Source organism: Oncorhynchus kisutch, linkage group LG6 (assembly GCF_002021735.2).
Source record: "Oncorhynchus kisutch isolate 150728-3 linkage group LG6, Okis_V2, whole genome shotgun sequence".
Taxonomy (NCBI): domain Eukaryota; kingdom Metazoa; phylum Chordata; class Actinopteri; order Salmoniformes; family Salmonidae; genus Oncorhynchus; species Oncorhynchus kisutch.
Window position 1 is genome coordinate 31765632 of NC_034179.2, and position 129944 is coordinate 31895575.

The 129944-nt window shown below is 43.6% G+C and overlaps 4 protein-coding genes and 1 pseudogene across 9 annotated transcripts; all 5 read right to left on the reverse strand.

Moving 5' to 3' along the window:
• Positions 1-34373: 34373 nt before the first annotated feature.
• Positions 34374-44016, reverse strand: LOC109892118 (collagenase 3-like). The gene is made up of 10 exons (XM_020484542.2): positions 43902-44016; positions 43468-43712; positions 42938-43086; positions 36559-36687; positions 36085-36246; positions 35774-35909; positions 35477-35610; positions 35122-35281; positions 34886-34989; positions 34374-34672 (listed from the first exon to the last, which is right to left on the reverse strand). Exons 1-10 carry the CDS (start codon positions 44001-44003, stop codon positions 34572-34574), a joined length of 1422 nt encoding a protein of 473 aa, XP_020340131.1. The 5' UTR covers positions 44004-44016; the 3' UTR covers positions 34374-34571.
• A 17151-nt stretch (positions 44017-61167) lies between these two features.
• Positions 61168-61826, reverse strand: LOC109892169 (protein BTG3-like; annotated as a pseudogene).
• Positions 61827-69722: 7896 nt separating this feature from the next.
• On the reverse strand, positions 69723-85567 carry LOC109892119 (alkaline ceramidase 3-like). Its single transcript, XM_020484543.2, has 11 exons — positions 85308-85567; positions 78982-79092; positions 73260-73312; positions 72973-73025; positions 72535-72616; positions 72396-72431; positions 71301-71359; positions 70967-71068; positions 70758-70862; positions 70494-70539; positions 69723-70383 (listed from the first exon to the last, which is right to left on the reverse strand). The coding sequence occupies exons 1-11, from the start codon at positions 85408-85410 to the stop codon at positions 70330-70332; spliced, it is 804 nt and encodes a 267-aa protein (XP_020340132.1). The 5' UTR covers positions 85411-85567; the 3' UTR covers positions 69723-70329.
• Positions 85568-92512: 6945 nt separating this feature from the next.
• LOC109892710 (tsukushin) lies at positions 92513-101584 on the reverse strand. Of its 5 annotated transcripts, none has more exons than XR_002255672.2 (4): positions 101031-101541; positions 95771-95809; positions 95597-95672; positions 95359-95488 (listed from the first exon to the last, which is right to left on the reverse strand). XR_002255672.2 is itself a non-coding variant. In XM_020485438.2 (2 exons), the coding sequence occupies exon 2, from the start codon at positions 94234-94236 to the stop codon at positions 93169-93171; it is 1068 nt and encodes a 355-aa protein (XP_020341027.1). In that variant the 5' UTR covers positions 94237-94244; positions 101031-101584; the 3' UTR covers positions 92513-93168. The 5 variants fall into 5 exon arrangements, 1 of the variants encoding a protein (XP_020341027.1); XR_002255671.2 differs by lacking the exon at positions 101031-101541 and adding an exon at positions 97938-98898; XR_002255673.2 differs by lacking the exon at positions 95771-95809 and having other exon boundaries at positions 101031-101525.
• A 23298-nt stretch (positions 101585-124882) lies between these two features.
• On the reverse strand, positions 124883-129575 carry LOC109892711 (serpin H1-like). Of its 2 annotated transcripts, XM_020485439.2 has the most exons (6): positions 129414-129569; positions 127893-128007; positions 126952-127572; positions 126734-126832; positions 126367-126599; positions 124883-126118 (listed from the first exon to the last, which is right to left on the reverse strand). In XM_020485439.2, exons 2-6 carry the CDS (start codon positions 127936-127938, stop codon positions 125816-125818), a joined length of 1302 nt encoding a protein of 433 aa, XP_020341028.1. In that variant the 5' UTR covers positions 127939-128007; positions 129414-129569; the 3' UTR covers positions 124883-125815. The 2 variants fall into 2 exon arrangements, with proteins under 2 accessions (XP_020341028.1, XP_020341029.1); XM_020485440.2 differs by lacking the exon at positions 127893-128007 and having other exon boundaries at positions 129414-129575.
• Positions 129576-129944: the final 369 nt, after the last annotated feature.

Here is a 129944-nt window from a genome sequence, read left to right on the forward strand (position 1 = left end):
CTGGGGGCAGAGGGTGGTCTATAGCAGGCGGCAACGGTGAGAGACTTGTTTTTAGAGAGGTGGATTTTTAAAAGTAGAAGTTCAAATTGTTTGGGTACAGACCTGGATAGTAGGACAGAACTCTGCAGGCTATCTTTGCAGTAGATTGCAACACCGCCCCCTTTGGCAGTTCTATCTTGTCTGAAAATGTTGTAGTTTGGAATTAAAATGTCTGAGTTTTTGGTGGTCTTCCTAAGCCAGGATTCAGACACAGCTAGAACATCCGGGTTGGCAGAGTGTGCTAAAGCAGTGAATAGAACAAACTTAGGGAGGAGGCTTCTAATGTTAACATGCATGAAACCAAGGCTATTACGGTTACAGAAGTCGTCAAAAGAGAGCGCCTGGGGAATAGGAGTGGAGCTAGGCACTGCAGGGCCTGGATTCACCTCTACATCGCCAGAGGAACATAGGAGGAGTAGAATAAGGGTACGGCTAAAAGCTATGAGAATTGGTCGTCTAGAACGTCTGGAACATAGAGTAAAAGGAGGTTTCTGGGGGCGATAAAATAGCATCAAGGTATAATGTACAGACAAATGTATGGTAGGATGTGAATACAGTGGAGGTAAACCTAGGTATTGAGTGATGAAGAGAGAGATATTGTCTCTAGAAACATCGTTGAAACCAGGAGATGTCATTGCATGTGTGGGTGGTGGAACTAATAGGTTGGATAAGGTATAGTGAGCAGGACTAGAGGCTCTACAGTGAAATAAGCCAATAAACACTAACCAGAACAGAAATGGACAAGACATATTGACATTAAGGAGAGGCATGCTTAGTCGAGTGATCAAAAGGGTCCGGTGAGTGGAGAGGTTGGTTGGTGATTTAGACAGCTAGCCAGGGCATCGGTAGCAAGCTAGCATAGGATGGAGGTCTGTTGTTAGCCACCTCCTGCGCTCCGTCAGTAGATTAGTGGGGTTCCGTGTGGTAGAGGGGATCAATCCAAATCACACAACAACAACAAAAACAAAAACAATAGATATAGTTATAGAGGCCCAAGAAGAAAACATAATAATAATAATAGAAAATAAAAAAATTGTCAGATTGTCTATTCAGATAGCAGCCGGTAAGACAGCTAACGGTTAGCAGGCCGCAGATGGGCGTTCAGGTAACGTCGCGACGGAGGAGCCAGCCGAATAACTCCTTCGGGTAGATAACGTTGGCAGTCCAGTTGTGAAGGCCCGGTGGGGCTCCGCGAAGGCAGCAAAACGGGTCCGGATAGGCGACTGCAGCCCAGGTGCGATTGATGGAACTCAGGAGTGATTGACGGAGCTTGCTAGCTCCGGAACAATTGATGTTTGCTCCGGAATCGACGAAGGCCGATAGTCACACGGATAGCAGCTAGCTAGCTGTGAGATCCGGGCATGAATGTCCAGAGAGCAGTCGAAATCCAGGGACATGGAGAGAAAAATTGGTCCGGTATGCTCCGCTCCGAGCCGCGCTGCGCCGTACAGAACTGGCGATAGACTTTCGAGCCAAAGGATAGCCGATGACCACAAACCGTGGTTAGCTGAACACCAACGACTTGCCAGTAAAGGAGCCAACTAGCTTCTGAACTAGCTTCTGGATTAGCTACTGGCTAGTTTCAGGCCAGCCTCCTGGAGTTTCTGGCTAGCTTCTTGGAGGATTACAGATCTGAGGTAAATAATACTTTTTTATAAATATACATTGGTGAGGCGGGTTGCAGGAGAGTGTTTTGAAGATGAGTTGATGGAAAATAAAAATAAAATGTATGTGAAAAAGTTGTAAATATATATATATACAGGACACGACAAGACGAGGACAAAAGACGTCTGAACTGCTATGCCACCTTGGAGAAGTATATGTTAGCTGGCTCCAGGTCATCTACAAGTCCATGCTAGGTAAAGCTCCGCCTTATCTCAGTTCACTGGTCACGATGGCAACACCCACCCGTAGCACGTGCTCCAGCAGGTGTATCTCACTGATCATCCCTAAAGCCAACACCTCATTTGGCCGCCTTTCGTTCCAGTTCTCTGCTGCCTGTGACTGGAACGAATTGCAAAAATCGCTGAAGTTGGAGACTTTTATCTCCCTCACCAACTTCAAACATCTGCTATCTGAGCAGCTAACCGATCGCTGCAGCTGTACATAGTCTATCGGTAAATAGCCCACCCATTTTTACCTATCTCATCCCCATACTGTTTTTATTTATTTAGTTTTCTGCTCTTTTGCATACCAATATCTCTACCTGTACATGACCATCTGATCATTTATCACTCCAGTGTTAATCTGCAAAATTGTAATTATTCGCCTACCTCCTCATGCCTTTTGCACACAATGTATATAGACTCCCTTTTTTTCTACTGTGTTATTGACTTGTTAATTGTTTACTCCATGTGTAACTCTGTGTTGTCTGTTCACACTGCTATGCTTTATCATGGCTAGGTCGCAGTTGCAAATGAGAACTTTTTCTCAACTAGCCTACCTGGTTAAATAAAGGTGAAATAAAAATACATAAATAAATATTGGTGTACTTATTGTTGTAACTAAATGCATCTTTAGCTAGGTAGTTAGCTAGCTAACAACCATGGAAGGGGGTGAAAGTATTATCTAGCAGTTCCAGCTGTCAGAGAAGGGAGATTAGGCTACTTTGGATAGAGCAGCATAATATTCAGGGCTGTCTAATTTTACTCTAATGCAGCCTGTTTCTTTGTGATGTTTTCTGTCCTCAGATAGAGAGCCGTGAAACCCTGGCTGTAGATGAAGAGGTCTCAATGAATGTCCCAAGAGAATAAGGGTACCTTCTTGTATACCATGGATTATATGTGTACCTATGTTGGCAAATTTTGTGAACTAAAATACAGTTTAAAAGTTATATACAATGTATAAACCTATTACAACTGGAGTAGGCCAACCCTGCTTCTGTTCCAGCCCAGCACTAACACACCTGATTCAATGTATCAAACCTAATTAGTTAATAATCAAGTGTGCTATTGCTGGGCTGGAAAGGAAGTCTGCTCACCCAGTAGATCAGGAATCAGTGGAGTGAGGTTGGCCACCTCTGGTATTGACTTTTTTTTGTTCACCTGCAATTATGCTTTACTAGTAATAGCCTGCTTGTAACTAAAATGTCTAACCTTTACATGTGAGTTAGCTTTCTTGTACACCTTGACATTATATGAAATAGTGTTGATTCGTTGAAGTTAAGTGTTTTAAACTTGTCTTAATTGTTAACTTAACTATTATTCAAGCTGAACTAGTTTTCATCTTGAAAAACAAACATACCTGATTCAACTCATTAAGGGCCTGTTTACATTGTTTACATTGTTCAGTTATATGTTCTCAATTTAAAAACGATATCAGTAGACAATGTATGAGGCTAATTATTATACTATATTTTGTCAATGCCTTGTTCTAATATGAAATTGTTTAGTGCAAATCCAACCCCTGTAATAGAGGTCGACCGATTATGATTTTTCGACGCCGATACCGATTATTGGAGAACCAAAAAAGCCGATACCGATTAATCGGACAATTTTTATATACTAATTTGTAATAATGACAATTACATCAATACTGAATGAACACTTTTATTTAATGTAGTACATAAATAAAATCAATTTAGTCTCAAATAAATAATGAAACATGTTCAATTTGGTTAAATAATGCAAAAACAAAGTGTTGGAGAAGAAAGTAAAAGTGCAATATGTGCCATGTAAAAAAGCTAACGTTTAAGTTCCTTGCTCAGAACATGAGAACATATGAAAGCTGGTGGTTCCTTTTAACATGAGTCTTCAATATTCCCAGGTAAGAAGTTTTAGGTTGTAGTAATTATAGGACTTTAGTAATTATTTCTCTCTATACCATTTGTATTTCATATACCTTTGACTATTGGATGTTCTTATAGGCACTATAGTATTGCCAGCCTAATCTCGGGAGTTGATAGGCTTGAAGTCCTAAACAGCGCAATGCTTAAAGCACAGCGAAGAGCTGCTGGCAAATGCAGGAAAGTGCTGTTTGAATGAATGCTTACGAGACTGCTGCTGCCTACCACCGCTCAGTCAGACTGCTCTATCAAATATCAAATCATAGACTTAATTATAATATAATAACACACAGAAATACGAGCCTTAGGTCATTAATATGGTCATATCCGGAAACTATCATTTCGAAAACAAAATGTTTATTCTTTCAGGGAAATACCGAACCGTTCCATATTCTATCTAACGGGCGGCATCCCTAAGTCTACATAGTGCTGTTACATTGCACAACCTTCAATGTTATGTCATAATTATGTACAATTCTGGCAAATTAATTACAGTCTTTGTTAGGAAGAAATGGTCTTCTCACAGTTAGCAACGAGCCTGGCGGCCCAAACTGCTTGCACAGAATGCAAGAGAAGTTACACAATTTCCCTCGTTAAAAGAAATTCATGTTAGCAGGCAAAATTAACTAAATATGCAGGTGTAAAAATATATACTTGTGTATTGATTTTAAGAAAGGCCTTGGTGTTTATGGTTAGGTACACATTGGTGCAACAACAGTGCTTTTTTTGCGAATGCGCTTGTTAAATCACCACCCGTTTGGCGAAGTAGGCTGTGATTCGATGATAAATGAACAGGCACCGCATCAATAATATGCAACGCAGGACAAGCTAGATAAACTAGGAATATCATCAACCATGTGTAGTTAACTAGTGATTATGTTAAGATTGATTGTTTTTTATAAGATAAGTTTATGGCTAGCTAGCAACTTACCTTGGCTCCTTTCTACACTCGCGTAACAGGTAGTCAGCCTGCCAAGCAGTCTCCTCGTGGAGTGCAGTGTAATCTGCCATAATCGGTGTCCAAAAATGCAGATTACCGATTGTTATGAAAACTTGAAATCGCCCCTAATTAATCGGCCATTCCGATTAATCGGTCGACCGATACCTTGTAATCTAGGTGGTGAAATGTCTGGAAATTTAAAACGTACAACTACTACTACCAAGTTCAATGCCAGATACTTTAATCCCAGAAGGTCTGAGTGGCTGTTGGAGGTGCCACTGTGATAATGAAGATGGTTTGTCTAAGACTAGCGCAACAATTACATTGTCTATGCTAAATATTTTTTAATTGTAAAAGAAAGATACTAGTTGGGCTATAAGTTGGGCTCCCACACTCGGGACTCTGACTCTCTATTGGTTACACACTTTTGGCCTTCCATCCTATTCTAACCACCTTTCGCCGGCTTTGTATTCATGTTACCTGATGAAATTGCTGTACAATATGATCTTGTTGCCATCTGATGCACATTCAGATGTCATAAATCAGCACTGCAGAGCTCTCCCTGTCCTGTCCTGTGCCTTGATTGTATTACTGTTGATGATATCTGGAAATGTGCATGTACACAAATCAATTCAAATCAAAGTTTATTTGTCACGTGCGCCGAATACAACAGACCTTACAGTGAAATTCTTACTTACAGGCTCTAACCAATGGTGCGGGAAAAAAGGTGTGTGTGTGTATGTGTGTGTGTGTGCGTGTGTGTGTGTGTGTGTAAAGTAAAGTAAAGTAAAGAAATAAAACAACAGTAAAAAGACATTTGAAAAAAGAGTAGCAAGGCTATATACATACACCTGTTAGTCAGGCTTATTGAGGTAGTATGTACATGTAGGTATCGTTAAAGTGACTATGCATATATGATGAACAGAGAGTAGCAGAAGCGTAAAAAGAGGGGTTGGTGGGTGGTGGGACACAATGCAGATAGCCCGGCTAGCCAAAGTGTGGGAGCACTGGTTGGTCGGGCCAATTTAGGTAGTATGTACATGAATGTATAGTTAAAGTGACTATGCATATAAGATAAACAGAGAGTAGCAGCAGCATAAAAGAGGGGCCATGCAGTAGTAGAGAGAACAGTCTATGACTGGGGTGGCTGGGGTCTTTGACAATTTTTAGGGCCTTCCTCTGACACCGCCTGGTGTAGAGGTCCTGGATGGCAGGCAGCTTTTCCCCAGTGATGTACTGGGCTGTACGCACTACCCTCTGAAGTGCCTTGCGGTCGGAGGCCGAGCAATTGCCGTACCAGGCAGTGATGCAACCGGTCAGGATGCTCTCGATGTTGCAGTTGTAGAACCTTTTGAGGATCTCAGGACCAATGCCAAATCTTTTTAGTTTCCTGAGGGGGAATAGGCTTTGTCGTGCCCTCTTCACTACTGTCTTGGTGTGTTTGGACCAATCTAGTTTGTTGTTGATGTGGACACTGAGGAATTTGAAGCTCTCAACCTGCTCCACTACAGCCTCGTCGATGAGAATGGGGACGTGCTCGGTGCTCCTTTTCCTGTAGTCTACAATCATCTCCTTAGTCTTGGTTACGTTGAGAGATAGGTTATTCTGGCACCACCCGGCAAGGTCTCTGACCTCCTCCCTATAGGCTGTCTCGTCATTGTCGATGATCAGCCCTACCACTGTTGTGTCATCAGCAAACTTAATGATGGTGTTGGAGTCGTGCCTGACCATGCAGTCGTTGGTGAACAGGGAGTACAGGAGGGGACTGAGCACGCACCCCTGGGGAGCTCCAGTGTTGAGGATCAGCGTGGCAGATGTGTTGCTACCTACCCTCACCACCTGGGGGCGGCCTGTCAGGAAGTCCAGGATCCAGTTGCAGAGGGAGGTGTTTAGTCCCAGGTTCCGTAGCTTGGTGATGAGCTTTGAGGATACTATGGTGTTGAACGCTGAGCTTTTGTCCAGGTGGGAAAGGGTAGTGTGGAGTGCAATAGAGATTGCATCATCTGTGGATCTGTTAGGGCGGTATGGGAGTGGGTCTAGTGGGTCTAGGGTTTCTAGGATAATGGTGTTGATGTGAGCCATTACCAACCTTTCAAAGCACTTCATGGCTACGTACGTGAGTGCTACGGGTCTGTAGTAATTTAGGCAGGTTGCCTTTGTGTTCTTGGGCACAGGGACTATGGTGGTCTGCTTGAAGAATGTTGGTATTACAGACTCAATCAGGGACATGTTGAAAATGTCATTGAAGACACCTGCCAGTTGGTCAGCACATGCCCGGAGCAAACGTCCTGGTAATCTGTCTGGCCCCGCAGCCTTGTGTATGTTGACCTGTTTAAAGGTCTTACTCACTTCGGCTATGGAGAGCGTGATCACACAGTTGTCCGGAACAGCTGATGCTCTCATGCATGCCTCAGTGTTGCTTGTCTCGAAGCGACCATAGAAGTGATTTAGCTCATCTGGTAGGCACGTGTCACTGGGCAGCTCGCGGCAGTGCTTCCCTTTGTAGTCTGTAATAGTTTGCAAGCCCTGCCACATCCGACGAGAGTCAGAGCCGGGGTAGTATGAGTCAATCTTAGCCCTGTATTGATGCTTTGCCTGTTTGATGGTTCATCGCAGGGCATAGCGGGATTTCTTGTAAGCTCCCGGGTTAGAGTCCCGCACCTTGAAAGCGGCAGCTCTACCCTTTAGCTCAGTGCGAATGTTGCCTGTAACACCCTGGCCCATCTACTGCTGCTAGCCCCAATTTTGACTTGTGCTCTGATATCTGCTTCACTGATTTCTGCTCTTGTAAAGCCTGTGTTTTCTGCACGTTAACACTAGAAGCTTAATACCTCAAATGGATCAATTGAAAGTGTGGGTTTACAACTCCAATCCAGATGTGTTGGTCATTACTGAGACGAAGTTAACAAAAGGCTAAGCTTGAGAGCAAATATATTTATTTCACTTCATTTGCGATTTTCATGAATAGTTAACGTTGCGTTATGGTAATGAGCTTGAGGCTATAAATAGGATCCCGGATACGGGATTGCTCGTCGCAACAGGTTATTAAGGAAGTGATGTTAACCTTTCTGGTTATAACCTTTTTCGGCAAGACAGATCCTCCAAAGGTGGGGAGTGGCAATCTTTACCAGGTGGGATATGGACATGCTTAAACTGGAACATGATTAAACCACCTGACCAAGTCCTAAAGCAATGGGATTCCTTAAATATTTCACAGATTATTACCAATCCCACAAGGTATGACTCCAAACACACAGAAAAGGCCACTCTCCTTGATGTTATCCTCACAACTAATCCTGATAGGTAGCAGTCTGGTGTTTTCTGTAATGACGTTAGTGATGAAAGAAATTTAGAATTTAAACAGGTTCATCCCCTGGTTCGACCATGATCTTACAGAGTTACTCTACCTCAAGAATTTAATTTGGCGAAAGGCTCAGCACACACATACTCAGGCTGACTGGCTATCGTTCAGGCAAATGCGAAATACATGCACTCAGGCTATCCGGAAGGCCAAAGTTAGTTGCTTTAAGGAGCAGTTCTCTCTCTGTGAGTCTAACCCCAAGAAGTTCTGGAAACGGTTAAAGACCTGGAGAATAAACCCTCCTCCTCACAGCTGCCCATGTCCCTTAATGTTGATGATGTGGTTGTTACTGACAAGAAGAACATGGTTGAGCCCTTTAAATCACCACTTCAATAAGTCAGGAATCCTATTTGACTCAGCCATGCTTCCTTGCCCGTCCAACATTTCCTCATCTCCCACCCCTTCTAATGCAACTATCCCTGATGCTTCTCCCTTTTTTTCCTCTGACCTGCTATAAAGTTTCTCCCTGCAGGCAGTCACTGAGTTCGAGGTGCTAAAGAAAATCCTTTAACCTGACCCCCAAACAACATCTGGGTCAAATGGTTTAGACCCTTTCTTCTAGACCCTACTGTTCCTAGGCCGTCATTGAAAATAAGAATTTGTTCTTAACTGACTTGCCTAGTAAAATAAAGGTAAAAAATTAAAATTGTAAGGTTGCTTTCCCTATCATCCCCAACCTTTTTAACTTGTCTCTCCTTTCTGGGGAGGTTCCCATTGCTTGGAAGGCAGCCACGGTTAGTCCTTTATTTAAAGGGGGAGATCAAGCTGATCCTAATTGTTATAGGTCTATGTCTATTTTGCCCCGTTTATCAAAAGTGTTGGAAAAACTTGTCAAGTTAGGCTTTCTTGATGTATATAGTATTCTCTTGGGTATGCAATCTGGTTTCCTTTCAGGTTATGGATGTGTCACTGCAACCTTAAAGGTCCTCAATGATGTCACCATTGCCCTTGATTCTAAGCAATGTTGTCCTGCTGTTTTTATTGACTTGGCCAAAGCATTTGATACGGTAGACCATTGCATTCTTCTGGGCCGGCTAAGGATTATTGGTGTCTCTGAGGGGTCTTTGGTCTGGTTTGCTAACTACCTCTCTCAATGAGTGCAGTGCATAAAGTCAGAAAATCTGCTGTCTCAGCCACTGCCTGTCACCAAGGGAGTACCCCAAGGCTCAATCCTAGGCCACACGCTCTTCTCAATTTACATCAACAACATAGCTCACGCAGTAGGAAGCTCTCTTGTCCATTTATAATGCAGATGATACAGTCTTATACTCAGCTGGCCCCTCCCTGGATTTTGTGTTAAATGTTCTACAACAAAGCTTTCTTGGTGTCCAACAAGCTTTCTCTACCCTTAACCTTGTTCTGAACACCTCCAAAACAAAGGTTATGTGGTGTGGTAAGAAGGATGTCCCTCTTCCCACAGGTGTTATTACTACTTCTGAGGGTTTAGAGCTTGAGGTTGTCACATCATGCAAGTACTTGGGAGTATGGCTAGACGGTGCACTGTCCATCTCTCAGCACGTATCAAAGCTGCAGGCATAAGTTACATTTAGACTTGGTTTCCTCTATTGTAATCGCTCCTCTTTCACCCCAGCTGCCAAGCTAACCCTGATTCAGATGACCATCCTACCCATGCTAGATTACGGAGACATCATTTATAGATCGGCAGGTAAGGGTGCTGCTATGACGTTGGCCTCTTTGAGTACAGCGAGCACCATCCCCTGCTCTCTGCTTCTACAACCAGACTGCTGTGGTCAGAGGTCGTAAATTCCTCAGAAGACCCTGCCTCATGGCCACACAGTATTAGAGAAAGGGTCAACTTTCACAGAGGACAAAGGAAATCCTTCCACCTCACAGAACTTGAGGTACGAACAAATGTCATGTTCCAGAGAAAGTGTAAAAGATCGGTGAAGAATCCAGCTACGAACTGGTGCGTTTGTCACAACTTGGGAAGCTCAAGAGAGACGGTGTGGCCACATTACCATAACACTGTTTATATAATAGCCTCAGATATGAGGTTTACATCTAATTGTGGTATAAGATGAATGAGTGAGTATGATACTGTTTGCATAATGGTGTAATATGATTGTGGACTGTTTAATGAAGAAAAATACAATTCCCAATTGGATTTGAACTAAATCAAAGGACCGCCCCTGAGCCCAGTTAGGGTCAGACATCCTGGCACAGCCCTTTTCTGCCATTCCGAATAAAACCCAACTTTGAGAAATTATCAGCAGACCATGTTTTTCTCCATTAGGAGGGGGACAAAGGTTGTAGACCAAGCTTACCTCAATTACAAGATGGCTAAATGTTGTAGAATCTTTTAACCATACCACGTGGTTAAACTCTTAGACTATCGATACCGACAGAATAAGAACAAGTCTTTGATATTGATTGCTAGTCTGCAGCTAGGAATTCGGTATCAATGAACGCGAAGAATGACAACCGCCGAAATATCCATTCTATAACGAATGTCACTTTGAATTATCCCCTCTAACCAAGACACAGAGAGAGAGAGAGGGAGCGAGATGGACAATTCTACAAAATAAAGACTTTTCACCAGCAATCAAGACGACAGACTGAGCGTAAATATATATATATTGTTTGCTATTGTTCCCAAATGAGAGAGCGTTCATGTGTAAGGGATTCACATTTTAATTGTTATAATTAACTCTGTAGGGACTTCTTAGTCGACCCCCATTGCCCCTTTGTCTAACAAGCCGCCATGCCGGTTCAGCCCACTAGGGCACATTCAATCATTTCATGTAACCATATTTACTGTTTGTTTATGCATTTCTGTGAATTACTTAGTAATAAATAAATTATTTAAGACAATTGGTGTATGAATGACGCTGCAGCTAGTGACAGGAATGAGCTGCAACAAACACTCAAACTGGACAGTTTTATCTCAAACTCTTCATTCAAAGACTCAATCATGGGCACTCTTACTGACAGTTGTGGCTGCTTTGCGTGATCTATTGTTGTCTCTACCTTCTTGCACTTTGTGCTGTTGTCTGTGCCCAATAATGTTTGTACCATGTTTTGTGCTGCTACAATGTTATTGTAATGTTGCTACCATGCTATGTTGTCATGCATTGCTGCCCTGCTATGTTCTTGTCTTAGGTCTCTCTTTATGTAGTGTTGTGTTGTCTCTCTTGTTGTGATTGAGTGTTTTGAGTGTTTTGTCCTATATTTATACTGTATTTTATTAAAAAAATTTAAATCACATGTTCCGGTCCCCGCAGGAGGCCTTTTGCCTTTTGGTAGGCTGTCCATTGTAAATAAGAATTGGTTCCTTTTGTGACTAGGGGGCAGTATTTAAATTTTTGGAAAAATAACGTTCCCGTGGTAAACAGGATATTTTGTCAGGACAAGATGCTAGACTATGCATATAATTGACAGCTTAGGATACACTAACACTCTAAAGTTTCCAAAACTGTAAAAATATTGTCTGTGAGTGTCACGCCCTGGTCGAAGTATTTTGTGTTTATCTTCATGTATTGGGTCAGGCCAGGGTGTGGCATGGGGTTTTGTATTGTGGTGTGTTTTGTCTTGGGGTTTTGGTGTTGGTATTGGGATTGTAGCTTAGTGGGGTAACTAGCAAAGTCTATGGCTGTCTGGAGTGGTTCTCAATCAGAGGCAGGTGTTTATCGTTGTCTCTGATTGGGAACCATATTTAGGCAGCCATATTCTTTGAGTTGGTCGTGGGTGATTGTCCTTAGTGTCCTTGTTCCTGTCTATGTGTTAGTTGACACAAGTATAGGCTGTTTCATTTTTTGGTTACGTTTATTGTTTTTGTAGTGTTTGTATTATTTCGTGTTACGTTTGTTTATTCAATTATGGATCGCAATCTACATGCTGCATTTTGGTCAGACTCTCCTTCACACCTAGAAAACCATGTACAGAATCACCCACCACAAACGGACCAAGCAGCGTGTCAAAAGGCAGGAGCCACAGGAGAGGCAACAGAGGCAGCAGCAGCAGGAGCAGCAGCAGCTGCAGTGGGAGAGGCTGCACTACCAGGACGAACTGGACGGTAAAGGACCCTGGGCTCAGCCTGGAGAGTATCGCCTCCCCAAAGAAGAACTGGAGGCGGATAAAGCTGAGAGGCGCAGGTATGAGGAGGCAGCACGGCAAAGCGGATGGAAGCCCGAGAGTCAGCCCCAAAAATGTATTGGGGGGGGGCTCACAGGGAGTAGGGCTACGCTAGGTCTAGCTTTTCTTCCATTTATGAATGATGGAGGCTACTGTGTACTTGGGGACCTTCAATGCTGCAGGCATTTTTTGGTACCCTTCCCCAGATCTGTGCCTCAACACAATCCAGAGTTCTACGGACAATTCCTTTGACCTCATGGCTTGGTTTTTGCTCTGACATGCACTGTCAACTGTGGGACCTTATGTAGACAGGTGTGTGTCTTTCTATATCATGTCCAATCAATTGAATTTAGCATAGGTGGACTCCAATCAAGTTGTAGACACATTTCAAAGATGATCAATGGAAACAGGATGCACCAGAGCTCAATTTCCAGTCTCATAAAGGGTTTGAATACTTATGTAAATAGGGTATTTCTTTTTTATAAATGTGTTAAATAAAAAATAAAAAACATTTTCGCTTCGTCATTATGGGGTATAATGTGTATATTGATAATGAAAAAACGTAATTTAATCCATTATAGAATAAGTCTGTGATGTAACAAAATGTGGAAAAGTCCAGGGGTATGAATTCACTCCAGAATGCACTGTATATGGACATAATATTGTACAATTTGTGTCATTTCTACTCCCGCTCCTCCCCTCTGGTGTTCGATGTTGCCGGTACCGGTCCTGGGGTTCATCATTACACTTGCCTGGCATAAATCGTTACGCTCCCCTTGTAACGGCTGTCTTGGGACGAAGGTGAGGACCAAAGCACAGCGTGGTAAGTGTTCATCTTATTTAATGAAAAAACTGAACACTGAAAAACAAACAACAAAGCAACAACCGCAACAGTTCTGTCTGGTAAAGACACACAAAGACTGAAAATAACCACCCACAAAACACAATCGAAAACAGGCTCCCTAAATATGGTTCTCAATCAGGGACAACGATTGACAACTGCCTCTGATTGAGAACCATACCAGGCCAAACACAGAAATAGAAAATCATAGAAACACTAACATAGACAACCCACCCAACTCACGCCCTGAACATACTAAAACAAAAGACAAAACAAAGGAACTAAGGTCAGAACGTGACAGTACCCCCCCCCCCCACCCCAAAGGTGCGCACTCCGGCCGCAAAACCCAAACCTATTGGGGAGGGTCTGGGTGGGTGTCTGTCCGCGGTGGTGGCTCTGGCGCGGGACGTGGACCCCACTCCACCAAAGTGGGTGGAGGTCGGCCTCTCTACCGACCTCCGTGGCCTCTTTAACACGGCGACCCTCGCCTCGGACCTCGGACCCAATCCACGGGTCCCGAATGGACGGGAGATTCCGGTAGCACCGGACGGACGGGAGATTTCGGCAGCACCGTACGGACAGGAGATTCCGGCAGCACCGGACGGACGGGAGATTCCGGCAGCAACGGACAGGCGGGAGACTCCGTCAGCTCCAGAGTGAAGGGCGATTCTGGCAGCTCCTGGCTGACTGACGGCTCTGGCAGCTCCTGGCTGACTGACGGCTCTGGCAGCTCCTGGCTGACTGACGGCTCCGGCAGCTCCTGGCTGACTGACGGCTCCGGCAGCTACTGGCTGACTGATGGCTCTGGCAGCTCCTGGCTGACTGATGGCTCTGGCAGCTCCTGGCTGACTGACAGCTCCGGCAGCTCCTGACTGACTGACGGCTCCGGCAGCTCCTGGCTGACTGACGGCTCTGGCAGCTCCTGGCTGACTGACGGCTCTGGCAGCTCAGGACAGACTGGCAGCTCAGGACAGACTGGCGGCACTGGCAGCTCCGGACAGACTGGCGGCTCTGACAGCTCCGGACAGACGGGAGACTCTGGCAGCTCCGGACAGACGGGAGACTCTGGCAGCTCCGGACAGACGGGAGACTATGGCAGCTCCGGACAGATGGGAGACTCTGGCAGCTCCGGACAGATGGGAGACTCTGGCAGCTTAGGACAGACGGGAGACTCTGGCAGCGCTGGGCAGGAGGAAGGCTCTGGCAGCTCTGGACAGGCAGGAGCACCTGTAGGAAGGAGACGGAGAGACAGCCTGGTGCGGGGGGCTGCCACCGGAGGGCTGGTGCGTGGAGGCAGCACCGGATAGACCGGACCGTGGAGGCGCACGGAGGTCTCGAGCACCGAGCCTGCCCAACCGTACCTGGCTGAATGCTCCCCGTAGCCAGGCCAGTGTGGCGAGGTGGAATAGCCCGCACTAGGCTGTGCTGGCGAACTGGGGACACCATGCGTAGGGCTGATGCCATGTACACCGGCCCGAGGAGATGCACTGGAGACCAGATGCGCTGAGCCGGCTTCATGGCACCTGGCTAGATGCCCACTCTAGCCCGGCCGATACGAGGTGCTGCAATGTACCGCACAGGGCTATGCACCCGCACCAGGGACACCGTGCGCCTCAAGGCACAACACGGTGCCTCCCCGGTCCCGCTCTCTCCACGGTAAGCACGGAGAGTTGGCTCAGGTCTCCTACCTGACTTAGCCAAACTCCCCGTGTGCCCCCCCCCAATACATTTTTGGGGCTGCCTCTCGGGCTTCCAACCGCGCTGCCGTGCTGCCTCCTCATACCACCGCCGCTCAGCTTTAGCTGCCTCCAGCTCTGCCTTGGGGCGGTGATATTCCCCAGCCTGTGCCCAGGGTCCCTTGCCATCCAAAATCTCCTCCCAAGTCCAGGAGTCTTGCGATTTCGGCCGCTGCTGCTGCTGCCCGTTACCACGCTGCTTGGTCCTTTCTTGGTGGTGGGTGGTTCTGTATCGGCTGTCTTGGGAAGAAGGTGAGGACCAAAGCGCAGCGTGGTAAGTGTTCATCTTATTTAATGAAAAAACTGAACCCTGAATAACAAACAACAAAGCAACAACCGAAACAGTTCTGTCTGGTGCAGACACACAAAGATTGAAAATAACCACCCACAAAACACAATCGAAAACAGGCTCCCTAAATATGGTTCTCAATCAGGGACAACGATTGACAGCTGCCTCTGATTGAGAACCATACCAGGCCAAACACAGAAATAGAAAATCATAGAAAAACTAACATAGACAACCCACCCAACTCACGCCCTGACCATACTAAAACAAAAGACAAAACAAAGGAACTAAGGTCAGAACGTGACACCCCTGAACGTCATCATGATACTCACCTGGTCCTGATTACCTCCCCTATGTCTGTCACTCCCTTTGGTTCTTTCCTCAGTAAGTATTGTTCCTGTGTTTATGCGTTGATGCGACTGTTATGTTGTCTCGTTTCATGTTTGTTGTTTTATTAAACGTTTCACTTGCAACTGGTTGTTGACTCTCAGTGTCTGGAACATCTCCTGGCTTACCACCTGTTCGTCAAAGCTGAGAAGTGCCAATTTCATCAGAGGGCTGTCTCCTTAGGCTACCAAATCAGCCCGCAGGGAGTGAGGATGGGCAAGAAAAAGGTAGATGCGGTCAGGTCATGGCAAGTCCCAACCGCCAGGCTCTGGAGAGGGAGCCCACACCCACTAACTGTCCTCCCGAGGACATCAATGTTCCAACGGGGATAAGGGACCGGCTGCTGACCTGGACACACACAGCTGTTGTCGCTGGACATCCAGGTATTTCTCACACTACCCAATCCATCTCTGAGAAATAATGGTGGCCCACCTTGGCTCAGGATGTCACTTGTGACGTCAACTTCTGTTCCGAATGTGCCCAAACCAAATCCCCCCGGAACGCTCCAGCAGGGAAAATCTTTCTCCTTCCCGTGCCTCAGCTTCCCTAGTCCGATCTATCCCATTGACTTTGTTACTAATCTACGCTCCTCTGACGGTTTCACCACCATTTTGGTGGTTGTGGATAGATTTTCAAAATCCTGTCGTTTACTCCCTCTGTCTGGTCTTCCTACTGCTCTCCAGGTCGCTGAAGCACTATTCCAGCAGGTCTTCTGGCATTATGGCCTTCCGGGCGACATCGTCTCTGATCGTGTCCCCCAATTCACATGACGGGTATCGAGAGCCTTTATGTAGAAGCTCAGGGTCACGATCAGCCTCACTTCTGGGTACCGGCCTCAGTCCAAAAGGCAGGTGGAGAGGATGAACTTGGAGCTGGGGAGGTTCCTGAGGAGTCACTGTCAGGACCGGCAGGGAGAGTGGTCTATTCCGTCAGATCTCTACTGGAATCTCGATGTCGTGTGTGTCGGCTCCAGTATCTGGTGGACTGGGAGGTGTATGGCCCAGAGGAGCGGTGTTGGGTTCCGGTGGAGGACATTTTGGATCCCAACGTCATCCATGATTTCCACCTTCGCCACCCGGACTGGCCCGCTCCTTGTCATCATTGTTCCTGTGCTTATGCATAGACGATACTGTTATGTTGTCTCGTTTCATGTTTGTTATTTTATTATATGTTTCATCTGCACCTGATTCTCGACTCTCAGCGTCTCCGTTACAATTTGCTTCTCACCTTTTCATGGTCATGGCTAGAAGGGAACCAGCTTTTGTCAAATTAACACAAAATCCTAAGGTTAGGATAGTTAGGTTAAGGTTATGAAAAGAGTTTGATTTTTGTATTTTAGCTAACCCTAACGTTTTACATTAATTTGATAAAAAACTGGATCCCTTTTAGCCAGGACCCCTTTTTGGGCTAGATTACATGGTTGCTTTCAAGACTATCATTTTTTTATTGATATGTTTGCAGTTTTAGTAGAGTAGTCCTATCCTACCATCGTATTAAAATTCTACTACAATTCTACTAGTCAGATAAAGTGTAGTAGAATTGCAATAAGTGTTTAGCAAAGGCCACATCTCTGATATAGCCTAAAAACCTATGCCACTACTCGCTTATTAATAGGCTTACATTAGTCTGCAAATGTGATGCTAGAGACATGCAATCCTTTGTTATAAAGGGGCATTTTTAAGGTGAAAAAATTGCTTCCCCAAAACTTGAAACTCAAGCAACACATGCTAATAGCTAGACTACAAGCGAGCTAACTTAGTGTTGTTGTTAACACCTGGTTAGCATACCAGGAAAACTAAACTCGAAGTCGATCAGACTTGACTTAACCATTGATAAAATGATTTTAGCAAACCATGTATTGACAGCTGTCGGGGTTCAGGTCTTGACAGGCAGAAAGGTTTCTTAGCTTTTGTCATGTCATTCGTGTCAAGAAAGATGTTTCATGATTGTGGGGAATCTGTAATCCTGCCTTATTAGAGCAGCCAAATTCACCATAGAAAATGACCATGGTGATGAATCAACTAGTTTTAGGCACTGTTGTCATGCAGTTTGGGGTAGCCACTCGGCTGTTGTTGTCAGAAGAATTAATGCGGTGGTCTTCCAACATGGCCACCAGGAGGCTTTTTATATCAACTGCAAGCCCTCTATGGACGCGACCCAGTCGTTCTTTCTAAATGTTCCATTACCAATGATGGCTAGCAAATGTTCTCATCCCTTGCTTGCTAGCTAGCCAACAGTGCAGCCAGAATAACAGCAAAGTAGCTGCATTTGTGTTTGTTTATGCGGTTTTCTAGTGATTTTTTTTGTGATTTTTTTTTCTAGTGATTTTTTTCTAGTGACATCCGTAACAATGAGCTAATGATGTGCGATTTCACCTGGTATAGGAAATGTGCTTTCTTTCCAGGCCGCTGATCTGAAGAGAGCGCCAACTACACAGCTAAACTTAATTAAGCTGGAATGACATTTTGTGTTTTTCTATTGACATTTCTTTGTATATATCAAAATATATATCAATAAAAATGATGCAGATTCATGATTTTGACTGGCTGAGAAAGGCTGCAAGCCTGTCTGTCTCATTACCATAGGACAGCTGGAGATCGAATTTCAATATTGAAACAATGTTGCAAATGTCAGAGAGACAGACAGCAAGGTTATTACAAATCTCCGCTGTTGAAAACCAAATGCTAGTCTAAAGGAAATGCGGCATAATGTCTAGATTGTTTCTACAGTGTAGATCTAGTATATAAATTGCCCGGCTGAGCTGATGAAAAAGTGGATTGCGCATTCAGATGGGAAAGAGTAAATAGGCATTTCAACGTCATAGATTTAGCCAGTGGCAATTTGTGGAATAGACACCAGCTGGAATGCAGTTTTAATCAATCAGCATCCAGGATTAGACTCAGCCGTTGTATAAATGTTTGTTTAATTTCCCCTTCACAACAAGCTGTTTGACAGCAGTGATCCTCACAGAGCTGGAGGTTGGAAATGTATTACAGACAAAACAATTCCACAAGAATCTTTGAAGCTTTGGCTAGAACACTGATGACATCTCGGCACTCATCAATTTGGCAATTGCTCCTTGGTGCTTTACGCACATGAAGCATCATTCTTGGCTCACTGATATACAGTTATTATGACTGATGTGTAGCCTATAGACCCATCGCTTATAATTGTCTAATTGCTTACCTTGCTTAATCAACCATTTCACTTCATAATACACAGGTTACAACTGTGCTATAACTGCTATTATATGTTTTATGCGTTGCCTCTTGTTGACTCTTCTAGAACTGCACTGTTGGTTAAGGGCTTGTAAGTAAGCATTTCACGGTAGTCTACACTTGTTGTGTTCGGCGCATGTGACAAAGTTGATTTGATTTGTCATTACTTTATGTGAACAATTAAAGCTATATCACTCTTGGTCAGCCGATTGTGTAATGGAGCCTATGAGAATTACCTGTTTGCCAATAACCTAGACCAGACATGAATGGAACATGACGGAAGACGAGCGTGTGTTGTGTAGCCTACCTCCATAGTCATATTGGCTTAGTTGTGATGGTAAGAAGATTGGAATTTAACATTTGGCATTGATCAATGCCTACTTACAACACAAACCAAAACGACGAATGCAAATTATGTATCCCAAAGTCGGATGCATACCGAATATGGTTAGGGTTAAAAACCTCAAATCAAGTATGAAGAACTTTACTTCTCTCTGTGATCAAACAAATAAAAGCAAGTTAGGTTGGTGTGTTTTAGCTGGCTATTGCCATTAGGGAAGTATGGTATTGCTGGGAATATGTGAGTCAGCTGCTAGATCTGGATTGGAAAACTAGGGGAAATCCTGAATCCCCCAAATGACGTGTAGCTAATCTGACACCCACTCCTACACCAAGAGCCCTGTGATATGCACAACTGTCAATCTAAAGTACTTTAAGTAGGCTTTGAAGGACACGCTAAAGTACAAGAATAGCCAGAGGGCAAATGTTTACTTTACTCATGCCCAGACAGGCAAGACTCAGGATGCGTTACCATTATACTGTATGACTGGCTTCTGACGTCCTGATGTGGAATACAGCAAATTGACATACAGCCTCTAACATACAGGATACACACTGAAATTGACACAACATGTAAAAACATTAAAAAAGGATTGAGAAGAAAATAATTATATTGTTTGCTTATTATTTAAATTTGCGGGTTAATTAAATCCAAGCAAGCATTCGGAAGTATTCCAAAATCTGGATAAATCACAGTGGAATATTTTCTTGTGGGAGAAACTTGTTCAATCAATCAAGGTTATTTATTAACCTTTTTTACATCAACAGATGTCACAAAGTGTTATACAGAAACCCAGCCTAAAACTTCAAACAGCAAGCAACGCACATGTAAAAGCATGATGGCTCGGAAAAACTCCCTAGAAAGGCCAGAACATAGGAAGAAATCTAGAGAGGAACCAGGCTCTGAGGGGTGGCCAGTCCTCTTCTGGCTGTGCCAGGTGGAGATTTTAAGAGTACATGGCCATTTAAGGCCAGATTGTTCTTCAAGATGTTCAAACGTTCATAGATGACCAGCAGGGTCAAATAATAATCACAGTGATTGTAGAAGGTGCAACTGGTCAGTACCTCAGGTATAAATGTCTGTTGGCTTTTCATAGCCAAGCATTCAGAGGACGAGACAACAGGTGTGGTAGAGAGAGAGTCTAAAATAGCAGGTCTGAGACAAGGTAGCACGTCCAGTGAACAGGTCAGGATTCCCTAGCCGCAGGCAGAACAGGAGCAGCAACACGACCAGGTGGACTGGGGACAGCCAGGTGTCATCAAGCCAGGTAGTCCTGAGGCATGATCCTAAAGCTCAGGTCCTCCAGGAGGGGAGGGAGAGAATTAGGGAGCATACTTAAATTCACACAGGACACCAGATAAGACAGGGGAATTACACCAGATATAACAGACTGACCCTACCCCCCCAGCACATAGACTATTGCAGCATAGATACTGGAGACTGAGACAGGTGGGTCGGAGGACACTGTGGCCCCATCCCCCGGACAGGGCCAACGAGGCAGGCTATAACCCTACCCACTTTGCCAAAGCACAGCCCCCACACCACTAGAAGGATATCAACCGACCACCAACTTACAACCCTGAGACAAGGCTGAGTATAGCCCACAAATATTTCCTCCACGGCACAAGCCCGAGGGGGCGCAAAACCGAACAGAATGATCACATCTGTGACTTAACCCACTCAAGTGACGCACCTCTCCTAGGGCCAGCATGAAAGAGCACTAGTAAGCCAGTGACTCAGCCCCCGTAGTAGGGTCAGAGGCAGAGAATCCCAGTGGAGAGAGGGGAGCCAGCCAGGCAGAGACAGCAAGGGCAGTTCATCGCTCCAGTGACTTGCCGTTCACCTTCGCACCCCTGGGTCAGACGACACTCAATCATAGGACCTACTGAAGAGATGTCTTCAGTAAAGACTTAGAGGTCCAGACCGAGTCTGCGTTTCACATGGATAGGCAGACCATTCCATAAAAATGGATCTCTGTTGGAGAACGTTCTTCCTCCAGCTGTTTGCTTATAAATTCTAGGGACTATAAGGAGGCCTGTGTCTTGTGACCGTAGTGTACGTGTACAGTAGGTATGTACGGCAGGACCAAATTGGAGATTTAGGTGGTAGTAAGCCCATGTAATGCTTTGTAGGTTAGCAGTAAAACCTTGAAATCAGCCCTAGCCATAACAGGAAGCCAATGTCGAGAGGCTAGCACTGGAGAGATATGATCACATTTTTTGGTTCTAGTCAAAATTCTAGCAGCTGTGTTTAGCACTAACTGAAGATAATTTAGTGCTTTATCTGGGTAGCAGGAGAGTAGAGCATTGCAGTAGTCTAATCTAGAAGTGATGAAAGCATGGATTAGTTTTTCTGCATAATTTCTTTCAGATTTTTGCAATGTTACTAAGATGGAAAGAATATGTCCTTGAAATATTATTGATTATGTTCATCAAAAGAAAGATCAGGGTCCAGAGTAATGCTGAGGTCCTTCATAGTTTTATTTGAGACAACTGAACAACCATCAAGATTAATTGTCAGATCCAACAGCAGATCTCTTTGTTTCTTGGGACCTAGAACTAGCATCTCTGTTTTGTCAGAGTTTAAAAGTAAAACATTTGCCACCATCCACTTCCTAATGTCTGAAACACAGGCTTCCAGGGTAGGCAATATTGAGGCTTCACTTAACCTACTGTACGTAACTGCCCAGATTAGCGCAGTGTGTTTATTTTGAGTTCAAAGAGCGGAAACAGGGAATTAGGCAATTCTAAAAACTTAATTGACAAGAGGACATTTCTTTTAAGGCAGGATCATTGCCCCAATGCCTTGCAACTGCGTCGTCACGATGCCTCATACTGATGTGACAGATAACCTGTTTCTAATGTTTCGTAACATATAATTGTTATCTGTGCAACACTTACCTCTGATTTTGTCCTGCGTCACTGGACTATAATGTGGGTTTGACCAAGCAAAGCAGTACATGGAGGTGGAGATTCATACCTTATTTTCTCTAGCCTGGGGACTGCCACGCAAGTTCATGGTTTCTTTCCACTGCTCATACTCATTGGTCTTTGTATTTTATTACAAGAGGACATTGTTTCATATGGCCATAGCGGTTCTGAGTTTTGTCATAAAAATTGTAGTGTGAAAATAATCAAAGACATAGCAGTCTAGGCTGATCAGATCAAAGCCACACACCATATAATGTACTTCAATAATTTGTGGTATACTGAATCAGTGTGCTGCATGTATGAAATTGAAATGGGTATGCCACAGTGTTTCTTCATTGTTATTGTTACAGTTTTCTTCCGTCGAAGGAGAGTTGGACCAAAATGCAGTGTGGTAATTTTCATACATGTTTAATGACGAAGAAAAAACGAACAATACAAAAACAACAAACGGAACGTGAAAACCTATACAACCTATTTATTTTATTTTTTTATAAAAAATAATTTATTATCTTCAATACCATTCATTCTTTACAACTCATAATTTTCATACAAACTCAAATAATGGTATTTTAATTTAACTAATTTAACTAAACAAAAACCCCAAACAAAACCTCAGGGGAGCATCTTCCCTCCCCGTCACCCTACAAACTACCTTTCCCTATCTCCCCGTCCCTAATCTATCCCCTTACAAATCTAAATGACACCCAGCCCTAAACCCCCCTTCCACCTCTCCCGAGCAGCATGCTGCCCCCACTTCCTCTCCTCCCTCTTCATCCTCCCCGTCAAATCACTATCTCTTCCACCCCCCAATCTCTCCCTGTCTTCACCATGTTCTGCCTGGCTTCCCACAGCCCCCGTTTAAAGAGACTCATGAGAAGCCAGAGCAGAAACCTGTCCCTATCCGTCCCTCTCGCTCTCCCTACACCTCTCTCTAACCTGGCCCACGTCAATACAAAATCCCCCCTTACCAAACCTAACAACACCCGTGCCCTAGCCCATACTACTCCGGCAAAGGCACAGTCCCAAAAGACATGGCGCACAGTCTCCTCCCTGCCACAAGAGGATCTTGGACAGGTGGGGGATTGCACCAAACTATACCGGTACATGATGGAACGTTCCGGCAAGCACTTATGGAGGCTCAACCAATTCAGGTCCTTGAGCCTGTTGTCCAGACCCCGCGCCTGCACTCCCTCCCAGACCACTTCCGAGACCACTTCCGAGATTCCCACTACAGGCGCCGGACTCCCTGCCTTTCTGACCTCCTCGTACAGGTGCCTGTGATCTAAACCTACTCGGGCAACTTCAACCTCAAGGTGCGCACGCAGCCACTTGGCCGCATGACCAAAGTGCCATGGCAGCTGTTCCGCCCGAGGACCCGTGTTAGACCACACCATTACGCTTCTCGCCTGATACGAGAAGAACACCCGCAGGAGGTAACCGGACGTGTGTATCACTGGATGAGCAAGCTCCGTTAACAAGAAAGAAACAAAAATTGTGTCCAGCTTGAGGGGGAAATGTGATACCCCCCTACCTCCCTCCCCGATGGGACAGAGCATGCGTGCCCTGGCGACCCACTCGCACCTGCCACTCCACATGAACTGAAACACAAGCCTCACTAGAGGCCTCCTCAGACAAGCCGGCAATGGGTAGATGTACGCCAAATACAAAGGAGACGGCAACACATCCACCTTTAGGACCAGGACTTTGCCCATAAAAGACAAATACCTAGCCTTCCACAATGCTAGCTTCCTCTGTACCACTGCGATACGCATGTTCCAGTTTAGCGTCGCTGAGCCGGAGGTCTCAAAATGGACCCCGAGAATCCTCAGGGCCCCCTCACAGAGAGATAACCCCCGAGCACATCCGTTCTACCGCGCCATCTTCCAAAAAAACTTGACAGAAGACTTTGCATGGTTCAGAACCGCTCTCGACGCTCGGGTGAAATCCCCAAATATGGCAAGGGACCTTGTCATGCACGAGTCCTTGCACAGCAGCAAGGAAGTGTCGTCGGCGTACTGCGTCATCTTAACACGCAGCCCACCACTTCCAGGGATCAACAAGCCTTCCACCCCTGTGTCTGCCCTAATGGCAGCCCCCAGAGGCTCCATGTACAGAACGAAGAGGAGAGCCGAGAATGGGCACCCCTGCCTGACCCCAGACGAGAGGTCAAAAACGTCACCCAAGTGACTATTTACACTAACTCGGCACCCCGCTCCGACATATAATGTACGAATCCATCCTATGAACTCCTCCCCAAATCCTAATCGACCTAACACTCTGAATAAAAAGTATCTATTCACGCGATCAAAGGCTTTCGCCTGATCTAGCGCTGCTACCATTAAAGGCAGTCCTCTATCTTCAACCCAAGCGATGGAGTCCCTGATTAACTGTAGGTTCCATCTAATAGAGCGGCCCTCTACCCCGCACGTCTGATCCTCATGGACGACGTAGGGAAGGGCTGTGCGCAACCGGTCTGCTAAAACCTTTGCCAAGTAGCTTGTAATCTACACACAGCATGGTCAACGGCCGCCAGTTTCCAAGGTCTGTTACTTCCCCCTTCTTATATAAAAGTGACAGCACACCAACAGCCATTGATCCCCCCGGGACCCCCGTCTCAAGGATGGCCTTCAAGACTTCGAGGACCACTGGTCCAAGTATACCCCAAAACTGGAGATAAAACTCAGCCGGCAGCCCATCCATCCCAGGCACCTTCCCTTTTCCCATCCTCCTTGGGTGTCTCCAAGGTGGCATAGCAGTTCAGACGTCTTTTGTCCTCGTCTTGTCGTGTCCTGTATATATATATATTTACAACTTTTTCACATACATTTTATTTTTATTTTCCATCAACTCATCTTCAAAACACTCTCCTGCAACCCGCCTCACCAATGTATATTTATAAAAAAGTATTATTTACCTCAGATCTGTAATCCTCCAAGAAGCTAGCCAGAAACTCCAAGAAGCTAGCCTGAAACTAGCCAGAAGCTAATCCAGAAGCTAGTTCAGAAGCTAGTTAGCTCCTTTACTGGCAAATCGTTAATATTCAGCTAACCACGGTTTGTGGTCATCAGCTATCCTTTAGCTCGAAAATCTATCGCCAGTTCTGTACGGCGCAGCGCGGCTCGGAACGGAACATACCGGACCAATTTTTCTCTCCATGTCCCTGGACATTCATACCCGGATCTCACAGCTAGCTAGCTGCTATCCGTGTGACCATCGGCCTTCGTCGATTCCGGAGCAAACATCAATTATTCCGGAGCTAGCAAGCTCCGTCAATCACTCCTGAGTTCCATCAATCACACCTGGGCTGCAGTCACCTATCCGGACCCGTTTTACTGCCTTCGCGGAGCCCCACCGGGCCTTCACAACTGGACTGCCGACGTTATCTACCCGAAGGAGTTATTCGGCCGGCTCCTCCGTCGCGACGTTACCTGAACGCCCATCTGCGGCCTGCTAACCGTTAGCTGTCTTACCGGCTGCTATCTGAATAGACAATCGGACAATTTTTTTATTATTATTTTTTTTTTTTTTTTTTTTATTTTTTTTTTTTTTTTTTTTTTAATTATTATTATTATCTTTACTTCTTGGGCCTCTATAACTATATCTATTGTTTTTATTTTTGTTGTTGTTGTGTGATTTGGATTAATCCCCTCTACCACACGGAACCCCACTAATCTACTGACGGAACGTAAGGGGTGGCTAACAGACCTCCATCCTATGCTAGCTTGCTACCGATGCCCTGGCTAGCTGTCTAAATCACCAACCAACCTCTCCACTCACCGGACCCTTTTGATCACTCGACTAAGCATGCCTATCCTTAATGTCAATATGTCTTGTCCATTTCTGTTCTGGTTAGTGTTTATTGGCTTATTTCACTGTAGAGCCTCTAGTCCTGCTCACTATACCTTATCCAACCTATTAGTTCCACCACCCACACATGCAATGACATCTCCTGGTTTCAACGATGTTTCTAGAGACAATATCTCTCTCTTCATCACTCAATACCTAGGTTTACCTCCACTGTATTCACATCCTACCATACATTTGTCTGTACATTATACCTTGATGCTATTTTATCGCCCCCAGAAACCTCCTTTTACTCTATGTTCCAGACGTTCTAGACGACCAATTCTCATAGCTTTTAGCCGTACCCTTATTCTACTCCTCCTATGTTCCTCTGGCGATGTAGAGGTGAATCCAGGCCCTGCAGTGCCTAGCTCCACTCCTATTCCCCAGGCGCTCTCTTTTGACGACTTCTGTAACCGTAATAGCCTTGGTTTCATGCATGTTAACATTAGAAGCCTCCTCCCTAAGTTTGTTCTATTCACTGCTTTAGCACACTCTGCCAACCCGGATGTTCTAGCTGTGTCTGAATCCTGGCTTAGGAAGACCACCAAAAATTCTGAAGTTTTAATTCCAAACTACAACATTTTCAGACAAGATAGAACTGCCAAAGGGGGCGGTGTTGCAATCTACTGCAAAGATAGCCTGCAGAGTTCTGTCCTACTATCCAGGTCTGTACCCAAACAATTTGAACTTCTACTTTTAAAAATCCACCTCTCTAAAAACAAGTCTCTCACCGTTGCCGCCTGCTATAGACCACCCTCTGCCCCCAGCTGTGCTCTGGACACCATATGTGAACTGATTGCCCCCCATCTATCTTCAGAGTTCGTGCTGCTAGGCGACCTAAACTGGAACATGTTTAACACCCCAGCCATCCTACAATCTAAACTTGATGCCCTCAATCTCACACAAATAATCAATGAACCTACCAGGTACCTCCCCAAAACCTTAAACACGGGCACCCTCATAGATATCATCCTAACCAACTTCCCCTCTAAATACACCTCTGCTGTCTTCAACCAAGATCTCAGCGATCACTGCCTCATTGCCTGCATCCGTAATGGGTCAGCGGTCAAACGACCTCCACTCATCACTGTAAAACGCTCCCTGAAACACTTCTGCGAGCAGGCCTTTCTAATCGACCTGGCCGGGGTATCCTGGAAGGATATTGATCTCATCCCGTCAGTAGAGGATGCCTGGATATTTTTTAAAAATGCCTTCCTAACCATCTTAAATAAACATGCCCCATTCAAGAAATTTAGAACCAGGAACAGATATAGCCCTTGGTTCTCCCCAGACCTGACTGCCCTTAACCAACACAAAAACATCCTATGGCGTTCTGCATTAGCATCGAACAGCCCCCGTGATATGCAGCTGTTCAGGGAAGCTAGAAATCATTATACACAGGCAGTTAGAAAAGCCAAGGCTAGCTTTTTCAAGCAGAAATTTGCTTCCTGCAACACTAACTCAAAAAAGTTCTGGGACACTGTAAAGTCCATGGAGAATAAGAACACCTCCTCCCAGCTGCCCACTGCACTGAAGATAGGAAACACTGTCACCACTGATAAATCCACCATAATTGAGAATTTCAATAAGCATTTTTCTACGGCTGGCCATGCTTTCCACCTGGCTACTCCTACCCCGGACAACAGCACTGCACCCCCAACAGCAACTCGCCCAAGCCTTCCCCATTTCTCCTTCTCCCAAATCCATTCAGCTGATGTTCTGAAAGAGCTGCAAAATCTGGACCCCTACAAATCAGCCGGGCTAGACAATCTGGACCCTTTCTTTCTAAAATTATCTGCCGAAATTGTTGCCACCCCTATTACTAGCCTGTTCAACCTCTCTTTCGTGTCGTCTGAGATTCCCAAAGATTGGAAAGCAGCTGCGGTCATCCCCCTCTTCAAAGGGGGGGACACTCTTGACCCAAACTGCTACAGACCTATATCTATCCTACCGTGCCTTTCTAAGGTCTTCGAAAGCCAAGTCAACAAACAGATTACCGACCATTTCGAATCTCACCATACCTTCTCTGCTATGCAATCTGGTTTCAGAGCTGGTCATGGGTGCACCTCAGCCACGCTCAAGGTCCTAAACGATATCTTAACCGCCATCGATAAGAAACATTACTGTGCAGCCGTATTCATTGATCTGGCCAAGGCTTTCGACTCTGTCAATCACCATATCCTCATCGGCAGACTCGACAGCCTTGGTTTCTCAAATGATTGCCTCGCCTGGTTCACCAACTACTTCTCTGATAGAGTTCAGTGTGTCAAGTCGGAGGGTCTGCTGTCCGGACCTCTGGCAGTCTCTATGGGGGTGCCACAGGGTTCAATTCTTGGACCGACTCTCTTCTCTGTATACATCAATGAGGTCGCTCTTGCTGCTGGTGAGTCCCTGATCCACCTCTACGCAGACGACACCATTCTGTATACTTCCGGCCCTTCTTTGGACACTGTGTTAACAACCCTCCAGGCAAGCTTCAATGCCATACAACTCTCCTTCCGTGGCCTCCAATTGCTCTTAAATACAAGTAAAACTAAATGCATGCTCTTCAACCGATCGCTACCTGCACCTACCCGCCTGTCCAACATCACTACTCTGGACGGCTCTGACTTAGAATACGTGGACAACTACAAATACTTAGGTGTCTGGTTAGACTGTAAACTCTCCTTCCAGACCCATATCAAACATCTCCAATCCAAAGTTAAATCTAGAATTGGCTTCCTATTTCGCAACAAAGCATCCTTCACTCATGCTGCCAAACATACCCTTGTAAAACTGACCATCCTACCAATCCTCGACTTTGGCGATGTCATTTACAAAATAGCCTCCAATACCCTACTCAACAAATTGGATGCAGTCTATCACAGTGCAATCCGTTTTATCACCAAAGCCCCATATACTACCCACCATTGCGACCTGTACGCTCTCGTTGGCTGGCCCTCGCTTCATACTCGTCGCCAAACCCACTGGCTCCATGTCATCTACAAGACCCTGCTAGGTAAAGTCCCCCCTTATCTCAGCTCGCTGGTCACCATAGCATCTCCCACCTGTAGCACACGCTCCAGCAGGTATATCTCTCTAGTCACCCCCAAGACCAATTCTTTCTTTGGCCGCCTCTCCTTCCAGTTCTCTGCTGCCAATGACTGGAACGAACTACAAAAATCTCTGAAACTGGAAACACTTATCTCCCTCACTAGCTTTAAGCACCAACTGTCAGAGCAGCTCACAGATTACTGCACCTGTACATAGCCCACCTATAATTTAGCCCAAACAACTACCTCTTTCCCAACTGTATTTAATTTTTATTTATTTATTTATTTTGCTCCTTTGCACCCCATTATTTTTTTATTTCTACTTTGCACATTCTTCCATTGCAAAACTACCATTCCAGTATTTTACTTGCTATATTGTATTTACTTTGCCATCATGGCCTTTTTTTGCCTTTACCTCCCTTCTCACCTCATTTGCTCACATTGTATATAGACTTGTTTATACTGCATTATTGACTGTATGTTTGTTTTTACTCCATGTGTAACTCTGTGTCGTTTTATCTGTCGAACTGCTTTGCTTTATCTTGGCCAGGTCGCAATTGTAAATGAGAACTTGTTCTCAACTTGCCTACCTGGTTAAATAAAGGTAAAATAAAATAAAAATAAATAAATAAGAGCGCTCCCAACCTATTCTAGTGAAATCTGGGCCTCCATCACTTCTCTAATGTCCTCCGGCAACCGCCTGGACAAGTGTTGGAAATGATCAGTTGTCACCCTGACCATATCCTCTGGTTCTCTAACTATACTACCATTTTCTTCCCTAACGCCATGCATTACCTTCCTACTCTGTCTGGCCCTAACCGACTTAAAGAACATTGCAGAACAAGTCCCATTGTGTTCTAGAAAGCCACTATGCGCACGCTCCAGGAAAGCTCGAGCCTTCCGCTCCTGCAACTCCCTGAGCTGCGCCTTTAGGGTTGCGGATCTCTCCCAGTCAAACGACCCGCCGAGGTTGCCTGCCTCGTACTCGAGTTCAATTAACCTTTGGATACGATCCACCTCCCTCTTCTCCTCCCTTTTTTTCCTCTTGCAATACCCTATTATAAAAGCCCTAATCCTCACCTTAACTAATTCCCACCACTCTAACACCCCCTCGCACATGGACTGGAGGCCTTCAAGCCTCCAAAAGAAACCATAAAACCCGTCAACAAAAGCTTGCTCCTCCAGCACATCCCGATCTAACTTCCAGTACCCCCTACCAAAGAGGCAGACTGGCGACCCCACCTGCAGGAGCACCCCGTCGTGATCCGAAAAGAAAACAGGCAACAGCCGCCCAGACAACTTACCCAAAGACCTGGGTACAAAAATATAGTCGAGCCTCCGCTCAACCCCCCTGGAGTTGCGCCATGTAGGACCGGCCATTTTCGGAGTAGTGTGCAGACCACCATCAACCAGACCATGGCAAGCCATTAGCCCGGTAATGGCGCCTGCACTGTTATCCCCCCCTATTCCTAAATCCCTGTTAAAATCCCCCCTATCACTAATTTCCTATTTGTGGCACACAGGGGTGTCAGACAGTCCACCATCTCCCTCCTGTCTGCCACCACCTGTGGCCCATACACCACCACTAATCTAAATTTACAATCCCTTATCGTGACATCCACCCCTATAACCCTCCCCTGCATTACCACAAAAGAATCCTCCACTTTTCCCTCCCTGTGCCCACACAAAATCCCTACCCCCGATGAGTGCACCCCCCCAATACCCCAAACCGACTCCCCCTTGTCCCACTCCCTCTTAAACCTACTAACATCCCCTCCATCCCTCAGGTGAACCTTCTGTAAAAAACAAAAATCAAACCCCACACCCTCCAAATAATTACAAACTGCCCTCCTCTTAACAAAATCCCTTAAACCCCTTACATTTAAAGTAACAAAAGTAAAATTAGACCCCATGAAATAATAAAATAAAAACATGTAATACACTCAAATTCTAAACCCAGACAGACAGGAAGAGGGGGGGACATCCATTCCTCCATCTCACCAACCCAGGATGCAGGAATAGTGTTTGGCTCCGGGGTGCCCTGCACCCTGGGTCTACCTCCACACTCCTCCCCCTCCCCAGTGATGCAGCTGGTTTGGAAAAAAATCGGGGAGGCTGAGTCCCCAAACAAAAAACTCCCCACCTCCTCCTGTACCCAGTCCTGAGTCTTGTTAGGTGTGTCCCCACCCAACAGAAGTTGAGGGCCTGGGGAAACCAGCATCAACCCAGAGGTTTCTCCCACCCCCATCACTCTCTTGACCATCCCCTCCTTCTCACTGTTGGCCAATCGCAACCTCCTCTTCATTCTCTTCTTTGGTGATGGCGGCAGTGGAGAGATACCACCCTCCCCCCCGCCAGCTCCTCCACCATACCCCTCATCTCTTCCACCAGGGCACTTTCCCCCCACTCTACTTGCTCTTCCACCGTCTCCTTCTCCAACACTCCTCCCTCGCTTTCTTCTCTCTCATGCTCCTCCACTCGGTTGCCTTCTTCCGCCGCTTTTCCTGGTTCTCCTACTCCCGTGCCTTCTGTTTCCTTCTCTCTTCCATCCGCCGCTTCTTGCACCTCCTACTTCCTTGCGGCCTTCCCCTTTGGACCTGTACTCTGGTCATGAGGCGTGCTTCCTTCCCCTCCTCTTCTTCCCCCATCCCCCGCTCCTGCTCCCCCCCCCAGCCGCAGACGCATATGACCTCTGACGAGCCGGGCACCCCCGCCACAGGTGTGCTGACGAGCCACACCCGTGGCACGCCTTAGGCTTGTCACAATCCCTCGCCTCGTGTTCCTCAGATCCACAAAATCTGCATTTTCTTGTGCTGCACGAGGCGAATATGTGGCCGTAGGCCATACAGCGCCTGCAAAATGGGGGCTGACGTGCATAAAACAACGTCCCCCCTATTGCCACTAAATTGGAAGCACAGAATAATCTAGAATGTCATTGATGCTGTAGCGATACGATTTCTCTTCACTGGCACCAAGGGGCCTAGCCCGAAAGTTGAAAACAGCCCCAGAACATTATTCCTCCTCCACCAAACTTTACAGTTGACACTATGCATTCGAGCAGGTAGCATTCTCCTGGCATCCACTAAACCCAGAATCGTCTGTCGGACTGCCAGATGGTGAAGTGTGATGCATCACTCCAAAGAATGCGTTTCCACTGCTCCAGAGTCCAATGGCGGTGAGCTTTACTCCACTCCAGCCGACGCTTGGCATTGCGCATGGTGATCTTTGGCTTGTGTGCGGCTGCTCGGCCATGGAAACCCATTTCATGAAGCTCCCGACGAACAGTTATAGTGCTGACATTGCTTCCAGTGGCATTTTGGAACACGGTAGTGAGTGTTGCAACCAGGCAATTTTTATGCGCTTCAGCGGTCCCGTTCTGTGAGCTTGTGTGGCCTACCACGTTGCGGCTGAGCCGTTGTTGCTCCAAGACGTATCCACTTCACAATAACATCACTTACAGTTGACCGTGGCAGCTCTAACAGGGCAGAAATTTGACGAATTGACTTGTTGGTGTCACGCCCTGGTCTTAGTATTTTGTGTTTTCTTTCTTTATTTGGTCAGGCCAGGGTGTGACATGGGTTTATTTTGTGTTGTGTTTATGTATGGGGGTTTTTCGCAGGTTTTGGGATTGTGGCTTAGTGGGGTGTTCTAGCAAAGTCTATGGTTGCCTGAGGCGGTTCTCAATCAGAGGCAGGTGATTCTCGTTGTCTCTGATTGGGAACCATATTTAGGCAGCCATATTCTTTGAGTGTTTCGTGGGTGATTGTTCATGTCTCTGTGTGTGTTTGCACAAGATAGACTGTTAAGGTTTTCGCGTTACGTTTGTTGTTTTTGTATTGTATGTTTTTTCGTCTTCATTAAAGATGTATCGAGAATACCACGCTGCATTTTGGTCCGACTCTCCTTCGACAGAAGAAAACCGTAACAGTTGGAAAGGTTGCATCAAATGACGGTGCCATGTTGAAAGTCACTGAACTCTTCAGTATGGGCCAATCTACTGCCAATGTTTGTCTATGGAGATTGTATAGCTGTGTGCTCAATTTGATACACCTGTCAGCAACGGGTCTATCTGAAATAGCCAAATCCACTCATTTGAAGGGATGTCCACATGTTGGTTGTATATTTGTTTAAGTTAATTGTTTGGTAAAGTTGTCTTAGGTTTCATCAGAAAAGGGTTCAAATGAACATCTATGCTTCATAATGTTTCCACCATAAGTCCACCATAGTTCTGTATACTTATGTATACTTATGGTCCCTTTTTTGGACACTGTGTTAGCTAACCTCCAGACGAGGTTCAATGCCATACAACTCTCCTTCCGTGGCCTCCAACTACTCTTAAACGCAAGTAAAACTAAATGCATGCTATTCAACCTATCACTGCCCGCACCTGCTCGCCCGTCCAGCATCTCTACTCTGCACGGCTCTGATTTAGAGTACGTGGACAACTACAAATACCTAGGTGTCTGGTTAGACTGTAAACTCTCCTTCCAGACTCACATTAAGCATCTCCAATCCAAAATTAAATCTATAATTGACTTCCTTTATCGCAACAAAGCATCCTTCACTCATGCTGCCAAACATACCCTCGTAAAACTGACCATCCTACCGATCCTCGACTTCGGTGATGTCATCTATAAAATAGCCTCCAACACTCAACAAATTGAGTGCAGTCTATCACGGTGCCATCTGTTTTGTCACCAAAGCCCCATACACTACCCACCATTGCGACCTGTACGCTCTCGTTGGTTGGCCCTCGCTTCGAACTCGTCGCCAAACCCACTGGCTACAGGTTATCTACAAGTCTCTGTTAGGTAAAGCCCTGCCTTATCTCAGCTCACTGGTCACCACAACAGCACCCACTCGTAGCACACGCTCCAGCAGGTATATGTCACTGGTCACCCCCAAAGCCAATTCCTCGTTTGGTCGTCTTTCCTTCCAGTTCTTTGCTGCCAATGACTGGAACGAACTACAAAAATCACTGAAGCTGGAGACTCATATCTCCCTCACTAGCTTTAAGCACCAGCTGTCAGAGCAGCTCACAGATCACTGCACCTGTACATAGCCCATCTGTAAACAGCCCATTTACCTATCTCATCCCCATACAGTATTTATTTATCATGCTTCTTTGCACCCCAGTGTCTCTACTTGCACATTCATCTTCTGCACATCTACCATTCCAGTGTTTAATTGCTATATTGTAATTACTTCGCCACCATGGCCTATTTATTGCCTTACCTCCCTTATCCTACCTCATTTGCACTCACTGTATATAGACTTTTTGTTTTCTTTTTTTCGACTGTATTATTGACTGTATGTTTTGTTTATTCCATGTGTAACACTGTGTTGTATGTGTCAAATAGCTATGCTTTATCTTGGCCAGGTCACAGTTGCAAATGAGAACTTGTTCTCAACTAGCCTACCTGGTTAAATAAAGGTGAAATAAAAAATAATAGTAAAAGCCAAAAACAAAGAATCACAAAAACTTGGAATTTATTTGAATATGTTCGGCCTATATTCAATACATTCATGTTTTCAGATTATTTAGTCAAGAAAAATATAAAATAATTTAGATACATAAATATATATTTAAATAGATATATGGCAATAATATTTCTGAGAAAACAAATCTGTAAAATCTCCCAAAAATACAACAACTTCATGTTTGAAACAACTTTGTCATTTGGCTAAATTCATCATTGTTCACGGCTGCTTCTTAAGCGTTTCATCATGGTCGATGGTCTAACAAGGCAGGAAGTAGTTGTTTCCTAGCACGCGGAACTGTCTTCTGGTCCTCATGTTGTATTCAAACACGTAGGGGCCACTATAGAGGTAGGTGAAGCCTAAAAACCATATAGGGTAGAGAGGTTAGCGACATGCCACACTGACAAACTATCAATGCTCAAGAAAATCTCAAATATGACTTAAAAGGACTATTCAGGGGACTTTCTTATATTCAATGAATACTTTAGAAGGTAGGAAATAATATTTTGTATATTTACATCTCCTTGGCTTGTAATGCACAGTTGTGTGCTTAGATGCTGTATCGCACTCACCTCGGACTTGGAAGGCTGCAGTCACTTTGCTTGTCATGCCTGGGAACTGTTCATCCACACGCTTGGGGAAACCTCTGTCCATGCTTTTCATTTCCTCATCGTAACTACGGTAACAGCAATATTAGTGAGATTGTGATACTCTTGACATAAAAATACAGTATAATGGCAACATACAGTACATAGAAAAAGTGACCAAAAATTACATCGCTTGTATTGATATACTAGACTCCACTAACCTGTAGTAGTTGTCGCCAACAAAGAACAAGGTCTTGCGAGAATGTTCATCGTACAGGGCGGCGTCAACTTTCTTCACGGTCCTGGGCAGACCCAAGCTCTTCAGGTTTCTGGGATAGCCGGGGACGATGTCATAGCCATAGAGAGCCCAGACCTGATGATCTGCAGGGACAGAGACAGAGTATTACTGAGATATGACTCCAATTAAACAGCTTAATGCATTCACACAGTATTCATTACAGGCAAAGAGTGAGGCTAGCACTGATATGGCTGTAGCTTCCACAGTTGTTGTCTAGACACCATGTGGAGACTACAGCCATACAAGGGCTAATTTGAGGCAATTGGTGACTGCAATACCTTTAAAGAGGAACACTCTGTCAGATAGCTGGCTCTCATAAGCAGCATTGATGTTGTCGGGGAGTTCAGGCCAGAAAGTCTTGATGAGGTTCTGATGTGGTTTGCTGCTCTGAGGGTAAATACGCCAGAAGAACCTAAAGATGAAGGGAGGTCATCAGAACGTTAGAGCTCTGGATCACAGATTAAAAGGCAACCATTTTGTTTCTCTGGGAAACAGTGTCATTCATTGACTGTGTCTGAGCTGTAGGTTACCATAAGTCACTGAACATCTGATCTAGGCTACATGATGTGCTGTACCTGCCCTTGAAGAACATCTTCTCCCCACGTAGAGTGGTGACAGCATCCAGGACCAGGGTGGGGTCACAGGCATCAGGGGTGGAAACAGGTGTAGGGTCGGGCTTATCTGCGTTGGGGTTAACATCTGGGTTTGGGCCTGGAGGACACAGATACTCATTAGTTCCGGTTCCAATATTGGAAAGTCTCATAAAATTAGTTACTTGGAGATTTTTAGCATGAGCCTTTTTGTTAGTCAGTCAAAAGAAGTGGAATACAGCAATATAAATGTAAATCAAACAGGTCAGAAAGAGAACAGATAATTTAATACTGACCGTATATGTACTGGATACCGGTGACATCATCACGAGGCAGAGAAAAGGTGCTGGGATCTGTGTAGCTGTACACTGGGAACATCAGCGCTCCAGGGTCGTTGGAGTGGCTGAGACCCAGGGAATGGCCAAACTCATGGGCAGCCACCAAGAACAGGTTGTACCCTATATGATGAAAATATATCATTATTCTACTCTGTTGTGGACATTTTCATGACATTTACATTTTAGCAGACACTTTTAACCAGAGCGACTTACAAAAGCTATTAGGATTAAGTGCCTTGTTCAAGGGCACATTGATATATTTTTCACCTAGTCGACTTGGTTATTCGAATCAGCAACCTTTCTGTTATTGACCCAATGCTCTTAACCGCTAGGCTACCTGACACTTCACCCAGGATTGTCCTACATTTGAAACAGGGTAATGTAGTAAATTAAGTTATGTTCCACATTTATTGTTGTGATAGAGGTTCTCACCTCTGGTTGAGCTGAAGGTGAAGTACTCGTCATCATCAAAATGAGCATCTCCTCCAATGTCAGCACCGGGGGAGAAGGCATGGGCCAGGGTGCCTTCAGGGCCATCGAAGGGGTAGAAATCACCATGATCTACACAGACAGGAGAAATAATAGTATGAGCCATCAGAGATAAGGACAAATGCATACTGTATAATTTTTAAAAATAATTTATGTTAGTTTCTCAAACCGATGCACTTATAGGGGCCCAATGTAATAAGGCAAAGTGACTCAAATAACACTCTTTCAACTCGTCAAACTGTAGACAGATTACAGTGAGGGGGACAAGCAGTGATATGATACTGATGTCATGTGTTTTTTTTCACGAGTGGTGGTGATGTTGGTTATGTAAGTGGGATGGGGCGTAGGGTGCACCTCTGTTTCAAAGCTTTTTGTCAGGGAATACTGTCATAATGTCTGAATATACCTGCACTGTGCTCTGACAGGAGGAATGTAAAGAGTGGATGCTCCACAGGTACTGTATCTCCCGCTCTCCCTTTCTAACCCTGCTACTCAAACATCCTGAGAGCTTTAAGTGTCCGTCTTTCATGTTTCAGTTTTGAAGACCCACTTCAGCCTCCCTAGCACCTCAGTTATCACCTGATTTACCTCACAAGAGGTGCATTTTAGTAGATGGTGCAGGGCTCCTAATTACATGGAACAAGTTGGGGGGGGTTGGCCTTTCCACTATTGCTCCTCTGTTGTTGCCATAAGCAAGGGGGAGGCCAATGATATCAGAGTGCACCCACCAGACCAACTGAATTTAACAATTGTGTAAAAAAAAACACTATTTTGTTTTTTCACCCTTAAGTGTGTGTACTTTACTCAGTGGTGTAAAGTACTTAAGTAAAAATACTTTAAAGTACTACTTAAGTTGTTTTTTGGGGTACCTGTACTCTACTTATATTTTATATCTAAGAAAATGTACTTTTTACTCCATACATTTTCCCTGACACCCAAAAGTACTCATTACATTTTGAATGACTAACAGGACAGGACACTTATCAACAGAACATCCCTGGTCTGTACATTTCAATGAAACATTGAACATTGAACACTGTACATTTCAATGAAACATGGTGAAGCCCCAAAATTGCCCTCGCTAGAAGCATGTGTTTCAGACATAAGGAAGTGGATGGCTGCAAACTTTCTACTATTAAACTCGGACAAAACAGAGATGCTTGTTCTAGGTCCCAAGAAACAAAGAGATCTTCTGTTGAATCTGACAATTAATCTTAATGGTTGTACAGTCGTCTCAAATAAAACTGTGAAGGACCTCGGCGTTACTCTGGACCCTGATCTCTCTTTTGAAGAACATATCAAGACCATTTCGAGGACAGCTTTTTTCCATCTACGTAACATTGCAAAAATCAGAAACTTTCTGTCCAAAAATGATGCAGAAAAATTAATCCATGCTTTTGTCACTTCTAGGTTAGACTACTGCAATGCTCTATTTTCCGGCTACCCGGATAAAGCACTAAATAAACTTCAGTTAGTGCTAAATACGGCTGCTAGAATCCTGACTAGAACCAAAAAATTTGATCATATTACTCCAGTGCTAGCCTCTCTACACTGGCTTCCTGTCAAAGCAAGGGCTGATTTCAAGGTTTTACTGCTAACCTACAAAGCATTACATGGGCTTGCTCCTACCTATCTCTCTGATTTGGTCCTGCCGTACATACCTATACGTACGCTACGGTCACAAGACGCAGGCCTCCTAATTGTCCCTAGAATTTCTAAGCAAACAGCTGGAGGCAGGGCTTTCTCCTATAGAGCTCCATTTTTATGGAACGGTCTGCCTACCCATGTCAGAGACGCAAACTCGGTCTCAACCTTTAAGTCTTTACTGAAGACTCATCTCTTCAGTGGGTCATATGATTGAGTGTAGTCTGGCCCAGGAGTGGGAAGGTGAACGGAAAGGCTCTGGAGCAACGAACCGCCCTTGCTGTCTCTGCCTGGCCGGTTCCCCTCTTTCCACTGGGATTCTCTGCCTCTAACCCTATTACAGGGGCTGAGTCACTGGCTTGCTGGGGCTCTCTCATGCTGTCCCTGGAGGGGGTGCGTCACCTGAGTGGGTTGATTCACTGTTGTGGTCATCCTGTCTGGGTTGGCGCCCCCCCCCCCCTTGGGTTGTGCCGTGGCGGAGATCTTTGTGGGCTATACTCAGCCTTGTCTCAGGATGGTAAGTTGGTGGTTGAAGATATCCCTCTAGTGGTGTGGGGGCTGTGCTTTGGCAAAGTGGGTGGGGTTATATCCTTCCTGTTTGGCCCTGTCCGGGGGTGTCCTCGGATGGGGCCACAGTGTCTCCTGACCCCTCCTGTCTCAGCCTCCAGTATTTATGCTGCAGTAGTTTATGTGTCGGGGGGCTGGGGTCAGTTTGTTATATCTGGAGTACTTCTCCTGTCCTATTCGGTGTCCTGTGTGAATCTAAGTGTGCGTTCTCTAATTCTCTCCTTCTCTCTTTCTTTCTCTCTCTCGGAGGACCTGAGCCCTAGGACCATGCCCCAGGACTACCTGACATGATGACTCCTTGCTGTCCCCAGTCCACCTGGCCATGCTGCTGTTCCAGTTTCAACTGACCTGAGCCCTAGGACCATGCCCCAGGACTACCTGACATGATGACTCCTTGCTGTCCCCAGTCTACCTGGCCATGCTGCTGCTCCAGTTTCAACTTCCACCTGACTGTGCTGCTGCTCTAGTTTCAACTGTTCTGCCTTATTATTATTCGACCATGCTGGTCATTTATGAACATTGAACATCTTGACCATGTTCTGTTATAATCTCCACCCGGCACAGCCAGAAGAGGACTGGCCACCCCACATAGCCTGGTTCCTCTCTAGGTTTCTTCCTAGGTATTGGCCTTTCTAGGGAGTTTTTCCTAGCCACTGTGCTTCTCCACCTGCATTGCTTGCTGTTTGGGGTTTTAGGCTGGGTTTCTGTACAGCACTTTGAGATATCAGCTGATGTACGAAGGGCTATATAAATAAATTTGATTTGATTTGATTTGGTCATCCCTATTGCCTCTGATCTGGTGGACTCACTAAACACTGCTTCTTTTGTACGAGTGTTGGAGTGTGCCCCTGGTTATCAGTGAATATATGGTGCCATCTAGTTTGTTTAAAATAGAGAATTTGAAATTATTTAAACATTTACTTTCAATACTTAAGTATATTTGAGCAATTACATATACTTTTGATACTTAAGTATATTCAAAACCAAATACTTTTAGACTTTTAAAGTAGTATTTTACTGGATGGCTTTCACTTTTACTTGAGTAATTGTCTCTTAAGGTATCTTAACTTTTACTCAAGTATGACAATTGGGTACTTTTTCAACGACTGACTATACTAATTATTACTTGGAATTATGTTTTTCAACAAAGAAATTAAAATATGTATATATAAACTCAGCAAAAAATGAAACATCCCTTTTTCAGGGCCCTGTCTTTCAAAGATAATTTGTAAAAATCCAAATAACTTCACAGATCTTCATTGTAAAGGGGTTAAACACATGCTTGTTCAATGAACCATAAACAATTAATGAACATGCACCTGTGGAACTGTCATTAAAACACTAACAGCTTACAGACGGTAGGCAATTATGGTCACAGTTCTGAAAACTTAGGACACTAAAGAGGCCTTTCTACTGACTCTGAAAAACACCAAAAGAAAGATGCCTAGGGTCCCTGCACATCTGCGTGAACATGCCTTAGGCATGCTGCAAGGAGGCATGAGGACTGCAGATGTGGCCAGGGCAATAAATTGCAATGTCCGTACTGTGAGACACCTAAGACAGTGCTACAGGGAGACAGGACGGACAGCTGATCGTCCTCGCAGCGGCAGACCACGTGTAACACCTGCACAGGATCGGTACATCCGAACATCACACCTGTGGGACAGGTACAGGATGGCAACAACAACTGCCTGAGTTACAACAGGAACACACAGTCCCTCCATCAGTGCTCAGACTGTCCGCAATAGGCTGAGAGAGGCTGGACTGAGGGCTTGTAGGCCCTCACCAGACATCACTGGCAACAATGTTGCCTATGGGCACAAACCCACCGTCGCTGGACCAGACAGAACTGGCAAAAGTGCTCTTCACTGACGAGTCGCGGTTTTGTTTCCCCAGGGGTGATGGTCGGATTCGCGCTTATCGTCGAAGGAATGAGCATTACACTGAGGCCTGTACTCTGGAGCGGGATCAATTTGGAGGTGGAGGGTCCGTCATGGTCTGGGACAGTGTGTCATAGCATCATCGGCCTGAGCTTGTTGTCATTGCAGGCAATCTCAACGCTGTGCATTACAGGGAAGACATTCTCCTCCCTCATGTGGAACCCATCCTGCAGGCTCATCCTGACAATGACCCTCCAGCATGACAATGCCACCAGCCATACTGCTCGTTCTGTGTGTGATTTCCTGCAAGACAGGAATGTCAGTGTTCTGCCATGGCCAGCAACGAGCCTGGATCTCAATCCCACTGAGCACATCTGGGACCTGTTGGATCGGAGGGTGAGTGCTAGGGCCATTCCCCCCAGAAATGTCCGGGAACTTGCAGGTGCCTTGGTGGAAGAGTGGGGTAACATCTCACAGCAAGAACTGCCGAATCTGGCACAGTCCATGAGGAGGAGATGCACTGCAGTAGTTAATGCAGCGGGTGGCCACACCAGATACTGACTGTTACTTTTGATTTTGATCCCCACTTTGTTCAGGGACACATGAATAGGAAATATAGTAAAGACTCTGACAAGGTTATAAATAATGATTTTTAATTGAAATAATTATTGTGTCCTTCAAACTTTGCTTTCGTCAAAGAATCCACCGTTTTCAGCATTTACAGTCTTGCAGATCTTTGGCATTCTAGTTGTCAATTTGTTGAGGTAATCTGAAGATATTTCACCCCATGCTTCCTGAAGCACCTCCCACATGTTGGATTGGCTTGATGGGCTCTGCTTATGTACCATACGGTCAAGCTGTTCCCACAACACCTCAATAGGGTTGAGATCCGGTGACTGTGCTGGCCACTCCATTATAGACAGAATACCAGCTGACTGCTTCTTCCCTAAATAGTTATTTCATATTTTGGAGCTGTGCTTTGAGTCATTGTCCTGTTGTAGGAGGATATTGGCTCCAATTAAGCACTGTCCACAGAGTATGGCATGGCATTGCAAAATGGAGTGATAACCCTCCTTCTTCAAGATCCCTTTTACCCTGTACCCCTTTAACACCACCAAAGCACCTCCATACCATCACATTGTCTCCATCATGCTTGACAGATAGCGTCAAGCACTCCTCCAGCATCTTTTCATGTTTTATGCCTCTCACTAATGTTATTCTTTGTGATCCGAACACCTCAAACTTAGATTTGTCTGTCAATAACACTTTTTTTTCCAATCTTCCTCTGTCCAGTGTCTGTGTTCTTTTGCCCATCATATTATTTTATTTTTATTGGCCAGTCTGAGATATGGCTTTTTCTTTGTAACTCTGCCTAGAAGGCCAGCATCCCGGAGTCGCCTCTTCACTGTTGTCGTTGAGACTGGTGTTTTGTGGGTACTATTTAATGAAGCTGCCAGTTGAGGACTTGTGAGGCGTCTGTTTCTCAAACTAGACACTAATGTACTTTCTTGGCAATTTCTCGCATGGAATAGCCTTAATTTCTCAGAACAAGAATAGACTGATGAGTTTCAGAAGAAAGTTCTTTGTTTCTGGCCATTTTGAGCCTGTAATCGAACCCAGAAATCCTGATGCTCCAGACACACAAGTAGTCTAAAGAAGGCCAGTTGTATTGCTTCTTTAATCACCACACCAGTTTTCAGCTGTGCTAACATAATTGCAAAAAGGTTTTCTAAAACTTGGATTAGCTAACACAACGTGCCATTGGAACACAGGAGTGATGGTTGCTGATAATGGGCCTCTGTACGCCTATGTAGATATTCCATATATAATCAGCCGTTTCCAGCTACAGTAGTCATTTACAACATTTACAATGTCTACACTGTATTTCTGATCAATTTGATGTTATTTTAATGGACAAAAAAATGTGCTTTTCTTTAAAAAACATACAAGTACATTTGTAAGTGACCACAAACCTTTGAAAGGTAGTGTGTATATATATGGAGTGGATCTTTAAATGTATACATTCTTAGAGTACATGTACAGCATGACATGTTGGTGCATCAGACCTATGGTATTTTACCAATATTATTGTTATAATAGGTTATTAGTAGCTTTGACAAACATTCAGAATCCCATCCAAGTAATTCCAGGTTACACTTTCTAAATATTGAATGAATTCTGTTTCAGTTGGTCACATTAACATTGTGTTAGGTAAGATAAAAGTTTCTTACTTCTGTTGCCGAAGGAGATCATGATGTCAGCGGTGCCGTGGTAGATACGGGTGAACCTCAGGGGGGAGACCTTGGCCCACACCTGTAGTGCTCTCTCTATGGAGTTGTCCACCTCAGCCACAGACATGTCAGGAGTGTAGTTCTCAATTCTGAAAAAGACAATACACCAACAGTCAACATTAGAAAAATATTTCTCAATGTTGAATTTTTTGGGGGGTTTGTTAAGCAAACCCTGACTTTGGCCTATCACTCACAGTGTCTCTGTGTATAATTTGATGTTTGCAAATACAAAACCTTTATGATTGACACATTTACATTTTGTTTTACATTTGAGTCATTTAGCAGATGCTCTTATCCAGAGCGACCTACCGTGGTGAGTGCAACAAACAGTTTGGTGTAGTTTAGTATTTTTCTCAAAGTTTACAGACAACCTAATTGGTATTGCAACTAACTAAATGTTAACATTACAAACCCTATTTTTGCTTAGTATCAATTCACCATGGTCAACTTGTTTTTCTCACTCCTCTCACCTGTAGGTAAGCTGGTTTGTTGGCCACTTAAGGTTATTGAAGGTGGTGAATCGGCCGATATGGACGTCAGGTAACCCGCAGCGCGGCTTCTTCATCATCTTTACGGTCTCAGCGTCCAAGGTTCCTGTCACCTTGAGGCCAAAGAACCTCTGCATCTCGCTGACTTTCCTGCTCCGCTGGCTGGGCCCCCGTCTGAACATTGGACCCGTCTCCTCCGTCAGGTTAAAGAACTTCTTCAGGTACGTCTACAGAAAACACGGCAAGCATGATGTTATAACGATAGTACCATTTACTACAGTGTTATGAATATAATATAACACATTCAACCTGACTGAGCCATATGAAGTTACATGAACCCATCTGTTCCATCATAATATTTTCAGTTGTAAAACTGTGAAAGACCTTCCTTCCAAAATATTTGACAATAATCATACCTCTGCAAGGGCTTCATCTTCTTCAGTAGGTGGCAATATTGGCAAAGAGTAAACCACTATTGCCAGGTTGACTAGTAGTAAGCACAGATTGAAAGTCTTCATGATGCTTCTTCCTTGAGAGCTTCTTGTTTGTGTGGTGTGTGGCCAGGGGATGTCTTATATACGCTTAAAGCATGGGAAGTTGAGCAATGTCTCAGGTGAGTAATCGCTGTCAAAACCCTCTCCATCAAACAAGAGGAAGGAAATCAAGGTGATGACATCACCAAATAAATTTTCCACAACAAAGGAATTATGACAAAGACAAAAACCCTGCCTTCATCTACTATATTTACACATTGTCATATTTGTTATTTGTCATTGATTGTTATGGTAATCATTTTATATCCCAATGAAGTGTGTACTTTTTATCACTACATCTAACTGTTCATTATGTACTATAATTTGGATCAAATTGATTCAGACACAAACATCTAATCAATAGTCAAATCAGCTAAATTATCAGACCTCAGGATAAGACCAAGATGCAGACAAAGTTCAAAGTGACAAATGTTCATTTTCGAAACAGGGGGAAGATAAACAGATCAAGGGCAGGTGGAGGTCAGTAATCCAGGGCAGTCCGTAAGGTACAGAACGGCAGGCAGGCTCAGGGTCAGGGCAGGCCGAATGGTCAAAAACCCGAGAGAACTAGAAAACAGGAACTAACAAGAGAGTACGGGAAAAAACGCTGGTAGGCTTGATGAGACTAAATGAACTGGCAACAGACAGATAACACAAGTATAAATGCACCGGGGATAATGGGGAAGATGGGTGACACCTGGAGGGGGGTGGAGACAAGCACCAAGACAGGTGAAACAGATCAGGGTGTGACAGTAGCAACCTGGTGTCCTACCTGGGCCATCTACAAAATGGCTTCCAACACTCTACTCAGCAAACTGGATGCAGTCTATCACAGTGCCATCCGTTTTGTCACTAAAGCACCTTATACTACCCACCACTGCGACTTGTATGCTCTAGTCGGCTGGCCCTCGCTACATATTCGTCGCCAGACCCACTGGCTCCAGGTCATCTACAAGTCTATGCTAGGTAAAGCTCCGCCTTATCTCAGCTCACTGGTCACGATGGCAACACCCATCCGTAGCACGCGCTCCAGCAGGTGTATCTCACTGATCATCCCTAAAGCCAACACCTCATTTGGCCGCCTTTCGTTCCAGTACTCTGCTGCCTGTGACTGGAACGAATTGCAAAAATCGCTGAAGTTGGAGACTTTTATCTCCCTCACCAACTTCAAACATCAGCTATCTGAGCAGCTAACCGATCGCTGCAGCTGTACATAGTCTATTGGTAAATAGCCCACCCTTTTCACCTACCTCATCCCCGTACTGTTTTTATTTATTTACTTTTCTGCTCTTCTGCACACCAATATCTCTACCTGTACATGACCATCTGATCTTTTATCACTCCAGTGTTAATCTGCAAAATTGTAATTATTTGCCTACCTCCTCATGCCTTTTGCACACATTGTATATAGACCCCCCCTTCGTTTTCTACTGTGTTATTGACTTGTTAATTGTTTACTCCATGTGTAACTCTTTGTTGTATGCTCACACTGCTATGCTTTATCTTGGCCAGGTCGCAGTTGCAAATGAGAACTTGTTCTCAACTAGCCTACCTGGTTAAATAAAGGTGAAATAAAAAATAAAATAAAAAAAAATACCTGATTGACCGGGGTGCCAGCGGTGGAACTCAGCGATGATGCCTGGGTCCAGGATGTCCCTAGCGGGAATCCAGCACCTCTCCTTCGGGCCATAACCCTCCCAGTCAACCAGGTACTGTAATCCCCTGCCCCGCGGTCGAACCTTCAGGAGGCGCCTCACCGTGTACGCTAGTTGGCCGTTGATGAGACGGAGGAGAGGGGTGGAACTGGAAACAGGAGACAAAGTGCTCTGAGATATAGGTTTAATCCTAGACACGTGAAAAGTGAAATGTATACAGAGGGTGTGGGGCAGCAGAAGACGAACAGCAGAGAGGCTAAGAATCTTGGAGATGGGGAAAGGGCCCGAGGGGCAGATCCCTAGTGAAAAGCCAGTGGTGGTCTGCCTGTCATCGATACCTGGAAGTGGTCTTGAGAAGAGCCAACCGAGCTCTCTTCCAGGTCCGGCAACAGCAGCGGACGAACATCTGGGCCAGAGGGTACGCCGACCTCTTCCTCCGGGAAGATCGGGGGCAGATATCCCAGGGAACACTTAAACGGCGAGAGACCAGTGACAGAGTAAGGGAGGGTGTTGCGGGCATACTCAACCTACATGAGTTGCTGGCTTCAGGTGGTGGTTTTGGCAGAGACAAGGCAGCGATGAGTTGTCTCCAGGTCCAGATTGGCTCGCTCCGACTGGCCGTTAGACAGGGGTGGAACTCGGAGGACAGGTTGGCCGACGACCCAATGAGCGTGCAGAACGCCTTCCAGAACCGGGATGAGAACTGAGGACCCCGGTCAGAGACCATGTCCACTGGGAGTCCATGGATCTGGAAGATGTGCTGCACCATGAGCTGTCTCTTTGGCAGAGGGTAGCTTGGGGAGAGGAATGAAACAGGCGGCCTTGGAAAACCAGTCCACTACTGTAAGGATGATGGTGTTGCCATCAGATGGGGGAAGTCCAGCCACAAAGTCAGGGAAAGTCAGGGATATGTGTGACCAAGGACGGTGAGGGACAGGAAGTGGTTGAAGGAGAACAGCCAGAGCTTGCCAAGGAGATTTATTCTGCACACAGATTATGCAGGCGTCGACGAACGCGGACACACGTCAGGGACCATGGTAGGCCACCAAAAGCATTGTCGTATATAGGCCAGGGTCCGACGGGAGCCCGGGTGGCAGATACCGAGGGGAGGACAGCATCAGGGACAAACATCTGCCCCCCCTCCGGGTCTGGCTGGGAACGCTGCATCTCACGGACCTGATTCTCTATTCCCCTGCTGAGTGCCGCCACCAGACACGAGGTGGGGAGGATGGTCTCGTGGTCCGAGGGAGTAGCTGTGGGGCTATAGCAGCATGAAAGCGCATCCAGCTTGACATTCTTGGAACACGGGCGGTAGGAAAGGGAGAAGTTAAACTGGGTGAAAAGCATATTAAATGAGTAAAACAGTATGCAAACATTATTAACGTGGCTAGTGTTCTATTTAAAGTGACCAGTGATTCCATGTCTCTCTACATAGGGCAGCAGCCTCTAAGGTGCAGGGTTGAGCAACCGCGTGGTAGCCTGCTAGTGATGGCTATTTAAAAGTCTGATGGCCTTGAGATAGAAGCTGTTTTTCAGTCTCTCGGTCCCAGCTTTGATGCACCTGTCCTGACCTCGCCTTCTGGATGATATCAGAGTGAACAGGCCATGGCTCGGGTGGTTCAAATAAAAATAAATCAAGTGTAGACCTTACCGTGAAATGCTTACTTATAAGCCCTTAACTCTTCTTGAACTGCACTGTTGATTAAGAAAATATTTACCAAATAGACTAAAGTAAAAATATAAGAAAAAGTAACAATAAGAATAACGAGGCTATATACAGAGGTACCGAGTCAGTGTGCAGGTTAGTTGAGATAATTTGTACATGTAGGTAGAGGTGACGTGACTATGCATAGATATGTGACATGCTGGTAGAAATTTGGTAAAACTGATTTAGTTTGCCTGCATTAAAGTCCCCGGCCTCTAGAAGTGCCGCTTCTGGGTGAGCATTTTCTTCTTTGCTTATGGCCTTATAGAGTTGGTTGAGAGTGGTCTTAGTGTCAGCTTCGTTCTGTGGTGGTAAATAGACAGCTACGAATAATATAGATGAGAACTCTCTTGGTAGATAGTGTGGTCTACAGCTTATCATAAGGTACTCTACTTCAGGCGAGCAATACCTCAAGATTTTTGCGCACCAGCTGATGTCCTTCATGATCTGTAGGTGTCCTGGAGGGCAGTGTACCCTTGGTGATGCGTTGGGCAGACCTTACCACCCTTTGCAAAGCCCTGTGGTTGCAGGCGGTGCAGTTGCCGTGCCAGGCAGTGATCCTGGCCGACAGGATGCCCTCAATTGTACATCTGTAAATGTTTATGAGGGCCTTATGGGCCAAGCCAAATTTCTTCAGCCTCCTGATGTTGAAGATGTGCTGTTGGACCTTCTTTACCACACTGTCTGTGTGGGTGGACCGTTTCAGATTGTCAGTGATGTGTACGACGAGGAACTTGAAGCTTTTCACTCTCCACTTTAGTCTTGTCGATGTGAATAGGGGTGTGTTCTCTTTTTTGTCTCCTGAAGTCCACGATCAGCTTCTTCATTTTGGGACCAGGGACCTTGTCTGCAAACTTTATGATTGAGTTGCAGGCGTGCGTGGCCACGCAGTCATGGAGGAACAGGGAGTACACGAGGGGGCTGAGCACGCACCCTTGTGGGGCCCCTGTGTTGAGGATCGGCGTAGTAGAGGTGTTGTTTCCTACCTTCGCCACCTGGGGGCAGCCCGTTAGGAAGTCCTGGACCCAGTTTCACAGGGCGGGGTTTGGACCCAGGGCCCAAAGCTTAATGTTGAGCTTGGAGGGTACTATGGTGTTAAAGGCTCAGCTATAGTCAATGAACAGCATTCTTATATAAATACGTATTCCTCCTCTAGATGGGATAGGTCAGTGTGCAGTGCAATGGCGATTGCATCATCTGTGGCTCTGTTGGGGCAGTATGTAAATTTAAGTGGGTCTAGGGTGTCAGGTAAGGAGGGTCCTTGGCAGCGGGCCGCATTGGTGGCACTGTGTTATCCTCAAAGCGGGCGAAGAAGGTCTTTAGCTTGTCCGGGAGCAAGACGTCGGTAGCCGGGATGTGGCTGGTTTTCCCTTTGCAATCCGTGATTGTCTGTAGACCCTGCCACATACGTTTTGTGTCATTGAATTGCGGCTCCACTTTGTCTCTGTACTGACGTTTTACCTGTTTGATTGCCTTACAGAGGGAATAATTGTATTTTACCATACTCCCAGTCACCTAGCCATGGTTAAATGCGGTGGTTCGCATTTTCAGTTTTGCGTGAATGCTGCCATCTATCCACGGTTTTTGGTTTGGATAGGTTTTAATAGTCACAGTGGGAACAACATCCCCTATACACTTCCTGATGAACTCAGTCACCGTGTCCGTGTATACGTCAGTGTTATTCTCTGAGGCAACCCAGAACATATCCCAGTCCGTGTGATCAAAATAATATTGAAGCATGATTTCTGATTGGTCAGACCAGCGTTGAATAGACCTTAGCACGGGTACTTCCTGTTTGAGTTTCTGCCTATAAGAAGAGAGGAGCAAAATGGAGGGAGAACGTGGGAGTGCCCTGTAGCTATTCCGGAAGGGGGAATAATCATGGTCGATAGTTTTTGTAGCACGAGTACTACAGGCATTGTGTTGATAGAACTCCGGTAGCGTTTTCCTCATATTCGATTTTTTTAAATCTCCAGCTACAATAAATGTGGCCTCAGGATGTGGTTTCCAGATTGCACACTTAGGTTGGAATCATTAAACTTGTTTTTCAACCGTGGTATCGGTTTGAGGGGGAATATACACGGCTGTTAGTATAATTAAAGATAATTGTCTTGGGAGGTAATACGGTCGGCATTTTATTGTGAGACATTCTAGGTCGGGTGAACAAAAGGACAGGAAGTCATCACAATCACACCATGAAACATACACCACCGCCTTTCTTCTTCTAGGAGAGTTCTTTATTCATGTGTGCATGATATACTCAGAACCCAGCTGGCTGTATGGATGGGGACAGTATATCCGGAGAGAGCCATGATTCTGTGAAACAGAATATGTTACAGTCCCAGATGTCTCTCTAGAAGGAGATCCTCGCCCTGAGCTCATCTACTTTATTGTCCAAGGACTGAACATTAGCGGGTAAAATACTCGGAAGCAGTGGACGGTGTGCACGCCTCGGACTAGAAGTCCACTCCGAATACTTCATCTCCGCCGACTGTGTCTTGGAGCAGCCTCTTGGATGAGTTCAATTGCCCTGGGGGTACAAACAAAGGATCCAATTCAGGAAAGTCGTATTTCTGTGCATAATGCTGGTGAGTTACAGCCTTTCTGATATCCAAAAGTTATTTCCGGCTATACAGTTGAAGTTGGAAGTTTATATACACTTAGGTTGGAATCATTAAACTTGTTTTTCAACCACTCCACAAATTGACCAGTGGGTCAAAGGTTTACATACACTAAGTTGACTGTGCCTTTAACCTCTCTAGGGTAGGTGAGACGCTACCGTCCCACCAGGAACAACATCCGGTGAAACTGCAGAGCGCTAATATTCTAAATACACCATTCGTTATATTAAACATTCTTGTAAATACATGCATCTTACATAATTTAAAAGATGAACGTTTTATTAATTCAGCCGCTGTGTCAGATTTCCAAAAGGCTTTACTGCGAAAGCAAACCAAGCGATTTTCTGAGGACAGCGCCCCGCACACACAAGTATTACTAGTATTTTCCAACCAAGCATTACCATCACGAAAGTCAGAAATAACAAATCGCTTACATTTGAAGATCTTCCTCTGGTGGCAATGCCAAGTGTCCTAACTACACAATAAATGTTTGTTTTGTTTGATAACATCCATTTATATAGCCTAACACACTAAACACTAAACAACACTAAACAAAAAATGTATCCAGTCATGGTTGGTTTCATTGCAATCCTCTGGTTGTTACTAACACAACCATACTTGATGGTTCTTTTCCCGGGACGTATTGACAGAAACAAACCGATTTGAAGACACCAATCAATGACCTCATTGCGCACCAATCGTAGGACCGGTCTATCGTTGATTGACTATTTTGGCCCAATGACCACTGATCATCTTGAAATCTAGCTTGGAAGATAGCCAATGAGCTGAGGTAAACTGCAATATGTAAAGGTTATACGTTCGAAGATCAGCCTTTGTCGTAAACTCTGGCGTAAAAGAGGTTCATTCGCCATTGCAAATTCTACTTGACAGAGCCACGAGTGTTACACATAGCAGTACATAGTCAATAGCATTTTCAGCAAGTTTATATATATATATATATATTATGGCGAATAAATCAGGAAAAGCTAAAACAAAGTCTGGGTATACAGATTTAACCCAAATTATAGAGGAAATTGATAGAGAAAGCGAGACCGAGTTGCTTTAGGAAGATGAATTTTTCAGTTTTGCTACCGGTTATGGACTGAGTTATGATTCCGTTATGGAGTTATTGGATTTTCAACTGCTGGGGAAGGGCGACAAACTGTTTGTGGACAACTTCAACACAAGCCCTACCCTGTTTACAGAGCTGAGAAAGCAGGATGTGTGGGCTTGTGGCACCATTCGGACCAACAGAGTGGGCTTTCCAAAAACAAAGGTGAATGACATGCCTAAGCGGGCTGAGCTGGGTACCATGTGATGGATTCGTGAAGATGGCCTGCTCTTTGTAAAGTGGATGGATACCGGAGAGGTGGTCATGTGCACAACTATCCACAAGTCCTTCAGTGGCGATCATGTTGTCAGGCATGTGAAGGACGGTAGCTGGGCATGGACCACAAAAAAATTTCCCATTCCAGCTGCTGTGAAGGACTACAACAAGTGCATGGGAGGTGTGGACCTGTCAGGTGCACTGATAGGATACTACAATGTTGTCCACAAGACCATGAAATTGTATAATAAATATTTATATAATTTCATTGACATTGCTGTGGTGAATGCCTTCATCCTCCAGAAGAAAATGGCCAAGAGCTGTGGCAGCCCCCCATCTCACAGCTAGCCTTCAGGGAGCTGCTTATCCAGGAGCTTGCTAGCTACAGCAAGTCCACTGCAGCACCTTCTGTCCCCTCTACCTCTGTCCCTTCTGCTCCAAACAGTGGTGTTCACCTGCCCAGATTCATCTCTGCAGGCATGACTGTGCCTCCGGGCAAAAAGGGCACAGCAGGGAGACGTCGTTGTGCCCTTTGTCACAGGAAATGCCCCTTCACCTGCACCACCTGTTCAGTAAGCCTCTGCTTTACAGCAGAAAGAGACTGCTATGGGCCATGGCACCAGCAGCACAATATTGTGTAGAAGACTGAGGGTCTTCACAATATTGTAAATAGAAAATGTGTAAGTAGTTACCCTTGTTTTGTTTAATTGGTATTATTATTTTTTAAATATGTTTGTGGGGTGTGTTAGAATAGCATTTATGTCATTTGTATATAGCTATTTCCTTCAAAATGTATCACTGTAAGAATTTGGCCACTTGGGTACATTTGTGTGGGACACCTGGGTGACTTCATGCTCAATGCCATGTAGCTCGCTCATTTTTGAAGTTATCAGTCTAAAACTTTGCTCAGCTATTGTTGCTATCTTATGTTCTTCATTCAAATCATCCCCAGCATCCTATCTGTATGTTCGGCTGTTCTTGTTCATTTGAAAGATGCAACAACAATAAAAAACAGAAAACGTATGTTTATTTCCTTGTATTTTCTTCTACCAGATCTATTGTGTTATATTCAATTCACATTTCCCAAAATAGATGACATCAGCTCTGTCAGGAGGAAAGGTCCAAATTTCACCCACCTTATTGTGGGAAGCTTGGGGAAGGCCACCCGAAATGTTTGACCCAAGTTAAACAATTTAAAGGCAATGCTACCAAATACTAATTGAGTGAATGTAAACTTCTGACACACTGGGAATGTGATGAAAGAAGTATAAGCTGAAATAAATAATTCTCTGCTTTATTCTGACATTTCACATTCTTAAAATAGTGGTGATCCTAACTGACTTAAGACAGGGAATTTTTACTAGGATTAAATGTCAGAAAATTAGAAAAACTGAGTTTAAATGTATTTGGCTAAGGTGTATGTAAACCGACTTCAACTATATGTAATAACACATAAAACGTTCTGGGCTAATAATGTAAGAAATAACACGCAAAAATACTTTCCTTCTCGTCTGGAAGCAGAGCTGCCATGTCTGTCAGCGCCATCTTTGTCTTTTGGCAATGCTAGGGACACCCAACAAAAAACTCTCCCTGGTGCTTTCCTTTGGTGTTGCTTTATTCTGTAACCTTTACACTGGGAGTCGGGGAAGCAAGTTCAGGGAGTGTATTTAATAAATACATTTACATAGAACAAAACCAGAAACACAGGTAGTGTACAGACATAAACTCTGGAATAGAAACAATAACACCTAGGAAAATAACTTGAGGGAGTGACACATATATGGAAGGTAATCAGGCAGGTGATGGAGTCCAGGTGAGTCTGATGATGCGCTGGTGTGCTTAAAGATGGTGACAGGTGTGTGTAATAATGAGCAGCCTTGGTGACCTCGAGTGCCGGAGAGGGAGTATACGTGACAATCATAAATATGGTAAAAATGCCATCATTATCAATTAGTGTCACATCACATAATCATGCAACATCTTTCATCAGACAGCATCCTGTTAATTCAACCCAGGATTTCAAAACAAGCATTTAATTGCTGACAGCTGTGGGATACTGTAAAAAGACATTGCCCAATCTGTTTCATGAAAACCTGTGAATGGCTTAAGTTTCCTGTGATGTAAACCAATTTGTTGTGGTTTTCCACAACAGAATGACACATCTATTTCATGCATATGACTACGTTCCTCTATTGAGTCCTCCCTAATTTGAACAACTGTCTCTGGGGTGATGCCAGGTAGAGTGTAAGGCTTTGAGCAGAAGATAGATCAGCCATCTCTCCTCTTTAGTGTGTTGTCATTCATTTGTCCTGTACAGTCCATTAACTCATTGGTAGGCCCCTGTAGCAGTGACATGTTTGCATTTGGGGTCAAATATATATACTCAACATACCCCTTGAGGAAGTAGATGAATTCCTTTGGAAATAAAACAGGTAGTTTAGTATGTGGAGTGTGATGACGTTCAAATCAGTCATAAGTCAAGTCTCTCGATGTGCAAAACTGATAGAGACATACCCCAAGCGACTTACAGCTGTAATCGCAGCAAAAGGTGGCGCTACAAAGTATTAACTTAATTTTGCACGCCCAATTTTTCAGTTTTTGATTTGTTAAAAAAGTTTGAAATATCCAATAAATGTCGTTCCACTTCATGATTGTGTCCCACTTGTTGTTGATTCTTCACAAAAAAATACAGTTTTATATCTTTATGTTTGAAGCCTGAAATGTGGCAAAAGGTCGCAAAGTTCAAGGGGGCCGAATACTTTCGCAAGGCACTGTATGTATGCCTGGCCACAGTTGTGCAGTAGGTTTCCTCATCATACCTGAAGATCAATCAGAATCAGAAATGCCACCCACCAGGTTATGATACACAGTACATGTAGCCTAATATCCATTCTGGTTGAAACCAACATGGTTCCCCTTGTTGAACACAATAAACTGATGTTTTCTGTGAGCAAAAGAGTTTCTTAATCCACTGTTCCAGAAGATGCAATAGAATTGTTAGCATATGTTGTGACTATATTGGACCACATTACCCACATTTGTTGAATCATTTTATGTGACAGTGTTAGTGGGCAGATAAAGAGGAAGTCTCATGGGAGTAAAGTCAGTCTAAAAGGAGTCAGTCTATGGCAGAGTCTTAGATAGGTCTAAGGAGTACCTCCAGCACTTGTGCCCGGTGAAGAACACTGTGCTGCGGTGTTTATGTTTATGGGATAGCCCTCGAGGAGATTTAGCTGATTCACTGCCCAGTACTGGGAGCATGAACGATACAAAACAAATGACCATTCACTACGAAAAACAAACATGTCATGTGTTAATTCATCACGTTATGCAGTACCTACATTCAACGCTCTTGTCAATTACTGTCACTCTCCTATTATTGAGTTGCAACAGCAGGATATTTATTGACACATCAAAGCATTTGTTATCAACCAGTTAATTTGATGCAAATTATTCCTGTGCAGTGCTCCAGTACCTTTGAAAAACAGCATGTTGTTCATCTCAATGTTTTCATAGGCACCGTCCATGTAAGGAGGTACTGTATATCTGACCACAGGCTGGTGATCAGGGTGATGCCTGTCTTGTCAAAGTGAGGATACTTACGCCACATGAATCTGAAATGACATCGCTCTGAGTTGTTATGGGGTGTCTGCCAGCACAGCAGTATCTATCAGCACCACAGTTAATTTTATCTCTGGGATGTCAACCAACATGTTATATCAATTTACAATCTCCTCTGTCTTGCAAGACTCATAAACATCCCTGTTCTTTTCTGAAAACAAGGTTTGGGAAGGTACCTTGTACCCAATTTGTGCATGTTTGTGCTTATTTTGTAGCAATCGCTCCGACAAATGAAACTAAATTATACTGCAGTATTTGGAGTTGGTGAAGTAGAACCTTGCTTCAGATCAATAATTGTAATTTATGAATGGTCTGGCAGTTTGACTGTAAGTCTGTAGTTGTGGTGGTTCTCAGTAAGTTCTGTTACAATAACCGTACACAGCTTCCCATTGTAGCCAAAGAAAAACATACTGAGGCAAAAATAGCCTTGTTTTATGCTCAAATAAAAGTTAAATGGCAACTCCCCTACTTTTCAACCTAATATTCATTATCTCCAGTCTATGTGAAAACAGTTAATTTCTATATTTTGTAGAAAAAAATATAACATTAAAAAGTTATACCTGATGACATCATGAAAAGTTTAAACTTGATGATGATTTTCAAACACTGATATTTGCGGTGAGCAAGAAAATATCGTCCCTGGTTTTGAAAATCACTGTTTTTCTTCCTTTTAATCTTACCCAGTGATGTCACAGAAAAGCATTTTTTAGGACCTTTCGTCTCTCTTTTTAACCACAGATCATAGAAACACGCAGCTTTCACCTATGTACACAGGTTTGGAGTTACCCTTTAAGTAGAAGTCAAGTAAAGCAAGATGTAAAATAAGAAAATTGCAGCCATATGCTCTCTATACAAGACAATACTTGCTTTATTGGTCCATTTGCATAGATATTCTTTATGCTGCCGAGCAGCGCCCCTTGATCACTTAGGTGTAAAGTGCTTTGCTGAAGAGCACAACAGCGTTAGGTAGTTTACAGGATATACTAGCCCTTTCGCTCACTCCCTGCAGATGTCCCCACAGGCAGCTTGGGGATTCGAATACCGGCCCACCTCCCTAACCTCGAGGCTACCGCTCCACTTGAGGTAGTATCCAGCGCCTAAGCGCTCAGCATGACATTCCAAGCCAATATAAAATGGGACATGCAACCATCTTCACATGCAACCACCCTCTGACAGTCAACATCTGCTTTGTCAGTCCAGCGCTTGATTATGCAGCTCCGGTGTGGCACCCAGGTTTCACAGCCCACAACGACTTGAAAAGATCAAAAGGCATTCAACCAAAATCATCATGGCCTCCACCGACGCCTCCTACGAATCTGCATACAATGACCTGGGCTTGCAGTCCTTGGAGTCCCACCTCTACAGATCCTTGCCCAGAAGATTGCGAAATCCCAGGATTAAAGCAATGGCTGTCTCCTCAGATGAGAGGCCATGTCAGTGGCAGATCCACGCGATCCAGTCACAAACCTACCCCCTACTCAAACTGACAGATATTACAACAGCCCTATCCCTTACTTTGTGAGACTGCTTAATGCTGCTTAACTGTAATATTGAATATCTTATTTCAAATACCAGTAACTACAACAACAACAAAAAACATATTATATTTACTTGCGTAGGCCTACACTGTAAAACCATGAGATGTTTATTTAACTAGGCAAGTCAGTTAACAACAAATTCTTATTTACAATGGCGGCCTACCCCGGCCAAACCCTACCGACGCCGGGCCAATTGTGGGACTCCCAATCACAGCCGGTTGTGATACAGCCTGGAATCGAACCAGGATCTGTAGTGACGCCTCTAACACTGAGATGCAGTGCCTTAGACCACTGCGCCACTCGGGAGATGGCATATATAACCTCAACGTCATCTAAAACACAGGCATTTAGAATGCAAGATTAAACATGATATAGTCAGCTTTTTCCAGTCAGTTTCCAACCTGGACAACACCTATATATCCAAAGTGTTCAAATTTTAAACACTAGTCTTTCCTTTCCCATCATACTGTTTAGAGTACATTTAGTCATTAGAAATTGATGTGACTTGCCATGCCTTTTATTCAGATCAGTGTTAGATAGTGTCTGTCACCTTACCTACGGCCATCCTACAATCTAAGCTTGATGCTCTAAATCTCACGCAACTTAACAATGAACCCACTAGGTACATGTCACGTCCTGACCTTAGTTCCTTTTTTATGTCTCTATTGTAGTTTGGTCAGGGCGTGAGTTGGGGTGGGCATTCTATGTTTTGTTCTAGGTTTTGTTCCCAATCAGAGGCAGCTGTCAATCGTAGCCTCTGATTGAGAACTATACTTAGACAGCCTGTTTTCCCACTATGGGTTGTGGGTAGTTGTTTTCTGTTTTGTGTTGCTGCACCTTACAGGACTGTTTCGTTTTCGTTTCACTCTCTTTGTTATTTTGTTTAGTGTTTCTGTTCTAATAAATATAACATGAACACTTACCACGCTGCGCATTGGTCCGATCCATCCTATTCCTCATCAGAAGAGGAAGACAAGTGTTACAGAACTACCCACCACCAAAGGACCAAGCAGCGTGGTAACAAGGAGCAGAAGGTTCTGGTCTCCTGGACTTGGAGGAGATATTGGACGGCAAGGGACCCTGGGCACAGGCTGGGGAATATCGCCGCCCCAAGGAAGAACTGGAGGCAGCGAAAGCTGAGCGGCGCAGATATAAGGTAAGGCAGTGCAACAGGCACGAGAGGCAGCCCCCCAACATTTTGGGGGGGGGACACGGGAGATTGGCGGAGTCAGGAGATAGACCTGAGCCAACTCCCTGTGCTTACCGGAAGAAGCGCAGTACTGGTCAGGCACCATGGTATGGGGTCAAGCGCACGGTGTCGCCAGTATGCGCTCATAGCCCGGTGCGCTATAGGCCAGCCCCCCGCAAGTGCCATGTGAGAGTGGGCATCCAGCCAGGGCGCATTGTGCCGGCTCAGCGTGTTTGGTCTCCGGTACGTCGTTTCGGCCCAGGGAATCGTGCGCCAGCTCTGCGTGCTGTGCCTCCAGGGCGCTGGGAGGGTGCAGTGTGTCCTATGTTTGCGCTCCGCCGTGCAGGGCGAATGTGGGCATTGAGCCTAAGGGAGAGGTGCGAGTGGTATGCACCAGATCTCAAGTGCTCACCCACAGCCCGGTTCAATCTGTGCCTGCACTCTGGAGGGTCCGGGCTAAAGTGGTCATCCAGCCTGGAGGAGTGGTACCAAGGCTGCGCACCAGAGCTCCAGTGCTCCCCCACAGCCCGGTCCATCCGGTGCCTCCTCCATGCACCAGGCCTCCTGTAGGTCTCCCCAGCCTGGTGGGTCCTGTGGCAGCCCCATGCACCAGGCTGTCTCTCCGTCTCCTCCCTCCAGGTTCTCCAGCCTGTCCGGCGCTTCTAGAGTCTCCCTCCTGTCCAGAGCTGCCAGAGCCGCCCGTCAGTTAGGAGCAGCCAGAGTCTCCCTTCACTCCGGCGCTGCCAGAGTCTCCCGCCTGTCCGGCGCTGCCAGAGTCTCCCGCCTGTCCGGCGCTGCCAGAGTCTCCCACCTATTTGGGGCCCACTGTAAGAGCCTCCAGTCCGGGGTCGGCGGCGAGGGTTGCCGCTCCAAAGGCCCCACTTAAGTGGGCCAAGACTATGGTGGAGTGGGGTCCACGTCCCACGCCAGAGCCGCCACTGTGGACAGATGCCCACCCAGACCCTCCCCTATGGGTTTAGGTTTTGCGGCCGGAGTCCGCACCTTTGGGGGTGGGGCTACTGTCACCTCCTGACCTTAGTTCCTTTTTATGTCTCTATTTTAGTTTGGTCAGGGCGTGAGTTGGGGTGGGCATTCTATGTTTTGTTCTAGCCTGGTATGGTTCCCAATCAGAGGCAGCTGTCATTCGTAGTCTCTGATTGAGAACCATACTTCGGCAGCCTGTTTTCCCACTATGGGTTGTGGGTAGTTGTTTTCTGTTTTGTGTTGCTGCACCTTACAGGACTTTTTCGTTTTTGTTTCACTCTCTTTGTTATTTTGTTTAGTGTTTCTGTTCTAATAAATATAACATGAACACTTACCAAGCTGCGCATTGGTCCGATCCATCCTATTCCTATATCTGTTCCCATTGAAACTTTTTTTGAATAGGGCATGCTTATTTAAGATGGTGAGGAAAGCACTTTTGAAGAATAACCAGGCATCCTCAACTGATGGAATGAGGTCAATATCTTTCCAGGATACCCGGGCCAGGTTGATTAGAAAGGCCTGCAAGCTGAAGTGTTTTTGGGAGCGTTTGACTGTGATGAGGGGTGGGCGTTTGACTGCGGACCCATTACGGACACAGGCAATGAGGCAGTGATTGCTGAGATCCTGGTTGAAGACAGCAGAGGTGTATTTAGAGGGCAGGTTGGTCAGGATGATATCTATGAGGGTGCCCGAGTTTACGGATTTGGGGTTGTACCTGGTAGGTTCCATGATAATTTGAGTGAGATTGAGGGCATCTTGCTTATATTGTAGAATGGCCGGGGTGTTAAGCATATCCCAGTTTATGTCACCTAACAGTACAAACTCTGAAGATAAATGCGGGGCAATTAATTCACATATGGGGTCCAGGGTGCAGCTGGGGGCTGAGGGGGGTCTGTAAACAAGCGGCAACAGTGAGAGACTTATTTCTAGAAAGGTGGATTTTGGAAACTGTTTTGGCACAGACCTGGATAGCATAACAGAACTCTGCAGGCTGTCTCTTCAGTAGATTGCAACTCCACCCCTTTGGCAGTTCTATCTTGGCGGAAAATGTTATAGTTGGGGATGGAATTTTCAGAATTTTTGGTGGTCTCCCAAAGCCAGGATTCAGACACGGCTAGGACATCAGGGTTGGCGGAGTGTGCTAAAGCAGTGGAAAAAACTAACTTAGGGAGGAGGCTTCTGATATTAACATGCATGAAACCAAGGCTTGTACGGTTACTGAAGTCAACAAATGACTGCGCCTGGGGAATAGGAGTGGAACTGGGGGCTACAGGGCCTGGGTTAACCTCTACATCACCAGAGGAACAGAGGAGGAGAAGGATAAGGGTACGGCTAAAAGCTATAAGAACTGGTCGTCTAGTGCGCTGGGGACAGAGAATAAAAGGAGTAGATTTCTGGGTGTGGTAGAATAGATTCAAGGCATAATGTACAGACAAGGGCATGGTAGGATGTGAGTGAGTACAGTGGAGGTAATCCTATGGGTTGTGTGATTATAGGAGAGGTTTTGTCTCTGGAGGCATCAATTAACATAGGTGAGGTCTCCTCGTGTGTGGGGTGGAACGAAGGGCGGCAGGAATCCGGTGATACGGTAGAGAGAATCAGTCCGATATGCATTGATATCGTGCGGTGCATACTGGCAGGTGATTGTCCGAGCTAAGGCTGGCTGATTCCGGGGAAAAAAGGCAAGGAAAGCTAGCCGTGACTAACAAAGACTAGTAGCTAGTTAGCTGGCTAGCTCCTGTTGGAAGTTCCAGTTATAAGGAATAAAAATAGCAGATCCGTACCACATTGGGTGAGGTGGGTTGCAGGAAAGTATATTTAGTTCGTAGATAGAAGTGAGATTAAGATATATATGAAAAAGACCGGCTATTTATAAGGGATAAGACAAAGATCGATATAAACGTCCTACTGTGCCACCATCTTGGAAAATATCATTAACTACACTATATATCCAAAAGTATGGGACACCCCATCAAATTAGTGGATTCAGCTATTTCAGCCACACCCGTTGCTGAGAAGTGTATAAAATCAGGCACACCGCCATGCAATCTCCATAGACAAACATTGGTAGTAGACTGACCTTACTGAAGAGCACAGTGACTTTCAACGTGGCACCTTCATAGGATGCCACATATTCAACAAGTCAGTTGGTCAAATTTCTGCCCTGCTACAGTACAGCTGCCACAGTCAACTGTAAGTGCTGTTATTGTGAAGTGGAAAGGTCTAGGAGCAAAAACAGCTCAGACGCGAAGTGGACACAAGCTCACAGAATGGCTCACACATACTTTTGAAAATTTAGTGTATTTGAACAATCTATGAGTCTTGGTATTCCAGACATGACTCAGTTCCTAATTGTTAAGCTCTCATTAAGTGACTCATACCTGTCTCACCCACGCATTTAGCTCTTATCCCGAGCGATTTACGGTTAGATGAATCGTTCAAGGGCACATCGACAGATTTTCCCCCTGGAACAGGCTAATACTAATGTCAACACTTGCTACAGTGGTCACTAACAGTAAGCCAGGCCTGGAGTTCCACCCAAGTACCCATGCCCCCCTCTCTGGCCAGCAGATTCCAGACATTTTGTCTGTGAAGGGCTGGGTGTGTCTCCCTTGGGGTCTGAAGCCATAGTGAGGGGGATGTGGAGGGCTGTCATATGATTTACGGTACCATCTTCTTCTGCTTGGGCACTGGAGGACGCCGCAAAGGAGCAGCTGGGTAGATCACCTGATATGTGTGGGGAATTTAGGGGAAGGTAGGGGGAGGACGGGTTTCCCTGAGGCCACTATACTCATCTGAGGAGGAACCGCGCTGGTCACCTTCTTAGTCACATCCTCATCACCAAAGAAACTGGCCACCTTGAAAGCATGTTTCTTCTCTCCATATATGCAACACACTTCCCCTGAGCAGGCCAAGGTCCTTGTACTGAACCCCACTCTCCTGGCAGGCTCGCAGCAGCTCTGGATCCTCCCTCTGCAACCTGTTCAGCCAAATACACCTAAAGTCATTTGCTGGGGTTGTCAGGCTACCAATGCACCCTGAATTCTCCTGCAGGGCAACAGTCAACCGCTCCACAAACATGTTCATTTTCTGGGTCTCCAACTTTTCCACCTTCTTGATCAGTCTTCTCAGGAAAAACACCACTGCTGCAATCTCCTTTCCCATCATGTTTGACTGATATGCTGTAATGATGGTCCAAATTCGTAATTGCTGCTCATCAACATTTGGACAACTATAAATCAAACTGATGCAACCCAAGCCAAGGGCGTGTGACCACTAAAACAAACTCATAGCTAGTTGTCTGTCTTGTGCAACTCATGCTGAATCATTTTGAAACAGGAAACGCTGGGTCTTATTCTTTGCTAATGGCCTTCATCATGCATGTATTGCTCTCATTAAAATGTTGGCTTGGCGTTTAGTATACGCTAAGCCTGTGCCAGTAACCCCTAAGGATACAAGTGGCTCTGTGGCTGTTCTGCAGGCTGTCACATAGCAGCCTACAGTAGCACCTGTGTACCTACCCAATGCCTGAAATGCTAAAAAGAGAGAAACCATGGTTTTATGGGGAGGCATCATCTGATGGAACAGTTCCAATGCCTCCCATTGAACATGCCTCCCCTATAGATATGTACCTGCGCAAATGTCATTTTGTTCAGAAAATACTGCACATTTTGTATTTACATACAGTGTAATGAATAAATACTAGATAGAAAACATAAGACTTTTAAAAAAACAGACACAACTGAGCGAAGCAGCAGGCTTGAGCGAAATAAGCTTTTTGTGCTTTTGGAACATTTCGGGGAACTTTTATTTAAGATAATGAAACTTGGGACCAACACATGTTGCGTTTATATTTTTGTACAGTTTAAATAAGTTTGTAACTTTCTGACCCTTCATCCTATTTGGGCACAAAATATTTTTATTGGGGAGGGGACTTTGGATCTGTCTCCGTCCATTAGTACGTTAGTCACTTGATATATCAGACAGTACTGGCCCGATTTTGACTCAACTTGAGTGAATTATGGCGTCTTGCCATAGAGATCCGGCATTTACAAAATTACACTGATTGGCCCAAGGTGGGAAATATAGTGATTAACTGAAATCTGTTAGTCACACGATATCTCAATTGGCACAAGGGGGTTGCTGCGTCATTCGTGAGGGACGACATGTTTACTGTTGCCTTGTTTAACCTTTAATTATCCAGGTTAGTCTGTTTCATTGAAATAACATCTCTGTTGCAAGAGAGAACGGGGATGAATGTGAACCTTAGAACAAAAACAATCAATAAGGAGCAGAGACAGAGAATCATAATATGTCATTTAATGTACTGTATGTCCCAGGTTTCTATGTGAGGAAACTATTCTACCTATACCATGTTGTTCCCAGCTCTTAGATTACATATTAACTGAAACACGACGTGCAAAGGTAGCACACATCCAGAGCTCTGCCCAGTGATATTACTGTCTCAGAGCAGGGAGTGTTTATTACACAGGAAGAATGGCTCAGGTACTTCAGATTGATTACCACTACCGAAAACTTCCGTTTTTTATTTATTTTTTATGTTTACCTAATTTCCACACATTTGTATACCTTTTACAGTCCCTGCATTGGTACTTGCTCAACTAAATACAGGGACAAAACTGAGATGCACAAGATACATGATCAAATCTAATTTAAATCAATACTTGTATTTTGTGGTTTTGTCTTGAGTTTATTTGCATTTAATTCATAGTTTTCACTATCTAATGTGTTGTGAATGTGAATCTTGTATTCTCGCAGCCCAAGAAGAATGTTCTCAGTCATTGAACCCAGAAACTCTTTTGATTGCAAAAGAATTCATAGAATTCACAAAACTAAGAGTAATAATAACAATAATAATACATTCATTTTATATAGCACTTTTCATTATAAAATCATCTCAAAGATGCTTAAAAACAAAAAACAAAATGACATGTAGTTCTTGGGCTGAGTGTTCATCTGATAAAATCCCTATCTATGAAAACAAATAATCTACTGTAATTATTGAGGCAGGAAATACACACATTTCCTAAAAACCCTAGAGAACCTGCTGGGAAAATGGGATAGTGATTTTGTGTGTTTAGTGTTGAACAGCTTGTTGATTCGATGAGAAGGAGCTGGGGCAGATTAGCTGTGTTGTAATTCTTTGGTGGAACAGAATTTTTCTGACTTGCCTCTAGAGTCTAAACTGTAAAAACTTCCATATCTGTTCTGTGAATCTTTTTTAATGAGGTTTGTAGTAGAAAATAATAATAAAATGTCATATATTTTTTGTCACCCAGTGCATTTTTCAGACTTGTCTGATCAGACTCTAACGGCATGGTGACTCAAAGGAAAGACTAATTGTAATGTTTTTTGGGAGATGAATCCTTCCATTAAGTGTTTGACTCTTGGATAACGCATACTTGATAAGAGAATTATGTTCTCCAGGTACATCACCCAATTTAACTATATTACTCTCAGTCTGCAAACCAGAATTTGTAAGATCCTGGTCGAATGAAACAGACGGAGGAACAGCTAAATAGTCAAAAAGGTTTGTTCACAGAACGTTCTAAAGTCAAGAATACAAAACAATTCATTTTATACTGACTTCTCACGCCCACACATTCACACAGCCATACGCACACACACAAACAGACGCACATACATACGCACATGTCCTGCTACGCACACACTGTCACGTCCTGACCTTAGTTCCTTTTGTATGTTTCTATTTTAGGTTGGTCAGGGCGTGAGTTGGGGTGGGCATTCAATGTTTTTGTTCTATGTTTGGTATTTCTATGTGTTTGGCCTGGTATGGTTCCCAATCAGAGGCAGCTGTCTCGAAATCGTTGTTTCTGATTGAGAATCATAAAGAGTCTCCCTCCTGTCCAGCACTGCCAGAGTCTTCCTCCTGTCCAGCGCTGCCAGAGCAGCCCGTCAGTCAGGAGCTGCCAGAGCCGCCCGTCAGTCAGGAGCTGCCAGAGCCGCCCGTCAGTCAGGAGCTGCCAGAGTCACCCTTCACTCCGGCGCTGCCGGAGTCTCCCGCCTGTCCGCCGCTGCCGGAGCCTCCCTTCTATTCGGGGCCCGCTGTAAGGGTCCCCAGTCCGAGGTCGGCGGCGAGGGTCGCCGCTCCAAAGGCACCACTTAAGTGGGCCAAGACTATGATGGAGTGGGGTCCACGTCCCGCGTCAGATGAATCATTCATGGGTGTTTCTTTAGTGATCAGTATTTTTCCACTGTATTCATCACTAAACAAGCATAGCATGCTACTGTAGTAAATATGCTGTCTCTTTATTGGCAGTAAACCAACAGTGACGTAGCTCACTACTACTATCTGACACATCTCAAAGGTGCATGACCCAACACACTATGTCCGACTAGTTACAATTATGCTCCATTAAGATATATAAAAGTGGTGGCAGACATCGTATCAAAACCATTAATCATTCATGGGTGTTTCTTTAGTGATCAGTATTTTTCCACTGTATTCATCACTAAACAAGCATAGCATGCTACTGTAGAAGCGTTGGGTGTGTTGTAAACCTGAGATTTCTTTCAGTTAACACTGCCACCCTGAGCTTGGATTATGAATAACAGGTTTTAGGTTTGAACATTTACCAACTAAACAAACTAAATATATAGACAATTGTGATTCTGTCATCCAGAATCATCAGATTGAGTATTTATGTACAACTACAGTAGCTTCTGGCTATCGATTAGATAACAGATTACATAAAACAAAAGACATATGTATTATGTCGCTATACTGGTAGATTGGAACATCAGACAAGACAGGTTATGAATGATTATTATATGGTCTATCGCATCATCCAAAAAAAGCTATTTTCACTGGCTTTATCACTTTATCACAGTAGACAAGTGTTCCTAAAACACACAGGGGATTTTATTTAAGCAGTTTAGATTGATCGTGAACATCAAGGTCACTTGAAACAAGACGCCTTTTATCAGTAATAACCGTCCACCTTCCAACTTTTACAAGCAGTGATTTAAGGTCATTAAATACATTGAAATTTCTAAATGACTACTTATCTCTTCTTCATATGGTGCTGCTGAACATATAAACATTATTGTAACCTAATCTAAGGTTTGAGAACAAAGACCATGCGAATGTAACCCTAATCAAAACACTGATATGCATGTGTCACAATGTCTGAGCATGTAGCAGTTCAGGTACTCCATAAGGTTAATGGGTTCTTGTATCACACTCTGTATTCACTTCATATCTGTGTTATTCCATTACTTAAGAGACATATATATTATTCCCATACATAAGTACATTACATTTTCACATTTGAAGATCAAAGTCACATGAAGTTTCACATAGCCACATCCCCAAAATGCTGCATTGTGAGCTACAGTATTTCCCCAATATGTTTACATTTGTGACCCGTAAGAGTTAAACAAATACAACTGGAGGGTGTTTAGTAGGCAAACCTTTCACAGGACAGGATCCTTTGGCAAATAAACATAACCTGAAACTGAAATATGGCAATCCATGCCATCTAGTGGCCATTCGAAAATATATGCATGAACTGAGCAGTACAGTAGATACTAACAGGTTCAAAAGTGTCATCCTTCAGGCAAATGTGTTTGGGATAATACGGGACAATGACAATAATTTAAATATTGCAGACATGCAGATGCCTGTATTCATTGCTAAGACAAAGTATAGAAATCAATTGACAAATCCATCCAAAAACAAACCACTCCAAATTATTTAGTCAGAGTCAGTGGTCAGTCAAAACACTATTTTCTCATCCCTCATTCCTTGTTTTGACAGCAACATCAAAGCTTGTGCAGATAAACACTACCATTCAAAAGTTTGGGGTCACTTAGAAATGTCCTTGTTTTTGAAAGAAAATATATATTTTTTGTAGATTAAAATAACATCAAATTGATCAGAAATACAGTGTAGACATATATGTGTAGTTCCTCTGTCCTCTGTCCAGTGTCTGTGTTCCTTTGCCAATCTTAAGCTTTTCTTTTTATTGGCCAGTCTGAGATATGGCTTTTTCTTTGCAACTCTGCCTAGAAGGCCAGCATCCTGGAGTCGCCTTTTCACTGTTGACGTTGAAGCTGTTGTTTTGCGGGTCATATTTAATGAAGCTTTTAATGAAGCTGCCAGTTGAGCACTTGTGAGGCATCTGTTTCTCAAACTAGACCCTCTAATGTGCTTGTCCTCTTGCTCAGTTGTGCAGCGTGGCCTCCCATTCCTCTTTCTATTCTGGTTAGAGCCAGTTTGCACTGTTCTGTGAAGGGAGTAGTACACAGCGTTGTACGAGATCTGTTTCTTGGCAATTTCTCACATGGAATAGCCTTCATTTCTCAGAACAAGAATAGACTAATGAGTTTCAGAAGAAAGTTATTTGTTTCTGGCCATTTTGAGCCTGTAATCGAACCCACAAATGCTGATGCTCCAGATACTCAACTAGTCTAAAGAAGGCCAGTTGTATTGCTTCTTTAATCAGCACAACAGTTTTCAGCTGTGCTAACATAATTGCAAAATGGTTTTCTAATGATCAACTAGCCTTTTTAAAATTATAAACTTGGATTAGCTAACACAATGTGCCATTGGAACACAGGAGCGATGGTTGCTGATAATGGGCCTCTGTACGCCTATGTAGATATTCCATAAAAAATCTGCTGTTTCCAGCTACAATAGTAATTTACAACATTAACAATGTCTACACTGTATTTCTGATCAATTTGATGTTATTTTAATGGACAGAAGATGTGTTTTTCTTTCAAAAACAAGGACATTTCTAAATTACCCCAAACTTTTGAACGGTAGTGTATGTATTTTAGGTAAGCATTTATGATATTTTGCGTTGGGAAATGCAATTTTTTTGTAATAGTACACATGAAAATAATGACCATGTGGAATTCCCACTATGATATAAATGGTACTGAATTTTGTGCAGTGGAACAATCCTTAGATGAAATTGTATCATATCTCTTTGATTTGTTAATAATATTAAAGTAAATCATCAAAAACACAATCTCAGAGCAACTTCAGATTTTGCAATGCAGATCCACACTTGGCATAAATCAAATATTGAAGTCAGAGTTTTTCTGTGTGACCAATCCCTTGCAGAGGAAAGAAATGGACAAGATATCAAACCTTTTCCTGTGTCCCTGTTTCAGTCCCGTCTGTGACCAACACACTGCATCATCTAGACCAGATTCCCTCAGAGGAGGATGGATGGGTAACAAACAGTTCCCAGGTCTAAACACAACCATGACATACAGCCAGCTAATGCCGACTACCTGACGTTATTATGGATTGTGAATATGCTAAGGTGTTATATTGAATGTTACAATAGATACTAGAGGTTGACCGATTAATCAGAATGGCCGATTAATTAGGGCCGATTTCAAGTTTTCATAACAATCGAAAATCGGTATTTTTGGACACCGATTTGGCCATTTAATTTTTTTTTTTACACCTTTATTTAACTAGGCAAGTCAGTTAAGAACACATTCTTATTTTCAATGACGGCCTATGAACGGTGGGTTAACTGCCTTGTTCAGGGGCAGAACGACAGATTTTTACCTTCATTTAATCTTGCAACCTTACAGTTAACTAGTCCAACACTCTAACCACCTGCCTTACATTGCACTCCATGAGGAGCCTGCCTGTTACGCGAATGCAGTAAGAAGCCAAGGTAAGTTGCTAGCTAGCATTAAACTTCTTATAAAAACAATCAATCATAATCACTCGTTAACTACACATGGTTGATGATATTACTAGCGTTACCAGCGTGTCCTGCGTTGCATATAATCGATGCGGTGCGTATTTGCGAAAAAGGACTGTCGTTGCTCCAATGTGTACCTAACCATAAGCATCAATGCCTTTCTTAAAATCAATACACAAGTATATATTTTTAAACCTGCATATTTAGTTAATATTACCAACTAACATGACTCGTTAGGAACTGTGTGACCTGGCTCGTTGCTAACTCTGTGAAGACTATTTCTTCCTAACAAAGACAACCAACTTCGCCAAACGGGGGATGATTTAACAAAAGTGCATTTGCGAAAAAAGCACAATCGTTGCACGACTGTACCTAACCATAAACATCAATGCCTTTCTTAAAATCAATACACAGAAGTATATATTTTTAAACCTGCATATTTAGCTAAAATAAATCCAGGTTAGCAGGCAATATTAACCAGGTGAAATTGTGTCACTTCTCTTACGTTCATTGCACGCAGAGTCAGTGTATATGCAACAGTTTGGGCCGTCTAATTTGCCAGAATGTTCCGTAATTATGACATAACATTGAAGGTTGTGCAATGTAACAGGAATATTTAGACTTACCCGTTGGGGTGTAGAAAGAATAAACGTCTTGTTTTCGAGATGATAGTTTACAAATTCGACCATTTTAATGACCTAAGGCTCGTATTTCTGTGTGTTATTATGTTATAACTAAGTCTATGATTTGATAGAGCAGTCTGACTGAGCGGTGGTAGGCACCAGCAGGCTCGTAAGCATTCATTCAAACTGCACTTTTGTGCGTTTTGCCAGCAGCTCTTCGCAACGCTTCAAGCATTGAGCTGTTTATGACTTCAAGCTGATCAACTCCCGAGATTAGGCTGGTGTAACCGATGTGAAATGGCTAGCTAGTTAGCGAGGTGCGAGCTAATATCGTTTCAAACGTCACTCGCTCTGAGACTTGGAGTGGTTGTTCCCCTTGCTCTGCATGGGTAACGCTGCTTCGAGGGTGGCTGTTGTCGATGTGTTCCTGGTTCGAGCCCAGGTAGGAGCGAGGAGAGGGATGGAAGCTATACTGTTACACTGGCAATACTAAAGTGCCTATAAGAACATCCAATAGTCAAAGGTATATGAAATACAAATCGTATAGAGAAATTGTCCTATAATTCCTATAATAACTACAACATAAAACCTTTTACCTGGGAATATTGAAGACTCATGTTAAAAGGAACCACCAGCTTTCATATGTTCTCATGTTCTGAGCAAGGAACTTAAACGTTAGCTTTTTAACATGGCACATATTGCACTTTTACTTTCTTCTCCAACACTTTTTTTTTTGCATTATTTAAACCAAATTGAACATGTTTAATTTTATTTGAGGTTAAATTGATTTTATTGATGTATTATATTAAGTTAAAATAAGTGTTCATTCAGTATTGTTGTAATTGTCATTGTTACAAATTTAAAAAAAATAACCGGCCGATTAATCGGTATCGGCTTTTTTTGGTCATCCAATAATCGGTATCGGCGTTGAAAAATCATAATCGGTCGACCTCTAATAGATACACTAGTATGATTTATATATATATTTTTTGCGATATCCATATTCCAGGAAATATGTTAGAGTAAATTTAAACAAAATGTCACTACAACATCACCACCAAAATCAAATAATCTACTATATGTTGATAGATGAAAGTGAAAAATCAGATAATTCCATATAAACTCTCAATGCTATACTGTACTTGGCAAATCGTCACAGTGCAGAACCAAAGGGTCCCCAGAGTGGTAGGTTGGGGTGTAGCCTGGCTGCCCTCTGGTAGTGGGGTGCATATGTCCCATAGACAGCAGAGGGGGGTTGGCAGACTGGCAGGTCAGGTCTCTGTACTGATGCCTGTTTAATGGCAGTCACCATCCTTCATGGTCCCCAGTCACTCAGCTAGTCTTTTGAGCCTCAATGTGCAACATGGGCCACACTCCACATAGGAACTGATTGAACACATTGTAGACCAGTGTTAGGTTAGTGTTGGTATTGTGGTGCCATATACACAAGCATAGGACTGGGATGTGTTGAAGAACTGGGAGGAAAGAACGCTTACCTTTACTTTGGGTCTGTGTTTGAGAAAGGTTGACCTTATCTGGAGGCTACGTGACAACAGAACATTTTAGATTTTTTTTGTGATACATTGTTGTAGGAATCATCTAATCAGTCATTACACTTAAATCATAAAATACGCAAGATACCAGTCAATTTCTTTCATTAAACAATGACGATGTTCTTGAAGCAGCATAAATCAATTTAAGTGGGAACAAATACAAAGAGCAGACCCTATTTAAATCCTATAGATCTATTCATGGCTTACCTGAAGAGTATGTGTAGGTAGGAGCCCAGGCCTGTGAGGATGTGCCACCAGGCATGGAACTGTGTCACCGCCCCAACAACAGGGGGCAGTTTCTGTCTAGTGGATCTAAAAGGAGAGTGGCGAGCAAAGAGAGAGTTTTACATTTTGATTCTGTCTACAAATGGATGTCCATATTCTGTTGGCAGCGTTTGTCATTTGATTGTACTCACCTGAGTGAGTCACAGGCCAGATTATCAATGTTCCACAAAATGAACCCCAGCAGAAAGACACTCAGGGAGATATAACACACAGGTTTGAGCCAGGGGTACACCCTGCAATGGAAACACAGGGAGTCCGATGAGATGTATAAACACTGTTATAACATAGCCCTACTTTGTACTGTAGTTTCTGAAAATGTCATCCAGAATCACAAATATCAGGATACCAGCAGCATCCAGTGAGTGAGTGGCTATTAAACAACTGATGTACATTGTAAAGATAATAAATGTACTCTTGACCTCTCAAACTACCGGGCCACATTTCTGCTGCCACACTCCCACTTACCATGTAACTATGAAGATAGAGCGCATCACCAAGCATGCTACAAGTGCACCATACATGACCTGAGGGGTGAGGACACACAAAGAGCACGCTTTGAAAAGCAACCAAATCTAGACCTGTCATATTTTACAGTAGCCTAAACCTGGTGTTTTCAGAACAGAGGTGAAATGAAGTGTATAATGCACATGTTTTCAACCAGTCTGCTCAACACTAAGTACCTTGATAGACAACACTACTGTACAGCATGTACATGTTCCAACCACCAGGTTGTGCTAAATCCATGCTCAAATAAAGACTGCTATTTTGTGACGGTTAATGGAACGTATAAATGGTCACCGTTGTTGTATTGTATCTAAATGGGTACATTGTAGCAAATCAAATACTTGCATCAGTTTGGTAAGAATCCGTTTAAATAATATGCTGACATATGCTGATATAGAGCTCATGACCACCTGCCATCTAACTGTCTCCAAGGACCACAATGGAAATAAGCCATTGGGCTGTAATGTGTTTTTATCCTCGATCATTTTTAATGTATGTAATGTTGTCTACGGCTGGAGCAGCCTACTTCTTGTAATTATCTAATAAATCAATTCCATGTCCGCTAAAACTGACTGTTGTGGGCATGTTTATGGCTAAATGTGTGCCACCATGGAGCGGTGGGGTTTAGTAAGCAGAGAGGGCTCTGAAGTGTAAACAAAGGTTGCTTTGTCACGTTGTTTCTGTTGTTGTGGAGCAACACAGACGCTTCTCTAGACTCTCAATATCCACAGCCTCACTGACTATTGTGAGGTATGCTAGAGAGGAGTTTATAATACAACTGTAACCTGGAGTTGTTAGATCAGACTGAGCCATAGTCAAAAGGTGTTGAGCGACATTTTCAATAGCCCAAAGTGACAATGCTGCAAAATATTAGATTCCTGAACAGAGACATTTGAACGGACATGCCACAATAGCAATCTAACTGGATCTAACAGGACCTCATGTCCGGCTGTTTCCACAGTTAGCCAGGGGCAATATGTACTAATGAAACAGTAAACTCTAAAAGCAAACAAAGAGCATGCTCACCGAAGAGCGAAAATGTACTCTCTTTCTTACCTGGTGAAAGACTGGCTCTTTCCATTGTAAATACACCTGGGAAAAAGAGATTTGAGATAGTGACATTAATCATTGATATATATATAGTCATGGAATGAAAAGGGACAAAACAGTTATGTGGGAAATATAAGACACTCACCACACTGACTGAGACACTGAAGATGAATAACAACATGATAGGGAATACACCCAGAGTGTTTTTTTGCTTGAAGCATTCATATCTGCAACAGAAAAAATGAATTAATTTCTCATTCCTCTAATGAAACACATATTTGTAATTATAGACATACAGTATACAGTAAGGCTTTTGAGAGGGATGGAGAGCAAGATGATGAACGATGACCCAGTTAAAATGGGGGGAAAAGTGCAAATGACACTGAATCAATAGACATCAACTCTGTACCATGTCATCTATAGCCATGAAAAAGGTGTGTTTTCTTGGGATAAATCGATTAAATTTTCATTGATCACATGTATACTGCCCTCAAATTACTTTCAGTGGGCTTTGGGCCTGGGCTGCTCAATGGCAATGGCACTGTGAAAGTTGGAGTTTAAATTCATTATGTTGGGTACTTACAGACAGTAGACAAAGACACAGGTGCTGTAGATCATTGGCAGCTCGTCCAGCAACTGTGGGGGACAGACAGCAGAGACACAGATAATGATGTATAATGGCGCAAACCTTACTTATAAGGAGAGTTGAAAAACAGTTCTGCATTCTGCAGGAAACGATGAGGTGTCATTTTTTATGTCCTTAACAGCTGAAAAAGTCCATGCAATTATGAGAACACAGTGATCTATGGTGGATGCATACAGTATGCTGACAAATCACGATTTATTTTTAGATACGAAAAGTCAGCTCACCTGCATCTCATATTGCAGCGTCATATGGAAGCACCAGGAACCAATGCCAACAGCTGGAACAAAATAAGAGATCAGATCAAACAACCAGCAAGAAGCATAGACATTCAAACCCATCTTTCAAATAAAGGAAAGCATCTTGATAATGCAATTTCAGTCTAAAAAAACTCTCACTTTAAAAGACATTAGGGACAAGACTAACTTTGCCAAATCCTTGTGACTGTAAGGTTATACTATAGGTTATATGGGTCAAAGACGAGACGTGTAAATTTGGTGTCCAAAGGCCATTCATTTAACATAAAAAGATAAATATGTATGAATATTATATTAAATCACTCAACTCTTACCCTTCTTTTGACCCAGAAATATTTGTTTTGCAAACTATTAAATTTTGAGCTCTAAAGCATCAAAATGTCCTGCAGTGTAACTGTCCGGGTTAAAATTCTATTCTGTTTTTAAAATGTAGAAATTCATCCTAAAAATATAAATGAACACCCATGGCATAATTGTGTTAGTGTTTGCAACAATATATAAATTCAGCAAAAAAAGAAATGTCCCTTTATCAGGACCCTGTCTTTCAAAGATAATTCGTAAAAATCCAAATAACTTCACAGATCTTCATTGTAAAGGGTTTAAACATTGTTTCCCATGCTTGTTTAATGAACCATAAACAATTAATGAACATGCACCTGTGGAACGGTCATTAAGACATTAACAGCTTACAGACGGTAGGCAATTAAGGTCACAGTTCTGAAAACTTAGGACACTAAAGAGGCCTTTCTACTGACTCTGAAAAACACCAAAAGAAAGATGCCCAGGGTCCCTGCTCATTTGCGTGAACGTGCCTTATAGGCTGACCACACTATGTTATTCAACTATTGCACCCACAATGCTCTCGCGTGCCAACGAGCGTCTGCGTTGCCAAGTGCTAAAATAGAAATCAGTTTTATTTCTGATGCAGATCGCGCTGCAAGTTCTGCATCTCCCATCTCCTCATTGGTTTGTAGAAGCAGGTACCCACCTGCCATCTCCTCATTGGTTATACCCACGTTGGTGACTGAAAATGAACGAGGTCAGTGGCGGTGATGCACCTAATTTATGAAAGTTGCCAATTGCAATATAACGTCAAGAAGAAAAGAAAAAGCCTGGGAGGTAGAGAGATGACTAGAAACAATTCGGTTGACAGTTTTATGTGTGGAATAATTGTCGGAGAAGAGGACCTTGGGCATTTCAGGTAAAATAACAACTCAATGTTTATATCCCAGGACAAATTAGCTAGCAACAGCAAGCTAGCTAAATAGGACAAATTAGCTAGCAAGAGCAAGCTAGCTAGCTAAATTGCCATAAATGTTTAATGCTTTTCGACCTGTCCCCAAATTAATGTAATTGGTTCAGAGTTTGTTTTGATATTTTAACCTGCGTGTCTTGATTGCGTTTGGTGTGGGGGAACAAAATATATTTATGCACGACGGCGCACGATGGCGCATGCGCGCAGCAGGTTTGGGTTCCGTGTTAGGCATGCTGCAAGGAGGCATGGGGACTGCAGATGTGGCCAGGGCAATAAATTGCAATGTCCGTACTGTGAGACGCCTAAGACAGGGAGACAGGGAGACAGGACGGACAGCTGATCGTCCTCGCAGTGGCAGACCACGTGTAACAACACCTGCACAGGATCGGTACATCCGAACATCACACCTGCGAGACAGATACAGGATGGCAACAACAACTGCCTGAGTTACACCAGGAACGCACAATCCCTCCATCAGTGCTCAGACTGTCCGCAATAGAGAGAGAGAGGCTCTACTGAGGGCTTGTAGGCCTGTTGTAAGGCAGGTCCTCACGAGACATCACTGGCAGCAAGTCGCCTATGGGCACAAACCCACCGTCGCTGGACCAGACAGGACTGGCAAAAAGTGCTCTTCACTGACGTGTCGCGGTTTTGTCTTACCATGGGTGATGGTCGGATTTGCGTTTATCGTCGAAGGAGTGAGCGTTAAACCGAGGCCTGTACTCTGGAGAGGGATCGATTTGGAGGTGGAGTATCCGTCATGGTCTGGGGCGGTGTGTCACAGCATCATCGGACTGAGCTTGTTGTCATTGCAGGCAATCTCAACGCTGTGCATTACAGGGAAGACATCCTCCTCCCTCATGTGGTACCCTTCCTGCAAGCTCATCCTGACATGACCCTCCAGCATGACAATGCCACCAGCCATACTGCTCATTCTGTGCGTGATTTCCTGCAAGACCAGGAATGTCAGTGTTCTGCCATGGCCGGCAAAGAGCCCGGATCTCAATCCCATTGAGCACGTCGGGGACCTGTTTGATCGGAGGGTGAGGACAAGGGCCATTCCCCCAGAAATGTCCGGGAACTTGCAGGTACCTTGGTGGAAGAGTGGGGTAACAATCTCACAGCAAGAACTGGCAAATCTGGTGCAGTCTATGAGGAGGAGATGCACCTCAGTACTTAATGCAGCTGGTGGCCACACCAGATACTGACTGTTACTTTTGATTTTGACCCCCACTTTGTTCAGGGACACATGAATAGGAAATATAGTAAAGACTTTGACAAGGTTATAAATAATGATTTTTAATTGAAATAATTATTGTGTCCTTCAAACTTTGCTTTCGTCAAAGAATCCACCGTTTTCAGCATTTACAGTCTTGCAGATCTTTGGCATTCTAGTTGTCAATTTGTTGAGGTAATCTGAAGATATTTCACCCCATGCTTCCTGAAGCACCTCCCACATGTTGGATTGGCTTGATGATGTTACTTTTAATTTTGACCCCCCCTTGTTCAGGGACACATTTTTCCATTTCTGTTAGTCACATGACTGTGGAACTTGTTCAGTTTATGTATCAGTTCTTGAATCTTGTTATGTTCATACAAATATTTACACATGTTAAGTTTGCTGAAAATAAACACAGTTGACAGTGAGAGGACGTTTCTTTTTTTGCTGAATTTAGAATAATGGGTGACATACTGTATCTATAAAATTATTTTATAACTTAAATAACTTTTGTCTGGACTTTGGCGCTTCATCAATGTCATTCAGTATAGTAAAGGTAAAAATACATTTGAAAGCATATCACATGATGGTAATCATGTGACAGTGTGTGACATTACAAAGAAGACACATTGAAGGCCCTCTATCAATGTGATTTGGTGAGTAAATCTCTGAAATATTTGATGATTTCACCTTTTCACCCTCTAGTAACCTTTGTAACAAAAACACATATCCTTCAGTACAACACAGAAAAAAAGCTATATATTAAATTTGAAAAGTAAGGATAATCTTTATTGGTCAAGGTCATTACTTTATATAGATCGCCAAGGAACTGCCTGTTAAATATGCTTATGTATGAAATACGTCCTTCAGTATCATGCTTTTGTCCTTCAGCACAACAAAAGTTTAATGTTATACCACAATGTCACCTGTTATGCTGAATGACAGTTGCTATGTTATCCCATGTTTTCACTAGTTTACAACATTTAATCATGCAATTCATATTTACTTGTTATATGAATAATGAATATTCTCATTTTAAACTATTTCATGGCATTTGATGGTATTTCAAGGCACATTATCTTTATAATGTAGATGCCACTGTCTAATAAGGAGAGGGCTGCACGGCATAGACAAAATATTCACGCAGATCCAGTTGCTAGGTATTGTTTTCATGGTTTCATGCTACTGTCAGCAACAGAATAGGATAATAGGATGTAAAGCTGGGTGGATAACGCTTAACATTAAGTTGCACTATTACACTGTAGTTAATGTTTAATTGCACTGCAATTAAGGTATAACTGATGGATTATATCAGTTAATAACAATGCATAATTACAACATTAACTATCTTGTAATAATTGTGTAATAATGCAACTTTACGCAACGTAAAGTGTTGCCGCAGGCTCAAATTATAGTAAAGTGATTATTATTAACATTAGCAATCAAATAGTAAAAAAACATGTTTGAGAGAGAAAGGGAGTTGATTTAACTTTTAAACTTTGATTAAGTGTTATCATTGTATAGCCTACAATTAATAGACTACTAATAACATTTAATGGATGCGAATCCTATTCTGTGCCAGTGTCATTACTATTACATTTTTGTTTTTTAGCTATCAGAAAGAAAGAAGGATGTCAATCCTGATCATCCACCGATCCATGCAATGACACAATCTGATGCTGAAAAAAGGGTGGAAAATGGAGATTAAATCAGAGGAGGTACCGTGAAGAAAATCAAATATATGAATGTGGTGATGAACTTAACTCCAGTATCCACTGAATTAAACTATTTTGAGCAGCCCCTGAACAATTTGTACTAGTACAACATTAATCGTACGTGAATTAAATTGTACCTCATGTGTCAGTTGAACTATGTTGCATAGTAAAACCCATGTTCTTTATGTGTGTGGCGTATGGGTCATTTCTCTCTCTCTCTATATAATGGAAGCGATCAAAGTTCAGCTAGCCTGCACATTTTAAACTTCTTATCTTGTTTTTTACACAGTTTTATAACTTAAAAATAGTTACAAGAAAATAATATTGCTGCTACTCATAATAGTTCATATGATCATTATTGTTATTGCTGAAGGAATCCCTTTTAATCAATATTCGTGGGCCGTAGCGATATGTGTCATTCAGGGTAACAAAATATTGTCATACAGTATAACAGCAGTATTTTCTATTAAAATACAATAACTTTGTTTTGTTGACTCAGAGTGAAAAAACAAATCTCAAAGGATGAAGTGAACGATATTTTCATAGATTTTAGCATTTTCTTCAGTGTAAGGCAGGAAGTTTTTGTAAAAACCTGTACCCATGACACATCAAATATGTGTGTATTCAACATAAAATAATGTCATTTTTTCTGGGTAGTTATATTTCTGCCAGTCTAAGCATGGACATATAACCTTGTGATTATTTTTTTTTTAAACACTTAGGTACATTCATATGAATCACAAAAAAAAGTTTTGGCTTTATTCTATATCTAATATAAGGGCATAAGTGACACTCCAATGAACATAAAAAAGCATTTTAGGGAATTGTAATTCTTTTCTTTTTTTACTACTTTGAAAATCTTATAAGTCTTTGACCCATATATGTATTATCAGATATGAGTCAATCATGCTAATAATTCCAGATGCCTATGGAACACTTAAATCTGGAGGCAAAAGAAACCTGTTTAGGCAAGAGCCTGGCTAGCGGAGTAGAACACTTGAAAAAGAAAAGGAGAGCCGTACACTAGGAGCTCAGATGAAATCATTTAACAACCAACATCTCGACAGACAAGCTGTCTTCATCAGGTTACAATGACAAACACTGCGGGTCACTAGTTTATATAGTTTCAAAGGACACACAGGTGTCTGTAATCATGGCCGGGTGTGGCCTGATTTCATTGGTTAATTTACAGATATAAATAGAACATATAAAAAGCATGAATGGATAACATACGATCATAGATACAAATAGGTTACATAGGCCTACAAATTGTAAATGTTTGTAGGCCTATGTAGCGAAATTTGATCTACGAGTGTATGTTATCCATTCATGCTTTTTATATGTTCGATTTATATCTGTAAATTAACAAATGAAATCAAGCCACACCCAGCCATGATTACATACAGACACCTGTAATTATACCCTGATGAAACATTGGTTATTAAATTATTGCAACTGAGATCCTAGCGTGTGTGCGACTTTCCTTGTCTATGGAACACTTACCTGCCAGTCCAAGGAAGGAGTAGACATAGCAGTACTCTAGGCCGTCTTTATACGTCTGGATGGCACCGTAGATAGGAGGCAGGATCATAATCAGGTTACTGACAGTGTTCCCTGTACAACAAGATAACAGACAGAGCAACTGTCAGCGGAAGTCAATACAACATGTACTGTATGACAGCAAACAACAAACACAGTCATTTGGTGTATATGACTAGTGTCTCTTAGCAGACAGAAAACAAGGTTTTAGAGAAAGAATTGTGTTTACATTCTGTAAGCAAGATTTAGACTGGTAAATTTAGTTTAATTTAGTCATTCATTTAAAAATTTCACCACGCCCAGTGATGGTTAGTGAACAAGTTAGGAACAATCAAACCATTTAACATATAGACTGATGGGAAATGGACATGCTAATGATTAGAATGGTGCTTAATGGGACTTATACAGCATGCAAGAGGTAAAACACTAAAAGAGCTCCCTGGCTAACTCAGTTCTTTGTTCCTCCTGCATCCAGAGCTTGAAGCCTAGTCTAGGAAATCTCAGACGTGGCGCATTGTTTACATTGTGGGAGGCAACCCGTCTGCCAACACTCTTAGAAAAAAAGAGTTCCAAAAGAGTTCTTCGGCTGTCCCCATAGAATAATACTTTTTTGGTTTCAGGAAGAACTCTTGGGTTCCATGTAGAACACTCTGGGAAAGGGTTCTACATGGAACCCAATAAGTTTCTACATGGAAGCAAATAGGATCATCAAAGGGTTCTCCTATGGGGACAGCAAAATAACCCTTTTAGGTTCTGGATAGCACCTTTAAGGGAGCTTTGCTGCTGTATTGTATGTGTTGCTTACGCTGCTGGATAAAAAAGAAAAGGATTCTGAAAATAATATTCTTACAAATCTAGGTACAAGAAACAGGAATGTACCGTTGAAGTCGGAAGTTTTCATACACTTATGTTGGAGTCATTAAAACTAGTTTTTCAACCACTCCACAAATTTTAGGACATCTACTTTGTGCATGACACAAGTCATTTTTACAACTATTGTTTACAGACAGATTGTTTCACTTATAATTCACAGTATTACAATTCCAGTGGGTCAGAAGTTTACATACACTAAGTTGACTGTGCCTTCAAACAGCTTGGGAAATTCCATAAAATTATGTCATGGCTTTAGAAGCTGATAGGCTAATTGACATAATTTGAGACAATTGGAGGTGTACCTGTGGATGTATTTCAAGGCCTACCTTCAAAATCAGTACCCTTTTTGCTTGACATCATGGGAATATCAAAAGAAATCAGCCAAGACCTCAGAAAAACAATTGTAGACCTCCACAAGTCTGGTTCATCCTTGGGAGCAATTTCCAAACACCTGAAGGTACCACGTTCATCTGTACAAACAATAGTACGCAAGTATAAACACCATACCATGCAGCCGTCATACCGCTCAGGATGGAGACGCGTTCTGTCTCCTAGAGATGAACGTACTTTGATGCGAAAAGTGCAAATCAATCCAAGAACAACAGCAAAGGACCTTGTGGAGATGCTGGAGGACACAGGTACAAATGTATCTATATCCACAGTAAAAATGAGTCCTATATAAACATAACCTGAAAGGCCGCTCAGCAAGGAAGCCACTGCTCCAAAACTGCCATAAAAAAGCCAGACTACGGTTTGCAACTGCACATGGGGACAAAGGTCGTATTTCTTGGACAAATGTCCTCTGATCTGATGAAACAAAAATAGAACTGTTTGGGCATAATGACCATCGTTATGTTTGGAGGAAAAAGGGGGAGGCTTGCAAGCCAAAGAACACCATCCCAACCGTGAAGCACGGGGGTGGCAGCATCATGTTGTGGGGGTGCTTTGCTGCAGGAGGGACTGGTGCACTTCACAAAATAGATGGCATCATGAGGCGGGAAACTGATGTAGATATAATGAAGCAACATCTCAAGATTTCAGTCAGGAAGTTATAACTTGGTCGCAAGCATACTTCCAAAGTTGTGTCAAAGGGGCTTAAGGACAACAAAGTCAAGGTATTGGAGTGGCCATCGCTGACCTCAATCCTATAGAATATGTGTGGGCAGAACTTAAAAAGTGTGTGCGAGCAAGGAGGCCTACAAACCTGACTCAATTACACCAGCTCTGTCAGGAGGAATGGGACAATCACCCAACTTATTGTGGGAAGCTTGTGGAAGGCTACCCAAAACGTTTGACCCAAGTTAAACAATTTAATGGCAGTGCTACCAAGTACTAATTGAGTGTATGTAAACATCTGACCCACTGGGAATGTGATCAAAGAAATAAAAGCTGAAATAAATCATTTTCTACTATTATTCTGACAAATTTCAGTTGGACCTTGTGTGTAATTGACCAATAAAGTGATTGTAATCTTAATCTTGTGTTGTACATTAGGCTGACTGACTTCAGATCAAATAACAGCAGGCATGCCCCAAGGTGCTGTATTCAGTCAAATGCCAGGAACATTCCTGTTTAACGTTTCCGTACGTTGAATTTAGCAAACATGAGGAGAATCTCCTGTTTAACGTACTCTGACCTACCCTGTTTAACGTACTCTGACCTACCCTGTTTAACGTACTCTGAGCTACTATTGCTCTCCTCTGCTGAGGTTTTGAAATCTGAGCTCTAGCACACACACAATAGCACAAATATTGTGGTGGCCTCTTTCTTTGTCGGTCTTCCACATAAAATGTACTGGACATTGCACATTCTAGGCCTTTTATTCTACAATTTAGGACCCATTTAAAAGCCAAACCAACCATTGAATCTCATCAAAGACAACTTCAGCATTTTAGCTAATTATCAACTTTTCAAACACTTACAATTTCTTTCTACTTTGCAACTACTTAGCATGTTAGCTAACCCTTCCCCTAACCCAAACCTTAACCATTTGAGATAACCCTTCCCCTAACCCCTAGCCAACGTTAGCCAGCTAGCTAACGTTAGCCACCTAGCTAGAATTCATTACATATCATACATAACACATAGTAAGTTTTGCAAATTATTTACATATTGTTTGTTTTGAAAATGTGTAACATATCATCCGAAATGGGTGCTTGACATCCAAAATAATACATACCATAATAATACATACCTGCTCTTTAATAACTTGTTACTTTTATTTCTTATTCTAATCTGTATTTTTTTAAATTGCACTGGTGGTTAGGGGCTCATAAGTAAATATATCACTGTAAGGTGATTCGGCGCATGTGACTAATTTGACTATTGTGACTAATACAATTTGATTTGATTTGAAACGTAACGTCATACTAAATGGAGTATCTCAGATTTTACGTACAGAATAATAAAAAAGTGCTCTGAGACCAGGTTGCAGTAACACTTGACATTTTTTTCTTTCCACCATTATTTAACCAGGTAGGCCAGTTGAGAACAAGTTCTCATTTACAACTGCGACCTGGCCAGGAAAAAGCAAAGCAGTGCGACAAAAACAACAACAGAGTTACACATAAACAAACATACAGTCAATAACACAATAGAAAAATCTATGTACAGTGTGTGCAAATGTAGAAGAGTAGAGAGGTAAGGCAATAAATAGGCCATAGAGGCGAAATCATTTAAATTTAGCATTAACACTGGAGTGATAGATGTGCAGATGGTGATGTGCAAGTAGCGATACTGGGGTGCAAAACAGCAAGAGGATAAATAACAATATGGGGATGAGATAGTTGGGTGTGCTATTTACAGATTGGCTGTGTACAGGTACAGTGGTCGGTAAAATACTCTGACAGCTGACGCTTAAAGTTAGAGAGAGAGATATAAGCCTCCAGCTTCAGTGATTTTTGCAATTCGTTCCAGTCATTGGCAGCAGATAACTGGAAGGAAAGGCGGCCAAAGTAAGTGTTGTCTTTGGGGATGACCAGTGAAATATGCCTGCTGGAGCGAGTGCTACGGGTGGATGTTGCTATGGTAACCAGTGAGCTGAGATAAGGCGGGGCTTTACCTAGCAAAGACTTATAGATGACCTGGAGCCAGTGGGTTTGGCAACGAATATGTAGTGAGGGCCAGTCAACGAGAACATACAGGTCGCAGTGGTGGGTAGTATATGGGGCTTTGGTGACCAAACAGATGGCACTGTGATAGACTACATCCAGTTTGATGAGTAGAGTGTTGGAGGCTATTTTGTAAATGACATCGCCGAAGTCAAGGATCGGTAGGATAGTCAGTTTTACGAGGGTTTGTTTGGCAGCATGAGTGAAGGAGGCTTTGTTGCGAAATAGGAAGCCGATTCTAGATTTCATTTTGGATTGGATAAGCGTAATGTGAGTCTGGAAGGAGAGTTTACAGTCTAACCACACACCTAGCTATTTGTAGTTGTCCACATATTCTAAGTCAGAACCGTCGAGAGTAGTGACGCTAGTCAGGCGGGCGGGTGCAGGCAACAATCGGTTGAAGAGCATGCATTTAGTTTTACTAGCATTTAAGAGCAGTTGGAGGCCACGGAAGGAGTGTTGTATGGCATTGAAGCTCGTTTGGAGGTTTGTTTAACAGAGTGTCCAAAGAAGGGCCAGATGTATACAGAATGGTGTCGTCTGCGTAGAGGTGGATCAGAGAATCACCAGCAGCAAGAGCGACATCGTTGATGTATACAGAAAAAAGAGTCGGCCCGAGGATTGAACCCTGTGACACCCCGATAGAGACTGCCAGAGGTCCGGACAACAGGCCCTCCGATTTGACACACTGAACTCTATCGGAGAAGTCGTTGGTGAACCAGGCGAGGCAGTCATTTGAGAAACCAAGACTATTGAGTCTGCCGATAAGAATGCGGTGATTGACCGAGTCGAGAGCCTTGGCCAGGTCGATGAAGACGGCTGCACAGTACTGTCTTTTAACGATGGCGGTTATGATATCGACCTTGACCGTAGCTGAGGTGCACCCATGACCAGCTCGGAAACCATAGCGGAGAAGGTACGGTGGGATTCGAAATGGTCGGTGATCTGTTTGTTTAGTTGGCTTTCGAAGATTTTAGAAAGGCAGGCTAGGATGGATATAGGTCTATAACAGTTTGGGTCTAGAGTGTCACCCCTTTTGAAAAGGAGGATGAACGTGACAGCTTTCCAATCTTTGTGGATCTCAGGCCATACGAAAGAGAGGTTGAACAGGCTAAGAATAGGGGTTGCAAAAATTTCGGCAGATCATTTTAGAAAGAGAGGGTCCAGATTGTCTAGCCCAGTTGATTTGTAGGGAACCAGATTTTGCAGCTCTTTCAGAACATCAGCTGTCTGGATTTGGGTGAAGGAGAAGTGTGGGGGGGGGGGGGGGGGTTACATGGTCACTTTAGTAATACTGTGTTACTACACATTTCTAAGAACAATATAAGTGTTCTGTTATCAGTTCCCAGTTCGATGCCTTTTTTCTTCATATGATGCATCATGCATGTAAATGGTCATTCAACCCAGTGTTTTCACCTTCCTGTGGTCATGAAGGAGAAAAGACAAGGGGTGTTGGGTCAATCAGTGTAATCTGAGTCAAGTGTAAATCAGAGAGAGAGAAAGGTAAAAGAGCAGTAGTCCAACACAATTAACTATGACCCACTTGACATAGTTCCACCTTAAAGTTCCACCTTAAATACAATGTTGCATCATGAAGTGCCATTTGTAGTCAGATCAGACCAAATTTCCATTAACAGGTCAATGGGCGTTGTATCCTCAGAAAGCCTCGTGCTGCCTGCTGCACTCATATTTTTCTATCGCTCTCATGTATCATTCAGAAAGGTTTGCAAAAGAAAATCACGAAAGCCGAGTAGCCAGTTTTTTATCTTGGAATGGAATTCTTAGTCTTCAGGTTAATTATCATTAATATAAAACACGTTGCGGGTGTCTATGTGAGAGGCTGTGCTGTCCCAGTATGAAGCTGAAGCTGTCTTGTAGCGACTTTAATGTGCGGTAAATTTTACGCACCAGTGAATCAATGTATAGTTAGCTCATTGATATAACGTTAACTAGATAGCCTATTACAGTAATTGCAACTGCACTTGAAAGGGCGGTGCTGCAAGTGAAGTTCTGAGTCATCAGCAGGTCTGCGTCGTGGCATCGCACACGCAACTTACTTACCGGTATAAAATATCACCGATAAAATGTATCAGTTATAGTTATAGGTCTATTAAGATAAAATATAAGAGCACCTTGATATACTGACGCGAGCGTAAGGGAATGTCGTTGTCACCACCAGGCTCGTTGTCATGATGTTTACCTATTCCGAGACGGCCTTCTGCAAGGTTCCACATCCGTGTTTATTGCATTCGTTTTCGTGTCCTAAAACTCCAGTTTAGCCATACGCATGGTGTCAGATGTACTTACAGAATTCTGCGATGTAGAAAGAGACGACATAATTCTCCTCACACCAATCCAGCGTTGAGGTTGGTCGCCCCCAATATCCCAGTCTGTCTGCTGCTGGAGCCATGATGGAAAAAACGAACGGTAGAGCTGTGTGTGTGAGGGAGGAGTGTAGAATCTTTAGTAGCCTACTAATGGATTAATGACTGAGAGGCTCCCTCCATTCCCTCAATTACAGTTAACCTGAGCACAGTTGAGGTTTGGTTTGGCAGGTTACTGCAGAAACATGCCTACAGGCACAACAGTATTTCCTTACTGCATATTTAGTTGGAAAATAAATGTATCAAAGGAATAGCCCACTTTCTGGTACTCATACTAAATGTATTAATATGTTATTACTGTGTAATTATAATTTTACCATGTTTTTTTTTTTTTTATCTGGTGATTTATATACTATAATACAATTTTCTTGAAGAATATAACTTAAAATTCCTCAAGGGCTTCAGTCAACTGTCATCCTCATCAGAACCCAAAAAATATGCTTGTTTTACTTTGTTAGTAAACAATGCAGGCCTTACTGTAAACACACACTGTATAGCCTCAAAACATGGTTAAAACTATCATTTTTATATTATTGACGCTCCGTCCCTGCATCCATAGCTGTCTATGAATTTGAAAGTGGTTACATTTTATTAATTTATTGGGAAATATACACTGCTTTGTTCCTGACAAAGGTTTAGAGGACCCGTACAAATAGAGGGTGCAGGAAGCTGTGACATACTAGCCAGTAATACCAGTTTACAGATAGTTCATTACATTGAGATGACAAGGGTAGCCACATTGTTTTGTGTGGTAAGGCATCTAGCTATTCTGTAAACAGAAAGCCATTGACATTTGTTTCAGCCTACTTATCCATGAAGACAATACTCTTCAAGTAGGCTACAACAGCAAAAACTAATTGCGTGTGATTACCAGTTATACAAATAATAGCCTAAGCAGTCATCTGGAAACAAAATTCTTAAAATCTCTAAGATCATTATAACACACTTTGCCAGTGCTCATAGTGTCACTGACACAATGTCTCACATTTGACTGAGGATATTGTTTTGCTTTTGCAAATGTGTTCACATGATGCATAATCTAATGTTTAGTTTAACTGCTATGTTTAGACAAACATTTTCAATAATTATTATTTCTTCTGCTTTCAATGTTACACCAGGATGTGACAAAATCCCTCTGAACAGAACACTGGCTTATATATCTTCAGAAGGAATGGGTAATTGGAGACAGCTGCGTCTTGACGAGGGGGAGGGGTCAGCTCCAATCATCAATGGGGCTGACCAACCAGCTTCTTGGGGAGAATTCAGGAAGCCATCTCCTGAAATAAATACATGCAAATACACAAACTACAACACAGAAACTGGGGAACGTAACACGCCCACCACAAAAAATGCAAACATACAGTTTGCAATAATAAAAACCAACGCATCCCCAGTTAGTAAACCCGTGATAGAGCGTCGGCAACCACATTCGCCGAGCCCTTCACATAAGCTATCTGTACATTATATCCTTGTACAATCAGAGCCCACCGCACAAGGCGGCGGTTCTGATTGTACATTTGTTTTTAAAAAACTAAAGGATTATCGTCCGTGAAGACCATTACAGGCAAGGCACTGGAGCCCACATATACCTCAAAGAACTGTAAGGCTAGCAATAAAGCCAGCGTCTCTTGTTCAATTGTGGAGTACCTTGACTGACATAGTCTCCATCTGTAAATCTGTTCACTGCTTGTTCAATTGTGGAGTACCTTGACTGACATAGTCTCCATCTGTAAATCTGTTCACTGCTTGTTCAATTGTGGAGTACCTTGACTGACATAGTCTCCATCTGTAAATCTGTTCACTGCTATGGTCTGAAGAGAGAAAGCCACGAAGTTGCTCAGTGTCACATCCTGTGCATTAGTGCCTGTGCTGCTTTTTCCTACTCTTCTGAAAACACTGAAACCAGACCTCTGATTTACTCATTGGAGTCCCACGTGCAAAGATATAAGAAAATCAGATATCAATGTGAGGAGTTTATTTCCAAAATCGTATATCCACACATTTTTCACATTTGTGTTTTCAACAGAAATTATTGCTTATGAGTACCTTCATGTATGTGTAAAATATTACTGTTCTCAGATTTTTTTATTAATCTATTTTAAATTTTTTATTATTGTAAATTTTTTTGCAAATGCAATATAGACTTGGCAAAAAAAGAAACGGACCTTTTTCAGGCCCCTGTCTTTCAAAGATAATCTGAAAAAATCTAAATATCTTCACAGATTTTAACTGTAAAGGGTTTAAACATGGTTTCCCATGCTAAGGTCACAGTTATGAAAACTTAGCACACTAAAGAGGCCTTTCTACTGACTCTGAACAACACCAAAAGAAAGATGCCCAGGGTCCCTGCGCATCTGCGTGAACGTGACTTAGACATGCTCAAGGAGGCATGAGGACTGCAGATGTGGCCATGCTGTGAGACGCCTAAGACAGCGCTACTGGGAGACAGGACGGACAGCTGATCGTCCTAGCAGTGGCAGACCACGTCTAAAAACACCTGCACAGGATTGGTACATCCGAAAATCACACCAGCAGGACAGATACTGGATGGCAACAACTGCCCGAATTACACCAGGAATGCACAATTCCTCCATCACTGCTCAGACGGTCCGCAATAGGCTGAGAGAGGCTGGACTGATGGCTTGTAGGCCTCCAGTAAGGCAGGTCCTCACCAGACATCACCAGCAATGTCGTCGCACAAACCCACCGTCGCTGGACCAGACATGACTGTCAGAAGTGTCCTTCTCTGACGAGTCGTGGTTTTGTCTCACCAGGGGTGATTTTCGCAATTTTCGTTGAAGGAATGAGCGTTACACTGAGGCCTGTACTCTGGAGCGGGATCGATTTGGAGGTGGAGGGTCCGTCATGGTCTGGGGCAGTGTGTCACAGCATCATCGGACTGAGCTTGTTGTCATTGCAGAAAATCTCAAGGCTTTGCGTTACAGGGAAGACATTCTCCTCCCTCATGTGGAACCCATCCTGCAGGCTCATCCTGACAATGACCCTCCAGCATGACAATGCCACCAGCCATACTGCTCGTTCTGTGCGTGATTTCCTGCAAGACAGGAATGTCAGTGTTCTGTCATGGCCAGCGAAGAGCCCGGATCTCAATCCCATTGAGCACGTCTGGGACCTGTTGGATCGGAGGGTGAGGGCTAGTGCAATTACCCCCAGAAATGTACAGTAACTTGCAGGTGCCTTGCTGGAAGAGTGGGGTAACATCTCACAGCAAGAACTGGCAAATCTGGTGCAGTCCATGAGGAGGAGATGCACTGCAGTACTTAATGCAGCTGGTGGCCACACCAGATAATGACTGTTACTTTTGATTTTGACCCCCCCTTTGTTCAGGGGCATATTATTACATTTCTGTTAGTCACATGTCTATGGAACTTGTTCAGTTTATGACTCAGTTGTTGAATCTTGTTATGTTCATACAAATATTTACACATGTTAAGTTTGCTGAAAATAAACACAGTTGACAGTGAGAGGACATCTATTTTTTTGCTGAGTTTATAGCCATTGTTTATCTGGAATGGAATGTTTGTATCTTGTATATTTTACTGTGCTATGTGGTTATCTTGTCTAGCTATCTTAAGGTGAATGCACTTACTGCAAATCGATCTGGATAAGGCCATCTGCTAAATGACTAAAATCTCAAATGTAAATGTTTTACATACATATACAGTATACAGTGCATTCGGAAAGTATTCAGATCACCTGACTTTTCCACATTTTGTTAGGTTGCAGCCTTGATATGTTTTCCCCCTCATCAATCTACACACAATACCATAATGTAAAAGGAAACATATTAGAAAGAAAAAAATGAAATATGACATTTACATAAGTAATCAGACCCTTTAGTCAGTACTTTGTTGAAGCACCTTTGGCAGCATTTAGAGCCTTGAGTCTTCTTGGGTATGACTGAAAACTGAAAGCATACGTCACCACATTTAACCATGGCAAGGTGATTGGGAATATGGCCGAATACAAACAGTGTAGTTATTCGCTCCATAAGGCAATCAAACAGGCAAAACGTCAGTATAGAGACAAAGTGGAGTTGCAATTCAACGGCTCAGACACGAGACGTATGTGGCAGGGTCTACAGACGATCATGGACTACAAAGGGTAAACCAGCCACGTCGACGTCTTGCTTCCAGATAAGCTAGATAAGCAGATAAACAATTTTTTTTACCCGCTTTGAGGATAACACAGTGCCACCGATGCGGCCAGCTACCAAGGACTGTGGGCTCTCATTCTCCGTGGCCGACGTGAGTAAGACATTTAAACATGTTAACTCTCGCAAGGCTGTCGGCCCAGACGGCATCCCTAGCCGTGTCCTCAGAGCATGCGCAGACCAGCTGGCTGGAGTGTTTACGTACATATTCAATCTCTCCCTATGTAACAGTTTTGCTTCCGTCCCTGTCCTTGCCCCTACCTGGGCTCGAACCAGGGACCCTCTGCACACATCAACAACTGACACCTTCGAAGCATCGTTACCTATGGAAATAACAACTTCAAGGTCTCAGAGCGAGTGACGTCACCGATTGAAAGGCTATTAGCGTGCACCCCGCTAACTAGCTAGCCATTTCACACCGGTTACAACTATCCCAGTCTGCTGTCCCCACATGCTTCAAGATGTCCACCATTGTTCCTGTACCCAAGGATGCAAAGGTAACTGAACTAAATGATTATCGCCCCATAGCACTCACTAATGTCATCATTAGTGAGTGCTACGCTTTGAGAGATTAGTCAAGGATCATATCACCTCTTCCTTACCTGACACCTTAGACCCACTTCAATTTGCTTACCGCCCCAATAGATCCACAGACGATGCAATTGCCATCGCACTGCACACTGCCCTATCCCATCTGGACAAGAGGAATACCTATGTAAGAATGCTGTTCATTGACTATAGCTCAGCATTCAAAACCATAGTACCCTCCGAGCTCATCATTAAGCTCGGGGCCCTGGGTCTCAACCCTGCCCTGTGCAACTGGGTCCTGGACTTCCTCACGTGCCGCCCCCCAGGTGGTGAAAGTAGGAAACAACACCTCCACTTCACTGATTCTCAACACAGGGATCCCACAAGGGTGTGTGCTCAGCCCCCTCCTGTAGTCCCTGTTCACCCATGACTGCGTGGGCACGCATGCCTCCAACTCAATGATCAAGTTTGCAGACGACACAACAGTAGTAGGCCTGATTACCATCAATGACGAGACAGCCTACAGGCAGGAGGTGAGGACCCTGGGAGTGTGGTGCCAGGAAAATAACATCTTACTCAGCGTCAACAAAACAAAGGACCTCATCGTGGACTTCAGGTAACAGCAGAGGGAGCACCCCCTATCCACATCGACGGGACTGCAGTGGAGAAGGTGGAAAGCTTCAAGTTCCTCGGCGTACACATTACTGACAAACTGAAATGGTCCACCCACACAGACAGTGTGGTGAAGAAGGTGCAACATCACCTCTTCAACCTCAGGAGGCTGAAGAAATTTGGCTTGACACCTAAAACCCTCACAAATCTTGCAGATGCACAATTGAGAGCATCCTGTTGGGCTGTATCACTGCCTGGTACGGCAACAGTCTGCACAACATATCACCGGGGCCAATTACCTGCCCTGTTACCCAATTACCCCCAATTACCTGCCCAGGACATCTACAGCACCCAATGTCACAAGAAAGCCAAAAAGTACAGTACAGGTGCAACAAAGCTGGGGCCGAGAGACTGAAAAACAGCTTCTATCTCAAGGCCATCATACTGTTAAATAGTCATCACTATCACCTTAGAGGCTGCTGCCCTATATACATAGACTTGAAATCACTGGCCACTTTAATAATGGAACACTAATCACTTTAATAATGTTTACATATTTTGCATTACTCTTTTGCATGTGTGTATACGGTATTCTATTCTACTTCAAAGTATTTTAAGTCTATGCTGCTCCGACATTGCTAATTGTCTACGGACAATTCCTTTGACCTCGTGGCTTGGTTTTTGCTCTGACATGTACTGTCAATTGTGGGACCTTATATAGACATCCAAATCATGTCCAATCAATTTAATTTACCACAGGTGGACTCGACAAGTTGTCGAAACATCTAAAGGATGATCAATGGAAACAGGGTGCACCTGAGATTAATTTAGAGTGTCCTAGCAAAGGGTCTGAATACCTATGTAAATATTGTGTTGATTGATGAGGATATTTTTTTTAAAATCAATTTTATAATAATGCTGTAACGTAACAAAATTTCAAGGGGTCTGAATACCTTCCAAATGCACTGTATATATTTATTTTTACATTTACATTTTGATGTCAGAAACATAGCATTTGTACAGTTGTTTATTAAAATTGTAATTATCTGTTACATTTGACTGTGTAAAACCTGCCATGATTAGATTGTGTTTTTTCCACTCTCTATTTCATTATTTCCTTAAACAATAAAAGCTAATTTACCAACATTTCTGAAAATGGATATATGGTGTTTTGGAATGAAACTCTTCATTCATCTCTACAACTAAGTGGATGTGTCAAAATGATTGTCAAACATGGCCAGCTTGCCTGTTTCTATTAGCCAAAGGCCAAATAGTGAAGATGATTTTATTTGAGATTGGACTGAGGCAAGTGGGTCAGAGTTTATTTGAACCTAAACTATTTCAACCTTTCCTCTGATTTGCACAAAGAACAGGTAATAACAAGAATAAGTTTGTTCGTCTTTTTTTCTTAACCGTCTCACTATTACATTACCCCGTTCTCCACTTCCCGCATTAGTGGAACTGCATTTGAGTCTTGAGCCCACATTTCATCCTAAAACTAGGTCTATCACATGCTCTTAACACAATCTGAAGACAGACACAACACATCCAGTGACTAAACCACAGCAGTGAGAAGAGCTGAACTGTGTGACATCATTACATGACAGTGCAATTAAAATGTGAAAACGCCTCCTCAGTGACCACATAACAGCTCGCTGGTGAGTCGCTCCTCAACTCTGTAAACGGTGACAAGACTCTCTTACATTCACATTTTTTACATGGTGCTATTGACTGTACAGAATGAAACAAACCTTATGTGAATCAGTCACACACTGGACCTTGTGTTGCGGGAGCAGAAAAGGGTGTGGAACAAATTGTGTTGCATCCATTTTATTCAAAATACATGTCTCTGTTTCAGTCATTAACAATAGTTGACAGACTTCATATACACAACACAATATATGTCCAAGGCAATACTGTAGAAAATGTTGCAAAAACATATTTCTAATGTTATTAAAAACATTTTTTTGTCAAAAGGTATTATCTGCCAGCAGAAATTGTTGTAATGTTTAACAATATGAGGCCCTCTAAAACAGTTTATTACACTATAAGTCTGATGGACATTAATGCATCATAACACTGTATGAGTTGTCATTATTTAGTTCAGTTGAATTCGTTAAAAAATAGAAAAGGTATTGAAAACTACAAAACAAGTTCAGGTAATCATTTCTGACTTTGTCCTTGTAAATCATCACACGTCGTCATGTTATCAAGATGGTTAGTTCAGTTGCCAGCATAATTTATTAGCCCATGGCCACTGTTCTACACTGGTATTTTATTGCACACTCCCTTGAAGCAGTGGAACAAAAAGCTATATTTTGAAATTGAGTGCAACCCTTGATGATGATGCACAAATCTGAGGACAGAATTTTGAAATATAGTGTGATTACTGTATAAGCTGATTTCACTGTGAGGCTCTCACTGCTTCTCCACCTTCTTCATTTTGACCAACCTGTTAAGGCCGGCAGACTCATAAAACAATTCCTATGACATCACAGGTCAATTCCTCCCCCCTTGTTGACTGTCCTCCTATCTGTCTGTGGAACTGCACCTGTCTATGGGTCTTCCAACAGTTTACCTTCTCCCTGAGAACGATGCTTTTGATGCTGGGCAGGAGGTTGAGAATGTTGCTGGGCAGAGACACCACCCCTGAGTTAGACAGGTTGAGCTCCTGTAAGGCAGCCAGTCCGCTAAACACCTCAGGGTTAAGTGGTCTCAGCCTGCTGTTGTGGGACAGGTCCAGGACCTGCAGGCTGCTCAGCTCACTGAAACTTTGGAGCTGGATGGAGGTGAGCTCAGACAGTCCACTGAGAGACAGGTAAGCCAGATCCCTTAGCCCTGTGAAGCTGTGCCTTTCGATGCTGAGGATGGGGTTGCCGTCCAGGCTCAGAGACCTAAGAGGGAGGCCCTGCAGCTTGGGCACGGCCCTCAGACGATTCCCTGCCAGACTGAGGCTCTGAATGTTAGGAGGGCTTAGCACCTGTGGATCCCTAGTCATGACAGTGTTCAGCAGGTTGTTAGACAGGTCCACATTGAGAGGTCCTGCACCATGGCCCTTGTTGGAAAAGACCTCCAGATTGACCTCCTGGAGCCTGTTGCCGCTCAGGTCCACCTCGGCCAGGGGCAAGCCAGAGAAGCAGCCGGGGGCCAGCTCCTCCAGGGTGTTGTGGCTCAGGTCCAATGTCTCCAGGTAGCGCAGCCTGGAGAAGATGCTGCTGTTGAGCCTGGAGAGGAGGTTGTTGCTGAGGTCCAGGCTGGCCAGCGTGGTGTAGCCCGGCCCAGACAGCATGGAGTCAGCGATGGTGTGGATGGCGCTGGAGGACAGGTCCAGGGAGGAGGTGTCCAGGGGGATGGAGATGGGGACCACCAGGCCATGACCACGGCCCACCCCACTACAGTCGACCCGGGTCAGGCTGAAGCTGTGGAACAGGCCGAAGCTCTCGACTTCACAGCGACAACCCGGGTGGCAGTCCATCACTGCAGCCACATAGTGAAGGACAAGCAAGAACCAAACACTCACACCCAGGAAACTGGACATAGCAAATCCTGAGGAAGACGCAACATGTTTGATTAAATTATGTTTTCATTTCATGAATTCATTACATTCCTATTCAAGAATTTGGTTATTTAGAAGACCTATATTATTAACGTCTTCAAATAAGAACTTTTTTCCTCTTAGAATTAATGTAATGTCCCTCAGGACAAGTTCAATCATACGCTCAAATGCACAGAGATAACTAACATGAACACTTTTTCTATTTCGGTTGTCAAGGGAGATGAGAAATACTGATGAAAGTACTGTATATTTTCAGTATAATTGCGATATGGTTTTTGGTCAGAGTAAATAACTTTCTCTGTAGCTTGGCTTGTCTGTTGTAAATCATACAACCGTCTCTGTGTTCATTCATCCACCATGTATGCATCTATCATAATCACAAATGGAAGGACCACATGTAGAGCCACTTAATATATATTTTTTAAACACATATTAGTCAAAAATCACATTAATGACCCTTTCCCTTTAATTAACAAAAGCAAACCCTACTGATTTGACCTAGTTTTTTGGCTTGCTCCTCAAAAAATGCTGGCGCACATGACAGAAGCCAAACGTGAGTCGGCTTGGGGGTGTGGTTTGATGTGTGTGTTTCTTGGGTGTGTCCTTCACGCCGTCAAGACACACCCATCTGTCAGAACCTTTCCCGCAGCTGTTTCGCCTCACTCAATCCCCACAAACAAACCTCCTGCAGGTTGAGTTAAATAATATACATGCAGATGTATGGTGATATGCTGGAGGAAGCTTTGAATAGGTCAGTAGCCTACGGAGCAATATGAGAAGAATGCAATTGCTGAATTTATGTAGATATTCTAAACTTAGTGTTTTGATCATTTTTTTTATGTAGTAACAGATCCATGTAGAATAAACAACCCTTTACAAAATACCATTGAAGCAGGTAGCTGCAGTTGTTATACCAGAGATGTTCTGCTAATATAACAAGGTGCACCTCTCATGTCAGAGTGGTCATACCGCCCTGTGTGGTGTATCATATATAACAGGAGTTCCTTCCCTGATCCTGGTGCAGAATACACAGGGTTTCTCCCTCCCCATATTGACTGATACCATTCAATTCAATAATAATAATAAAGACAATACAAGTAAAAGTTGTGTCTAGTAACATTTTAATGCCGAGTGCCAGGTATCTCCATTTAGAGACATCAGTGTCAAGCCCGTCTGTCAGTCTCGACTTCATCACATAATCTTGCAAGTGTATGTGCTGGCTCCATACATGTTTCTGTGAACACATAGTCACTGTTTTATTACCGATTAGAGTTAGGATAGGTCATATCTGACACACAAACTGGTACTATGTTAAAGTTAGAACAGGTCAGATAATACCTACCCAATTATGGTCTCCCCATCAAACGACCGAGACTGGCGACTCGCAAACCCATCTACAGTCCTCTCCATCTGTAGAACTAGGCAGAGTTGAGGCAAAGTTCATCAGTGACGTATGGAATGAAAAGGGTGTTGCAAATACTGGACATTTCTGCTGTACTGTATTATTAGTAATCACCTTCAGTCCCACATTGATGGGCATGGCAGCATAGATCAGCTTCGGATCCCGCATGAAAGACACTGATTAGATTATCAATGGTGGTTATGATTAGTATGGTGATTAGTATGGTGGAACCAACCTTATCAATGCATTCACCTTCCTATTTCACTTTATTTCACTTTAGCTCCGGTTTCAGAGCTGGTCATGGGTGCACCTCAGCCACGCTCAAGGTCCTAAACGATATCTTAACCGCCATCGATAAGAAACATTACTGTGCAGCCGTATTCATTGATCTGGCCAAGGCTTTCGACTCTGTCAATCACCATATCCTCATCGGCAGACTCGACAGCCTTGGTTTCTCAAATGATTGCCTCGCCTGGTTCACCAACTACTTCTCTGATAGAGTTCAGTGTGTCAAATCGGAGGGTCTGCTGTCCGGACCTCTGGCAGTCTCTATGGGGGTGCCACAGGGTTCAATTCTTGGACCGACTCTCTTCTCTGTATACATCAATGAGGTCGCTCTTGCTGCTGGTGAGTCCCTGATCCACCTCTACGCAGACGACACCATTCTGTATACTTCCGGCCCTTCTTTGGACACTGTGTTAACAACCCTCCAGGCAAGCTTCAATGCCATACAACTCTCCTTCCGTGGCCTCCAATTGCTCTTAAATACAAGTAAAACTAAATGCATGCTCTTCAACCGATCGCTACCTGCACCTACCCGCCTGTCCAACATCACTACTCTGGACGGCTCTGACTTAGAATACGTGGACAACTACAAATACTTAGGTGTCTGGTTAGACTGTAAACTCTCCTTCCAGACCCATATCAAACATCTCCAATCCAAAGTTAAATCTAGAATTGGCTTCCTATTTCGCAACAAAGCATCCTTCACTCATGCTGCCAAACATACCCTTGTAAAACTGACCATCCTACCAATCCTCGACTTTGGCGATGTCATTTACAAAATAGCCTCCAATACCCTACTCAACAAATTGGATGCAGTCTATCACAGTGCAATCCGTTTTATCACCAAAGCCCCATATACTACTCACCATTGCGACCTGTACGCTCTCGTTGGCTGGCCCTCGCTTCATACTCGTCGCCAAACCCACTGGCTCCATGTCATCTACAAGACCCTGCTAGGTAAAGTCCCCCCTTATCTCAGCTCGCTGGTCACCATAGCATCTCCCACCTGTAGCACACGCTCCAGCAGGTATATCTCTCTAGTCACCCCCAAGACCAATTCTTTCTTTGGCCGCCTCTCCTTCCAGTTCTCTGCTGCCAATGACTGGAACGAACTACAAAAATCTCTGAAACTGGAAACACTTATCTCCCTCACTAGCTTTAAGCACCAACTGTCAGAGCAGCTCACAGATTACTGCACCTGTACATAGCCCACCTAAAATTTAGCCCAAACAACTACCTCTTTCCCAACTGTATTTAATTTGTATTTATTTATTTATTTTGCTCCTTTGCACCCCATTATTTTTTTATTTCTACTTTGCACATTCTTCCATTGCAAAACTACCATTCCAGTATTTTACTTGCTATATTGTATTTACTTTGCCATGATGGCCTTTTTTTGCCTTTACCTCCCTTCTCACCTCATTTGCTCACATTGTATATAGACTTGTTTATACTGCATTATTGACTGTATGTTTGTTTTTACTCCATGTGTAACTCTGTGTCGTTTTATCTGTCGAACTGCTTTGCTTTATCTTGGCCAGGTCGCAATTGTAAATGAGAACTTGTTCTCAACTTGCCTACCTGGTTAAATAAAGGTAAAATAAATAAAATAAAAAAATAAAAAAGATATCATGATCAGTGAAGTGAAATAGAATGGTAAATGCAGCGATCAGGCTGGTTCCACCAGGCTAGGTTACAAAGGTGAATTGGGACAAACCTCGAAACTCTTTTGACCTTTGACCAGGTCAAATGTCACCAACCTAATTAAAGTGTTCTCCCTGTTCCATTTATAGGAAGGCTCACAGCGAGGGATGTCTGCGTGAGTCTGAGGGTCCCCTAGCTGACCTTCTCTATGATGCATGTTCGGCTACAAACTGGACATCTCTTGAACAACTGCAGCTAACTACATAACCAGCAATAGCGTTATCTAACGTCGTTAGCTAGCTAAATTATACCAGAGATGTCATTATATTCCAGGATCTCTGGTTATACTCACCAGGCATGGTCAATCCGTATAAGGATTTTCAGTCTGCCGTCCTTGGAACGCGTTGGGGGCGATGAAACAACGGAGCCCCATTCAATGAAGGGAAGCAGAGTGGGCGGAGGGGCAAATTGCACGTGGAGCTTGGCAAAGTGGGCCATGATTTGTTTATATATTTGTAATCATTTACTCACTGATACACTGAGGTTCCAAACTCTGCTTTAGACAAGACTGACTTTATGACCCAAATGATCCTATTTACACTTTGTCAATTTTGTTTCTGACTCATATCGATTCCACATAGGCCGTTTTCAAAGGAATTATTTGCTTTTTAGGGGCAGTCGTTCTTTAAGTACAATAAACTGCTACAGCACACCATCTCAAATACTATAACAACCATCTTCCTTTTCTCTCAGAAGCTACATTTGCACATTGGACATGTTGCGGATGAATCCTAGGCCTACGAGTTTATTCAGTATTCACAGAACATTCTTGTGGCCCTGTGTTCTGTGGTAAATCACACTGCTCAGATGTGTCATGTCAACCGGAGGGGTCACACCTGTCCCCACCTCTGCTCCGGGGAGGGATCAGTTGTGCAGTGTGTTTGTGTGTGTGTGCCCGGACAATGGAGTTATGGTGAAATACTTGCCAAGGGGGAGCATTGAGCTCCAGGTGTGCAGTACAAAGCACGGATCACCCTTTCTGAACTCTGGAACTTGAATGAGCTCTATCTATATTCACCTAGTATTTTGCATTGGCAATACAACTATTTTGACTATTATTAGGTTTAGAGGTCGACCAATCAATCGGAATGGCCAATTACTTAGGCCGATTTCAAGTTTTCATAACAATCGGTAACCTGTATATTTGGACAACGATCTGTCATTGCACCAATGTACCTAACCATAAACATCAACGCCTCGTTTTTCTTTAAAATCAATACACAAGTATATATTTTTAAACCTGCATATTTAGTTAATATTGCCTGCTAACGTGAATTTCTTATAACTAGGGAAATTGTGTCATTTCTCTTGCGTTCAGGGTATATACAGCAGTTGGGCAGCCTGGCTCATTCCGAACTGTGTGAAGTCCATTTATTCCTAACAAAGTCCGTAATTAATTTGCCAAAATTGTACATAATTATGACATAACATTGAAGGTTGTACAATGTAAGAGCAATATTTAGACTTTTGAACGGTTCCGTATTTCACTGAAAGAATAATCGTTTTGTTTTCGAAATGATAGTTTACGGATTTGACCATTTTAATGACCAAAGGCTCGTATTTCTGTGTGTTATTATGTTATAATTAATGATTATGATTTGATAGAGCAGTCTGACTGAGCGATGGTAGGCACCAGGAGGCTCGTAAGCATTCATTCAAACAGCACTTTCGTGCGTTTGACAGCAGCTCTTCTTATGACTTCAAGCCTATCAACTCGGGGTGTGCGCTAATAGCGTTTCAATTGGTGACGTCACTCACTCTGAGACTTGGAGTAGTTGTTCCCCTTGCTCTGCATGGGTAACGCTGCTTCGAGGGTAGATGTTGTCGATGTGTTCCTGGTTCGAGCCCAGGTAGGGGCGAGGAGAGGGACGGAAGCTATACTGTTACACTAGCAATACTAAAGTGCCTATAAGAACATCCAATAGTCAAAGGTATATGAAATACAAATCGTATAGAGAGAAATAGTCCTATAATTCCTATAATAACTACAACCTAAAAACCTCTTACCTGGGAAAATTGAAGACCCATGTTAAAAGGAACGACCAGCTTTCATATGTTCTCATGTTCTGACTGAGCAAGGAACTTAAACGTTAGCTTTTTTACATGGCACATATTTCACTTTTACTTTCTTCTCCAACACTTTGTTTTTGTATTATTTAAACCAAATTGAACATGTTTCATTATTTATTTGAGGCTAAATTGATTTTATTGATGTATTATATTAAGTTAAAATAAGTGTTCATTCAGTATTGTTGTAATTGTCATTATTACAAATAAATAAATAAAAATAGTCCGATTAATCGGTATCGGCTTTTTTTCGTCCTCCAATAATCGGTATCGGTGTTGAAAAATCATAATTGGTCGACCTCTAATTAGGTTCCATATTAGATCAACAGAACAGTAAACGTAAAGGTACCTTATTAGAAAATGACTAAAGTAAAAGTTACCCAGAAAATCCTACTTGAGTATGCTACTCAAATTCCTTATATTAAGCAAATCAGACAGCACCATTTTATTTTTTATTTACGGATAGCTAGAGGCACGCTCCAACACTGAATGTAATTAGTACTTTCAATTATGTTTTACTTAAGTACTTTACACCACTGTTTTTGAAGTTTTTTTAATGAACTAATTAACAGACTTATTTGAAACTGAGTGCATATACTGCGTGTATTTCCTGTCCTGACAACATTTCTCCTCTCACAGCCTCTGTAGATAGATGTGGAGTTGGCCAATAATTCACCAAAATAGAGGAGACCCGTTATTATCACCTCAACTACAATTATCACATCTACAATTACGGCATCCCTTTCCTTTCTCTGCTCTACCATTCTCTCACCACCACCCTTTTGCTTTCACTGTTCAAAGCATCACTAACTAAAACTACATCCTTTATCCTTTCTTTGAGGAGCAAAAGGTGTGTAAAGGCCATTGTATTATTATCTTGACAGATGGATGTTACTTTTTGGTCATCAAATAAAAGAGAAGTTTGGGGGTTCTGAATAAAAGTATTTCCTTGATACGAAACCAATCTAAATTCTTTATTGCATGATTGGACTTCTGGTAAGCCATGTATGCTTTTGAATCTCTCATGTCCAGATCATTAGCCTATACTACAACAGGGAATCACATAGCAGACTAAACTCCACTCCATGGTGAAGGAAGTTTGAGGAACTTCATCAGAATCTTCCTTCACCAAGTTTAGTCCGCCAGGAATCACATAGACAGCAATGTTATGCTGTGATATGTTACAATGTTTCAAAAGTCAACAACAATTGTACTTTCATCCAGACATAATAACCTCAGAAAAAAGTTATGTGAACTGTCTTTTGAAAAGTTCAGGACACATTCTATGGGTGATTTGAATGCAATGTAAACTGCTCACCTTTCTTGAAGAATTGTACCACGTTTGTGGCACTTATTCAGTCGATATGTTAAGATAGATCCCTTTGCGATGGCAAGAGACAGTATTATGTTAAAACAGACTGTCGTTTACATTTTTTCCTCTTTGTCTGCTTCCCCCATCTGCCGTATAACTTTTCACCAGTACAGTCCATGTAACGTCTTTCACGCAAGCAGAAGTGTGCCGCCCATTTTAACCTATTTCTAACCTCGTTCTTCTCAGATTACTTTTGCAGAAAAACTCGTGCCATGGCTCACGATGCAAAATCTACTGCGGTCAAGCTATCCTGCAAACAAAAATCCTCCGTCAAGCCATCCGCGCTGTAGAATATGAATGCGCCCATGCACTGAACATTATGGTATCACGAGGAATAACCTATGCTTGACAGGGAAGACGATCCGATCTCTGAACCTCTTCAGATTTAGTGTCGCCAGTGAATTGTGTGACGATTATGTGATATGTTTATACCCAGTAACTTCATTTAAATAATTGAGGCAAATTATACTGACTTTATTCACACTTGTTTCGGTTTCGGTAACAACATGCATCACACGCGGAAGCACATGCCTCCTATAGGCAGTAGTTCGGTTAGATCCTATTCAGTGATTGAGATTCCACAGAACTAGGATTGCTTTTGGATCTCTTGAAATAGGTCAGAAATACGGTCTCGAAGCAAGGAAACAGCACTTTATGAAGGCACAAATTTGATCAAAATCATTTCCTGATTAATAAAGCTATGATTGGATTGTTTTTAATGATCATAACCTATTGTCAAATATGATCATGTTTAAGATTTGGATGGTCGTGATTTTATTTGAAGAGCTAATTCAAATAGATTGCCAATACAAGTAATTCATCTCATATTCCCCAAAAATATATATCCCATATTGGAGACTCAATGAAAGTTGAACATACTGTTTCAAATATGTATCATTTAGAAAATACACATACATGACATACTTAATAAATAAGCAATAAGACCCAAGGGGGTGTGTTATATGGCTAATACACCCTGGTTAAGCCCTGTTCTTAGGTATGACGTGAAGTGAAGTGCCTGAATACAGCCCTTAGCCATGGTACAGTATGTTGGCCATATAACACAAACCCCCGAGGTGCCTTATTGCTATTATGAACCGATTACCAAGATGAATAGAACAGTAAACATGTATTTTTGCATCATTCCCGTGGTGTATTGTCTGATATACCATGGCTTTCAGCCAATCAGCATCCAGGACCCAAACTACCCGGTTTATAATGGCATTTATCCCATATTGGAGACTCAATTAAAGGATCTTTTCAAATACAGTACATTTGGAAAGTATTCAGACCCCTTCACTTTTTCTATATTTTGTTACGTTACAGCCTTATTCTAAAATGGATTTAAAAAATGAAAAAATCCTCATCAATCTACACACAATACCCCATAATGACAAAGTGAAACAGTTTATTTTTTGTTTTTGCAAATGTATTAAAAATAAAAACAGAAACACCTTATTTACATAAATATTCAGACCACTTGCTCTGAGACTCGAAATTGAGCTCAGGTGCATCCTGTTTCCATTGATCATCCTTGAGATCTTTCTACAACTTGAATAGAGTCCACCTGTGGTAAATTCAACTGATTGGACATGATTTGGAAAGGCGCACACCTGTCTATATAAGGTCTCACAGTTGACAGTGCATGTCAGAGCAAAACCAAGCCATGATGTCAAAACTATTTTCCGTAGAGCTCCGAGACAAGATTGTGTCAAGGCAAAGATCTGGGGAAGGGTACCAATAAATTTCTGCAGCATTGAAGTTCCACAAGAACACAGTGGCCTCCATCATTCTTAAATGGAAGAAGTTTGGAACCACCAAGACTCTTCCTAGAGTTGGCCGCCCAGCCAAACTGAGCAATCGGAGGAGAGGGGCCTTGGTCAGGGAGGTGACCAAGAACTCGATGGTCACTCTGACAGAGCTCCTGAGTTCCTCTGTGAGTGGCCAGACAGAAGCCATTCCTCAGTAAAAGGCACATGACAGGCCACTTGGAGTTTGTCAAAAGGCACCTAAAGGACTCAGAAGATGAGAAACAAGATTCTCTGAGCTGATGAAACCAAAATTGAGCTATTTGGCCTGAATACCAAGCGTTACATCTGGAGGAAACCTAACACCATTCCTACTTTTCAACCTGGAACAGTCCTAATCATACGCCATCCGAGTGCGCAGCTGAACACTGTACGCTGGAAACACTCAATTTGTTATTTTAACTAAAACATAACCAATTTGTTAAACGTAAATACCAAACCTGTTTTTACATGGATTCCTCAGCGCAGTTAGCTTATAACCGCTAGGACCGCTATTTCTTATCCCGGAATCCCACTTAACTGACAGGTTAAAGTCTGCTTGAAAGAGCCGCTAAGCTGCTAATGTTAGCCATCAAGCTAACAAAGTTAGTCCCAGATTAGTTTTCCAACGGAACCCTCTTTGTCTGGAGAAGTAAATGAACGGTTCCAGCCCTGTAAGAGCTGTATCTACTATGCTTTGTTTCAGGGCAAACTGGATCACTCAGGCTTGAGGTGGCTTCCTTTATCACACAGGTAGCCAGCCTACGTAAGAAACTGGGGGAAACAAAGAGTAGAATGTTTACCTTTTCTATGCCGCTGGCTGGAAGGTGTTTGCGCATGTTGGATGCATCTCCGTCTTGTCATTTGTTGTTATCCGACTTGCCGGTGTTGCCCGGAGTCCGTTCACCAGGGGATCCATCTCCTGCCTCTCCTCCCCCATAGCTTGACCGCGATAGCGGAATCAAAAGAGCACAGCAAGAGGAGCATGGCAATCAACAATGGTTACATGTCACAAGCCGTGGAAGCCGAAGACAGCGGCCTACCGCAAAGCAATCTACACTCCCAACGAGAGGCCCGGAGTGGATACAAACAACGACTAGTTTCACCATCCTAGAGCCTGATCTTCCTGCACCTTCGTCGCTGGGGGTACCGGTGTCTGTGGCCGCTGTGCCTACTCCTACTCCTTCCCCTACGATTTCGAAGTTGACATTGGCAAACTTCCGTCCCTGCTCTGAATCGAGCGGGCTTTCTCCATCTGTCGGAGACCTCCACCATCCTGTGAAGCGTGGGAGTGGGTGGATTTCCTCATCCTTCTCGCCAGCCATGATTTTGGACAGCTCCATGGTAAGAAATGTGACTGTTCCTGGTTCAAAGACAATGTCCTATCCTGGAGCTTGAGTAAATTACATTACTAAGCTGCTCCTGAATGTACTACACCAGGACATGGACATTGATTCTATCATAGTCCATGTGGACATTATGAAGGGCAGCTCTGAACAGTTGAAACTGGATTTCAAAGAGCTGATTGACTCTCTGCTATACACTAATATAAGACTCATCATATCTGGCCTTGTTCCCTCTCTGATTATTGCAGCTCAAAGGGTGTAACTTTTGTTGACAATTTTGATGCTTTTTGGAAACAAAACACATTTTATTAGGAGGATGGGATCCACCCAAATCATTTGGGTTCCTGGATCCTTTCACAGCATTATAAGGCTGTGTTGAGACTATGTCTTATCAATGACCCAAACCCAGCTCAGTTAATCCCTACCATTGTGTCACTGAGTCATCATAATGCTTATAACAGGGGCATTGGTAGACACATTATACCAGGGGCATTGGTAGACACAATGTAAGTAACCTAATTTATGTCCCTCCAACTGCCTGAATGCCTCTACTGATTCTATAGCTATTGCATGCAGCAATCACGTGCCAATGAACCAGATTTATGCTGTTAACACTGAGGTGGTGAACCCTAGTATGAAGTCCACTGTGTGCGGCTCATCCTGCACTAACATAAATAACATGAGAGTATCTACTTCTGCTAAGCTTCCCAGTAAAGCAATGAAAACAAGCAAGCATCACAGAAAAGTGCTAAAAATAGCCCACGTTAACATATGTAGCTTAAAATTAATAACTTGTTAGTAACTGATTACATTCATATTCTCTGAAACCCACTTAGACAATACCTTTGATGATACAGTGGTAGCAATACAAGGCTATAACATTTCCAGAAAATACAGAAATGCCAGTGGTGGAGGTGTTGCTGTTTACATTCAGAACCACATTGCTGTAAATATTAGAGAGAATCTCATGTTAAATACTGTTGAAGTAATATGGCTACAGGTTCAATTGCCTCTCCTAAAGCCCATTATTGTTGTCATGCCCTGATCTGTTTCACCTATCCTTGTGATTGTCTCCACCCCCTCCTGGTGTCGCTTATTTTCCCCGGTGTATTTATCCCTGTGTTTCCTGTCTCTTTGTGCCAGTTCTTCTTGTCTTGTCAAGTCAACCAGCGTGTTTTTCTCCATGCTCCTGCTTTTTCTTATCTCTCACAGTTTTGACTCTTTCCTGCCCTGACTCTGTACCTGCCTGACTATTCTGCCTGCCCTGACCTCGAGCCTGCCTGCCACCCTGTACCTCCTGGACTCTGACCTTGTTATGAACTTTTTACCTGTTCACAACCATTCTCTTGGATACTAATACATATCAGAGACACAAACCATCTGTCTCCCTTGTCTGCATCTGAGTCTCGTCCTGTGTAAGGGTTTTCCTGTGGTGAAGGAGAAGCGGACCAAAATGCAACATGAAATAACTAACAAAACAATAAATGTGGAAAACCAAAAACAGTCCTATCTGGTGCAAACACAGAGACAGGAACAACCACCCACCAACACACAGTGAAACCCAGGCTACCTAAGTATGATTCTCAATCAGAGACAACTAATGACACCTGCCTCTGATTGAGAACCATACTAGGCTGAAACATAGAAATACCCAAAACCTAGAAAAACAAACATAGACTGCCCACCCAACTCACGCCCTGACCATACTAAATAAATACAAAACAAAGGAAATAAAGGTCAGAACGTGACATCCTGTGCCCTTATAATTGTGGGAAGCTGCTAGAGACCACCAAGTGCTAACAGTCAGTATCTGGATAACGTGTGAAATGCTTGATAATATACAGTGGGGCAAAAAAGTATTTAGTCAGCCACCAATTGTGCAAGTTCTCCCACTTAAAAAGATTAGAGAGGCCTGCAATTTTCATCATAGGTACACTTTAACTATGACAGACAAAATGAGGAAAAAAAATCCAGACAATCACATTGTAGGATTCTTTATGAATTTATTTGCAAATTATGGTGGAAAATAAGTATTTGGTCACCTACAAATAAGCAAGATTTCTGGCTCTCACAGACCTGTAACTTCTTCTTTAAGAGGCTCCTCTGTCCTCCACTCGTTACCTGTATTAATGGCACCTGTTTGAACTTGTTATCAGTATAAAAGACACCTGTCCAAAACCTCAAACAGTCACACTCCAAACTCCACTATGTCCAAGACCAAAGAGCTGTCAAAGGACACAAGAAACAAAATTGTAGACCTGCACCAGGCTGGGAAGACTGAATCTGCAATAGGTAAGCAGCTTGGTTTGAAGAAATCAACTGTGGGAGCAATTATTAGGAAATGGAAGACATACAAGACCACTGATAATCTCCCTCGATCTGGGGCTCCACGCAAGATCTCACCCCGTGGGGTCAAAATGATCACAAGAACGGTGAGCAAAAATCCCAGAACCACACGGGGGGACCTAGTGAATGACCTGCAGAGAGCTGGGACCAAAGTAACAAAGTCTACCATCAGTAACACACTATGCCACCAGGGACTCAAATCCTGCAGTGCCAGACGTGTCCCCCTGCTTAAGCCAGTACATGTCCAGGCCCGTCTGAAGTTTGCGAGAGAGCATTTGGATGATCCAGAAGAAGATTGGGAGAATGTCATATGGTCAGATGAAACCAAAATAGGAGTTTTTACCAGGAGGACAAAGAATGCTGAGTTGCATCCAAAGAACACCATACCTACTGTGAAGCATGGGGGTGGAAACATCATGCTTTGGGGCTGTTTTTCTGCAAAGGGACCAGGACGACTGATCCGTGTAAAGGAAAGAATGAATGGGGCCATGCATCGTGAGATTTTGAGTGAAAACCTCCTTCCATCAGCAAGGGCATTGAAGATGAAACGTGGCTGGGTCTTTCAGCATGACAATGATCCCAAACACACCGCCCGGGCAACGAAGGAGTGGCTTCGTAAGAAGCATTTCAAGGTCCTGGAGTGGCCTAGCCAGTCTCCAGATCTCAACCCCATAGAAAATCTTTGGAGGGAGTTGAAAGTCTGTGTTGCCCAGCAACAGCCCCAAAATATCACTGCTCTAGAGGAGATCTGCATGGAGGAATGGGCCAAAATACCAGCAACAGTGTGTGAAAACCTTGTGACCTCTGTCATTGCCAACAAAGGGTATATAACAAAGTATTGAGAAACTTTTGTTAATGACCAAATACTTATTTTCCACCATAATTTGCAAATAAATTCATAAAAAATCCTACAATGTGATTTCCTGGATTGTTTTTCTCATTTTGTCTGTCATAGTTGAAGTGTACCTATGATGAAAATTACAGGCCTCTCTCATCTTTTAAAGTGGGAAAACTTGCACAATTGGTGGCTGACTAAATACTTTTTTGCCCCACTGTATAACAGATATGCATCTGTTCGTCACAGATACCTTAAAAAAGGTAGGGGTGTGAATCAGAAAACCAGTCATTATCTGTTGTGACCACCATTTGCATCATGCTTCATTTGCCTCCTTCATATAGAGTTGATCAGGCTGTTGATTGTGGCCTGTGGAATGTTGTCCCATTCCTCTTCAATGGCTGTGTGAAGTTGCTGGATATTGGCGGGAACTGGAACACACTGTCGTACACGTCGATCCAGAGCATCCCAAACAGTGGAGGCTCCACAGGGGAGGAAGGGGAGGACCATCCCCCTCAGTGAATAAAATTGTAAAACATTTCAAATGTATCCATTTTAGATTAAACTATACTAAAAATAATCATATGTCACCAAATAATTAATTAAAACACACTATTTTGCAAAAAATGTCTACAGTAGCCTCAACAGCACTCTGTAGGGTAGCCCCATGGTGTAGCCGGAGGACAGCTAGCTTCCGTCCTTCACTGGGTACATTGACTTCAATACAAAACCTAGGATGCTCATGGTTCTCACCCCCTTCCATAGACTTACACAGTAATTATGACAATTCCCGAGGACGTCCTCCAACCTATCAAAGCTCTTGCAGCATGAACTGACATGTTGTCCACCCAAAGGATCAGATAATTAATCCAGTACTGAAAGCATAAACTACAGCTAGCTAGCACTGCAGTGCATAACATGTGGTGAGTAGTTGACTCAAAGAGAGAGAAAGACAAAGTTGAACAATTATGAACAAATTCATTTCTTCCTAAATGAAGGAGAAGCGAGATAGAAATAGAGAGAGAGTGTGTGATTTTTTAAAAACTTTCAGTTTCACTTACTTAGCTAGCAAATGCAGCTAGCTAGTTTAGCCTACTGTTCAAATAGAGGGATGATATGTTAGCTAGCTGGCTATGACTATCCAACACAAGACTGGAACTCTTCCAAGTCAAGGTAAGCTTTTGATTTGACTAATTTATTGCCACCGTGGCCTGCTGGTGAAACTGCTTACTGACTGTACATTATACCGTTACTTCATGATTGTAGTGTGTTTACTAACGTGTTAGTTCTATTAACTATGTTGACTATGACGTTACGTTAGGTAATATGGTGACAACGATGTAGTGGTTTGGCTTGGAAACAGCACTGAACCCCACTGATCACAAAAAGGTTCAATGGGTGACATGTCTGGTGAATATGCAGGCCATGGAAGAACTGGGACAATTTCAGCTTCCAGGAATTGTGTACAGATCCTTGCGACATTGGGCTGTGCATTATCATGCTGAAACATGAGGTGATGGCGGATGAATGGCATGACAATGGACCTCAGGATCACGTCACGGTATCTCAGTGCATTCCAATTGCCATCGATAAAATGAAATTGTGTTCGTTGTCCGTAGCTTATGCCTGCCTATACCATAACCCATGACGGCACTCTGTTCACAACGTTGACATCACCAAACCGCTCGCCCACATGATGCCAGACACAATGTCTGCCATCTGTCCGGTACAATTGAACCCGGGATTCATCCGTGAAGAGTACACTTCTCCAATAAAGTCGGTTAAAACGCCAAACATGTCAAGACCCGGGTGTACACTTTACATCTTGCGTTTATATTTTTGTTCAGTGTAAATATAAAAGACAGGACATAACGTTTTAGACTGCACTGGGCCTTTAACAGAGGCTAGAATTAAACGCCCTGGTGGTCACACTGGTGCATTGACATTTTTCTCTGAAAGACATTAACTTTATTGGTAACTATGAGAATTTTTTAAATAAGCGATAACACATATGGAAATATACATGAAAAGATGAAAGGTGCTAAACTTGGTTTTCCCTGAGGAGAAGTTTGTTATATAAAGAATTTTTACAACGCAACGAAAGAAAGTATAACTCAACTTCAATGACAAGTGTTGCAACAGATTCATACAAATTATAAAAACATTCAATAAATATGAGTGACAGAAGTACCTCAGTTTGAAATGCTTTAAAATTCTTCTCTTTTTATTAGCAATACAAAGAATAAACCTGACGGATGAAAACATATTGTAATGACCTGGTTAAATCATAAAGGAACAATTGTCCAGACAGTTGATTGAGTTTACGAGTTCACGGTTTATTAACCCAACTCCACACAGGCTACTGTTTGGCCGTAGCCCACACCAAATAAATGAAAGATAACCATACAAAACAACCGTGGCCTTCTTATGTGAAGACCAGACGTAAGAGAGAGAACAATGGCTAAACATGGTCTTAAATTGCAATGGAGTCTCCGGGCATACTCCGGCCCCTAGGGAACAGGAAGGCTATCCCAGGGCCGACCAAACGCCATCTCTGCAGGGGTGCGGATCTCTCTCCCCAGCATGAGGAGGGCAAGTGTGCAGGAGGTAGAGTCTTGGACAGCGGAGGGGCATGCCATGAGGACCATAGACAGGTGCTTGTCCCAGTCACGCTGGTATTTGGCAGAGACGATGGCCAGCTGCTGTCCAAGCGTTTTGTTGAAGCACTCCACAGGGTCATCACTTTGAGGATGGAAAGGAGTAGTGCGGTTCTTGTGAATACCCAGCCTCTCACACATGGTGGCGAACACACGGGACTCAACGTTTCTGCCTTGGTCGCTGTGGATGGACTCCGCAGCTCCAAACCTGCTGAACATCCCCGCTGTCAGGGTGTCATCGATCGTCTCTGCCTCCTGGTCAGGCAGAGCATAGGCATCGGACCATTTTGTGAAATTGTCCATGGCCGTGAGCATCCGGAGGTTTCCATTGTCTGTGGTGGGGAACAGCCCAACTACATCCACTTGGGAGCCCCAACTGGGATCTATTGGAGCTGAGCATGAGAGTGACCTGGAGGGCCCTTTCTCGCTGTGCAGTTGTCACAGCGGGAGCAAAAGTCCTCCACATCCCTCTTGTGCTGCCCCCAGTAAAAGCCCTGACGGAGGCAGCGCCGTGTTTTTGTGACCCCAAAGTGTCCAGTCCCCACCCCCCCCATAAGTGCTCTGGAGCACAGCCTCCCATAGTGCTTTTGGGACCATCACCTGCCACATCTCCTCTCCCGTAGCTGCCTCCTTCCATGTCCATTGTAGCACACCATCAGCCAGCATCAGTCTCTCAAACTTTGACCATAACCCTTTGGTTGGGAGTGAGAGCGCTGTCACCTCTTCCCACGGTTGCCTCAGCTGCGCTTCTACCCACTGTAGCACCAGATGTAGGTCTGTGTGCCCCCATTCAGCCACGTCGACAGTCTGCAGCTCACAGCAGACAGGCCCGCTCGCCCGACACACTGAGGCACAGACCTCCTCTGCACACAGCTCTCTCTCACGGCCCTCTCTTCACTCACAGTGGCGGCACCCTTCTGCAGTACAGGGCCGACGGGATATGGCGTCTGCGTTGAAATGATGTGACCCTGCCATGTGTACCACTGTGAAGTCGTACGGTTGAAGCTCCTCCAACCTGCCACTCTGGCTCTCTGAAAGACATGAGCCACTGGAGAGCAGAGTGGTCAGTCTGTAAAGGGCAGGCTACCCAGGTAGTACTTGAAGTGTTTGATGGAAGCCACAACAGCTAGGAGCTCCCGCCGAGTGACACAGTAGCAGCGCTCATGTTTGTTGAATGTTTTGCTGAAGTACGCCATCACTCTCTCCCCCTCTGGCCCCACCTGGGCCAGCACTCCACCCATGCCTACATTGTTCGCGTCTGTGTCCAGGATAAAGGGCAAGGTGAGGTCAGGGGGGGCAAGCACAGGGGCCTCGATCAGTGCACGTTTGAGGGTGTTGAAGGCCTCCTCGCACTCCACTGTCCAAGTGAAGGCCTTGTCTTTCAGAAGCAGCGACGTTTGAGAAGCCCCGTACAAACCTTATGTAGTATGAGGCCAGGCCCAGGAAGTTCTTCAGCTGATGCTGGTCGGTGGGGGTGGGCCACTCTCGGACAGCCACCACCTTGTCCTCCATGGTGCTGATACACTCCTTCCCCACTTGGTGGCCCTAGAAGGACACCTCTCTCCTCATGAAGTGGCACTTCTCGGGGTTGAGCTTCGGGCCTGTGGCAGCCACCCTCTCCAGCACATGCCGTAGCACCCCTGGGGCTGACTGGAAGGTACTGCCATGAGCCAGGATGTCGTCAATGTATACCAGACACTCCTGTCAGGGGGATGTCTTCCAGCACCCTGTCCATCAAATGCTCAAAAGTAGCTGGAGCGTTGTACAGGCCGAAGCACAGGACCTTGAACTTCCAGTGTCCTCGGTTAGTGGAGAACACTGTTTTGACTCTAGCCTCTAGGGAGAGGGGCCACTGCCACCATCAGAGGAGCATCAAGAGGTTCACCTAACGAAGTCCAGTGACTCATCAATACATGGTATGGGGTATGAGTCCTTCCTGGTTACCTCATTCAGCCGCCTGTATTCCGCACAGAACCTCAGCTTGCCCCCCTTCTTAGATCCCATGACGACTTGCGCCGCCCAGGGGCCGTCTGAGGGCTCGATAAAGTCTGCCCGCTGCATCTCCAACACAGCCTTGTCTGCCGCCTCCTGGCGTGCCAGCGCGATACGGCCCCCCTTCTTAGACACCCCCTCCACAGTGACAGGGACAGAGATAGGGACATGACAAAAGTCCCCAACACAGGTCAGGCCCACCACAACAACAGGTTCCATCCGCTTGCCCTCGTCTGCTTCTGGGGGATGTGGAGCCTTGCTCACACGTCCGTGTCGGTGGGCTCCTCCTGAAGATGGTGGTGGTTGGGAAAGAGAGCCAGGGGTCCGCACTGCCCCGTCTATGCAGACCCTGAGCGGTTTCCCTGAGCTTTGTGGGACATGGGGCAATCCCAGTGCAGATGGCCTGGCTGGCCACACCTCTAGCAGACCCTGGGACCAGGGTGTGTGTTTCGTGCCGCCTGTAGCAACACAGCACGAATGAGTTGAGTCATTTCAGCCACCCATGCAGGCTTTTCCGGTTCTGGCCTGCTCTGCCCCCCAGCCCGCTTAGTGGGTCTGTTTCCCTGCACCCCCAACGAAGCCCCAGCTGAGGCACCAGTCCACACGAGCTCCCTCTTCAAACCATCTCCAAGGCTATCTGCAATGACTCAGAATGAGCCAGCTGGGTCTGTATGCGCTGCTCCATAGGAGAGAGTGGCTGGATGAACTGGTCCCGTGCTATCTCGCTCTGCACGGAGGGATGCATGTGAGCTTATGCCCACAGAGAGAGGCTCTCAATGTCATTAGCTAGCACCCATAGTGGCTCTCCAGGCTGCCTGCATCTATTACTCAGTTTGGAGCGCAGCAGCCCGGGCTGTACACACTGTCCAAAGCGACTCGTCAGTGCTCCCACTAAAGCCCCATAATCTTGTCTGTCCTCGGGGCTAATCAATATCAAACAGGACATAGCATTATCCGGGAGGCAAAAAGCCAACTGCAGTGCCTTATCTTCATTCAACCACCCCCCAAATGAGCTAACAGTTCAAACTGAGCATGAAAAGCTTCCCAATCCTATTTTAACAGATACGGACGCAATCGGGAACTGGGCGCCGCCATGTTTGTTTAAATCCTGAGCCCCAGATTCCTCATCCCACAGCGTCGACATCACCCCTTTGGTCCACCCATCAGAATCCGCACAAAGCACAGTCGATGAAGCACTCATGCCATCATTCTTGCGGTGACCCTCAATCGTCCTCTGTGCTCCAATGCCCTGGCAATCTCCTCAGCCACATCCTCCGACATCCATGCAAACGCACCTCCTTGGCCATAATCGTCCCCTACCTCCACCTTCACTTTCGGATTCCCTCGAAGCATTTTCAACCCCCGTTCTCACGTACGTTAGCTAGCCACGGTAGTCAGCTAGGTAGCTGGCTAACTTTTATCTACGTTTTTAATTCTGACACCAATGTAATGACCTGGCTAGATCGTAAAGGAACAATTGTCCAGACAGTTGATTGAGTTTACAAATTCATGGTTTATTAACTAAACTCCACACAGGCTACTGTTTGGCTGTAGCCCATGCCAAATATATGAAAGATACCCAAACAAAACAACCGTGGCCTTCTCTTGTGAAGACCAGACGTAAGAGAGAGAACAATTGCTAAACATGGTGTTAACTTGCAATGCTCCACAGTCTTTCCTTCCACATCTGAAGGGAAGACATGTCCTGGTGAGAACCGTCTCCATCTTATGGCACGGGATCTCCTTCTCTGGGCTCAGGAATGTCTAGCGTCTCTACGCACAGCACACATACCTGGCATCCTGAATGTGGCAGCGGATATTCTCTCAAGGGAGGGCCCGCCACCTTTGGACTGGAGCCTACATCCCCAGGTGGTGCAGCACCTGTGGGACAAGTTCGGCAGGGCACAGGTGGACCTCTTTGTCTCCCAGGACAATGCGCACTGCCCCCTGTGGTACTTCACGTCAGAGCCACCAGGGCCTCGGGGCTTGGACGCTCTGGCTTATGATTGGCCAGGGCTGGAGCTTTACGTATTCCTCCCATTTCCCCTGATCCAGGCTGTGCTGGACAGGACCAGGATGGCAGAGCATCGTCTGCTTCTGGTGGCCCCATACTGGCCCAGATGACCCTGGTTCAGCCTTCTCCTGTCCCTGTTGTCTGGGACACCTTCCCCTGAGACAGGACCTGCTGTCTCAGACTGGGGGAACTCTGTGGCATCCGAGGCAGCACCGCCTCAGGCTGTGGGCTTGGCCACTGCACCAATGGTCCATGTTAGGACTACAGGAGGGTGTAATGAACACCATGAAGAGTGCAAGGGCACCGGCTACAACCTCGGCATACCAGTTGCGCTGGCGGTTGTTCTGCTCTTGGTGCACTGGTATTGAGGTGCTGCCCGAGCCATGCGGGGTGCAGTATGACCTCCAATACCTGAAGTCTCACTTGGATGAGGGCTTAGCAGCCTCTACACTGAGAGTGTATTTGGCCGCTATATCAGCCTGCCATGTGGGGTGGATGGACAGACCAGGGGGGCACCATCCCTTGGTCTCCAGGTTTAGGAAGGGGGTTCGTCGCCTGTGTCCAGATCCGCTCTGTGGCGAGCTGGGATCTGGATGTGGTCTTTGCAGCTTTGGCAAAGCCGCCATTCAAACCGTTGGAGCTTGCCTCCCTGAAACACCTCTCTTTGAAGATGGCTTTCTTGGTAGCAATTAATTCCATGAAGAGGGTGGGTGTGAGCTCCATGCTCTTTCGGTAAGTTCTGAGTGCTACTGGAGGGGGTATATCTCTCTGCCCCAACACTTCATTCCTCTGAAGGCTCTGTCAGACAGGCATGTGAACATCCATTCTAACCTGTCTGCTTACGATCCCCTGGCAGTGGCGGGAGGGTCTGGGCCTCCCTCCGACATGCTGTGCCCTGTGAGGGCACTGGTTGCCTATGTGGAGCGGACACGGTCAGTGAGAACAACAGACCAGCTCTCTGTCTGCTATGGTGAGAGAGTCCTGGGGGCTGGACTAGCAAAGCTCACCGTCACATACTTTTAATGTGGGGCTATGACAGTCAATTGCAAATTAGTCTGACATAATGTCTCTTATCTCACCATCACTAATGAGATGGGTGTGCATGAAGCATGTCGCGTCAGACCTTCTCAAAGTCAGGGGGCATAGTCGACAGTGCGCACCTAATTTCTGCTGTCACATCTAACCTGGATATTTGGTTTTAATGCAGACGAGTGCACTGAATCCAGTTTCATGCAGATATGAGCTGGCGAAGGGTACCATGAGTTTTATGGTGCTTTCAAGACAACTGGGAACTCTGAAAAATACATGGTAAAATCATGACGTCAGTGATCTTCAGGTCGGAAAGTTGTAGCTCTAGAAATAGGCCCGAGTTCCTGAGTTGGAATTCCGAGTTGGATGACCGTTCAAAATTATTTTTCCCACTCAAAGCTATTTTTTTCACCAGTTGTCTTGAATGCACTTAAGTCGGAAGTCTGAGATTTCTAAGTTCTGAGTTCCCAGTTGTTTTGAATGCCACATTTATGCTCAGAGGGGGACTGCAGGATATTCCCTTTGAGTCTGAAACAAAAACTCCTGCATTGTGACCCATGAATGCGTTGTCTGCAGCATTCGGTCACATCCAGCTTGATCACTTACCGCATGTCAACTGAGCCAGGATCAAACAAATTGGGAAGTGGGTCCTAAAGTGTTCTTCCAAGCATTGGAGATGAGCAGTCACTCGTGTGGGACACTTACTGATGCTGTCTTATGTAAGAAACGTGCACAGCCGAGGGAAAGGGGCATAGTTCGCCTTTGAAAAAATGATTTCCTCTGATCTGAATACTCTGATTTGGTCTCTCATCTGTAGACTGTTTTTGTATTTCCCCTGCATGCTTGCGTTCAGTTTGTTCAGTTTACCAAATATGTCTGTTACATAGGCAAGGAGACACATTTTCTTACACAGAAAGTCAACCAGGTGTTTGTTTTTATTTTGACATCCATTGTAAAATAAACAGTTCCTCTCTCAATGTAAAAAATCTTTCCAACACTCCCCCTCGATAACCACCAAACCTTGGTGTGAAGTAGAACATTTTCAGGCTCTGATCCCATATCTTCGCATAGCTTTGTGAAAAGGCAGGTGCGCAGTGGTTTAGTTTACAATTGAAGTTACCTGCTGCTGTATATCTCCAAGTTCTGTGCTCAGCTCTTTTGCCGCCATTTGCTCTCGGTGTATCATACAATTCTTCCATATGGCATAGGGAGACACATAACTGCAGTGCATTCGGAAAGTATTCAGACCCCTTGACTTTTTCCACATTTTGTTACGTTACAGCCTTATTCTAAAATTGATTAAATTGTCTTTTCCCCCCTCATCAATCTACATACAATAACCCATAAAAACGGATAAAAAAAAACAGTTTTGCAAACGTATTTAAAATAAAAACCTGATTTCACATTTACATAAGTATTCAGACCCTTTACACAGACTTTATTGAAGCACATTTGGCAGCGATTATAGCCTTGAGTCTTCTTGGGTATGACACTTGAAGCTTGGGACACCTGTATTTGGAGAGTTTCTCTCATTCTTCTCTGCAGATTCTTTCAAGCTCTATCAGGTTGGATGGGGAGCGTAGCTGCACAGCTATTTTTAGGTCTCTCCAGATAATGTTTAATCGGGTTCAAGTGCTGGCTCTGGCTGGGCCTCTCAATGACATTCAGAGACTTGTCCCAAAGCCACTCCTGCATTGTCTTGCTTAGGGTCATTGTCCTGTTGGAAAGTGAACCTTTGCCCCAGTCTGAGGTTCTGAGCGCTCTGGAGCAGGTTTTCATCAAGGATCTCTCTGTACTTTGCTCCGTTCATCTTTCCCTTGATCCTGACTAGTCCCTGCCACTGAAAAACTTGCCCACAGCATGATGCTGCCACCACCATGCTTCACCGTAGGGATGGTGCCAGGTTTCCTCCAGACGTGATGCTTGGCATTCAGGCCAGAGTTCAATCTTGGTTTCATCAGACCAGAGAATCTGGTTTCTCATGGTCTGATAGTCATTTAGGTGCCTTTTGGCACACTCTAAGCGGACTGTCATGTGCCTTTTACTGAGGAGTGGCTTCCGTCTGGCCACTCTACCATAAAGGCCTGATTGGTGGAGTGCTTCAGAGATGGTTGTCCTTCTGGAATGTTATCCCATCGCCGCAGAGGAACTCTGGAGCTCTGTAGGAGTGGCCATCGGGTTCTTGGTCACCTCCCTAACCAAGGCCCTTCTCCTCCGGTTGCTCAGTTTGGCCGGGCGGCCAGCTCTATGAAGAGTCTTCGTGGTTCCAAACTTCTTCCATTTAAGAATGATGGAGGGCACTGTGTTCTTGGGGACCTTCAATGCTGCAGACATTTTTTGGTACCCTTCCCCAGATTTTTGCCTCGAGACAGTTATGAAACGGAGCACAATTCCTTCGACCTCATGGCTTGGTTTTTGCTCTGACATGCACTGTCAACTGTGGGACCTAATCTAGACAGGTGTGTGCTTTTCCAAATCATGTCCAGTCAATTGAATTTACCACAGGTGGCTTCCAAACAAGTTGTAGAAACATCTCAAGGATGATCAATGTTAAGGTATTTATGTTTGTTTTTTAAATATTACTTTGCACCTAAAAAAACTGTTTTCACTTTGTCATTATGGGGTATTGTGTGTAGATCGATAAGGATTTTTTTACATTTAATAATTTGTTTAACAAGGTTGTAACATAACCAAATGTGGGAAAAGTGAAGTTGAAGGTCTGAATACTTTCCGAATGCACTGTATGTGTGAAACACATCTCACTGTCCTAGAAATGCCATGGACATTATGAAAACAAGCCCAGATCCCCCAATATTCACTGCATAGTGTCTAAACGAACTACTGACTGGGAGGCATGTGCTTCAGCATTTGATGGATGTTGGTAACGAAACCAAACACAAAAAAGTGTGAAAAAAGACTATAATAATTCACATCAACATAACATAGTTATCTGGCGACACTAAATCTGTTAAGAATAGGTTCTCTCTTCTGTCAAACATATTACGCTTGATACCATAACGTGCAGTGCATGCGTACACAAATTCTACAGCGCGGATGGCTTGAGCGATCATTTTCGTTTGCAGGATAGCTTGACCGCAGTCAAAATCCAGCCTGGGACGGAGGCTCAACAACACAAATAAATGTAGTCCTTGAATTAACACATTTCATGAGATTGATGTTTGACTTTAATTGCAGTAAAACTTTTCATATTTGATATGTTTTCTTAAAGCTAATATGCGAACATATGATCTAATAAGTCAAGAAGTCAAAAACATTATTTTAATTGGTATGAAACAAATATATGCTGGATACATTTTACACGCAATCTAAATGTAAGCAAACCGATACGTATTATTGATCTGAGGGAAAAATCTAAGTAGGCCTCTTGATCCCATTTATCCCATGGGATGATAACATTTTTCCTGTAGGCCTTCCTCCCACATGCTATTTTCTGCTTTCTTTACGCCCAAGGCTATAAATTCCTACCGCCAGCGGGCGATTGGAGTTTGCCAAATGAAGTGATTTGCATCTCTGTCGGGTAGCCCCCATTCATACGATCGCAATAAGCCTTTGGCAGGCAGCTTTCTCATCTCTGTCGTTAAGGCTCCGCTCGGAGGATAGCTATAAACCCAAGACAAGTCATCTAGCCATGACTTAATTTGAAAGACAATAGGTAGGAATTTCTTTAATCTCAAATTCATCCTGCCCCTTTCACTAACCACAGCCAGCCAGAGGATGCAAGCTGTTTTTGTTGTTTTTATAAATACCTTACATTTGTTTTAATTTAAATGTGATTGCATTTATTTGCCCATTTAAAAACACAATACAATGCACGTGGACATAATGCATTTAAAATCATTGAGGATGACACAAAAAGTGATACACCTAATCATTTACAGGTTATGTAGATTAATGATATATTGATTATGTCCAAAAATAGCCAACATTTTTGCCATTAATTTAATATAGGCTACTATAAATTGAGGCAGTACAAACTGTTCCTTTCTAGCAATAAATGTCACTCCCTAAACCACCTCAGTGATTCAAATAAGCCTGACTGCAGTGTGCAGTTCGGGGCCGTTTTTTGGGGGTCCATATGAGGTTTGACAGTCACACACTGAATACGAACACACACGTTTGTGCAAGGCACACGTTGAATACAAACATATTTCACTTTTGAAGATCATACTAAATATTATATAAAGTGGTACCAGCACGTGTTGTAACACTTTTTGTTTCTGTAACACTTGGTACCAGCACGTGTTGTAACACTTTTTGTTTCTCTAACACTTGGTACCAGCACGTGTTGTAACACTTTTTGTTTCTGTAACACTTGGTACCAGCACGTGTTGTAACACTTTTTGTTTCTGTAACACTTGGTACCAGCACGTGTTGTAACACTTTTTGTTTCTGTAACACTTGGTACCAGCACGTGTTGTAACACTTTTTGTTTCTGTAACACTTGGTACCAGCACGTGTTGTAACACTTTTTGTTTCTGTAACACTTGGTACCAGCACGTGTTGTAACACTTTTTGTTTCTGTAACACTTGGTACCAGCACGTGTTGTAACACTTTTTGTTTCTGTAACACTTGGTACCAGCACGTGTTGTAACACTTTTTGTTTCTGTAACACTTGGTACCAGCACCGGTTGTAACACTTTTTGTTTCTGTAACACTTGGTACCAGCACGTGTTGTAACACTTTTTTTTTTGTAACACTTTTTATTGAAGTTAAGAACATAACTGATGCCAACTTAAATGTAAATACTTATTTGAAATATCTGCCATCTGTCTTTAGACTGTCACAATACATTTATATAAAATATAGGGGGTATATATAGGGGGGAGGGAAATATGTGTAATTTCTAATACTTCTTTTACATTTTGTAGCTTAGATTTCTGGCTATAATGGGTGCCAAGGACCTGAAGTCGACAGTGTGGTGGATGCTACCTTGCATTCTGTCAAACTGTCTTGCCATCGCCACAACCACCTGTCTCAAAGCCATCCTCTACCCCCAAGCCACAAGACTGTTCCAACAGCTACTGCACCCTACCACACACTTAGCATTTATTTATATTCCATACACACCGAAATCTGTTTTGTAGACCGGACCATTGCAATAGTTATGTCACCTTCCAGTACTACTAATGAATATGCTTTCAAATAATTCTATGCTGCAACTGTGCTGTACTTATTCCACTCATAATGCACATGGGCAAACAATGTCCATAGCCTAATATATCACTATAGGCTATTTGAAAAAAATCGTATTTTACTTTATCTTATTTTCTTTTCTGCATGCCTCTTGTACTTGATTTAATTTATTTTGTATTTTTAGTAGTATGTTATACAGTATATTTACTCTGTCACTTATTTGATTGCTTTCCTATGTTATTTATTTGATGACTATGTTACTTTGGTGAGAAGCCTGTGTCATGATGTTGCCCTGTTGGTGAGGTTTATGACCCCCATAAATACCTTTCCCCCTTTCCTCTCTCTACTCTACTGATGTGACTCTTGGAAAGCCCTTTGTAAACAAAGAGAGAGTCTGTTAACATCAAAAGGGTGGTGAACAGAAAAATATTTCGGTAATCTAACCAGTTGAAAATATGCGTTGGTTCTTAAAGAATATGATGATATCAGATCAGTTGTCATCTGAGACATTATTACTGATGATAGGATGACAAAAATGGTACCTTGGAAAGTCTACACATTATAGTTATCAGATTCACATGGAATTGTTGTGCAATTGTTTAAATGTTTAAATATTAAACTATTTGTGAACAGATTAAATGTAATTTTAGCTTCTAAATGAGAGAATTGGTTTTCATAAGTGAACTAGGCTCAACTCAGTGGCCCCTCCCATGTGAACAGACATTGGTTGTGAACTATGAAACACGTCCTTCGCTCCTTACTACATAAGCCCTTTACAAAAATGTAACATTTGTGTTCCCGAGGACGTGGGGACAACGGTCCATACGTTAAAAGGGCTAATATCAAACTACAGAACTAAGCAAACTTCAGCGACAGCTTAAATTATGGCAACTTGGTATGAACTTTGAACTCTTATACACTAAAGAAGTGATACCTCCTAGCCGTTGAGTGAGCAGCAGCAGCTGTAAACGTGGGCTAGGAAAGGACGGACAAAGTATCTCTTCTACCAAACACACGATGGTACTACAACGCATCCGTTCTACCAGACATTCTTCAGAGGACAGGAAGATCTCTGTTGGGCAACACGGCCTTCCATCTACGACCAACCTATTGAAGCACAGCTCAGAGTATATATTTCTTGCATTTTCCTTTTCCAAATGGGCGGTTATTTAGAATGCACAAGATTCTGTATTTACGATAGCATAGCTTTACAAGGTCCGATCAGAGACCAAATCCTTTGTTCCTCTGTCACGTCCTGACCTAAGTTCCTTTTTTATGTCTCTATTTTGTTAGGTCAGGGCGTGAGTTGGGGTGGGCATTCTATGTTTTGTTCTATGTTTTGTATTTCTGTGTTTGGTCTGGTATGGTTCCCAATCAGAGGCAGCTGTCTATCGTTGTCTCTGATTGAGGACCATACTTAGGTAGCCTTTTCCCACCTGTGTGGTGTGGGTAGTTATTTTCTGTTTAGTGTGTTTACACCTGACGGAGCTGTTTCGGTTGTTCTTTTTTTGCTTGTTTGATAGTGTTCAGTTTTACCATTAAAATGATGAACACTTACCACGCTGCACCTTGGTCCTCACCTTCTTCCACCAACGACCGTTACATCCTCAGTCTTCCCGCGCTTTCATTCAAACCCCAACCCCCTTTCTTTGTGTAACCAGCCGTCATATCTGTTCTGTCCGCTAGGGACGTTTTCTTTTATGACATAATTAGTAATCAATGTATGACCCATCCTGTGTATATTTAATTCTGTGTGATTGTTTAGGTATTTAGTAAATTATTAAACCAAATTTGGTATTGCTGACTCAACTTGTTAGCCAGGGTTCGTGAAGATAACCAAGAATTCAATGACTTCAGATGAGACTGAATAAGGTGACGATTAAGAATCGAATGCTGTTGATGTAAAAGATTAACAGGTCTTTAAGAGTTTATTTGGAAGATAACAGCTCTATAAATATTCTTTCGTGGTTCCTCGACTTTCTAGTTAATTACATTTACATAATTAGTTCAATCAGGTAATATTAATTACAGAGATTTTTTTTTATAGAATAGCATGTCATATCACTTAATCCGGCATAGCCAAGACACGACACCTGCAAGTACATGACAATAACATTTGATTAGTCGTCACCATTGGATCCAGGTGACTACGATTGACCCTCGTTATCTGATATGTTTTGCACACACACAATCATTTACAGCACCTTTCCACAAACGTTTTTTCAAATGGACATTGCATCCAATGTACCTTAAATAATAAAAATCTATGAATATAAAAAATAAGTGGTGACAGGTAGTAGGCATGCTGCTGGCTTGATGCTAAATTAGCGTCTTGCCTCCAACTGGCAGCTGTAATAGTGTCGTTGGTTCGGAGAAGGGCAGGTGAAGGGCGGCTGGGCTGTGTCAGGAAAACGGCTGTCACGGGCGCTCTGTGAATTAAGCTGTCGCGCGGCCATTGGTAGGCCTGCAATGTAAACCACTAGCTGGTGAGAGATACTTAAATTATCCACAGTGCCACTTCATTAGAGATAGGCATACCATGCATGTAGCCTATGACAAAATACATGGATTTAGATTTAGGCTTACTCCTTTGACCAACTGGGTAAAACTTGCTCTTATACCTGTGTAATTAATTACTACAGTAACAACATATATTTAATGTTCTGGAACATTGGCAACTGGATGTTTCAATTTGTAGTTCATACATGTATAATCTATAAGAAAATAACTTTGACTTAATTAGCCATGAAATCCCGAGATTTAAAGCAACTGTTTTTCTGGAAGCTGTGATGCGCTATTTGCCCTACTTTTTCTCCCATGTGGGCCAGCCCCCAAGCAATTCGATTTCTATCCAATGAGCTTCAGCCCCTCACCATTTGAGTGACAGCTATCAAGATGAACACATAGCAGAGTGGAAGAGAGAGCAATGACATATAGCACATATATACACGTTTTTGGCGGAGTGTGCAATTTTTGGTTACCACTTTTGTCTCGTGAGCACTACTTTCAGAACTACTGGCTAAAAAGAATACAAAAGTACCTGAGAATCTCTTTAATACCCAGGTATAAGAGCAACTCATTGAATGCCAACAATTGGCTGACCTGGCAATCTTACCAAGAGCAACAGGATACAAACCTGATTTACTTGGGTCCAATAATATATACAAAAGTATGTGGACACCCCTTCAAATGAGTGGATTTGGCTTTTCAGCTACACCCGTTGCTGACAGGGATATAAAAACGAGCACACCGCCATGCAATCTCCATAGACAAACATTGCCAATAGAATGGCATTACTGAAGACCTCAGTGACTTTCAACGTGGCACCGTCATAGAATGACACCTTTCCAAAAAGTCAGTTTGTAAAATTTCTGCCCTGCAAGAGCTGCGCCGATGAACTGTAAGTGCTATTATTGTGAAGTGGAAACGTGTAGGAGTAATAACGACTCAGCTGCTAAGTGGTATGCCACACAAGCTCACAGAACGCGAGTGCTGAAGCGAGTAGCGCGTAACAATCATCTGTCCTCGGTTGCAACACTCACTACCGAGTTCCACACGGCTTCTGGAAGAAACATCAAAACAAGGACTGTTCGTCGAGAGCTTCATGAAATGGGTTTCCATGGCCAGGCAGCCGCACACAAGCCTAAGATCACCATGCACAGTGAAGGGAAATCTTAACGCTACAGCATACAATGAAATAGCCAAATCCACTATTTTGAAGGGATGTCCATATACTTTTTATATATAGTGTATCTGTCCTTTCCTTTACAGCCAACCAGTTGGAAAAACCTTTTGGCTACTTTGCATGACATCACAAATGCTAGCCACACTACCTATGGCTATCATTTCATCCTAGTAGTCACCCACAGCCCACTATCAAACAAAGTCACATCACAACTTTCTTTGTATTACCATTTTATGGGAAAAAGAGGAAACTTGTAAATATCTCATACCATTCCATTGTTCCCCAAAAAAATTTTTTTTGTGGCAAAACGTGATAGTCTTGGAGACAAGACTGATTAGTCAAAAGCCTTCCACAGACATGGCCTTTCTGTCACGCCCTGATCTGTTTCACCTGTCCTTGTGCTTGTCCCCACTCCCCTCCAGGTGTCGCCCATCTTCCCTATTATTCCCTATGTCTTTATACCTGTTTTCTCATTCTGTTTGTTGCCAGTTCGTCTTGTTCATTCAAGCGTACCAGCATTTTTCCTGTCAGCTCCTATCGTTTCCCAGCCTCTCTTTAATCGTCCTCCTGATTTTCGACCTTTGCCTGTCCTGACCCTGTACCCGCCCACCTGACCTCTCTGCCCGACCCTGAGCCTGCCTGCCATCCTGTACCTTTTCTCCACCTCTGGATTACTGAACTCTGCCTGTCCCTGACTCTGAGTCCGCCTGCCCCTGTTGCTACAATAAACATTGTTACTTCGACAGTCTGCATCTGGGTCTTACCTTGATCCCTGATACTTTTTTTCTTTCACTAGTAAGTTACCTATAGAGTGCTGTGCAGTGCCTTCAGTGTGGATCAGTAAAAAGCCAAGCAGAGTAGCAGACAGAGGCGTGACCCTTGGGTCATAGATGAATGTTCTTTGGGGGAGTGAACAAAAGGCTAGCACCAGGTTGTAAACCTGTGAAAAAGCTTGTGAAAAATTTGTTTTTACTTTAAACATTAAAGATATTGGAAGAGCCCACACAAATTTCACAAACTCACAATTAGATATTTAGTGAAAGGTACACAGTAATCCTAGCAACAAAAAAAAAAAAGTAGCAATTTGCTCAGCACCTTTGAATGACTATCAAATGGATGAGTGGGCTCCCAAGTGGGGCAGTGGTCTAAGGCACAGCATTTCAGTGCTAAAGTTGTCACTACAGACCCTGGTTTGATCCTGAGCTGTGTCACAACCGGCCATGTGTGGGAGTCCCATAGGGAGGTGCACAATTGGCCCAGTGTTGTCCGGGTTAGGTTTGGCCAGGGTAGGCTGTCATTGTAAAATAACATTTTTTTCTTGACTGGCTTGCCTAGTAAAATAAAGGTTAAATTAGTTGATCTTGATTCAGTGAAATTCAAATAAACAACTACAACAGAAAAATTGCCTATAATCCAAAGTGAAGTGAAAGAGTGTGCAATCAGTTGGGATCCCAACTGGAGACAGGAGAGGAAAACAGAGGAATGCTTATTTTACATTTAAGCAATAGTTAATGTAAGTATCCATTCTGTGATCTCATCTTAATTTAAATACTCAAACATAAGGGTGACCAAACCCAATATCACTCTCTTTTGTGAAATGGGGCGATATTCAGTTTTGAAACCAGGCTTGATGATAATACCATGTCCAGGTGAAGTTAGAGTACACAATGCTTTGTTTCTTACAGCACAAAAATATAATTCTGAATCATGCATAGTGAACAACAGGAACAAATGTTGGCACATTGATGATCAAATGGGAATGTACTCTTGAGGTATTAAACATACAATTCATTTTCTCCCTTTCCTCTCTTTGCATAGAAAAATACAAACACAAACACCATAACACGCACACATACAAAAACACTTCACATAAGACTCCAAAGTGTTATAATTCATCTCTCATCTTCTTGCCCTTAGGTCGCACCAGTCTGCCGATGAAGAGGATGGAGTTGGTCTTGGTGTCCTTCACCAGGAAGATGAAGGGATGGTCAGCGTAGAACAGCTTGGGGTTCTTCAGCTTGTCTGTGCCGAAGATGCTTATGTCTATGGGGTTCCCATCGGTGTCCCACTCCATGGCAGAGGCATGGAATACATTGGACAGATACAGGTCCTTCTTCCCAGAGATGTTGGACAGGTCTGCCTTGGTCTTATCCACAGCCTCAGTCAGACCCAGCTCCCCAAGGTGTTTCTGAGAGAGAGAGAGAGAGAGAGATAGAGATCTTTATTGTAAAGGAGTTTGAAGCATGAAGGAACTCTCAGCCACCTAAGAGCATCAGTGATGTGTGCTGTATCCTAACATGTTATTCAAACCTGGATCTCATAAACAGTTAACAAGATGATTGTTATTCGAACGTGTATCTTATAAACAGTTAACAAAATTATTACTAAATGTTGTTTTAAACAATGACCTGTGTCATCTCTAGGTATTTCCAGTACCTGGATGTTGTGGCTGACTTCCATGCAGACTTTGGGCAAAGACACAGCAACAGCCGTCTCCTTTAGCTTGCCCATCCAGTCTTCCAGCTGCTTGCGGGTCAGCAGCTTCTCCAGCCTCTCCAGGGGCTCCACGTGGTAGGGCATGAAGAACACCAGGCTGGACTTCTTATGGGCCAGGGGCATGCTCAGGATGAACAGCTTATTCACTGTGTCTTCGTGGAAGCCATAGATACCTGCAGGTACAGTCAATATGGATACAGACTCAAGAGACATTTCTAGGGCATTTCTTTACATCTTCCTTCACTTTGAAATGAGAACACCCCAGTTCAGTTCAAAGGTACTTTATGATATTATAATGAGGGCTGACCTGTGCGGTGCATCATGGGTACACCAACAGTGTGAGTGTGAGACACCAGGAAGCCACGGTTGTCTACCATCTTATGGTGAAACTGTTCATCCCAGTGGGCTGTTCAGATATAAAGTAAAATACAATTATACTGTAAATATGTGAATGAGTAAAAAAACGAAGCGAAAGAGAGAAGAGTGCATCTACAACATTCTGGTCCTTTGTAAGAGAGAACTCACGTTTAAAGAACATGGCGTTGATGATCATGGCCCCATCGGTCTTCTCCACATCCTTGGTTACCTCGGGCAGCTTGCCATCGGTGGATTTGGCCGCCCAATCGTTGATGGACTTCACAGCGCTCTTCTTGTTCTTGAAGTTTATCTTTGTGTGTTCATATTTGTAGTGCTTCTTGCTGTTCTTAACAAAGGCATCTGCAAAGTTGACCGAGCTGGGGCTGTATAGGCGGTTGCTGATCTTCCAGGTGACGTTACGGGCCTTGGGGTCGCTGACCTCCTCCAGGAGCTCGGCCAGGCCAGCATGCAGCTGCTCGTCCTTCACTTTGTTAGCGCTCAGCACGGTCTTGACCTGGGAGGCAGTGGAGGCCTTGCCCCCGAGTGCCACCAGGCCCAGGGAAGAGGCCACCACCACCGGGGAGATGAGGATGTTCTCCAGGTCCTTTTCCTTGGCTATGTTCTGGTAGAGGCTGAAGGCCAGGCTGGCGCTGTTGTCAGCCAGCAGGGTGGCGTGGTTGCTCAAGACCTTGTCTGCTGAGGCGGCGGTGGCAGCGGAGGCTGCAGTGGCCAATAGGGCCATGGCTACCAGGTTAGTCACCCACATGGTGTCAACCATATCTGTAGAGACTTGAGAGGGGACATGGAAAAGGTGTATGTGTTAGATGTATACAGTGGACTTTCTTATGGAGCATCATAGCGATTACAGAGCAACAGAGTCTCAAATCCCATGTGTTAGAGGCAAATTAAATTACATTTGTCCTTTATTTTGAATGCAGAAAACCTCTTGTGGGACTTCATAAGTTAAGGAGATAATGCACTTCTCAAACACTTCGCTGAGATTCAAGAGGAATACCACATTCTCTTTTATTCAACCTGGATGATGCAGAATGGACATGCTGTGTGGTATACTAAGCTTTCATTATGCAGTCTGTAATGTAATTATAGACCTGAATTCATTGGTAGAGAATCTGAGAGCAGGGTTGACCGTGCCATTGGAGAGTCTCCAAGTAGACATTCAAGGCAAGACTCAAGAGCCACGTTGACACTGCAGCTGTAAAACGCCTAGAAGATGAAACAGTGGTCAACATTCTAAGTGGAATAATTCTACAGCAACTAATGAGGGCCATTAGCTACTGAATAAAGAATACAAGTTCTCTTAAGAACAATGGACATTTAAATCAAGCTCTCGCTTCATTTGGGGGACCAAACACTTTTTTTTTATCTCTCTCTGCTGTGTTGCCCTGCAGGAGGATTTCGGTAGCAGACAAGTAGCAACATGATCAGGCTAAGCCATGAAGTCTAAACAAAAGGATGCTATGCATCCTCTGAGGCCTGGAATGAGTGACCTTAAGCAGGCGTGAGGCTTCACATTTTTCAGTATTAAACAGAAAGTTTGATCTCTAATGTAACAATGACGCCCTTAGAAGTTTTGTTGGAACTACAAATTATTTCAGTACATTCTAAATTTGCACTACCTATTATTTTGATTCTGCATGCATAATTACAAATCACAGCACAAGCTAACGCCTCATGTCCACCAGATGCATCAAACTCTTCATTGTGAATGGAGCAGTCCACAACTGTCTGTGTACTGCATGTTTTCAATATTTTCAACTCGTGCTTTGCTTTACCATGCGGTGGTACAAATGGAGGTAAACACACTGACTCCAACTAGCTAGGTTTTAGCTAGTTGAAAAGCGAAACACATGTGTGTCAAGTACGGAAAATGTGGGCCAGACATCCGGCAAAACAAAATGCATATGCATCTGGTGGACATCGGGCGTAATTCAATGCCCTTATAAGTCATAACAAAGAAACATCCTGGCACGTACAAATACCGGCAATGACGGTCTCATCTTATTGGACAGAAACCAGTGTGAGAGAAAGTTTAGAGGAGGAGGAATATGCCGGTTTACAGTTCCGTGCATCGTCATTAATATCTGTCTGAACATATGTTTAGAAATTACACAGCTCATTTCTTCTGATAATCTATCTGATACTTTCTCTACACTCTCTACCACCACACAGCATGTCTTCAATTGACCAAGTAAAGTGAGATGCCCCCTGGCAGAGGCAACTCAGACTCAGATCAGAGCACAAGAGTCTGTTGCTGGGTGGGACCGCTACTAATAAGATAGGTTTCCTCAGACATGGCACAATTCAAAGCAGCATTGCCACTGTTAATTGACCATCACTTTATTTGATCATCATAGCATTTTCACTGTCATGTGACCCATTCATTAAGTGTGAACAGTGAAGTTGGGAGGAAGAAGTATGTTTTAGCCTGACAACTTTTTCCTTTCAACTGGCCTGCAGATGCTCAATCACATGAAGCTGTATTGTAATACAGAACAAAATTAGCAAAAATAATTTTATAAGCCCGAAATGGAGGGACTTTCACATTCCTGGTCAGAAGTCTTCCTGCAGTTAACACAAGTCCAGCCCCCCCCCCCCCCCTTTTAACTTACCAGGCTCTTCCAGCAGTTTTCCTCTAATTTCTCTCTCAGCTTCCACACGATCCTTCAGCTGGTCTACAAAACATGGGGGAAATATTCTGGAAGTTGGGGAATGGAAAATGTTAATGACGTACAGTGATTTTCAATGCACAGTGAGCTGCACTGGGCACTCCCACAGTATCTGTTGAGAAGCTATGTGAGTTGGACTTTCCCCCTCCAGGTCCTAAAGCCTGAGACACACTGAAAGCTCATTCACACTGCAGACAGACATCTGGCAGAGTTTCTATAAAGTTCATTGTTCTGTATTCTCAAACGTTGCTACTGTAATATACTGTACACAGTTTTAGACCATGCATCATAGAGCAAATTATTTTGTATTAAAAAAACGGGGAAAATATGCATACTGTCTTAATTAAACAACATTTTCCACTTCCATTTTCGGATTTTCTGACAACTTCTAGATGTTGCACACGGCTTTGAGCAAGGGGTAAACAACAGACTGCTGGACTGAAGACAGTGTGCAACATCTATAAATTGTCAGAA

Coding starts and splice junctions, on each gene's coding strand:
- LOC109892119 (XM_020484543.2), bottom strand. CDS start 85,410: ATGGCTCCAGCAGCAGACAGACTGGGATATTGGGGGCGACCAACCTCA. Junction 72,617..72,972: donor TGTGTCTTTGTCTACTGTCT/GTAAGTACCCAA, acceptor TTTCTGTTGCAG/ATATGAATGCTTCAAGCAAA. Junction 71,360..72,395: donor AAGAGCCAGTCTTTCACCAG/GTAAGAAAGAGA, acceptor CTCACCCCTCAG/GTCATGTATGGTGCACTTGT.
- LOC109892710 (XM_020485438.2), bottom strand. CDS start 94,236: ATGTCCAGTTTCCTGGGTGTGAGTGTTTGGTTCTTGCTTGTCCTTCAC.
- LOC109892118 (XM_020484542.2), bottom strand. CDS start 44,003: ATGAAGACTTTCAATCTGTGCTTACTACTAGTCAACCTGGCAATAGTG. Junction 43,713..43,901: donor AAGATGAAGCCCTTGCAGAG/GTATGATTATTG, acceptor TGTTTTCTGTAG/ACGTACCTGAAGAAGTTCTT. Junction 36,688..42,937: donor GATCTCCTTCGGCAACAGAA/GTAAGAAACTTT, acceptor CTGTCTGTGTAG/ATCATGGTGATTTCTACCCC.
- LOC109892711 (XM_020485439.2), bottom strand. CDS start 127,938: ATGGCACGGTCAACCCTGCTCTCAGATTCTCTACCAATGAATTCAG. Junction 127,573..127,892: donor TTCTCTACCAATGAATTCAG/GTCTATAATTAC, acceptor TCCCCTCTCAAG/TCTCTACAGATATGGTTGAC. Junction 126,600..126,733: donor ACCCATGATGCACCGCACAG/GTCAGCCCTCAT, acceptor CTGTACCTGCAG/GTATCTATGGCTTCCACGAA.